Consider the following 144,179-nt stretch of genomic DNA (forward strand, 5'->3'; position numbering starts at 1 on the left):
AGGCAACGTACCGATTTAACATTAAGTCGTCGATTTCATCGCTATGTTGGGTGAATATTAATCGGCTCGTGTTAAAAACGGAATATCCTTCTCAAAAGAAACCAAAAAACTTGAAATTTCTTGTGTTTTAATCGGATTACGATTAAATGTTATATTGAACTCGTATACAACACGTGTTTAATGAGATACCAATTTTGGGCGTCGCGGGGGTGCTAATACCTTCCCCGTGCGTAACCGACTTTCGAACCCTATTTTTCTCTGAACTTTTGACGTAGACCTAAACTCGGCCTCCTTTTGTATTCAAAAATAATTTTTTTTTTTAAAAAAAAGAGAGGATTTATTAGGTGTCTGATCACACCTAGGAAAAAGGATCGGTGGTGACTCCCTTTTTTAATAAAATCGAAAGTCAATTTTCAAATTTTCAATAAATCGCCTCAATTAGCGACCGAATGAAAAAAATTTTACGTCGCTATAGCGAGTTCCATAGAAAAACTTATAGCATTGTAATTCATAAATATCTTGTTTTATTAATTAGAAATGCATTGTTATAAAAAAATATATTAAAACAATAATTAAAGAAATTATTACAAGAGATGAAAGGGAAAGGTTGAAGAGCCTTTCCTTTATGCAAAAACTGATAAGAAATGAATCAGCGAGACAACCCAACAACCACTCAGTACATCGAAGAATAATAAAAGAGAATCGCTGTGAATGACGATATTTATGGAGCGCAAATATATTCGGCAGCGATTCCACAATTATTGAGTAAAAGACTCAATGAAATAGGAAGGCTGAGTTTAATGTCTAACACATTAGCTCTAACGGCAGTGCAAAGACAAACCGCAGCTTCAAGATCAGCTAACCCGTGGATCAAACTACATCATGGTTGGGTTGGTACGTTGCCGAGGTTGAGATTCACCAAACCACCCAACAGGTTAAGACATACACCAAGATTCAATGGATTACAAGTACCATAGTAGCTATGACCAGGGATTTAAATAGCGGTCCGTTACCGAAATAGCGGCCGTTATATAGCGGTAACGGCACCGTCCGAAACCGCTACTGCCGAAACCCGCTATACCCGCAATACACAATAAGTAATGTAAAATTCACGACCGCGATACCTGCAATGACCGCAATAGCATCCGTTATGTCTGCAACCGCGATAAACGCAATGCGACCGAAAACGCGACCGCGACCGCAATTTAAATCCCTGGCTATGACTGCTACCATCGTTAGGAAACTTGTATCCAGGACGGATAACAACAGGGTTCCGAGATTTTTTGGGATAAAAAGAACCGTTTGAATTATTATCAACGTTATAAGAGCTAACTAAAGCAAAAAAGAAAAGGTTAAGAGAGAAAAATAGAGCACTTGATGCCTTAACGTGTGAAGCCATTTTTTCAGTGGAAAATTATTTGATTTCACTGAGAAAATGGACCGTTTTGACGAGAGAAATATAAAAATTGCTTATTGACTGCCTCAGACGATGAAGGTGGTGAAATGATCAAAGGGTTTTAATAGAACACAAAGCTGAGCTTTTAAAGTTAGAAAATGGAAGTCACCAAGTCACATGTTTTGGAGAATTTGGATACTTTAAGATATGGTTTCGTTGGCTCTAATTATGGAATCTCCCACGTCTAATTATAATTGTTTCTTTTTTCTAATTGCAAATATGGGAATAAGCCAAAGTTTTAAATTTTAATTACGAATCATAATTTATATTTATTTACGTTGATGAGTTGGTGAGTGTGAGATTGTAATCATTCAGGTAAATTACTACATTATTATTAAATTTAGAAAAAGTTATAAAATGATGATTAAATTATCAAAAAGTTTTTATTTATGTCATTGAATGTAAGGTATGTTATTTTACTCGTTGATAGGTACTGATCTACCATATCAATTGTTAAATTGTTGATTGAAGCTCACTTGCTAAAACTTTTTTTTAAAAAAAAACTTTAATAGCTTAGTGACTTAAATAAAAATTTTAATTATTTATAATAATTTATACTTATTTACGAATCAAAATCTAAACAACTAACGAATTGATTTATGATATTGACGAATTGGTGATTATTAATTAAATTTTACAAACTTATTTTTTTCTAACCTGATTTTTAAGTCGTGACAGAAAAAGTCAAAAGTTGTGATGAAGTGAGGAAAGGGTTTATATAGAAAAAAGGGATGAACATAAAAACCAAGTAAATGAGAGGCACTAAGTGAAATTAATTGGGATACAGAAATATTTGATTTGCTGGCAAAGAACGGAATTTCCCATGTGTACGATGATTTTTCGAATCCAATAGGACAATTTTTAAATAATAACTCGAGCACAACGTTGTTACTATTACAACTACAATTAATTTAGTACTTTGCATTGCAAATATCAGAACAAAAGACAGTACATATTGCAAATTTGTATCTTTGGGTATCTTTAATATTAATTAAAGATTAAAAAAACTCTAATAATTAGTCTCACAAGCTGCTCAAATTCAATTAATTCAAAGACTTAACTCGTTAAAATTTAAATCATTAAGAGTTGAGCTAAATTCCAGTTTTCCTTACTTGAAACGAGAAATTATGTATCTAATCTTAGGCTTAGTTTGGATGGGTGGTGTGTTTAGCTCCGGTGAGGTTAAAAACAACGGTGGCGGTGAGATTAATTACTGTAACAGTGAGATTAGATATTGTAGCGGTGAGATTAAAAACAATGGTGGAGTGTGTGTTTGGATTCAAACGCAGCTGTAGCGGTGAGGTGAGAATAAGAAATGACTATTAAAGACATCATATTAGAATGGATATATAATAGAAGTTTTTAAAATTATTAAAATATGTAAATTTATAAATTCATTTAATAAAATATTAAAATATATCTTCTAATATTTTAATAAATTATATAATTAATTTAAATTATTTATTAATATTTTTCGAAAAAGTTATTTTTACATACTCCTTGTGTGTAATTACTGGCAAGGTGTTTTTTTCTCCCAAACAACTCATACTTCAAGTGTTCAAGCAGTGGTTTCAATTCCAATTTAGGTGTTTTAATAATAAAAGGAACCATTTTAGTTATGGTTGGAATTACCTGTTTTGGATATTCTTTACTTTTACACCACCAGTCAAGTTGAAAGGCTAGCTCGTTATTCTCTTATTCTGCATTATTCATACTTTCCTCCTCTGGTTCATCTTTATTAGGCTCAACAAAATCTAATGTTCCTAATTCCAGGTTATAAGATGTTTACTTTTGGAGTGTACATTCTGCTGGGTTAGCGTTTTATGTCTCTTGGTTTATGCCCCATGTAAGCTCATTCTTGCTGACATTTTCCAATATATCGATTATTTATCTTCCTATTTTTAACCAAATACTCCCTCTAGCTATAAAATCAAATTGTCGCTTGTTCTGTCCATCCAACCCATCATAGAAATGTTGTAGTTGTATTGCAAAGTTAACACCTCTATCATCTTCTTCAAGTTTCTGTCCATCTATCATCTTGTTCTGTCCATCTATTATATCGATTATATATCTCTTGTTCTGTCCATCTATCATCTTCTTCAAGTTTCCGGTGCACCTTTGTTATAGAGAAATGGCATAAGTTGCAGAAGATCGGTAGTGGCAGAAGTTGAAAATGGTTGAAAAGTCCACAAATTAAAAAGTCCAAAAAAGTCCACTACCACAACCACAACCACAACCAAACATGGTTGAAAATGGCAGAAGTTGCAGCAGCAGCAGCAGAAGTTTGAAGAAGGAGATGAATGACTTACCTGGAGCTTTATGAAGTGAACTGGTTGCACAAATTGAAGAAGGAGAAGCATGGTAGAAGGAGGAAAGATATGGAGAGTTAAAGTAAGGGTATTTTTGGAGAGTTAAAGTACCAATAGCTCACTGCACCTCCATTGCTGTTGAAATCACCAGCTGATTTTCAGCTGAGCAGTGTAGTGGAGATGCAATCTCACTGCACTGACTTGAACCAAACAGCATAGCAGTGAGATTGGCACTATTTTTCCCCCCAACTGCACCTCACTGGCTTTAAAAGCCAAACCAAAGGGAGCCTTAATCATAGTACTATAAAGGTAGAATGCCTTTGTGATTATTTTAGATAAATTATTTTTAATGTAAATACGTTGCATGTGATCTTATACATTTAATTTTTAATTAATTAATTTTTGAATAACATATTTTTAATTATTGTTACCTATCATTGATAATGATTATTTCTCTTAATTTTTAAATAATATATAAATTTAAAACTATAAAAAAATAAATTATAATATTAATTTAAAAAAAAAGAAAATAAAGCAACATGTAACAATTATAATAACAATTCATGATAAATATAAAAGATATTCACAATAAAAAATACTGTTTTATGAGTGCTTGCTTCATACAACAATACTATAAATTATTATAAGAAAATACTATAATTTATGATCTCCATTAATTATCTCATAGCATTATACTTGATTGGGATTTTCATAAATATCTTATTTTATTACTTAGAAAATGCATCGAAGTAATGAAATTATTACAAGAGATGAAAGAGAAAGGTTGAAGAGCCTTTCCTTTATGAAAAAAACAACAATTCGACAACTGTTATAAAATGAATCAAAGAGACAATCCAACAAACAATCCATAAAAGAATAATCAAAGAAAATTTTCTAAAACGACGATATTCACGGAGCGCAAATGTATTCAGTAGCCACCCTTCTTCCACAATTATTGAGTAAGAGACTCAATGAAATAGGAAGGTTGAGTTTAATGTCTAACACATTAGCTCGGACAGCCGTGCAAAGGCAAACCGCAGCTTCAAGATCAGCCAACCCATGGATCAAACTGCAGCATGGTTGGGTTGGTACGTTGCCGAGGTTGAGATTCACCAAACCACCCAACAGGTTAACACACACACCAAGGTTCAACGGATTACAAGTACCATAATAGCTTTGAGCGCTACCATCGTTGGGAAACTTGTCTCCAGGACGGATAACAACAGGGTTCGGAGCTTTTGTGGGGTAAGAAGAACCATTAGGATTATTATCAACAATGTAAGAGCTTACTAAAGCAAAAAAGAAAAGGTTAAGAGAGAAGAAAAGAGCAGTTGTTGACTTGACCTTTGGAGCCATTTTTCCAATAGAGAATAATTTGATTTCACTGAGAAAATGGACTGCTTCTTACGATGAAGGTGATGAAGTGATCAAAGGGTTTTTATAGAACACAAAGATGAGGTTTAAAACTAGAAAATGAAAGCCACTAAGTCATATCATTTGGAGAATTTGGATACTTTAAGATATGTTTTCGTTGGCTTTGATTAAGAAATATCCCAGATCTATGAATGAGTTGTTATTATAATTATATATTGTAATCCCAATAGTATTGGACCAAGCCGAAGTTTTAAATTTTAATTATGAATCATAATTTATATATTTACACGAGTACAGCCTTGCGATGATTATTTGCAAATAAATACGATATATTCATCCAAACTCGAAGGTGTATTTAGAATTTTGAGAGGATTTAGATAAAAATATTAGGTTCAAAATTGAGATCGAACGAAAAATAAATCTATTTAAAATATGGACCGAGTTTGGGCTTGAGTATTCAAAGCCGAAACCTAGTCTATTTTTTAAGTTTGTAACGTTTTATATTATATTTATATATTATGTAATTTTTAACGCATAAAAAAATAAATCTATAGTAATATATAATATTATTATTATGTAAACATTAAAAAAATATTAAGATGATTATATATAAAATTTTAATAAGTAAAAATATATAAAATTATTAAATGTTAAATGTTAAATTAAAAATAATATAAATATATATTTTTTAAAAAATAATATGGACTAATGTAAAATAGACTTAGGTTTGGCATTGGTAAATATGATGAGTTTGAGAAAAATTTAAGCCCATACTTCAAGTCAAACCGGACTTGAACAAGTATAAAGTGTAACGATCATACCTAAGCTCATTCTAGACTATGAATATGATAAGTGTTAAAAATAACATGTTTTAATCTCATTCTTAATGCGTTTTTGGGTGATTATTTGATGTTAATGGTGAATTTTATGCTCTTAATACTTTAAATTCATGTTTTTATATTTAGGAGAGCATTCGGCAGCAAAAGGAGCGAAAATCGAAAAATCAGAGCAACTTACAAGAGCCACATGGGCTGATCATTTCCAAAAAGTCGTGTGAGCCACACGGACTGCCACACGACCATGTGACAAGTCATGTCAATTTCGCAAATTGCACTCCGAACAGTGAAAAAATCACGATTTTATGGTTTTTCGAGCATTCTGAGACCTATGTGGCAAGCCGTGTCTCAAATGTCATTATAAATATTTAACAACCACTTTTTTTTAGCATCCAAAATTTCAATAAACAAAACGTACAGAAAAAAGTTGATTATATTTACTTGATTGATACTGATTTTTTTTATATATTTTCACATCTTTTGAAGATATCCTAATCATCACAAGATCGATAACATTAGCGTATATTAGAAACTATATCAAGCACGTATATGTGTGTGAACTACATATTTAGAACACGGATTTGTGTTTATAAATAACATATAATTATTAATAAAATGTATTGTTTGAAATTAAATAATAATAGCATATGAAATATGTATGATATTAAAATAAAAATTAAATTAAATTGTAAGTAAAACGAAATTTAAACATATGAATGGATCAAATTAAGAATACTAAATGCATATAATTATTTATCATGATGTTATTATGGTGTTGTCATCAATCCTGTGTAGGTGTCAAGTTAATTTGTGAGACTATCTCAATATATATATACACAAAGGTTTCATTATTTTCGTAATCGAGTTTGTGCCTAGTTAGCTCATAACACCAACTCAATCAAAGACTTAAATAATAGTATAAACAATGATAAAATTAATAAAGTGTGTATAACAAAATTAAAAGGTATAAAAAATTGATTAAATGGTAAATTTAATATTTTACTAATACATTTGGTATTGGTTCAAATCTCTCCCTATGCATATTTTTTTATTGTTTTTAAAATAAAAACCTAAGGTACTATAAAATAATAAAAGTTATTTTAACCGTGAAAGGACATTTTCATAATTTTTCTAACCGAGTTGATCTTCAATTGACTCATAACACCACTCAATCAAAGGCTTAAATAACAACATAAACAATAATAGAGTTAATAAAGTATACCTAATAAAATTAAAATGTATCTAAAATCAAAATAAAATTTTAGTTAAGAGGTAAATCTAAGAAAATATATTGTTAATTGAGTCCAAGATCGATTGACATGAACATTGTTGTCAATACAGGAGGACATGGGTTCAAGTGTGCTAACGCGCATTATCCTCCTATTTATGGGTTGGGAAGGGGCAATGGGTAATTCTAGGCCTTGTGTTGGAAAGAAAAGATGTAACGCCCCAAAATTTTGAGAATTTAATTGTGAGAATCTACAGTAATTAATTTTTGTATATGTAGTTGTATGTTCTACTATTGTGTTTAAGGTATGAAGTTTGAGTTGCATTGTTAAAAGTTAGGGTAAATTACACCAACAGTCACCCAACTTTGGGGTAGCTAACAAAACAGTCACCTATGTTTCATTTCAGTTACTCAACTTTCAAAAAGTTACAAAACAATCCCTTTTGCCGTTTTTCATCACAGACATCACGACAAAGTGACATGGCAAGTAATGACGTCCAATGGCAATCCAGCTGGCCGGTTAGTCTAACTTTATCAGCCTGTTGAAGCACCAGTTTAGGGTTAGAAAAAAATAGTAGAAGAAGAAGAGGAGGAGGAGGAGGAGAAGAGGAAAAATGGAGATGCCTGAAGTGATTCCGGTGTGCCATTGTGGAAACCCAGCCAAATTAAACACGTCTTAGTCCAATGACAACCCAGGTATGAGGTTTTTTGGGTGTAAGAAATTCAACAGTCGATTTCGAAAACCATGTCGGTTTTTCAGCTGGTTTGATCCACCATTGACGCCACATTCAAGAATTGTGTTGTTGGGTCTTCTGAAAAAAGTGAGGACATTGGAGGATGCAAGGAAGAGGGAGAGAAGAACCTGGTTATTGGTGCTTGTAATTGTAACTGTTTTTGTTGTTTTTAAAAGCTTAAAAATAATCTTATGTTCATCGAAAACCAGCTTATGTTTTGTAATTTTGTTGCTAGTAAATTGTTGCTTATGTTGGTATACATGGCTGCTGGTATATTGTTGCTTAACATATGTGATACATGGCTGCTGGTATACATAGCTAACCAGCTCATGTTGTTGTTTACAAACACTTGAAAGACTTGAAATGGGATATTTTTGTTGATTAAAAATTGTTTTGGAATATTTTTGTTACTTAACATATGTTATACATGACTGCTGGTATACATGGCTAACCAGCTCATGTTCTTGTTTACAAATTGCTAGAACAAGTATTATACATGGCTACTGGTATACATGGCTAACCAACTCATTTTATTTGTATTTCTCAATACTCATATATCAGAAAGACATTAATAGATGGAAAAAAACCTATGCATTTGTCAATTTTTCACACGTTAGAAGGGATAACAGATGGAAAAAACATATGTATTTCTCAATTCTCAATTCTTACACATTTCTCAATAGTCACACAGTTATTAGAAAATATAACAGATGGAAAAAAGAAACATATGCTAGAAGAGAAGAGATAACAAATAGCATGGATCAATGTTCATATATTAAGGTGAAAACGCCAAACTGTTTACAAAAGGAATAAGGGGCAAAATATTGCCAAATTTTCCTACAATTCACCACAATTGAATAGATGTGAATTGTAAGGAAATTTAAAAAAAATTCAGTGACTATGCCTAAGTTTATCAACAGTAGCAATCATAAGCAAATTTACAAAAAAAAATTATCTGCCAAGTTAATAAATCAGTAGCAGGAAAATTTACACATATTCAAAAAGTTAACAAAATGCAATTTGTTCACATCATCATCAATGGTCTGTCATGGATGACTCTTAAGTAGAAGGCATCCATCTAATAGTGGTTGGTTTTCTCTTGAATAGGAGCTTTTGTCTTAGAGCAGCTTGTTGATGAGTTGGGGCAGTAGGTAATTGAGTTAGGGTAGCCTGTTGAGTTCGGGTACCCTCTTGCTGATTTGGGGTAGCTGTTGCTGAGTTGGGACACCAACTTTATGTCTTTTAACCTACAAGAACAAGAGAAATCTGAAAAACAAACAAATTCATAAATAGAAGTATACTGTAACTTAACTTAAGGCAAATGATTTACTGGAATGTTTTGGCCAACTTCCCCTTTGCAACTCCTCTTATTGTGGCCTACTCTTTTGCATTTACTGCACCTTATCTCTACCCATCTCTTGCTCAACCTTTCTGTTGTTTGTGGTTCATCAGGTTCTTTCCTTCTCACCTTAATAGGTCTGCCAGGTGGCCTTCTTAGTGGATGAGGCAATATTGGTAGCATGTTTGACAAAGAGGCCCATTGTTTAGGACCCCTTACTAGACTTACAAAGTTGGAGTAAATTTGAAGCTGGGTTTGCTTGATATACCAGGTTTGTACATAGGTCTCTGGGAACTTTTCTTTTAAATGAATAACAGCTAATGCATGCATGCAAGGGATGCCAATGAGATTCCAATTCCTGCAGGAGCAGGAATTCTCAACTAAGTCCACCATATGCTGGCTGCCTGGACCACATTCAACCTGATACTTGTCCCCACCGGCATGTGATGGAACACACCTAAAAAACAGTCAGCATGCTTGTTTAAAACATAATCACTAAAACAACATTGTGAATAGCCCTACCAACAATGATACACACACCCCTAAAAAATAGCCCCACCAAAAATGATACATACACCACTAAAAAAATAGCCCTACCAACATGCATATTATAAAAAAATACTCACTGTATGCATATTAAAAAATAAGCAACACACCAATAATCACTGCATGCATATTAAAAAATATCAACACACCAACAATCACTGCATGCATATTAAAAAGAATTCACTAAAATAGCATGTGATCAGTAACATGAAGTTAGAATATAGGCATCAGAAAGAATCTTTACCTTAAGAAGTCTTTTATATTTACATCCACCTTTTTCTTGATATTTGGACACAACATTCCTTTCTATTTGTTAGCTTCTTCTTTCTTTTTGACAATAAGCAACATAATCTTGGTCCTTATTGTTTCATCATGGTCAGAATAGGTTTCCCTCTTACTTCCAGTATCATCTGTCAGTAAACAACATCAATGATTAGTGAATTGATAATGATTAGTAAGAAACATAAAACATAGGGGTTTACCTTGTTAAATAATTCGGAAAGATTATTCACCAAAATGTCAGAATGGCTCTTAATTGAGAAGTGAGACCTTGACCAGTGAGTAGGGTCCTTTTCCTTCAACCAATCATAAGCATGCTGATTGGTTTTCCTCAGTTCATCCATGGCATCCTCAAACTCCCTTATAGTGCTTGCTCTGGCAGCTTTCCAAAGCAAATCTTTCAATTCCTTTGTTCGGAAACCAGTTTTCTTGAAATTGGCATGTAGGTGCCTAACATAATGTCTTGTTTCTGCATTAGGAAACAACATCCATATTGCTTCTACAAGTCCCTGCAATTAGAAAAAAATAGTTTAATTCTTTAAAAAACCCTAATAGAAACAACATAAAAGAATAAATAAATGGTGTTTAACCTTTTGTTTGTCAGACATGAAAGATATCTGGTACAAGCTCACAATTTCCAAGTCTATTGCAAGCAACTCTAAGAACCAAAGTCATGATGCTTGGTTTTCACTTTCGACAACAACATATGCAAGAGGATAGATGTCATTATTTGCATCTATCCCAACAGCTGCAAGCAAGTATCCACCATAGTATCCCTTCAAGAAACATCCATCTAAACCTACTATCCTCCTACAACCAGCCTTATAGCCATCTTTGCATGCCTGCAGACAGACATATTTCCTTTGAAACAACCTGTTATCCAAATAACAGATTGTTGTTGTTCCCTCATTTTGGGTCCTAAACTCCAACAAATACTCATAAATCGTCTTATATTGAGCCTTATGAGCTTCTTCAATTAATTCAAATACCCTAATTTTAGCCCTCCTACATTTGGTTAGTGAGACTAAGCAAAAAAAAATCTCTTTTCACATCTTGTTGTAATGATTTCAGAGAATAATCAGGATCAGCAATGAATTTTTCTTTATAATGTTCACCTATCCAAGCTGAGGTTATATTGCTATTTTTATAGACTTTAGAACAAGTATGGTTAGGGTTTGAACTCCTAATTTGCCAAGTCTGGTCAGTAGGGTCATTAGGGTTTAGCCTAGAAGCCCATATGAACCAAGAACATTTTTCACTGCAGATTGCCTTTAACCTTTTTAAATCATTTTTGGGAAACTTAATAAAATAAATATTCAACCTACCAAACTGCTTGGCAGCTTCTTTTAGACTGTCTTTAGACTTAAATAACATTCCAACCTTAAGTCTAGGATTACTCATGTCATTCTCTAGGTTGAACTCAGGCCAATTTTGGCCACCTGAGTCAGATCTATGTGTACTATCTAACCTCCCAGAATCATCACTATCACACAGTTCATCTACTTCTATACCATTCATGTTTAAACCATCTAAATTAACTCTTTCAGATGCATCATTATCACAACTAGACACATCACTACCAGACATGTTTCCTTCATTCTCAGTAAAATTGTCATAATTAAACCTGCCAAACAAAGTACTCATCAATAAAGGCAGACAACATAGACAAACACTTTAACCATTTCTGTCAGACAATAACAAATACAAAATACCCAATAATTTAATACAAACACTTCTGTCATGCACATGGCAGACAACAACTAATACAAAAATCAATTTAATCAAACACAACTATTTTTCTCATGCACATGGCAGACAATAATAGGCAATAACCAGTACAATAAAGAAGGTAAATAACAAATTTTGATTTTTCCACATACAATAGGAGCTTGGATACAAACAATGGCAGATATACACAATAAACATCAGTATGATAATGGCATTCATACAATGGCAGATACAAATAATGGTAGATATACACAATAAACATCAGTTTGATAATGGCATTCATACAATGGCAGATACAAACAATGGCAGATATACAAAATAAACATCGTTTGATAATGGCATTCGTACAATGGAAGATACAAACAATATATATCATCCACATGGCATATAATACACATTATATATCATACACTTTAAAAACCAAACCCTAATCTGTCATGCACATTAATAAAAAATACAATCAAAATCAAAATAATCCTAAATCAAAATCAAAATCAAAATCAAAATCAAATTCTAAATCGAGATCGAATTTGAAATTGAAATCTAAATCTAAATCAAAATCAGTAAGTGTTTCAAAATTGTAATCAAAATCGAAATTAAAATTGAAACCGAAATAACCCTAATTAACTCTAAATTGAAATAACAACATTGAAATCCAAAAAATTTAAAACTAAATGCAACAACTTACCCGTTAAAGTGGATGTAACAACACTGGTAGCTTCTCTTCTATTGCCCATTGTCGCTGACAATCAAAAACACTGAATGGTTTCTGGTTCGTCTTCTTTTCTCCCCAAACAAAATAGACAATCGTACCCTAAACCTTATACCCTGTTAATTGAATATTGAACCGATTTTTAACCCTAAACCCTTCTTAATCAATTCTCAATTTAGTTTAAACCCTAAAAACCCCCAAATCACGATCAAAATTTCCCAAATCATTTTTCCTTTCCCCCCAAATCCCCTTAAACCTAATATATTTCTAACCCTAAAACATTAACTCATAACCCTTTAATTTTTTTCCCTAAACCCGCCCCAAACCAAGCACCCATCAGCTGTCGCCAACGTGGCAAGTTAACTTGCCACATCAGTTGGTTAACTTGCCACGTCAACAATCCAGTTAACACCCTAACGGTAACCGTTAGTCATCGACTATTTTGTCACTTTTTTATAACGTTGGTGACTGTTTTGTAACTTTTTGAAAGTTGAGTGGCTGAAATGAAACCTAGGTGCCTGTTTTGTCAGCTACCCTAAAGTTGGGTGACTGTTGGTGTAATTTACCCTAAAATTTATTATTTTTAAAACAACCCCTATCCATGCATTATATAGTTTAAGTGTAATTTTGTGTAAGTCTATGTCAAGAGTGAGTTTGTTGGTTCACTGGTTAAGCATCCGTGTTTTGTTTGGTCTTATTTTCAAGTCCCATCGTATGCGTTAGGAAAAAAATTTGCTTGTTGTTGGAAATACGCTGGTAGTTAAGACAAAGGATTTTTAAACGTTCTTTTTTTTGTTTTATTTTCATCCTTTTATTGTCGCCCCTAAAGAAAAACCACTTTTTTACATCTAAAAACAAGGATACAAAGCCCTTTTAAATAGGTTAATATTAGAGTTCTAATCATATTTAAATATCCCTGGAATAATCAGAGTTTAGCTGAGAAAAGATAGTAGAGTTTAACTGGAAGAAGAATACGAGGCACACTCCAAAAATCTCCACCTTGATTCGTATTTATCACGTCACTTTTTCCATTCCCCGTCACGGGACTAACTCAAATTTTGGAAAATGTCAACTAAAGCTAAACTGTGCTTGAACTTGTAAACTGAAAGACTTCTAGTTTTCAAATCAAATTTGTATAATGCAACAAGGGTTAGTAACACCCGAACAGGAGAGAAAACATCAACTCTCTCCACCGGACTGTAACTCTTTGTGACTAACCTTGCCTTAAGACATTCTACGAATCATTCAATTCTTAAAGGCCAAATGGGGATTAGATTCTTCTCTAAATTAGGCACATGTCTAACATCTAATACGACCCCACCTTCAACCTAATTATGTGTGGAGAACAACGAATCATCTTTCTTTTCCTTGGCCACATCAGCTACCTCCGTAATTAACTGAAACTACCAGAAACTATAATTTGTGGTCTGTCAAACTTCTCGATATCCAAAAATATTGTTGTGCAACTTTTGAATCATTATTGATATTATAAGAGCTGACCAAAGCAAAGAAGAGAAGGCCATTTTTCAAAAGGAATTTATTTGAAGTGATTGAGAGAAAGCCAAAAGTTGTGATGAAGTGAGGAAAGGGTTTATATAGGAAAAAGGGATGAACATAAAAACTAAGTAAATGAGAGGCACTAAGTGAAATTAATTGGGATACAGAAATATTTGATTTGCTGGCAAAGAATGGAATTTCCCATGTGTATGATGATTATTCGAATCCAATAGGCCAATTTTTAAATAATAACACGAGAACAACGTTGTTACTATTATAACTACAATTAATTTAGTACTTTGCATTGCAAATATCAGAACAAAAGACAGTACATATTGCAAATTTGTATCTTTTGGTATCTTTAATATTAATTAAAGATTAAAAAAACTCTAATAATTAGTCTCACAAGCTGCTCAAATTCAATTAATTCAAAGACTTAACTCGTTAAAACTTAAATCAATAAGAGTTGAGCTAAATTCGAGTTTTCGAGAAATTATGTATCTAATCTTAATCATAGTACTATAATTGTAAAATGCTTTTGTGATTATCTTAAATAAATTATTACTAATGTAAATGGTTGCATGTGATTTTATGCGTTTAATATTTAATTAATTAATTTTTGAATAGCGTATTTTTAATTATTGTTACCTATCATTGATGATGAATAACTAAACTAACTAAAATTACGACAAAAGCAAGTGTACCTATCGAATAGTAGTATAGCTATGGTGAGTCGCGAATATCGTATCCACGAGGACTAAAAGTACTAGCAACTACTATCTTTTTATTATCTAGCCAATAAATTGAAGGAATTGTTTTTAACCTAAAATTAACTAAACTAATTACTAAGAATGCAACAGAGAATAAATTAAGAAAATAATCAAATAGACCAATGAGATAGACAATACCCAGGAAAGAATCCACCGAGATTTCACTTATTATTCTGAATCTAAATTAAACGATTTATTCACTTGTGCCTTAATCCGTAGAAATCCCTAAATAATGTTAATATCTCTTTCAAGAATAAGAACAACTGACTCTAGGTTGATTGATTGAAATCTCTTTCTAATTAAAACCCCTATTGTCCATTAACTCGATCTATCAATCCCCTATTAGATTTGACTCTAATCCGGTAGATTTATGTTATCCTATTTCTAGGATTGCATGCAACTCCACTCAATTATGCCAGAACTACTCTTAAATAGGGACTTTTGCTCCACTGAAATAAGCACATCAATCATGAATTAATATCCTGAAATCATTAAAACATGAAATAAGCATTCATAATTGAGAACAAGAAATAAGTATTTATCATGTAATTTAGAAATCAAATAATAAGATCCATCATAGATTTCATCTTCCCTAGGTATCTAGGGAATTTAGTTCATAGTTTGGAATGAAAACATCTCAGAATTAGAATAACAACAAGATATAAAGAAACTCAATAAAACTTCTAAAGAAATTGAATGGAGATCTTCAATCTTGAAGGAGATCCACTTCCGAGTTGAATCCGTTGGCGTTCTTCGAGTCTTTTCTTCGTTCTACTCTGTGTGTCCCCTTAGGTCCTCTTCTAGTGTGTATTTATAAACTTTAGAATGCTCAGAAAACCTAAAAATTAGCTTTTTCCTTGTAAAAGGGAAACAAGGTTCGAAATTGACACAGGCTGATACATGGGTGTAATACCTCAATTTTGCCCGGCCCATTGAAAGCCAAGGCATAGTCCAAAATATCAAAAAATAATAATAAAAGTTTTTAACAGTCCTTTTACAAATGTTAAAACCCAATAGTACCTAACTAGACCAACCCAATCCTAAGCCTACCCAAACTGAATAAGGAGCAACCCAACAGAGCCCAAATTCGAAACACCAGGGCAGAAACCCTAGTGATCCTTAGCGCCGCAAATAGCAGACAAGAGCCCTGCCCAACACGACCTTCAATCGCTCTGCAATCATCACAATCGGCGCACCAATCCACTGGAGATCTCGCCACAGACCTGCAAAAAAAAGAAAGAAAGACCAAGCAGAATAAGAAAGAAATCAAAGATTGTACTTTCTATATATGTATTCAGTCTATAAAATCAAGAATCAAAAACATTGTAAAGGGGGAAGAGGGGGAATTTTCATCAATAGAATACACGCATAGATACAAAACGAAAAATAAAAACCGGAGGTGATTTCCGATTTCATTCTTCCTCATCTAATCTCTACTTTTGTTTCTTATTATTACTTCTCTTATTTTTATATGTACAAAATACAAAACACAATCAAAAAAATTTTAAACAAAAACAAGAAATAGTTCGTATTTGTCTTCTTTTCTCTTTTAAAGTTTTTTATGCGAAACTATATTTAAAAGTAAAAAGGAGGAAAGATTACCCTTAAAACCGCCGGAAAATTTAAGATTTTTTGAGACGGTGGCCGGGGTGTGGCCTGTACGGTGGTCCGTCACCTGAGCAATGGCCGGATTCAGATGGGGAAAGAGAGAATTAAAGGGAGTGTTTGAAGTTTTTTTTAAAAGAAAGAGCTCAAATGATTTTTTTGTTAAAATTTTGACTTATATAGCAGCATTAAAACGACGTCGTTTTGCCTTAACCCAAAATCTGACCCGATCCGACCCGGAAGGTCCGCGTGTTTTAAGAAAATGGGATATTAATCCCTTTAGTCCTCCGTCTTTTCATCTTTTAAATTAAATTTATTGCAATTTTTTAATTTTTGCCCACTATTTTTATTTTGGTTTCAATTTGATCCCCGACCCTTCTAAACACAGAATTAAAACGCTGCCGTTTTGGGAATAGGGCGTTTTGCTCAATGAGTCCCTTTCGTTTTACGCGTGTTTTAATTAGGACCTTAATTCAGCTATATTTTTTTTAAATTCGCCCTGTAACTTTATTGAACTTCAAATCTAACCCTATATATTTATTATTATTATTATTATTATTATATTTTTTTATACTGTTATTTGTTTTATTTTTAACTTTATATTTATATTATATATTATATGATTATTTTATTATATATTATTTATATTATTATTATTTATTATATATTATTTTTCACAAATTATTATTATTTTACATTATTATTTATATATTATTATTATATTTTTACTTGTATTATATGTTTATTAATTATTTATATATATTATATATTATTTTTTACATATATACTTTTATATTATATATTATATATTATATATATTTTATTATATATTATTATGTCATTTTTTTATATTATTATACATTTTTATCTATATATTATTATCATTAAAGGTTTTTAACTTGTATTATATACTTATTTTTATTTATATGTTAATAATTACTTTATTTATATTCTATTATTACACATTTTGAAGATATTGTAATATTATAATTTGTATAATACGTATATTTTATCATTAATTACTTATTTTATATTATTCTAAACTTATATTATATAATTATTTCATTATAAATATAAATTCTTTTTACAGATTTGATATTTTATACATTATTCTTCTAAACCAATATATTTTATATTTTTTTATAATTATTATTCCTATAAATATATTTTTTTATTATATATTATATTTTAAATTTATTATTAAATATCACATTTTTTATGCTCATTATATTTATCAATTGTTTATATTATACATACATTTTTAAAACTTATGTTTTTTATACAATATTTGTTTTTACTTTAGAATTAATGTATTATTGTTATGTTATGTATTTTATATGTTATGTAATATCTTAGACTTTGATAATTTATTTTCAAATGCATATTTTTATATATATGTACATTGATATATTGTATTATATGCATCATTCCATTTATTAATCCATTCATGTGTACATTAAATTATTGGATTGTATATTTTATATTTTATGTAGATTTTATTTATCCATTTTCTATGCATGTCATCTATTTTTACTCATACATATTTTACACATTAATATTTACCATGTTTTTTTATATCTATTATCTAATGTTTTATTTATGATATATTGTATATAATTAGTGCATTTATTATGTTTTCTTTTTGGGTATATTCCTATTTGCTTAGCATGATTATTTTTATTATTCTATTTTGCCCTCTATATATAGTGATTGCATTTGTATAAAGTGCTATAATATTTTGTAATATACGTTATTTGAATATCTATGTTTTGTAATACAGAATTGTCGCTCTAAAAGGTCATTTAAAACAATATTTAAAAGTTTTATAAAAATAAAAGCAATGCTTGATGTTTGGAAACTTTGAGAAAGGTAGTGCCCTAACTTACTGGGTTGCCACTTTTCTCGTTGAGTTCAAATAATCAAGCACCTTTCTAAATTTTTTTAAAGGATTTCAAAATACGAGCAACTGTCTTGAAATTTCAAAGCGTTGTGTCCAAACTTATTGGATATGACGTTTTGACGTCTCAAGATAGGGATTTCCAAGAATGTTTAACTTAGTCTCGAATGTCTTAACATAGTGCGTCCTAACTTATTGGATGTAATATTTTGATTCATTTGATACAAGTGAACCCTAATTTTCAAAATCAAAATATTGTAAAGAGGATTACATCTTAAATTTTTGTTAAATTTCTGACATTAAGGACATTTTGATAATCAATTAGGTACCAATTTTTGGGTGTTACGAGGGTGCTAACCCTTCCTCGTACGTAACCGGCACCCGAACCCATTTTCTGATTTCGTAGACCAAAACTGGATTTTAAAACAAAATGTTTTAAAGGTGATCCAATCACACCTAAAAAGATTGGTGGCGACTCCCATTTTCGTTTTTCTTAAAGTCGATTCCCATTTTCTTAAAGTTGAATCCGTTGGCGTTCTTCGAGTCTTTTCTTCGTTCTACTCTGCGTGTCCCCTTAGGTCCTCTTCTAGTGTGTGTTTATAAACTTTAGAATGCTCAGAAAATCTAAAAATTAGCTTTTTCCTTGTAAAAGGGAAACAGGGTTCGAAATCAACACGGGCTGATACATGGGCATGTGTCCAGCCAGTATGGCTCACACGGGCATGTGCACAGCCCGTGTGGTTCCTGAAAACATCTCTTTTTGTTCGATTTTGGCCCGTTTTTCGTTTCTTTCACTTCTCTATGTTCACCTAAGGTTAGAAACATAAATTTCAAGGATTATGAGTATCAAATTCACTAAATTACAAGATAATTCATGCAAAAAAATCAAAAATGGGGTTAAAAACATGTTACTTTTATGGCTTATCAAATATCCCCACACTTAAGCATTTTCTTGTCCTCAAGCAAAATCCTCAATTCACAATTAAAATTAATCTTTCTCAACTCATAATTCTCATCAATGATGTTTCGTCATAATTCATAAATAATCATACATTGATAATTCAACTAAAAAAGCACTAAAGATTCAAACAATCCAAGTCGAACATTTTTAAAGCATGAAAATGTAGGTATTTCCCCTTATCTAAGCAATTACCTTTAATTCAAAATCGACAAGAATCAACATCCTCACTAAAGATTCATTCAAATCACTCAAAGTGTTTAATATTCAAAAATTAAGCACTCAAAAGTCAAACATGAAAATTCATTACCATAGTCTTGCATGAAAATCAAATCTCCACCACTATAAGATGAGAGGATACACAAATCAAAACATCTTTAAAAGGTTGTAATGGGGCTTAGGTTAAAGGTGTGGAGAAAGGCCAAAAGAGATGGTTAGAATCGAGATCAAATTGATAAATTACCAAACTAGAAAAATAAACAAATGTTGAATTACATCAATCGAAATTATTCAAGAGTAACATGAGCTTCTTCTCAAAATATGAATATTACTGTTCAAGCTCAATTAATATGGAACTACGTAATAATCAATAAATATATATGTATATGTATATAATTTTTTTCTTTTTTTTTGGACTAATTTTTTTAACTTAAATAATAAGAAATAATTCAATAATTGAAACAAAAGAATATAGTGAAACAACTAACCAAATCAAATCTCGACAAAAAGGGAGTCAATAAAACGGGAAAAATTTTCAACGAATCAAAAATGGAGTTAATGGTTTAACATTAATGTGTACATCAAGAAACGGTGTGTTAGGCTCAAAAGGGCTCACTAAGGGTTAATTATGTAAGTAGGCTTTTATGGGATAAATGGGTAAAAACCTAAATGCCTTTATCATCTCAGTATATCAAATCAAAAATGTGGATTCGACATGCATAATCGAAGCAAGTTCTAGAATTAGGAGTAATTATCACTGCGTTAGACGTATCTATTGAGATAGGATGGAAGGGATCTGGTTCACTTATTGTTGAAATGGGATAGAGGGTGGTGTATAATTGGATTCCGGACAAATCAAGGAGACCTTGGTCGCAACAAGCTACACTTGTAAATCTAGAAAGGAAGATTGTCTGTGTGGGAGAGGTATCTTTTTCAGTAGCTAAGAAGAATGGTAACAAAATGGTAGATACATTAGCGACTGCTGGAATGAGAAGGCCTAACATGTTTAAGGCGTGGTGGTGAGTCTAGACTGTTATAATTATGTCAGTACAAGTATGTGGGTTTGTTGTTTCGGAGTCTTATGGAGTTTTGGTGCTGGTTTTTGTTCTTTTGTTTAGAGGGCTGTCTTATAGTGGGGGTTTTCAGGTTTATTGTGGTGCTTTTTTGGTTTTCCGTTTGAGTGTTTTTTTTGTTCCTGGGTGTGGATCTGTTTTGTTTAGAGGTATGGTTGCATTTGTCAGTTTGTTACTGCATTTGCGGTATTGTAATACATTGATTGATCAAAAAAAAAGTTCTAGAATAACAAATCAATATTGACACACTCATAACCAATAATAAAATGAGCAAGAAAAAGTGTATGCTCTAAAGGCTTAAAATCTCACAAAAAATTATGGTTTTTGATGTCAATCTTGCAAATATGAAATTTCAAGATAATACTTGAATTTAGGGAAACAACCTAAAAAATTTCAATTTTAAAAATAAACTTATCATGCTTGATTCTCTCATGTCTTAAAGTATAAACAATCAATACACAAATACCTATGAATTTAATTTAAAACACATCAATAAAAATCACAATTTGATAAAAAATCATTCTAATTGTAATATGAGAAAATTACTTAAACACAAGACATAATTCAGGGATTTTCTAATAATCATATATATAACCTCCCTATACTTAGGATGTACATTGTCCTCAATATACAAACAAAAATAATCATAGTAGAAACAAAATATCATAAGAGAGGAAGAAAATTGAAACTGCACTGAATATTGGATGAAATCCCCAGAATAGTGAAAAGTGGAATTAAATGTAGTGCATGATTCTGACAACTGATAAGAAAATAAACACAACTACTGAAGAAGATTAAAGGGTTACTAACCCGATTAGAAACAACCAAAATAAAAAATATAGTTCAAAATATAAAAGCAAAAAAATCTAAGAAAAAAATAAACAGAAAAATAAAAAGAAAACTAAAAATTAAAATAAAATAAAATAAATGGATTCAATGGTCCGCATCTTCAGACGCATCAATGTCGTGAGTCATCGGCACTAAAGAAGAGATACGGAGATGCTGACATATCTGCTGCAATGTCACCTCAAGACTATCGAACCTCTGAACACAATACTCTCGAAAGTCAACAAACTGCTTGGGGAGGTCCGCTACAGTGGCCGTAGAAGGAATAGGGCGGTGATTCAAAGGTGGAGGCTGTGGTGGGTCCGTGTGATAGGAAGGAACATCATTAGTGAAGCCCTCGGGTTCATTCTGAGCGTCAGAATAAAACAATCGATACTGAAAAGGATCCACTCCATAATGCCGCTCGATTATCCTCATGCGTATCATGCTCGAGATTCCCTGATAGGACATCTGGCCGACTAGCGTGAGTGTAGAAGACTGCTCCAATTGTCAAGGAGACCAAAGTATCGAGCAAGGCGAGTCACATAAGGGCTTAAATAGATGGGGCCTTTCTATGACGGTCAGTCTGATGGTGGAAAGATAGAACGATGAAGTATGCCAAATCAATAATATGATCGTGGGCCATGCTCCATAGAAAATAAGCGCCATGAGTGCTAACGACTCCGGTGCTCTCTCCCCGTCCTGTCAAAGTGTGAGCTAAAAGTGTGTGAAGATACCGTAAAGCTGAAGAGAGAAAAGTCGCCTTCGAGTGACTCACATCATAAAGTGCCTGGCTCGCTGTAAGATCGGTCCAAAAATGTGATGGTGAGTGATAGATGTGTCGATAAAGTCGAAGGAAGTTCTCAACACTCATGAACTCTTCAGTGTAGAGTCTCATGGCAGCACTGAACTTGGGGACGCTCATATGGTGCACCAAACCACCAAGTCGAAAAGTGATGGTGCCTGGCTCGTCATGAGACGTCATGACCTGCTGTAGCGTAAATGTCACGCAGAACTCCAAGGTAAGCTCCATGTAAGTGGGCTCGATAATGTCTAAGAATCTATTCCATGGAGCTGTGAAATAAGGGCGCCCATATGACCAGCTAGTCAAACCTGCTCCAACGCAGCCCAAGAAATGCAACGGCTTAGGCCGAGTGGTTATACTCGATAGAGCTGATATAAATCCTCTTGGGGGCCCATTGAAAATCGGAGATAAGGGTAGCGGGCCTCAGCAAAAGCGCTCAATGAGGCGGTCCCACCATGGGTCTTTCGCTTTTTCGAAGCGGGAACGACGAACTTAGACTTGCCACAAGTGTTCGTCATAGTATACCAGCAATAAAATGATCAAAGAAATCGAATTGACAAATCAACATAATAGGCAATCTAACAAGAAATAAACATCCAAGTTCAGCTCAAAATTTGGACTAAATAGAGAATGGACGTATAAGCAGAATGCTACTACATAGTATAAAACTAAATAAGTGATTAATATAAAAAATGAATAAGCATGCAGAATATGAATAAAATCAAAAGAAAATAATCATAAAGCAAAATAAGTGCAAAATACTGTTGATGTCCAAAACTTAACTGAAGTATAGACATAAAATTATAAGTAAGGGACTAACTAATCAAGACGAATAAAGCAATAAAGCAAGAATAATCAGTAAAATTAGTAAAACTAAAAAATAAAATAAAATAACATAATAATAAAAATAAACTAAAAGAAAAGGGCAAAAGGGGGAAAAAACCGATGGGGTAGGGCGGTGGTTGAGGGTCGCGGGTCGGTCAACGGGGAACAGTGGTCGAACGGTGGGGGCTCGAGTCAGCTTGGGTCAGGCGCGTGGGTGTGTGTTGTGCTACGAGGAAAATTGAAAGGGGCGAGGGGCTATTTAGGTGTGTGTGTGCGTGAGTAAGGAGAGGAGAGCCCACTGAAGAGGGTTCAGATGGGGCTGTGCGGCTAGTCTGTGGGGTTGGGGAAAAGGATAGGGAAAGGGAGGAAAGGGAAGGGAAAGGGAAAGGTATTTAGGGCGGGGTGAGTTGAAGAGAGGAAGAAAGAAATGTTTAAGGCGCTTGGTAGAGAGCGACGGTGGCCGGAGTAGGGGGTTGGATCAGCGGCGACTAAGGTTGAAAGGTTTGGGGAATAAGACAAACTAAAAAGTAAATTTAGGGTTGGGGGTTAAAAAGGGTGACACGGTCATGTAAAGGCCCGTGTTGGGCCACACAGCCGTATCACACACCCGTGTGTCTCATTTTTAGCCCTTGTTCGTCTAAACAGAAATAGCCAAGTCTTCACACGGCCTAGGACATGCCCGTCTGACCTTTTACATGCCCGTGTGGATCGACTGTGTCTCGCACACGACCGTGTGCCTTGCCCGTGTAACTCTTTGACTTGTTTTAAAATTGAAAAATTTTGCTCCAGGTTTCACACGGCCTATGACAAGCCCGTGTGTCCAGGCCGTGTGGTCCACAAAGTCGTGTTGCATGCTCGTGTGGACTATATTAGGCCATGTCTCTGTTGATTTTTGGAAAAATTAAATCCCAGGATCCACACGACCAAGGACACGCCCTTGTGTCCAGGCTGTGTGGGTCACATGGCCATGTTGCCAAGCCGTGTAACTCACTGTTGGGCCCCTTTTTATCCACATGGCCAAGGACATGCCTGTGTATCCAAGTCGTGTGAGTCAAAAACACATTTGTTTTTTAAATTTAATTAGTTTTTTAAAATATCATGAGATAAAATTGAAAAATTAGTAGTATTAATGCTCGGGTTGCCTCTCGAGAAGTGTTTATTTAAAGTCTAAGCTCGACTTACCTCGTATTCGCACAGTCACAGTGGTTCGTGGAGTTGAAACCCCTCTTTCTCACTGTTAATTCTATTATCAACATAAGGCTTGAGCTGAGTAATATTTACCTTAAACGTACCAAATTCAGAATGATTTACCTCGACTGTACCGTATGAGAAGACATTCAGTACTTTAAAAGGAGTTTCTCTGTTTGCATTAAGCTCTGAAGTGGCAATTCGAGGGTCTGTTTTATTTAACAATACCTGATCCCCAACCTTAAATTGGTTCATTCCATCCTTATTCTCGTCATGGTGTCGCTTTATTCTTGGCTTCTCCTTGACATGTGTCCGCCACTCGTCTAGCTCATTGATCCATAGCATTCGTTCTTCATGTCGTTCTGTTTCTGTCACATCTACTGGAACGTGGCTCCATCACGTTTTTCCGATGGGTTTCCTGCAAAGAAGTTTGAGCCACAATGTTATTCTCTTTAACAAAACACGTATAATCATTTCGATCACTAGATGTCTTAACAGAATCATGAGCTTGGAGTTTAATCGTGTCATCACCTACATGAAGTGTCAATTCACCTGTGCCAACATCAATGATAATTCTAACAGTTGCTGAAAAGGGTCATCCTAAAATTAAAGGTACGTCACTATCCTCATCCATGTCTAAAACAACAAAATCAACTAGGAATGTGAATTTATCAATTTTTACAAGTACGTCTTCAACAAAACCCCTAGGAAATCTAATGGTTTTATCTGCCAATTAAATACTCATCCTAGTTTGTTTGGGTTTCCAAAGACCTAGTTGCTTAAACATTTTATAAGGCATGACATTAATACTCGCCCCTAAATCATCCAAGGTATTGTTAACATTCAGACTACCAATAAACAAGGAATAGTAAAACTCCCTGGATCTTTCAATTTGCTGGGTAGTTTATTTTGTAAAATGGCTGAGCACACTGCATTTAGCTCCATGTGCAACGAATCATCTAACTTCCGTTTGTTTGCCAAAAGCTCCTTTAAAAATTTAACTGAATTAGGCATCTACGAAAGAGCTTCAATAAACGGTAAGTTAATATGTAACTTTTTCAAAAGTTTAAGAAATTTACCAAATTATTTGTTAGTGTGGTCTTTCTTTGTCGCGTTAGGATATGATACACGAGGTTTATATTCCTTACCGACTGATTTTTGTTCACTGTGGCTCACCTCAACCTTACCTTTACTTACCACAATTTCTTACCTTGGTTCCAGTTTAGATTCAACTAACCCTTCTTCATCTCGAACAGTAATTGCATGAAATTGCTCCATTGGATTAGTTTTGGTGTTGCTAGGCAAGCTACCTTGTGGTCGTTCTGAAATCATCTTTTCCAATTAACCAATTTGATTCTCAAGTCCTTGAATTGACGCTTGTTGATTTTTGGGTGTTTTTTTGGAAGTGGGTTTCTGACACCAAATTGAATTTTGTCAATATCTCCTCAAGGTTCAGTCTTTTCTCTTGTTGGTAAGGTGGTTGAAAGCCTAGAAGGGGTTGTGGTCTCTGGTTTCCTTGACCACCCCAACAGAAATTGGGATGCTTTCTCTAAACTGTATTATAAGTGTTACTGTAAGGATTATTTTGAGATCTAGAATTATTACCCATATAGTTGACTTGTTCGTTCTCTGGCCAGGACCGTGGGGTACATATTCTGGATTGTTCATCCCTTCTCCATTTGTATCGCACTGCATCACCGGATGTACCTGCGTAGAACCATATAAACCATCAATTTTCTTACTTAAAAGTTCTACTTGATTCAATAACATGATGACCGCATCTACATTGAAAACACCAACTGCTTTCATCGGCTTCGTCCTCATGACTTGCCACTGATAATTATTCAGTGACATCTCCTCTATAAACTCATAAGCCGCTTCAGGTGTTTATTATTCAGAGTACCATTGAGAACTGCATCGATCAATTGTCTAGTTAAGGGGTTCAAACCGTTGTAGAAAGTTTGAACCTGTAGCCATAGAGGTAACCCATAGTAAAGAACATTCTCGATAAGTCCTTATACCTCTCTCATGCATCTTATAGGGTTTCTAAATCCATTTGCACGAAGGAAGAGATACCATTCCTCAACTTAGCTGCCTTAGCAGGCAGGAAGTACTTCAGCAAAAATTTCTCGATCATTTGATCCCATGTGGTGATTGAACCTCGTGGTAAAGAATTCAACCACTGTTTAGCTTTATTGGCATTGTCAGAAAAGCCATTTATCTTGAAAGTATCACAGAATTCGAGAAAGTTATCCAAATGAGTATTTGGATCTTCATCTTACAAACCATCGAACTGAACAAACTGTTGAATCATTTGAATAGTGTTCGACTTCAATTCAAAATTATTTGTAGCAATAGTGGGTCTCACAATACTCGATTCAGCCCCAGTTAGAGTGCGCTTGGCATAATCTTACATATACGAGAAGCAGGATTCGAATTTGTAGCATCCACAAGAGGTAGCAGATTACTCTGATTTTTAGCCATCTCCTTAGTAATAATAGTAATGTCCTCTTGCTCTTCCACTATATTCTGTCGACTCTGCATTGCTTCTTTACAGTTTCTACGAGCTGTACTTTCAATTTCGCTATCAAAAAGTAATGGTCCCGACGGGTTTCTTCTAGTCATAAACTAAAAGAACCTGCCAGAAGCAAATAAAATAAAAATTAGAAAACAGAAATAAAAATAAAAATAAAAATGGCTAAATTAATAAAAATCAAGTGTTTCTAATATCTTAGTCCCCGGCAACGGCGCCAAAAACTTGATGAATCACTAAACTAACTAAATTATGACAATGGCAAGTGCACTTATCGAATAGTAGTATAGCTATTGTGAATCAGGAATATCGTATCCACGAGGACTAAAAGTACTAGTAATTACTATCTTTTTATTATCTAGCCGATAAATTCAAGGAATTGTTTTTAACCTAAATTTAACTAAACTAATTACTAAGAATGCAACAGAGAATGAATTAAGAAAATAATCGAATAGACCAATGAAATAGACAATACCCAGGAAAGAATCCACCTGGACTTCACTTATTATTCTGAATCTAAATTAAACAGTTTATTCACCTGTGCCTTGATCCGTAGAAATCCCCAAATTATGTTAATATCTCTTTCAAAAATAGGAACAACTGATTCAAAGTTGATTAATTGAAATCTCTTTCTAATTAAAACCCCTATTGTCGCATTAACTCGATCTATGGATTCCCCTATTAGATTTGACTCTAATCCTGTAGATTTATATCGTCCTATTTCTAGGATTGCATGCAACTCCACTCAATTATGCCAGATCTACTCTTAAACAGGGACTTTTGCTCCACTGAAATAAGCACATCAATCATGAATTAATATCCTAAAATCATTAAAACATGAAATAAGCATTCATAATTGAGAACAAGAAATAAGTATTTATCATGTAATTTAGAGTATCTAACGAATTTAGTTCATAGTTTGGAATGAAAACATCTCAGAATTAGAATAACAACAAGATATAAAGAAACCCAATAAAACTTCTAATTGAGGGATCCTCTGAAGATCCTTTCGAGTGATCGTGCATTTTCGATTTTTTCTTCTCTCTATCTTAGTCCTTTTAGTGTGTATTTGTAAACTTTAGAATGCTCAGAAAACTTAAAAATTGGCTTTTTCGGCGTAAAAGGGAAACAGGGTTCGAAATCGACACGGGCTGGCACATGTGCGTGTGTCCAACCCGTGTAGGAATGCCCAGGCGTTGTAGTTCCTGAAAACAGCTTCTTTTGTCCAATTTTGGCTCGTTTTTTGCTCCTTTCATTCCCTATGCTCACCTAAGTATAGAATCATAAATTTAAACGATTAGGAGCAACAAATTCACTAAATTACATGATAATTCATCCAAAAACGCATCAAGAATGGGATTAAAAACATGTTACTTTTATGGCTTATCAATTGATAATGATGATTTCTCTTAGTTTTTAAATAATATATAAATTTGAAACTATAAAAGAAAAAAATATAATATTAATTTTACAAAAAAAATACAGCAACATGTAACAATTATAATAACAATTCATGATAAATACAAAAGATATTCACAATAAAAAAATAATTTTATGAGTGCTTGCTTCACACAACATTAAAAAATTGTGCCCACATTTTCTAAAGATATTATTTTATTCTAATTTTTTTCAAAACATATGAGGTGTGCCAATTTTAATTTATATCAAGAAAAAGAACAAATTCGTATAAATTATTATGAGGAAATACTATAATTTATAATCTCCATTAATTATCTCATAGCATTATAATTGATTGGGATTTTCATAGACATCTTAATTTATTACTTAGAAAATGCATAATTATTACAAGAGATGAAAGGGAAAGGTTGAAGAGCCTTTCCTTTATGAAAAAAAAAAAAACAATTCGAGAACTGCTATGAAATGAATCAAAGAGACAATCCAACAAACAATCCATAAAAGAATAATCAAAGAAAATTTTCTAAAACGACAATATTTATGGAGTGCAAATGTATTCAGTAGCCACCCTTCTTCCACAGTTATTGAGTAAGAGACTCAATGAAATAGGAAGGTTGAATTTAATGTCTAACACATTAGCTCGGACAGCAGTGCAAAGGCAAACCGCAGCTTCAAGATCAGCCAACCCCTGGATCAAACTGCAGCATGGTTGGGTTGGTAAGTTGCGGAGGTCGAGATTCACCAACCCACCCAACAGATTAACACACACACGAAGGTTCAACGGATTACAAGTACCATAATAGCTTTGAGCGCTACCATCGTTGGGAAACTTGTATCCGGGACGGATAACAACAGGGTTCGGAGATTTTGTGGGGTAAGAAGAACCATTAGGATTATTATCAACATTGTAAGAGCTTACTAAAGCAAAAAAGAAAAGGTTAAGAGAGAAGAAAAGAGCAGTTGATGACTTAACCTTTGAAGCCATTTTTCCAATAGAGAATAATTTGATTTCACTGAGAAAATGGACTGCTTCTTACGATGAAGGTGATGAAGTGATCAAAGGGTTTTTATAGAACACAAAGATGAGCTTTTAAAGATAGAAAATGGAAGTCACTAAGTCATATTATTTGGAGAATTTGGATACTTTAAGATATGGTTTCGTTGGCTCTAATTATGGAATCTCCCACGTCTATAAATGAGTTGATATTATTATTTTTTTTCTAATTGCGAATTTGGTTTAAATTTTAATTATTAATCATAATTTATATTTATTTACGTTGATGAGTTGGTTTATTCATTATCTTGAAATGATGTTATAAATTGAGTACAATATTTTTATTATTCAGATCATGTGGCCAGGTTATGTGACAGATTCTAGGTTGTGTGGTTTAGAGACATGGCCGTGTGGCTAAATTATGTACAATTCGAATATAGGGTCACACAGTCATGTTGTTAGACTGTTTGCAATTTGAAATTGGGTCACACGGCCGTGTAACAACTCGTGGCCACATGGAAAAAACCTGCACAAAAATTAAATAAGTCACATGGCCGTGTGGGGTGATCGTGTGTGGTACGCGGCATGTGACAGCTCGTGTCCCATGTCATGTGCACCTAAAATGACTTCCAAAACAAGACAAGTTATAAATCATTTTTTAGGTACCAAGCCAAACCAATTTCAAGCAATTTCACACCTTCAAAACACATTCAAACATGCTTAAAACATACCAAAACATTTAACCTAAGCATCTAACCAATATGCCCTCATTAGCATCACATTTCATACACCAAATCAAATTCAGATTCAAAGATCACAAGCCCTTATCTTATATACATGCCAAACATATCAATTTGTCCATTCTATTCACATACAATTTTACCATATCTCAACCATTTCCAAGAAGTATAAACCAAATAACTAAAGACACGGATATATAAACATATATAAGCCAAAACTAATATATATATACACATCCACAAGTATGCTTTAACCAAAATTTAAACAACATCATAGCAAAAGAATTTAAAAGCTTCTAGTACACGTCATTTATAACCCAACATCAAAATGACCAAAACTTCTACGGAGATAAAGAACAGATAGTGTGTGTGCTTTGACTTGAACTTCCAATCAATCAACATTTTCGATGATCTACAAGGAAAATAAACAATTAACGTAAGCAACTACTGCTTAGTAAGCTCGTATAATGTAAACTTTAACTTACCAAACATGTTTATAATCAAACCATTCATGCATAAATTCATTCATTAGCTCATGAGCATATATTTCTTTCTTATACAACACAAACCTCATAAGGCTAGTAAGTGTAACAATGAAACATATAATTCCAACATATCATGGAACATGTAATAATAGACATATCAAGTACACATTTCATCCATCACATATCCAATAAGCATAACTTTTCCATTTCAAGTGTTCATAACAACATTTTCCAATTCACATGTCAAGATCATATAACATTTCATATATATACATTCGTTTAAACATTTATCACATGTTGAACCAAATGAAATAACATTGAATACTCGGGAAAATGCTCATACAAGCTGTGACTAAAACTGTATATGCTCACACGAACTATGAAATAGGTTTGCTCACACGAGTTGTGGGTCAGGATGTTAGGCTACACGATGCTATTCACAGGAGCTATAAAGAATCTGCAACAAATGCAAGATCTCAACCATTGGTAGGACATCCATGATCAGCACCCAAAACTATAAGTAACTCCTAATGACATGTCATTGGTATTCTAAGTGTTCACGAAATTCATACGAGTCACTTTACATATCTGAATCATTTAACTTCATTTCTATTATACCATTTCAAACATACATCCATGTATTTCACATTTTCCAAGCATAATCATCAATGTAATCAACATCAAAATTTAGTCCAAAATCACTAATCGACATATATCATTCAATTTAACCATATGTAACATGAATAAACAATAAAATGTTACCAAGAGCATCATTTAATGAGTTTAAACAATATTCGAAGTTACCTAAACAAAAATAGTTATGAATATGAGGCCGACGACTAATCCGGTAATTTAGCTTCTCCACAATTCTAGTCCAATTGATTCGTTTATTGATCTAAATAATACTTTTCACTCAATTAATTATAGGTATATGAGTTTTTTTTTTATTTAAAATGTAAGTTACCAATTTACAAAAGAAGTATCAACATTTTTTTAGAATGTTATTTTCATCCAAATTTTTTTTTTGAAACATCTTGTTTTAGCCTTATATTGATGTAGCGGGGGTGTACAAATTTTAGTTTATATGGTGAAAAAAAAAGAAAAAAATACTATAATTTATAATCTCTGTGAATAAACTTGTTGAATGTTTTTTTGAGTGTGTCACTTTCAAGAGGATTAAAATCACTATTTATATGATATGATTACTGTTCACGGATGTGGCATCGTAGGTACCTCATGCATCGCAACACGTACCTTACTCTAGGACTAACATGTGTTTTCAATATATGGGTTTGCCTGCATGGTTTTGCAAATTCACGTCGTTCTAACTCATAAAAGAATGGAAACACTTCACATGCGAACATAAGGTGCGGGTCAGGATCAAATCAGGTACACAGGTACACAGGTGTTGGGTCGGTAATGGCGAGTGTTACAAGCCCAATTTAGCCCTACTAACCCACCAAAATTAAACCCATAACCCAAATAACCCAAAAAAATTAAAATAAAAACCCAATTACAAAATCAAACCCCAACCCAAATAAATAACCTAAACCCACTACCCAAACCCAAAATAAAAAAAACCCTAGCCCACAACCTAAACTTTTCTCAACTAAACCCTAGCCCCCCAAGCCGCCGCTCCTAGCCTCTGCCACCACCAACTCCTCTAACGCCTCTGCCACCACCCACCGCCACCTGCTCCAGCAACTTGCATCTGCAAAAGGAAGGAAAAGACAGCAAATAAGAGAAAAAGATTTGTACAATGGCTATAAAAGCCGATTTAAAACCTTGTAAAATTTCGGCATTTTTTGATGAAAATAAAACCATAGTTTTAAACACAAAACAAGCGACTCCAAACCACCAAAGCAGAGAATAACACTAAAACAGAGGATAACCAAAAGCAAGAATAAAAACAAAGAAATGACAGAAGGTGGTTTGCATCCTTTTCTTCTTTTTTTCTTCTTTCGAATTTTTCTTTCTTTCTTTTTCGTTTTTTTTTGTTTTTTTCTCTCTTTTTATATACATATACACATATATTAATAAAAATAAAAAAAATTACCTTTTGTACTTTCGGTGGCCGGGGACGATGGCCGGCGGTGGTGACTGGACAAATCTCACCCGAACAGAACCTACCCTGCAGAGAAAAAAAAATAAAGAAAGATGAGTTTTTTTGAAACATATGAAAGAATGAATTTTTAAAAAAAAAATTTAGCATTTTATAGCCTCCCAAAACGACGTCGTTTGGGGGGCTACCTTTTAACCCCAAAACGATGTCGTTTTGGAGCTAACCCGCGTGTTGAGCCGACCCGCTCCAAGGATCCGCGTGTTTTTCATTGGAGGGGCTAATTGCACTTTTAGCCCCTCTGCTTTTTTATGCTTTTGCAATTAAATCATTTTTATTTTTAATTTGGCCCCAAAATTTGTCGCGATTTTCAATTTAGTCCCCGCTGATGTGCTACTTTTTGATGGGAAGGAATAATTTCTATTTCGGTCCCCCTATGTTTTGCGCGCGTTCAAATAAGCCCCTTCCTTTTGTTTTATTTCGAATTCGCCTCAAAAATTCCATTTTCAATTCAATTTCGTCCTTTTTTACTTTTTCTCATTATTCTATTTTAATTTTAATATTATTCATACTATTATATTTTATTACTGTTATTATTATTATATTTTTATTTATTAGCATCTCATTATTATTATTTTTACTTAATACTTATATATATTATATAGTATATATATTATATAGTATTATTAATAGTTTTTAATATTATTGTTTTTGTTAATGTATTTGTATGTCACATATGTATTCTTTTAATATATATATTATACTCCATATTACGCATATATATATTAATATTATATTATGTATGTTATTTTTTTAAATATTATATATATTTATATATTATGTATATATTTTTAATCTATTATGTATATATATTATGTACATACTTTTAATATTATTATGTATTTATTTTTAATATATATATGTATATATTTATGTAATATTATCAATAATTGTTTTTTAACATTATTATCATTTCTAATATATATGTGTATCGTATATGTTTTTATATATATTATGTATATATCTTTAGTATTATTAGTTTTATGTTTTTTATACTATTTCATATATATTTTTATAATATCCTTATTATTATTAATATTAGTATGTGTTTTATTATATGTATATATCTTTAATATATGTATGTATATATTCATGTAATATTATTAATAGTTGTTTTTTTAACATTATTATTATTTCTAATATGTATATACTATGTAAATATTTTAATACTATATTATGTATACATTTTTTGTATATATTACGTATATCTATCTTTTTAATATTGTTTTTTTATATATATTATGTATATATCTTTAATACTATATTATTTATATATTTTCTATTTTTCATATTATCTTACGTATATATATTTTTAATAACTATATTATGTATATACTATTACTATATATCTATTTATGTAGCATTATTAATGGTTGTTTTTTACTATTATTATTATTCCTTGTATATATACTATGTATAAATTTTTTAAATACTATATTATATATATATTAATACCGTATTATGTACATGTTATTATTATATCTATTTTTACCCCTATTATATTTATTATTAATATTAGTATGTATTTTATTATACGTGTATATATATATATACTTTTTATATATAGTATTATTTTTATATATCATTATATTTACATATATCTTTTTGTACATACTTATACTTACTCCATTACTCCTTGATCATTACCATTACCATTATTATTAGTATAATTATTATTCTTTTCATCATGTAATAGTACAAATTTGTAGATTTAAGAAACAAAATAAAAAGAACTTCATGTGTTGGTCTGATGATCAGGATGTTCACCACTTAAATGTGGCCTGAATTTGAGTAACCCTAGTCGCGTTGTTTTTTTTTTATAATGGAGATAAATTCAAATTTTGCACCTATGAAAAAATTGAAATAGCAATGAATTTGTGTCTTATTATGAATCACACAAAAAATTTGATTTTTATAATAATATAGATAGGATACTAAAATTTATATAATTTACTTTTAAAAATATATTATTAAATACAAATCCAAACAATCTAAGTCAAGACACAATAAAAAGCAATTTGTGTTCAAACATTGTTGAAGAATAATATCTATGCACTGCAATTGTATTCAGGAGCACCTTCTCTTCCACAGAAACTGAGTTCTGCCCTCAATGCAATATTAAGGTCGATGGGAAGGCCCAACATCTCGACTTTCATAGCAGTGCAAAGCCAAACTGCAGCTTCAAGATTGCCCATTCATGCAAGCAAGCTGCAACATGGTGTTGTAGGTGCGTTTTCGAGATTAACATCCGCCAGCACCCAACTTCCCAGAAACGAAACGAGGCTAACTGGTCTTGATTGTTTGAGTACACATCTCCAGGACGAATAAAAACAGGGTTTTTAGAATCTTTTGAATAATCATCGATATTATAAGAGTTGACTGAAGTAAAGAAGAGAAGGTTGAAGGAGAAAAACAGAGCAGTTGATGCTTTAATCTTGAAAGCCATTTTTCAGTTTGAAGTGATTGAGAGAAAGCCAAAACTTGGTTGAAGGTCATGAAGTGAGCAAAGGGTTTATATAGAAAAAAAGGGATGAACATAAAAATGAGAGCCGCTAAATGAAATTAATTGGGATACTGAATGGAATTTCCCATGAATAACATAAGCACAAGGTTGTTACTTATTATAACTACAATTAATTTAATACTTTGCAAATATTATATGTTCATTGAGGAGACATCGAATACGACAAATAATCATATCGATTTTTTTAATTGTGCGCTTATCAGCGTTAATTTATTGAACTCTTTTTTAATTTGGTGTCAATATAATTTTATGTGATGACGATATTTATCTCTTAAACTAGAAAAATAACAAATATTGAAATGAAAGTTTTTAAATGTGATTTCGTATCTCACAGCTCTCTCTCAAATTATGACAATCTCATTTAAAAATATATCAAAAAAATAAAATAAATATATTGATTAAGCACATTATCATTAATGGATTAATTTATACATTGAATATATTAATCTATTTAAAGATTAAATTATAAAAATTTGAAGCTAAATTCACGAGCACATAAATCAAATTTAAAGCTTACTATTGATTTTAAATATCAATATTTCACGTTTTTTACATCAAAAGTGATCATTAATTATGTTTTAAAAGTAATTTCCAATTTTAATTTAGATTGTGTTCATCATTACTTTTCAAAAATATTTTTGAATCCTTAAAGTAAAATTGTTTTTTTCTAACTTTTACCTTTGGGAAAAATATTTTGAACAAAATCTATTTATAATGCAATGTATTCTTTATCATATTATATTAGATATAAATTTAATTTTCTACTTAAACCATAATTGGATTGACATTTTGGATGATTTCTTTTACTAACATAATCAAAATTTTCAATTTGCTTTTGTTTAGTTGATTGCATTAAAGGATGAAAGGAGGAAGTATTTTCGAAATCTGAGCAAGCAATCAAAAATATGAAATTTTGGGCAACTTTTTAATATGAAACTAATATTCCAACAACACAAATTAAATGGAATTTGTTTAGACTAATAACTATGCCTATGTACAAACTGGTGGTTGCCACTACTTTTCTCATCCAATTTTATTCCATATCACATTTTAACAAATTCAATTTTTAATTAACTTTTTTTTTTAATTTTGAATAATTTTATTCTGTATGTAAAAGTGTTGGAATATTTTCAAATATTTTATAATGTTCTAATAACTATAAACGAAAGATTAAATTTTTTAATTATTAGTCAAAAGTTATAATACGACAAAGTATTATAACTATTTAAACAATATTACTTAAAAATTTATAATATTAGATGAATAATTATATGTCTTTTTAAATATGTTATTATTCATAAAAGACGCATATTGATAGATGTGAGACATGAAAATTCTTATACATAAAAATAAGAATTTGGAAATTACACCAAGAAGTTTCAAAAATTCTATCCTTCCTCTATTTTCCAATATTATTAGATTATTCTATGAAGTATTACTGTAGCAATTTCTTTGTAAAAATTAAATTTCTTGTTATATCAGTTTCATTGTATCTTCGAAATTAACTTGCTTAAAACTCTTTTGTACACTAAATATAGGTAGGGATAAATAAAACCTTAAAAGATAGTGATTTGATATACGCCTTGAAACATTGTCCTATTTATTTATTTTTTATTCATATGTTCAAGATTTTTCTCATTGAAATTTTGTACTAAAAAAAATTATATTGGGTTGTAAAAATGCTTTGATGCACCAAAAAGATAGTTAAAAAAAGCTATTTAGGTGATGCGTAGAAGCCGAGAAAATGAAGAATTAAATGGAGAAAAGAACATGTGATCTCACCATGTAAGTGGAATCTTGAGTATTATTACTATCAACTTCAAATCAACATGTTTTACCACCATACCTATTTACTATTATAACCTTTAAATAATAAACTAGCTTAATATTAGGATATTTTAAGTTAGAAATTAATATAATAATAAATTATTTACTTAAATAATATGAATAATAACGCCGACCAAAACAAGGTCACCTTAATAAATAAGGATGACAAGATGGAAAATAACAATATAAAGAAAAAAAAAGAAAAAAGGAGAAGGAAACAGAGAGAAAAACATGGTAGAACTTACAATGACAAAAGGGAGAGAAAGAGAGAGTGGACAACAAATTTTAAAGAATTTTAGTGATAATTTTCTAGAATTAAAATCCCACCTACTTTTCAAAATTCGAATTTAACACGAAATAGAAAAAATATTTTTACTTTGCACATATAAGATTCAAATAAAAGACCTCTGGATAAATTAATATTTTATTACTGAACTAACAAATTCGTTATTGTCAATAAACTAATGAGACTAAAATATAACTCTTAAGAACCAAATCAAATTTAATTAAAAAATTAACAGAAAAATCTCAAAGGGAAGGAAATTAAACATAAAACTTTAAACACACATAACTAACACTTAACCACCACAACCAATTAAATTACTTAACATAATTCCTACAACATTTTTCTCAAAACCAGAACATGACCACTCATAGTTCACCAATCTAATTTCTACTAACTCAATTGAGATGTGACAAAAATTAATATAACAATAAATTATTTATGAAATAAATAATATAAATTTAATCACTTTGAGATCCCAAATGACTTAAAATATAAAAAAAATCATATTATTATTATTGTTCAAAACATATTAGTTTGATAAATAATTTGAGACCCATATTATTTTGATAAAAATAATTATTTTAGTGAAAAAACCCTAGAGAGTAGATGATTGCAGTTGTCTATAAAAAGCTCATAAAACCAACTAACATCTATGAAATTAAACACCACCAAATCTCATGTCTATATTTAATGTGAGAAACACAGAAATATTTCAATTAGAAAAAAAATTTAAAATACTGAAAATTATTTTAATTTTGATAGTTTTTATAATTTAATATATTAATTTCTCGAAATAAAGAAAAAAGCATTTTAATTAAACAAGAATAAATATCCAAGAGATGATAAGCATGATGAGATTTAATCAAATAAATATTAAACTAAAATAGAATTTTGACCCAAAATCTACTATATTTTACAAATTAAGAAATTTAAACTACCTTGCTTTAAGCTAACAATAAACCAAAAACTTTGCCTTTAAAAGAAAGAAAAATAAAAAAATTTATTTCAAAAATGAACTAAAAACTTTAATTTTTTTGATCTTTATAAAAATTATGAAATTATAATTTACCCACTAGAAATGGATATTACAACAAATATAGGAAAATAAGCAGTTTTTCAGCTGTATTATAACAAAACAAAGGAACCGAATCAAGCATTATATCATTGCTTTTTATTTGCCATCATCCTTTCAACCCTCCAAAGCATAAACTCCCTTCCCCTTCACAACTTTAATGGTCGAGTCTTTCCATGAAGTTAATCAATTTCAAGAAATGTCATCTCCATACAAGAAATCTCTTCAGATATAAAGTACATACAACAAAATATAATATCCTTTATAACCAATAAAACAATACCAAAACAGAAAACAATAAATATGAGCATTCATAAAACATATATGATTCATGTGATACGGCTTCAGGACACACCGTGAATATCTCCTCCAAACACTTCATATCCACAGGAGACTAAGGGGAACCCATAAACATCTATGTACCACTACATAATCCAAAAAGTGGGGGGTCAAGAAGATCCCAACAACTCCGGCTTCCTTTTCCAGTACTGTTGAAGCCTCTGCTTGGCATATTCTTTGTAGTCAAAGTCAATTTCATTGACATATTCCTGAGGAAGAAATTTGATAAAAACATAAAATAAAAAATAAAAATAAAAAAATGCAATCAGTGTAAAAGAAATAAATTCCAAGCAAATGACATCTCTCTTCTCCTTTAAAAGTGCAAGTCAAAAGTATCTGTAGGTTTGGTCCCTCTTGGGTCAATGACTGCATTTCAATCTCTAACAACTTCAATATAGCTTGTCCGTGACAGATTACATGCGCTCAACATGATAGGAAAATCGCAAAGAAGCAAGTAAAGAAAAGAATAAACTTCTAATGTTTACCTGAGTGATAATTTGTACCACTTCAATTCCAAATTGAATCTCCTCTTTAGAAGCAATAGTTTTAATAAAATTACAATTAACAATTCACAATCATACAGATAGTTGAGAAGGGCAGCGATTTGTAGGGTATCTTATAGGTAGCAAAGAAGCAAGCTAAAAGATTGCATTACTGAACTGACACCAAGTACATGCATTATCATCAAATGATTTTGGGATGGTATAGAGGGCCAAAATTACCGATATTATTCCCCACACCCCCCAAGTGAGGTGACTCGCTAGAGTATATTTCTCAACATCTTGAAGCAGCTGCTGCACTTCAGAGTCTCTAGGTTTCTTACCTGCAATAAAGACGTGGATAATATCATATGGATCCCTGACAATATATTGACGTCAGAGTTATGGTAACACATCAAGTTCGAATATATAAATTGAAACAATTGCCTTAACTTCTTTTTAACACAAGAAAAGAAGTGTTAAATTAGTCCTTTGGCAAAGTAAATAAGCTAAATTGGCAGCAGAATACAATAATTATGGACAGTTTAAACATAAAAGCTGCTATTCCAATCACGCTCACAGAACCAAAATTGGAATTATCAGAAAATGAACTTCTCACAATTGCAGCCACCATGTAAACAATTAAAAAGTCACAGAATGTCTTATAAGCAATAAAAAGTTACCTGAAGAATTCAGGTATACACGCAGAAATCTTAGGCGCTCTTCCAAACCTATGAATGCCACAGGACTAAAAAACGTTTTTACCATTCAGGGAATATAGCGCATTTTATAAAAGAAAAAAATGAGATCCAAAAGATTCACCTGGATATTTACTATAATCCATAACGTGGGGTGTTTCTGTGTGATAATCGGCAGCCATCTCACAGAAGTGATTTGCAATATCAAAGGCAACAGGATTATAACTTGCATACTCATAATCCTATAAAAGTCGGCAGCCAATCAACATCCAGAGAATTACATATTCATTACTTTGAGAGAAAACAAGTCTCAGAGAAAATAGAATGATCACTTATCAAGCAGCAAATTCAAGATCATATGAAATTTCTATCATCCACTTATTATTTAGATCTCTTTCTGTTTGATAACTTACATACAAGCACAACTTGCTCTCTTCACGCTTAAATAAGACTTAGTCAATAACATTCATGATCAAGCTTGAAATGCTTGGTATATTTATGATCCTATATTAAGCAAATACAAAGACTAAAGTTCAATATAATTCACTTTTAAAGGATGCTATAAGACACATTACTACATCTTTTTAATGTTCAATATAGAAGAGATTAGGATATTTAAAAGGAAAAGTGGTATGAAATACAGCCCACAGCCCAACTCAAGTAAAGAAACTTTGCATGCGACTTAAAGATCTCAATGATAATAAAATACTCAGAACTTAGAAAAGCATTAAGAACATACGATGAATTAACCACAGGAAAAAAACATGTATATAAGTCAAACCAAAATGTTCTTCTACGAAAAATGATCTTTTGGGCTTTCCACAGGATTTAAGTTGTGGATTTTTATGGCGGAAAAATAAAAGGTTGTGGCTCTTAATAGAAAAACAGTCTGGGTGAGTGATGACCCCAGTTTCATATCAATGGGAAAATAAGGAATAATGTGCGTAAATTCTCTCTGATGCTATACCAGATATATCTATCTTCATCTAACCTAGTTAATGAGAAATTCATGAGATCACAAGACATCCATCACTGTCCTCTAAGTCACTCAAGCAGGCAGAATTGCATCTGTACTTGGATACCATCCAGACATCACCAATTGCATCATATGACAACAAATATCCTTTAAACAAATTCATGCATATAGAATGATTTTGCTGATATGATAATTAAGGGCTAAGATAACTGCATTAATCTCCTCTATCTTAAGCCAACCTGGTCTTAAATAGGCACGGACAGAGTTCAGGAATTAGGTATTTACTACTCAGAAAACATCACATTATTCAGAAGAATATCAATAATGCAACCATATGAACAACTATGATTTTATCACTGCTATTACTGCTGCTGTTGTCTATGTTTGAATTTGAGACCAAAATCATTCTTGGTCAAAGGTTCAGATGTTATCCTCCCATCAAAAGAATGCAACTAACAGCCCAGCCTGTTGCTGCAACTTGTCTAGAACTTTCCCATTATGAGCTATTAACATATAGCTCAATGACAAAATTAAAGAAGAGTTTTGCTATTAAAATTACTGTAAGTAAAGTATATACAAAGCAAGCCAGTTTGGTAGAAACTCACAATGATGGTTACTGATTTAGTCCCTTCATCAAACATTATGTTCCCATATTGTAAATCATTGTGGCAGAAACCTATCCGTTGATGCCTCGCTGAGAGTTTCTTTTCTAAAATAGAGATTTCCTCCTCCAAAGATTCTAAGCGAAAGGCTTTGGCTTCTTCCAGTGGGCTAAGTCTCTTGGCCGCCTTAAGCCATTTTCTGAACACAACCAATGAATCTTTCAATTAATAAAGTAGCTATAGGCATGAGATCCATAATATTTAGCATAATTCACCAAAGAGTTATTAAAATGTACCGCAATCTATCCCATAGCCAAACTTTCTTTGGACCGGGCATATCAAGTTCATGGAACTCCCTTAATCTGGTTGCTATTAGAGCTGATATAGCTGGATCACGCAAATCAGATGCTGATAGTGTCTAAAAGTCAATACGGAAGAAAGAGAATATCAATACACATTCAACATTTCTGAGAAATAAACGAGTAAATGGCCCCAGTAGGTTGTAAAGAAGAAAGAGAGTATCTTCTATTAATTACAATCGTTAATGGGAAACTGTGATTACCATGGTAATACTAGAACTTGAATTTCTTAATAAATGAGACACCATATCAAACATGAACAATTTAAGTCACTAGAAAAAAATAGATGCCTAAAAGTTGTTAAAAAGATCATCTTCTCTTAATCACTGCAATGGTATTCATTCATGAGCTCGTTCCCATTGTGGATAGACAGGTAATAAATCATTACATAAATCAGAAACTTCAATGCTACAATCATTTAAGATAGCTGCTTGAAGGGCAAATCCCCTTTATTTACATAATTCGAAACAGAATAGTTATGCTTCATATCCATATCTAAAGTTAAAATAATATGCAAAGAAGTATGGAAAGGGAGCGAGTATCAAAGTACCCGTGCACGGATGAACTCTTCAATTCGCCCATTGCGGAACCGTCGTAGCAAACGAGGTCCTTGTCCATGCTTCGACATAAACTCAAATGTCCGGATTTCATCCTCCCGATCAAAAAACACATCCACACCCTCACCGTAAATCCTAACTAAAACCTTTTGTGACACATTATCTCCCCTGGTTGGCCATTTTATCTGGAACACCTCATTGGTCATAGCACCTTTAAGAGGGATCACCTGCAAAGCTTTTGAATCCACTACATCATCCCACTCAGACGCCATCGACTGCAGAGCATCCTTTACTTCTCGTGGCAACCTTGCCTCTTTATTGTCTACGACATTAGTTGCAGCACCCATAACAACAAACCAAACTTAACTCCACAAAAATTATGCTCAAATTTATTGGTTAAACAAAATCTGAAAACAAGGGAATGGCTGGCCTGGAGATGAAATATAATCAAACATTAGAAATCAACACATGCGTAGCTACAGATTCCCGTTATGATAAAGCAAATTCAAGAACAAGACCCATACTTGACAATAACGACTTCAAAAACACGCGAGCGCACACACAATTGATGGAAAAATGGCCCTAGCAAGAATAGCATAAACAGATATCATCGAATTTAACATGCAAAAGAGATCAACACAATTAAGCAGGTTCTTGATTAGAAATTAATAATCAATTAGCCAAATAAATTGCAAGTTTAGACACAAAAATCCTTAAAAATCAAAAACTAAATACAACAAATGCATGATTTGTTTATTTGTTTATTTACTTAAGAATGATTTTAATTGTTTACCATTTCCTTTGTTTTCTAGCAAAGTTTTACAAACTAAACAAAATGAAACCCAAAAACTTGCAAAAATATGAAGAGGCATTAAGCAAAAGAGAACCGATTAGAATATTGAAAATAATCCAATAAAAACATTTAACAAATAAATCGATTATATCAAAAGAAAAGAACACAGAGATGATGCTTACCTGAAAAAGAAAAGATTATGGGAGAAATGAGATGGGAGAGCCCGGAGTTCGTCCGTAAAGGAATCACGGCCGTTGCATCTTCTGGAGATGATCTTCCCTATTTTTGTTATAAAACAATTGAATTGAATTTATCTGTTTTGAAATGAGTGAATCTATATGTTGAAAGTAGAGGACAAAAAAGGATAAATCTACGTTGAAAGTGACTTGTGCCTGTAAGGCTGCACATGTGTTCAATCCACAAATTAACACGTGTTCGTATATGTTCTTTTTTTAATTAAGAATTCCAGAAGAAGGTATAGTATCAATTAATTCCATCAAATAAATTATGAAAAATAAAAAATCCATGATTTAACCGGTTTTTAATATGCTTGTATTAATTTTTTTTTCAACTGATCTAATCTCTTCGACTGGTCTGATTCAATCAACCGCGAAAAAGATTATTATTTTATTTTAATTTACTCAAAATAAAAAAATTTATCCTGCCAATACAGTTTTTAAACTTAATAAATAGAATCAGAAAATTAATTCGTACCACAACTCAATAATTTTGTAAATTCAAAATTCGTGTAATGGTTTTAGGCTTTTCGACATTTTATTCTTGTTTTTAGAATACAGTTAACCCTCCCTACAATAAACTTGTTTGTATACTAAAATTGTAGATGTTATAAAAAAGTAATTGTTATCTAAAAATCCTATAACAACATTTGATATTCAAATAATGTGATTTTTAAAAAAATTCCAAATTTAACAACTATAATATATTAATAATATTAATTAGTAATATTTAGACTATATCTATCATAAAATTTATAAATGTAATTCCATTTATTAAAATTATTTTTCATATAATAAAATATATTTTTATATAAAATATAACCATTTTATGGAAATAATATCTTAACTAAATTTTATTATTTTATTGCGTAAAAATATAAGATATTATATTTAAAGAAGAGTATTACTCTTATAGAGGACAAAAATAAAACATAAAAAAATTGATTCCATAACAAATGACTCATCATCTCGACTAATTTGAATAAATTTTTTTATGAAATATTTGATTTAATTTAGTTCGATGCTTACCTCTACTGTGAAAATTTTTGTATAAATACTTTATTTTATTTACTTTTTTTATATATTAGTTTTAAATTTTGTTCATACTATTTTTAATTTTGTATTTTAAACATTTTACCTCACGCAAAGATTTATGTTGCGTTTGTTTATAACTAAATAAATTACAAAACAATTTAAATATTTCATTAATTAATTTTTTTGAACAATCTAAAATTATCCATTGTATCTTTTCAGACCACAAGATAATGCGTTTCAATACACTCGATCCACCCATACCAATCGAGGTAAAACTCAATCCTCATTTCAATTTAATCCTCATTGTATTTAAAAAGTTTTAATACAGTATTGAAAGAAATTGACTTATAGTGTAGAACTTTTTAAATTTTTGTTTTATTTTTAAGTGATCTTTTCAAAGAGTTGATATCGAAATTATTTTTTTTAATCATTTACTTAAATACTTTTATAAAAATAATAAAAGATAAATTATTTGTTATACTAAGATTCAAATGTTTTATTAAAAAAATTTTAAGTAATTTTTTAATGAGTTAATATTAAATTAATTTAGATATCAATTCAATCAAACACATTATATATATAATATAAATTTATTTTATTTATATATAATTTTTTCATTTTATTTATATTTAAATTAATAAATATTTATTTAGATGACATTAATTTACAGTAAAATTAATAAATTTTTATTAATTTGTTTTAAATTTAAAATTATTAAATTGCGTAATTTTTATTATTCCAAGCTTTTAATTGTTTTCGAATGTGATTTTTTTGAAATAAAATTCATAGAAAATGAAGAGCAACGTTGATAAAAAAAATGGATATAAACTCCTTAAGCAAACAAAATAATAGCTGAAAATTTAATTGAATTCAGCTTAAATTAGCGTGAAATCTGAACAGAAACAAACATCTACTACAAAATCCAAATAAAAAAGGGGGGAAATAGAGAGAAGAACCAAACCTGGCCGCTAATCTTCTCATACTCCTCCATCTCCGATAGTTCGCCAATATTTTCATTCTGGGTCTCCATTGAAGACGACGAATCATCCAAGGCTCGAGATGAAAACGAAAAGCTTGGGGTACGGAGATAGGGTCTGAGACCTGCCAAATAAATGGGAGTGTAACATTTTGAAACTGAAGGGATTAGAACAGGCTTTGAGAGGATCCAAGTGACAGTTCTGGGGTAGATTCTGGGAGTTGGATTAACTATTTGGAAGGGTAAGATTTTAGACATTTTAATGGGTAGTTTGGATTGGGAGTTTAATAAGCTAAAAAATCGGGGTAAAAATGGAGAAGAAATATAGGAAGAATTGGGGAAATGGTTTGATGACGAAAACAACATTTGGGAGAAAATAAAAATAAAGGTCAAGTTTCGTCCACGTTACACTTCTGTGCGTTACTGGTTGTAGGCGTCCGTATTGTTTGGGTTCAATGAAAGAGTAAACTCTCATATTTATAGCTAACTTTGTTCATGTATAATTTATTTTGTGTAATTATATATTTAAAATTTTAATTTTGATTCAATTATTCACAATTAAAGAAATTAATATATATTTATTTTCATATTTGATTAATATAATTATTTGTTTATATAATATCCAATGTAAAACTGTGCTGATTTAATAATGACGTTAATGATTTTTAAAATTTGAATTAAAACAAGTTTTTATTTATAAAATTATACAAAACTAAAGTTTATGTATGGTATTTATATAGTGATACAACAAGGAGGATGTACGAAGGAAAGAGTGGTAGTAGTTAGGGCTAGAAATTTTAAAGAGTGAAGATGAATAGAGTATGAAGGTTGAGAACTAAAGGTAAGTTAGTAGAATGTAGGCTTAGTGTCTTAAAGAGCCAATCCTTTCTTCATCATTTTTAGGAGTATTTATAGGCGAGAGTCTCATGTAGGATGGTGCTAACATGTTGAATTTGTCATTAAACCATCATTATAAAACATATAAGGTGGATGTCTTCAATGGAACAAGGATGTTTGTAATGGAACAGAGCCTGACATTTATTCTAACGTGATGATATGGAGCAATTGAACTCACGTGGTATTTGGTGACTAAAAATATCACATTCTCGATGAAAGCTTAGGGACTCGGATGGCAAATGGCTAATATTTGTTCGGATGGTCGTTTTAGAAGGGAGGCTTGTTGGTGCCTTCCTAATTTGCTGGTAGTTGGTTTATAAAGTGACCTTTCTTGAGACTCTTTGATCTGTTAACCTTTTTTTTTCACAAATTGCTCAAATGGTGATCTTGTTTAAAGGTGATTTTTTGTATAAAAACCATTAAGATTTTGTCATAAATTCACTCTAATATCTGTGTATTTTGGGAGTCGTGATAATGATTATCAATAACTTTTTGGAACAGGTGGTAAGTTGCCATTGTGTTTTGCTTGTTCTTCGAAACAATACGTTTTGGGAGATAGGTTTATATATTCTCTAGTTTTTCTTCATTGAGGTTACTTTGCCTTCCTCTTTCTTTAAAAAAAATTTTGCAACTATTTTTGTCATTTTTCTGGTTTTGGTTGGTTTTTTACGACGATTTTGCACTTTAGGGGTCTATTTGTTTTGATTCTTCTTGTAGTTCTTCTTTTGTTGCCGTTAGAGTTATTTTTAGTATTTTTGCTCAAGAAAATGGTTAGAGAACATGGACAATTTGTAAAGATTCAAAATAGAGGAGGAGGTCATACTGGTCATGCTCCATTGAAAGAGGTGGTGAAAAATAAAAAAAATACCACAACCAAGTTTGACAAGGCTACTGCAACCAAGTTCAAGAGAAGAAGTGACGAGCCTGCTGTTAGTCTTCACTATCAATATTCTACACCCTACCGAGAGATGAATAACTTTCAAATGTATTGTGGTTGCTTGCAAAACATCATAAGTATGAATTTAGCATCCCATAAGGGTCACATCATCTCTGCGAAGTGTTTGGCCTAGATTTTTCTAATACGAGACCTAGCTTCAACCTTCGGTTGTTTCTTCTAGAGGTGGGTTTTACTCTTCCTCTCTCAGACTTTATCCAAGACGTGTTATTAGATTTAGTACCCTAAGTATAGTATTTTTTTCTATTTACACTTGTATTTAAAAAAAAATTGGTTTAATAAAAATATCTATGAATTACTTAATACCCTTTGTATATTGTCCTCAATGGTTTTTGCACGCAAAGCAAAATGAAAGTAAATATTAACTTACTAATTATCTAATGTTTTAACTAATATTAATTAGTATTACATGATTGAATTGTAATATGAAAAGACAACTTGTATTAGTATATTAACCTAAACATGTCATTAGTCTAATCGAAAATAAGCAAACCAATTAAAAAACTAATATGATGCCTATCAAGTCCAACTGGGGAGATGCTTTGTCTTGAGAATCAAAGTTAATAACTCCCAAAAGATAGAGACATAGATGTGACTGATTGGACTGACAGTACATTGAATAGGATGTAGAATAGATCATGAATCCGTTTATTGATTTATTCACTTGTGACATTCATAATGTGGCATACCTTAATCTTGAGTAGATGATGGATTATGTATTGAATAGGATGTAGAATAGATCATGAATCCGTTTATGGATTTATTCACTTGTGACATTCATAATGTGGCATACCTTAATCTTGAGTAGATGATGGATTATGTATGCGCGACTTATAGACTTTGATGTAAGTAAAAGCCTTAGTTCAAATAGATAAGGAACCGAAAGCTGGTGTGTTGAGTATATGATTTCTGCAGTATGTAGCATCATTCATAATAGTGAAATTCATAGCTCAATAAATAGGTAAATGATATCCTCTCATTAGCATTACATGATAAATGAAAAGTAAACGTGACCACGGGTCGTTTGTCTTTGTGATAAATAACTTAATTACTAGTTGATAGTAATTGACTTTTTATGAAAGAAGATGTAATGGTTACCATGAGATAAAATATGATCATATTGAGAGAACGAATTTATCCCAAATAGATTAAGGATACCCTATAATAGTAACACACTTATGACAAAGCCATTTGACAAGCACTAATCGAGTAGTTTTCGTAATGGTATGTAACTAGAGAGAGCTCAGTCACGATACTATAGTGGAATGACTTTATGACTAAATGAGTTTATAATTAATAGGTGAAAATTAGAACTTAATTATAAATCATTTGAGTCCTAATTACATATGCTCAATCAGTCCATTCGTAACTCGTTGAAACTAGAAATGAATTGCTTATAGAATCAAATGAACAAAAATGGATAGAAATGATAAAGTTAGAGAAATGTGTTATATTCGAGAATTAATATAATTTCTCACTAAGTATGGAAATTACTTATTAATTAATTATGTTTTTTATATTTTTATTTAATAAAAGAATTGAAATTCGAAAATGAATTTAAAGTAATTGATCATTGTGAATTCGTTGAATATGAAAATTAAATATATTTTCTCATAAATTCTTTGACAGTAAAGTTGTCATGAATTTAAAGGAATTAAAATTTGGTTGAGAAATTTATTTAATTGAGAAATTAATTTATTTAGAAAATAATATTTAATTTGGGAAATAAAAAAACATATACTAGGTTGGAATAAATTATAAAGTGTTGTATTAAAAGTCTAACAAGCACATATAATTGGTTATTGTGAATCCGTTAAATATAGAAATTAAATATATTTTCTTATAGATTTTTTATGGTAATATTGTCATGATTTTAGCAAAATTAGAATTAGGTTGAGATAATTATTTTATTGAAAAAATTAATTAATTTAATTTAATAAATAAAATTTATTTTAAAAAATAGAAAAACATGTATTAAATTGGATTAAATTATAAAGTGTGGATTAAAAGTTTAGGAAACACATATAATTGGACCCAACACAAGAGAGGCCCCTATCTCCATCAGAATACATATGAAGGGAGACATACTCTATTAGAAGCCACTCTCTCCTAGTTCAACTGGGAGATTGGTTTTTCTATTAAATAAATATTATTTGTATTCTACTAATACAATTAAGGTTCACTTTTTCTCTGTATAAATAAATAGCACCGATCGAGCTAAAAAAACAATAAGAAGATATACAAAACTTAAGAGATATTGCTATTCTGCTCTAAAATAGTCAGGATTTATTTCTAAGCATAAATTATATTTTTTGGAATAACAATTCTATCGGTTTCTATAAGAGAGAGATTTACTTTTCTATAAAAAGTAAGAAATTTTTGTTTTGATTATGTATTTAATTTGAAATTGTTCGGGCCCACACTTGAAGCAATTCGTAGTACAAGAATAGCAGAGAAGGTCGTTCAGTTGAAAGCCGGGAATGCCAATGATCTGTTTTGCTTAAAGCACATGTATTATTTCAGGAAAATGTTTATTTCTATCAATATCATAAATTGTCCTCAGTTTTCAAAACTTTATAAATTGTCCAACACTATATATTTTCTATGATTTGTCAAAAAATTTGAGATCTTTCTAAATTTATTTGAAAATTGTATTTTATCCCTTTTTTGTGTTTTATGTATTTTATAAAAAATAAATATTTTTTAAAATTCTAGGATTTTGTTAGACCTAAAAATATAAAGATGAAGTGAATTGGTATTTTAAAAATCTTTACTAACTTTTCTGAATGATAATGAAATGAAAGAAAAGCTTGAATAATTCAATTTATAGTGATTCGGCCCTAATTGCCTACCTTCACTACCTTAGTATACACCAATTAAAGATTTCCCATTCACTATAGGAATTGGTAGCTTTCAAGGAGGAGATATAACCTTTACAACACTATCTTCTTCTTAAAGCTTAGATAGAACCTATCTTCCTAATTTTTATTGCTAACTAGAATCTTTCTTAGTTTTTGTTAAGTATGCCTCATATTTCAGTCAAATAAGAGATTGCTTGCAAGTCAAGTTAAACAAAAACATATTTTCTTTTTAGAAGATTTAATATTTATTAGTATAATATATTTAACATGTATTAGCATAATTTATTTGACCTATGATTATAGCCTATAAATAGGCTCTTTTACAAACTTAGAAAATATACCCATTAGATATTAGAACTCATAACACTTTTACAGAATTTTGTGTTTATGTTTTGAGGGTTCTTTATTTTTAGGTTTTAGGGTTTAGTTTTATCTTCATCTCTTTTACTCTTCGTTCTTTTGCCATTGTAGTAAAATTATTTTTGCCCGTGGTTTTTATCCTCTTTGGAGGGGTTTTTCTACGTTAAATTTGTGTGTATAATTTTTCAATTTCTTTCGCTATTTTTACTTGTTCGTTGCTTAATCGAATAGATCCCTAACAAGTGGTATTAAAGCTAGTTCAATTCCGTAGATCAGCCTGTTCAGAGATAGCAACAACAAGGTTTGACATTGAGATATTCGATGGTGTCACAAATTTCAATTTGTAGCAAGTTTGGATGATGGTAATTCTTGTTCAGATTGGCCTGAAAAAGATTGTTACCAGGAAAAAGCCTGAGAATATAGATTAGTTAGAATGGGAAGAGCTTGATGAAAAGGTCATGTCTGCAATCCAGTTTTGCCTCGCTAATAGGGTATTACAGGAGGTATTGATGGAGAAGACATTATTCACCTTGTGGAAAAGGTTAGAAACTATTTATGCGACTAAGTCTATGGCTAATCGTTTAGTGTTGAAACAAAGTCTACTTGTGTTTCGCATGAACGAATGTGAACTTCTTAGAGATCACATCAATTAATTCATTACCCTTTTAAATGATTTAAAAAACGTTGAGACTCAGATTAACGATGAAGATCTGACTATGCTATTATTTTCTTCTTTACCCCGTTCATACAAATCTTTCAGGGAGACCTTAATTTATAGCAGAGACAAACTCTCATTTGAGGATGTAGAGGGTCATTTGTTAAGTAAAGACAAACTCGGCAATGAGTTTGGTTCGATAGTAAGGTAGATAGGCAAGCTTTCCTTTTGGTAGCAATAAAGAAGTGAGGTAAAAGGTGTCGCTATTGTAAGAAGTTGGGTCACGTCAAAGCATATTGTTATAAACTGTGAAATAAAAAGGCTACTCAGAGTAACGAAGAAGATGTAGCTGGTGCTAATTTGGCCAACGAAAGCGGTGATGATTTCTTGTTAGTGTCAACGAGTGAAAGCTCTGAGCTTACATCCGAGTGGATCCTAGAGTTGGGATGTTCTTGTAACAGCCCAATTTCAGTGAAATCGGAATAGTGGTTTTGAGACCACAAATCCGAATTCAAAAAATGAAATTATTTAAATTTCATAAAATGATAGGTATTATGATAGGAATATTGCATGAAAATTTTTATCGAAAAATTTTATCAATTATGTGTCTAATTGCAAAAAGGACTAAATTGAATAAAATGTCAAAGTTGAATTCTAGTAGTTATAAAGATTAAATAGCTATAGAATTAAAAGTGAGAAGTCCTTATATGGAAATTAGACCATTGATGAAAAACATGTAGATATTTTAATGAGTCATCCATGGAAAAATTGAAAAAGGTTAAAGACTAAATTGGAAGTTGAATTAAATAATATGTGATAAATGATTAAATAGAATTAGAACTTATTTTATATCATCTTCTTCTCCATAAAATACATGGAAACCCTAGGAGAGAGAAAAGAAACTTTTCAAGCATAAATTGGCAAGTTTTATGTCTCGTTTTTAATAATTTTTATATTTTTGAGATCGGGAAAGCTTAATTTCTTTATTTGGGTGATTAAATTGAAAGAAAACTAAAGTTTAGAAAATTAACCATGGATGAATATTTTGTAAATTGAAATTTTTTGATAGAAAATGAAAGAGTATTGATAGATAAACCACTTTTACAAAGCAATTTTTAGTGAAAGCATGTGTAAGGACTAAATTGCAAAGTAGTGAAATTCTTGGAAAAATTCTGAAATTTATGAAATACATGTGCTGTAAAGTTATATTAGAATTTTGAATAAGCTTGGAATAAGGAGTAAATTGCATGAATTTCAATTTCCGAGCCCAGGGACGAAATTAGAATTAATTAAAAGTTTAGGGGCAAAATAGTACTTTTGCCTAAAATGTGAAATGGGCTTGATTGAATGTAAAAATCATAGAATTGATGATTAAATTTATTTATATAGATCCGAAAGTGTTGAACAAAGAAAAATATCGAGGGAAAGAAAAAGTTTCGGATTAGTAGATACGATCAATTGTCAAGGTAAGTTCGTATAACTAAGTTAAGCATGTAAATGTGTTGAATTGATTGTTAAACTATGTGCATCATGTCTTGTATTCAGTAAGTAAATATAATGAACAATTATTGATTTGTGACTTATATAAATGATGAAATGGTGCATGAATCTATTTGAATATTGATTTCCGATTGGACAGGTGATTACCTTGAATATGAGATCTTGCATATGTTGCAATAAAGGTTGTCCCTAAAGGATAATATTTTGATCTCATTATGAAAAGAAAATGTATCCCGAAAGGGTAATACTTGGAAAGGACTTATGTACCCAAATAGTACAACTTGTAAAGGCTATGTACACTTTGTGTGTACACTTGGAAAGGTTAGGTATACTTTGTGTGTACCACTTGGAAAGGAATGTGCACCTCAAGTGTACAACTGGAAAAGGAAAGGTCTATCGGAAATTTAATAATTCAGCGATAACGACATACACAGTGATATAAAGAGAAATGGCATGATGAGCTCATCTATGCATTTTAGTATTTTTGGAAACTAATCAATTGGTTGAATGAGTGTGTATAGGCCTTATTTGCTAATTGACTAAATTAAAGGATATATTACTTAATATGTGAATTACTTGATGAACATGAATGGTAAGTGTATTTTGGTTATATGAACTTACTAAGTAATAATGCTTACTAGGTTTATTTTTTCCTGTTTTATAGTGATCAATACTCATGAAGGTTGGATTTGGGATCAGAGTTATCATCACACTATCAAACCCTTGAATTTGGTATAAACATTAAACTTATTTTGATATAATGACATGTATAGACTAATGTAGACAAGTAATACTTAAAAATGTTGGTTTGTAATCTAGCCATTGGAATGGCTAGTATTTTATGTTTAAATGATTATATCGTATGGTATTGTGTCATGAGTTGTTTTTGGGTTAATCAAGATAAGTAAAACCATCCATGAACATAAATTGTCAAATTTTAGGTAAGAATAAGTTTAGAAGCACGATTGAAAATAGGAACATATTAATTTGAATATTGGATATTGGTTGAAATGGATGGTATAGACTTGTAAGTTTTCATGCAGGAAAATGGTTAAGTTTGGGTGGGAAATAGGGCTAGGAAATGACCTTATTTCGTCCATACAGGTAAAAAACATGAGCGTGTGTCTAGGCCGTGTATGACACACGAAAAGCCCACGGGCGTGTGAAATGACCGTGTGTCTCTTGCATCCTTAAATACGAAGTCAGGATAATTCATGGGAAAAAGACACGACCGTGTCTTGGTCGTGTGAAGGACACGGGTTTCAAGCATGGTCGTGTGTCAAAATCATGTGAAAATGGCTTAAAAATGGTGAAAAATCAGTTTACCACATGGCCTAGCCACATGGGCATGTGCCCAGGCCGTGTACCCTTTTAATGCTTAAGAAATTGCAAGTCAGAATTCCACACATGCTGGCCACACGGCCATGTCCCAGCCCACACGGGCGTGTGCCCCTATCTTCAAAGTAAAATTTCCAAAATTTCCAGTTTAGTTCCAAACCATTTCCAAAGCATGTATTGGGCCCCGTAGGCCCATATTAGAGACTTTATGGTGAAATTTGAAAAGTTTTTATTTGGAATACAAATTCATAACTCGATTTTGTACAAATCTAGTGTATAAGTCTGGTAATGCCTCGTAATCCTATTCTGGTGACAGATACAGGTTAGGAGTGTTACAGTTCTTTCCACATGTGACCCAATGTGAATGGTTCTCCACATACAGTTCGATTAAAGGTCGAGTTGTGCGCATGGGAAACAATTATCCAGTAAGGTAATTGGTATTGGTACTGTTAAAATTAGGATGCACGATAGGACGATTAGGACACTCTCAAATGTTAGGTATGTACCTCATTTACGAAAGAATATCATCTCTTTGAGTATTTTATACTTCAAAAGATGCAGAATCAACATCAAGTCAAGCGGCATTAAGGTGTCTCGTGGGGTTGTCGTTTTGTTAAAAGGTAAAATGATCGGCAACCTTTATATTCTGTAAGGTTCTATAGTGACCGGTGAAATCAGACGTCACTTGTTCATTATGGAGTCAAAGTCAACTCGTTTGGAGCAGAGACAACTTGCTCATAGGAGGAAAAATGTATGATCGCTTCGTTAAAGAGAGGTTCTCTTTTGGATGCAGCTTTTGAAAAGTTCAAGTACTATGTTCGTGAAAATTAAACTCGGGTTAGTTTTGATTTGACAGTGCACAAGTCGAAGGCTAGAAGTCTTCCAGCTTTTAAGTACAGATTTGACTCAGTTAGTTCCCTATATAGTTCAAGATAGGCCCGTGGCAGGCTTTCGCAAAGATGGCATTGTGGAAATACGAGTCAAGATGGAGATTTGTTAAGTATGCCTCATATTTTACTTAAATAAGACATTATTTTCAAGTCAAGTTAAATAACATATATTTTCTTTCTAGAAGATTTAGTATTTATTAGTATAATATATTTAGCATTTATTAGCATAATTTAGTTGACCTACGAATTTAGCTTATAAATAGGTTGTAACACCCCTTACCCGAGTTCGATGCCGGAACAGGATACGAGGTGTTACCGGACTTAAACACATACAAACATACATTTCCTAGATATGAAATTTTGCTTTAAATTAAAACTTTTCACAATACCTTAATGTCTTTACTATGGGCCTACGGGGCCCTGAACAGACTTTGGAATTAATACAAGACTAATCTGTGCACTTTAGGAAACTTTGTAAAATTTCAAGCTGACAGGGGCACACGCCCGTGTGGAAGGGCAACACACCTGTGTGCCTATTTAACATGGCCATGTTGAAGGCCTGTGTGACTCACACGGCCTGAGCATATCGGGACACGCCCTGTCCCTAGCCCGTGCGAATTTATTTTTGATTCAAACTTACAGGGGTTTTCACACGGCTTGGCACACACCCGTGTCCATGACCCGTGTCGCCCACACGGCCATGACACGCCCGTGTCTCATCCCATGTGCAAAAATCTTGACTTTCTGCTTCTGACGTCAGCAACCCCTTAAGGGCACACGGCCATGGTACACGTCTGTGTACTAGGCCGTGTCCTCCACACGGTTGGGACACACGGACGTGTCTCCGCCCGTGTGGTTACTACTGGGCATTCTGTTTTGTCAACTTTTAGGTGCAGGAGACAGACGGTCTAACCATACGCCCATGGGGCAAGTCGTGTGTCACACACGGTCTAGATACACATCCATGTGGACAAAAATAAAGTTATTTACCAAGCCTTTTTGCCACCCTTACTTGTACTAACCTACACAGCATCAGCCAAAACCAATCCAAGCATAACACATATAACCAAAACAACTACAACCATGAGAAATTTATATCAAACGCATTTAATAATAATCAATACTAACCAACCTTAATGGCCTATACAAAATGAATATCACATCCATATAAGCCAACACTTGTGGCTAAACTAACATGACACTAAACAAAATAGCAAGTCCCTATACATGCCATACTTAAAACATTTAAACTAACTATACCAAAAGTTTCAGGTGATAGTGTGATCGATGCCTTCGACGTCCCTTAATCCCCGATACTAACTTGGGGACATTATAAGAAAATGGAAAGGAGAAGGAGTAAGCATAAAGCTTAGTGAGTTGCATATAAACAAGTAACAACATCAAGCATGCATATTATAAATCAACACACATTCTTGAGTGAACAAAGTTAAATATCACTACATGCTTATATATCACAAGTATAAGCCAAAGATTACAATATCATCCCAAAATCATTTCATAGCTAGAACTTACTCATGTCATTCTTACCATCAAGGCAACATAATTAGACTCATATCTCATGAGTTTCGAATAAGAACCTGTACCACTCACACCATGATTATATCATTCCATATCATTATCATAAACTTTAAAATAACCTGTGAAACCATTTGGAATACTAAAGGATATCTGATAAGCTTTACACAAGAGGGTGAATTACCGATGCCATGTTCCAAATATAATCTTTCGCTGGCTCACATGTCGAGGCTAAAGCCATGTCCCAGACATGGTCTTACACTGGCTTTCATAATGTAGCCGATGCCATGTCTCAGACATGGTCTTACACTATCGCACATATCAATACCGATGCCATGTCCCAGACATGGTTTTACACTGGCTCTCATTACATTACCGATGCCATGTTCCAAGCATGGTCTTACACTGGCTTTCATTACATTGCTGATACCATGTTCCAAACATGGTCTTACACTGGCTCTTATATCATGGCCGATGCCATGTTTCAAACATGATCTTGCATTGACTCTCATATCGTGGCCGATGCCATGTCCCAGACATGGTCTTACACTAGCACACATATCACCCGAAGGTCATGGCATGGATATCCAATCTATTCCTAGGTTCAACCGAAAATTTACCACATTAATTTCATCATGCATTATTCATAATCATATTCAACCATATTATGCAAAATCGATTATTCAACACATAATAGCGATAAATTTGCCTTACTTACGTACAACTTAACTCGGTACACAAAAAGTGGGCGACTAGTTGGATTTAGTCTACTTGCTTGGCCTTTCCCCGATCTAGGTCCGGATTTCGTATTTTTTTATCTAAAATGATAAAAATTCACTAATTTAATCATCATATTAATCAACGCATTTCATAATTCATATTTTGGCAAAATAACTATTTTACCCCTAGACTTTCACAAAATTACTATTTTACCCCTAGGCTCGTAAATCGATTTTTATCAAATTTTCTCACTAACCAAGCCTAGATGAATTATTTTTATATTAGAAGCAGCCCACAATTCCCATTATATCACACATTTACCACATAATTTATAACTTATGCAAAATGGTCCTTCGTTAGGATTTCCATGAAAAGTACTTCACAAAAGTTGTTTGTTCAACAACCAAGATTCATTTTCTTCCATAAAAATTCAGCAAAAAACATGAATAATCTCATGGAAAAACCCTAAACTTTCAACCATTTCGCAAAATAGTCCCCTCATTAGCTAGATTATGCTACAAGGGTCCCAAAAGAAAAAAAAATTATCAAGAAAAGTCATCAAGATCACTTACTTATGAGAGAACTTAATGGCTGAAAATTTCAAGCTTTCAAGACCCCTTTTTTGCTCTAAAATTTTGGTGGAGAAGAGATGAAGAGAAAAATATGATAGTTTTTCCTTATTTTATTTTATTCTAGTTAAATTGGTCACCAAATTTCACCTAATTTTGACTTTTTTGATTTTCTTTGTCCCTATGGCCGGCCATGCCATTAATAGCTCTTTAAATACCCTTAATTTTAGTTCTCTAGCTATTTGACACATTTAGCTAATGAAATAAAACTTTTGTCCCTTATGCGATTTAGTTCTTTTTCGCAATTGAGCATTCAATCACTAAAATTATTTCACCAAAAATTTTCATGCACTTATATAAACATGCTATAACACATAAAATAATATTAAAAATAATTTCTCTGACCTCAGGTTAGTGGTTCTAAAACCACTATTCCGACTAGGCCCAAAATCGGGCTATTACATAGGCTCTTTACAACCTTAGAAAATACACCTATTAAAGATTAGAACTCATAATACTTTTGGAGAATTTTGTGTTTATGTTTTAAGGGTTCTTTGTTTTCAGGTTTTGGGGTTTAGTTTTATCTTCATCTTTTATACCATTCGTTCTTTTGCCATTATAGTAAAATTATCTTTGCTTGTGGTTTTTTATCCTCTTTGGAGGAGTTTTTTCACGTTAAATTTATGTGTTCAATTTCTTAATTTCTTCCGCTATTTTTACTTGTTCGTTGCTTAATCAAGTTGATCCCCATCAGTTTTTGTGGCTCAACTAAAACCTTCTCAATTTAAAATTGGTGATATGAAAGAGATTAAACAAAGAGACTTCTACAGGATAAGTGTTTACAAAAATTAAGCTCTCAATGAAATAAAATGTGAGTGATAAACTCTTAGAGAATATTTACAAGATAAATAAAAGAATAAGGGTTTGAATAATTTTCTCTTGATCTTGATGCTTAGATATCTTGAAAGTGTATTTATAACAATTAACAAGTTTTTGAATGTTTATGACCATTAGGGATGAATTCTAGCTGTTGAAAGTATTAATTTTAGGCTTAAAAATTTTCACTGCAACGTATGTCTTGAGACTTTGCAAGATGTCTTGAGATAAGGTTAAAAAATAGTCATACACAGCCGTTGACAGGTCATGTCTCGAGATATAAATAGTGTGCCTTGATATAATTTGCCAATTGCCTCTAGACATACTGCACAATGTCTCAAGACAAGAAGCTCTCTGAACTAGATTTTTGCTCCGAAATTTTCATGTCTCGAGACTTGCAACCAAAGTCTCTTAAAAAACATTTTAAACACGTTAGAACAATCTGATATTAACCCAAAAACATTTAGATAAATTAAAACACATTTTAAATTTTTTTTGAGTATTTTGCAAAACACTTTAGTATTTAGGATATATAATACATATAAAATTTATTTTAAATGTTGTTATATCAAAAGCTTGGAACATCAAAACTAAACAAATTTTATACAATTCTATATAATTTTTTTGATTTTTTTGTAAGGACCCGATTCTCATTAGTGTTAGAAAAGTCAATTCAGACCGAAAATTTTAAGTTGAGTTATATGAGAAGATTATGAGTTAAATACAAGATTTAAAAATGGATTAGCTAGTAATTAAATTTATTAAATCATTAAATAAATAGTATAATGATTAAATTGCATAAATGTGAAGAATTGATTAAGTTTTGTGTGAGTCATTATTAAGGAATTAAACCATGGCCTTAAGATAATTTAGCCATTCACAAAATAATGATAGTGGATGCTGTGGATCACATCCATTAAATCCCACTTGGTTAATCATGAATAAATATTAACCATTGATTAATCAATGTTGAAAGTGGAAGAGAGAAAAACCATTAACATTGGTTTTTCCTCCATTTTATCTTATTTCATCGTTCAAGTTAGGAAGAAAAGAAAATTTTGTTTAGCTTCTTTGCCATTGCCGAACCAAAAATCCATAGGTAAGAAATGTTTTCCTTTCAAAATTTTGATGGATTTTCATTATATGATAATAGATATTAGTGACCCATTAATTAAATTAATGAATTAGTAAATTTAGATATAATTTTTCCACGAATAGTAAGCTTGAGAAAGTTGGGCTTAAAGGTTTATATTCATAAAAGTTAGTATGATTTAAAATTATAGAGGAATAAGTTAATATTGTAGTAAAAGTCTTAAATTAAGCTTGAGTTAATCTTAAATTGCGTACTTAATTTTTATGACATTAGGGATCAAATTGAATGGATTGAAAGCTCTTAGAAAATTATATCATGAATTGAAAGTTTGAGGTCCCTGTACTATATTTATTAAGTTAAATTTAGATTTAATCTGATAAATAGTAAGTTACGAGTGTTTTGAATATCAAGAAAGGACTAAAGTGAATTAAATGCATACATGTTTGATTTTGTTAGCTTTGTGTTGAATTGTATAATTGACAATGTTTCCGTAATGTATTATCGAACATAGCTAAAGATGACACTGAAATGTCGAAAAGCAAAGGGAAAGCTAAAACCGTTCACAAATATTTATCCTGGTTTGTGCTATCATAACCTCAACTTACAATTGGATAGGCAATTAATATAATCAAATAATATTACTGTCAATGACAATCTGTGGTACGCATTAATTTGATCAATTGAGATGATTGGGTTATGTATACCTATATGCGTTGTGGTTATATGGTTGCATCATGTTAATGATATGTTATTTTGAATTGTTATGCTCAATAACTGTTAATAAAGAATAATGTCCTAGTAACGGTATCAAATAGAGTTACGAGTATAATTGACATGTTATAAGATTAAATACATAGAGATATTTCGGTTTATACCTATGAGCACTGGGCGCGTATTACTTCAAACATTTCGACAAGTGACGGGCACACATTACTTCAATTTTTATTGATAACCATTGGGTGCATTTTACTTCAGACATACCAATGAGCACTGGGTGCATTACAAGTGTGTTGCTAGATTAATTCGTGTATTCGTTCTTGAATCCGAGTCAATTAATAAAGGTTGAAAAGAGTAGATAAAATAAACTAATATAATTGATAATTAAGTATGTTTAAGCAGTGTAAATGAATTTGAATTATGAAACATGAAACGAGACGCTAATATCCTAGGGATGCACCACCGATAATTCTAATATCCGGTAAAGTAAATGAATAGCTTGAGGGTGTTTAGATAAAATAAATAAGATGATGTAACACGTGTTTAAGGTTGTTATTATAAGTTTAGTATTTTGGGTCTACTTCATCTTATGCTTTTCAATTTAACGTAAGTACGTATTGGTTTCAAATTATGTTATATTATTCAGCGAACAACTATGTTTGTTTTCGTGTATAGATCTCTAATGAGAACCATAGTAATCCAACCTGAAACCTTAGCTCAGAAAATCAATTAGCTCTCTATTGTGTATGACGTATACCTAGGTCGGTTGGTTTTGTTATTTAAGTTGATATTTTGATATGGATGGTGACTTGTCCTATAAAGTTTATTACGCATGCTTATACAAGTTTGAATTTACTAATTGATAAATACATATGTTTGGTTTCATTTATTGATTTATTCGTTATGCTATTGTTCACTTTGCTTTGGCAATGTAATTTTCTGGGTCTGTTTTTTTTTTTAATGAAATGTGAGTTTAATGGTTTGGTGGTCTCTTGTAAAAGTTCATGTTTGTTTAGCAAAATTTTATCCATTGAAAGTCTGCAAAGAAGTTCTTTTTTCAAATATGTTTAGTAAGAAAGGAAGAAGCAGGACTGACCCCGCCAGATGCTGCTCAACAGCTTTTGCTTTTAGTTTCATCTGTTCTATCTGCTTCTTATTTAGCAAAACTAACTACAAAAGAACCGGCAAAACAATCCATCGATTTACCCAAATTCTATTGCTCAAATTGGTTTCAAACCCAAATTCCATCTAAAACTCATAGTAGGAACCCTGAAATCATATTCGAACACAAATGAAGAAAACCCCACAAAAGAGAAACCCAATTTTTATTATTTCTAGTTTTATATTATATATATTTAAAATATTTATGCAGTTTTATATATTTATTCGAATTTTTAAAAATTATTACTAAATTTATATAATATGTAAAATTAAGGACTAAAATTATTATTATACCAATTTTTATGCTACCACCTCACCCTCCCCTTCAATAGTTAAGGGCATTTAACAAAAAAGGACGATATAAAAAAAGAAGAAGAAGAAGCAAAACAAAACAAATCCACTTAGTTGAGTGACCAATTTAGAAAAATTCATAGTTAAATGACCAAAATAAACAGCCCATAGTTGGGTGACCTATGGTGTAGTTTACCCATAAAAGTATAAAACTTAATCAAATTTTGCTATAGTTTTGATCCTTCTAAAATATCATATCTATATGTACACAACTAGTACAAAAAAAAGGATATATATAACACATGCACAGATTATCATATATCTATATAAAAGCGTCTTTCATGTCATACAATAAAGAAAAAAAAACCCATCCCTAATCTCAAGTAAAAAATGTAAGAAAATGACTGGGAGAAAGAGTTCCAACTTCTGTTGTGAATCATTTACGATGGGTGTCCTAAAACCAGGGTTAAGGCAAAGGCAAAGGCAAAGGCAAAGGCAAAGGCAGTCCTAATTGCCCCGAGACATGGGATCATCCTTAGGGAGGGCAACGAAATTTAATGGTATTACATTGTTAACCCTACCAGTTTCTCTACGTTCCTTTAAGTTTGAAACACCATGCTTACCTGATGGAGTAGAAACACGGCGAGAGGTTGGTGTTCCAACCGTGGCATTGGTCTGAGCCAACGGCTTTTTTGGTCTTGAGCCAAAGAGTGCCTCTTGTTCTGCTGCAAATTGTTCTTGCAGCCGTTTTTGCTCCTGAAAGATAGAGCAAAATCAATCAAATGAACAAAGATCAGCAGATACCTTCATGATATACAATGACACATTGTGAGAATTGGAATAAAGGCTAGTTCATGCCACAGCCATATCCCCATAGCAAGTTGAATAACATTTGATCACATGACAAGCTATGTATTGCTATCAGGACTCGAGGATGAATGTCGCATCCAAATATGTGTCTCTTTATTCAGACACAAGAACTCAAAAAGGACCAGCGATGTTAATTAGGATTGAGTTGCAATGATGTAGATGAGATGAGGTAGCTTTTCATTCATGCTTTACAAATCAATACGTAATTGTTTTTGTTGGGGAAAGGGGCAGGGGATAGGTTTAACATTGAGAAGTTATCATCCTGATTAAATAGTAAAGTTCACAATCATACCCGAGATCTACGCTTTTCATCCTCTCTTGCCTGACGTAACATGGTATACTCCTCCAACATATCTAAGAGTGAAGCCTGCAATAATAAACCAGTTTTGAGATAAACAATCAAAACCAACTAAAATTTTAAACAAAACACAAATCATAAGCCACTTACCTTGTCATACAGAAAAGGGATTCCTTTCTCAAGCTCCCAAGCTTTTACTTTTGCAGTCAAATGTTCAACAATAGCTATCCAACAAAAAGAAGATTAAGTATTATTATATGACGGACATTAAGCACTAAAAATTATGAATACAATCACCAATGCAAAGCTATCTTTTGGTAAAGTTTCATAAACTTTTAAACAATAGTCAAAATTTTCAATATGATTCTCTTTAGGTCATAGACAGTCCGTGAAATTATCATGTTGTCAATGCAGTTCAAGATAAAGCACCTATGCACACAGTTATAAACATCATAAATGTGTCGTGGACCTATAGATAGGAACAGACATTGGCAACTTTGGTTCTTTTAAAGCTTCACTATTAGCAATTAAAACCAAATATACGCAGGAAGTAAAAGCCAATATGCACAGCGGCAGTCAATAAATGTCTGCATCATATGCCCCCAGGCCTCCAGTTTCTTATCCAGAGATGCAATCACTAGAGTTGATAAGTATCACCATTATTTCATACTTGGCAATAATTCAGTTATTATTTGTGGATCCCTCTCAGAAATTGGTTTGACTCAAAAAAAAAAAAAAACCCTCAAATTAGACTCTCTGGTGTTGAGTCGAGTTTGAGCTATTGAGCAAGTCAAATTCGAGTACCTTAATGCTTGATTAGAGTATCACACGAGTTTGGTTGAGGTCTTTTACCTTTTAACTATACTGGAAAATCTCATTTCAAACTGGAGCTTAAGCTCAGAAATAAATAATAAAATTTGAAGTTGAGCATGAAAATTGAGGGCATTAAGTAAAAGAGCCTAATCGAACAAACTCAAGTAGTTAAAATTTTTATCTTGAATTGAGATCTAATTTTAGAAGTGAAACTTGATTAAACTCAAATCAAGTTTCGAAGCTTTGAATTTCAAGTCAAGCTCAGATCAGCTCAATTAATCACCTGACCTTAGCATAACATTCCAACTAGGAGCACCAGTTAACTCTAGAAAATTCTGGTCTTTAGAATTAGGAAGAGAGTTCTTAAAAGACTGAAAAATTACTTTGGAATTTACTGGTCACAAGGAAAATCTGGTGAGGTTGAAAGCAAACATTGTGTAGAAATATTTGCCAGACTTTCCTTCCTCATACCACTTTATAGGTTCCCCCCAGCTTGTATACAAGATGTGTTCAACACATTTACATAGGGATGGGATATGAAACTCCAAAGACCCTCAAAATACGTGAAAAATGCTTAGAAAAATTAAACATGCCAATGTAAGACACATACTTGTATGCGATACACACCTGAGTCAGAATAATACAGCATAAACTTCAAGTAAAAAAATAATAATGCAGTCCTTTAAGAAGCTTTGAGGATGCAGGGGAAAAAATTTAAAGCTACAGATTTTAATCAATGCTGGAATGTATCATAAAAGAAGTCACAGAACAAATTACAGCAAGAAAATTATTTAAACCACATCAACAGGACAAGCATAACTAGGGGTGAGCGAAAACACTGTCCAAATCGGAAACCGACCTGAACCGAGATATTTGGACAGTCTAGAATGCAAGTTCAAAAACCACAGTTACACAAAACCAAACCAAATTCTATTTTTATTAATATACTATTAATTTTAATTTTTTATGATATAAAAATAAAGATTTTATATTTAAAATAGTGAAAATATTTTAAAATTTATTGTTTATTGGAAATATTTATGAAAAAGACCTTGAAATTTTGTCAAATAATATTCAAAAGCGATAAAACAAAGCTCATTTTATAAAAATAAGTCTAAAATATAAAAAAAAAAGTTAATATGGAAAAACCGAGAACCGAACCGAATTATGATGGATGGTTCAAAAAATCTAAAAAACCCGACAGAACCAAACAGATATCACCCAGTTGCCTACTCATTGAAAAGTAATATAAATGAATCAAATGCATGATAATGGTAACATATATACAAAGAAACAGCCAGCATATAAGCAAATCAATTAAATCTTGCATTGCAATAAAGCATGTTTTCTATTTAACAAAGGAGATTAAGTTAATATGTACAGAAACCTACGTCAAGATGTAAGATTACTACTAGAAGCTTACATGGCAATTTGCTGACTAGAATGCGAGCTTTCTCTGCACGTTTCAGATTTTTGTGCACTCCTCTTCCTGCACTATACCGGTTCTCATCCTGTATGAAAGAAAAATAATAAAAATAAAATTGCATATAAGAAAAATGAAATTATCGCTCCAAAGTCCAAAATAGACATTAATAATTTCCACCACACAGATAGCAAACTACCAAAGCATTTCACTGGTTAAAGCAATTTCAAAGAGGAAAACTGATTCAGTACTATCTCTAGGATAATTTATTTAAATTATATACTCCGTTGACTCTGTGAAAATTTGATTGTCTAATATAGTATAAAGTAGCTAGTTATTAATATTAGAAGAAATGACAAAACAAAATTATTATTAATTTTTCTTCAAAAAACAATAAATATGAATTTGAATTAGAAAAAATTTTAAGAAATGTAAGGCCAGCCAAATGTTGCCAAGAGCACAAGGTATTCTAGGCACTAGAACCCTTTATATTACTCAAAAGGCAAGGTGTGGAAAAAGCAATTGCCGCAGACGAGGCAATATATATAAATTTGTGTTTTTATGTGTGACCATGTACATATAAATTAGCTTAAGATATGATAGCAAACACTAACAACTGGTCCCTTTTATCTAAAAATCATGCAAAATTTTTTTAATCTTTCATTGGCCAACACACATGATTTCCTAATGGTCCTTGTTATTGAATACACATGCACTTGATCAGATTCATTTACACCTCAGCCAGAGATCTATATGCTTTTGTTGTCTAATGTTCAGGTGCAATGCATAGTCCGGTCTAGGCCCATGCCTTGGCAATGCTGGGCTACCTGTTCTAGAACATGACAGCAGTCCTGTCTGCAAAAGAAAATATGAAACTGCTACCCATTCTAGAACATGACAGCAGTCATGTTTGCAAAAGAAAATATGAAACTAAGGCATGCATATTTAAAAATCATTGTTGTCATGAGGACAAAGGTGCAATCTAGGCACTAGATCCCACATATTGCCAAGGTTAAATACACAGAAATACTTACCGAAGTGGAGCAGTTCAATACAAAATTCTATTCTTCTTTCATTGGTCAATATACATGGTTTCCTTATGATTCCATGTCCATATGTTAAATGCTCAGATATTGAGAAGTGGAGGGTTTGATCTATCTCCTTTCTTACTAGTAAAGTTATAGTTAATGATTTTTAAAAAGAAAGAAACTAAAGAGATTTTATGCAAGTTTTTTGCACTCATAGCCTCACAAAAAAGTGCGCTTGATCAAATGCATCTCATCCAAAAGGGTCTAAACTCTACAGATGCTTTTGTTGTCTAATGCAAGGAAGTTAATTCTGTACAGGTACCACCCGTACCAGCAGGAACATCCCGTTCTAGTAGTAAATGGGAACAACAAAAATACCGATAAATCCGAAACAGTAAATTGAAATACATTGGTACCAATATGTACCAAAACAAAAATGGTACGTCCACAAGTATAATACCAACTACCTTGGTCTAATGCACCTAGGCACACACCGAAGAACACTGTTAAAAGCATCTTTGATGCGGGCAAAGTAAGGATCTCAAAATAAAAATTCTTTTGAAAACTTAATGCTGCAGAAAACATTCTAATAGTTTCTCAAAAAAAGATTTACCTTTTCATAGTCATCAAGCCATTTTTCCTCCTCAGATGCATGTTTCCATTTATCTACCTTGTCCAAAATATCCTTCCGGCTTAAAGCTTCCTGTTTGGCTTTTGCAATCTGATCATCCATGCTTGAAAGTAGATTGGACAGATCAACATTATCTGCAAATGCATGTTGGCGAATACTAATCACATAACATATCAACAAAATATTTTCACATGAACAATTCAACCCATTATTGCAAAAAGAAAAAGAAATTTACAAAAGGAAATGAATTTTTCAAAAGAAGATGAACATAGCACCAAAGATGCCAAAAAGAAAACTCAGATAGTTATTACATAAGATAAACTGTGGGACTCTAGAAATTAAATCAATATACGAAATGAAGATTGCCTGCTTATTGAAATGAAAACAAAAAATACATTAAATAGTTTCAAGAAGATATGGATAATTTAGAAAAAAGTTCAGTTGGTAGAACCAGATTCTATGAGGTTGATAAGAATCTGCCGTGCTGCATCACTGTTTACGTCAACATGAACTCCTCTATAGATCTCCTCAAGTTCATTTTGCCTCTTCAATACCAACTCTTTCATTTTACTAGCCTTCAGCACATTCAAACTTTGAACTTGAAGCTCAACCTGGACGTAACAATGAATGCTCAACATTAAGAGGAAAGTACAATAATCTTGGAACATTGACAATTCTATTTTTTTTTTTTTTAAAAAAGGGGGGCAACCTGCTCAATGATATCTAGACCAAGGGATCCTTGTCTCAGAACCTCATCAACTGACGAAGAAATTAAGGAAGTAACATGCTCAAATCTCTTTCGCTCATCAGGTGGTGTGTCAAGGAGATCCCATAGTTCTATCAAAGTGCTCCCAAGACATTGAAGCTACACATAAAACAAAATGAAATTAAGAATAAAGATTTAAAGAAGACCACATACCAACATATAAATGCAAGAATAGAAATAATCAATCCTCAGGCAAACTGAAAAAGAACTCGAAGTTGTTACCTTACAGAAAGAACCTCAGTTATCAGCATCTCTTAATTACAAGAAAAAAAATACAGATGAAAAAATATTATAAACAAGATAATAATCCCGGTAGAACAGAGTGTATCGACCATAAATACGTTTCCATACCCGTTATTTCCATGAAAATTACTTACCGAACAGAACAGCTAAAATGAAGACTGTTCTACCATATTTCCTCGATAATTCCATGTTATGACATGGAATAGTTTAAAAGTCTTTCATGTACTGGAAAAAAACAGTTGTCTTTCAGCAACCGACATAAAGATATTCAAGAAAAACAAGAGTCAATGCATTATAGAGCTAGTCTTGAAAGCTAACCACCTAAATTTGAAAACTAATTTTCAACTTTTAAGAACTTGCAAGGGAGACCTCTTGGCCAACGACTTAACTTTTAAAGTATGAAGCAACCAACTGTACAAAGTAATCTACAATTCTGCCATCTGTTCCAATTCTTAGGAGCTGTTCTTCTCCAAAGCTATACATGTTATAATCTAACAAACTAGGAACACCTAAACAAAGCAGTTTTTCTGTCCATATAACAGTTCCCTACTTAAGTTCCATAGCAGCTGAAAAACAGAGGGTGTTCCTTCTCAATAACTTTTGAACTTATTGAAGATCAAGGGAAAAGTAAAAACATCCTTGTTGAAAAGCTTTACACATTATCATCCTAAACCTAGGGACACCTAGACAAATCAGCTTTTATGATTGTATGGTGTATTCCTGGTGAACTTGCGCAACAGCTAAAAATGGAGGATGATCCTTCTCAATAACTATTGAACTTACAGAAGATTGAGATAAAACATCCTGGCTCTTCTAAAAAAAGCAATTCCATGAATAAAATTGATCACGACATGAAAGTTGCGAATACTTGAGCGGTTTAAGAACTAATCAAATTATTTAATTGAAATCAATTATAGTACAGCAATCCATGCAGGCGTCAACAAAGCAAATATGATACTGGGAAAAGAAACATCCCAACTGAGACTCTCTTGGAATATTAAAATGCTATAAAACACTTTAGTTTTTCCCATCCTACAAATTCACTCTCAACAAAAGCACCAAAAGGAAGTACTTGGTCAGTAAGAAATTCATTTCCTCAAGCAGAATGGTTAACCAACTAACATATATACACTAGAGAAATTGTAAATTTCTTTTACACCAGTTTAGTTTAATTTCAATGATGTTTAATTACCCAGACCCAGTGCTTTTTAGGGCACAATAAGCACGCAAGGCACTAGAACCCTTATACTGCTTAAGGTCAAAAGGAAAGTATTCGCTTGAGTAAAATAAGGTGCAAAATGTATGTCCGTATATCTACAAAATTTGCTTAAGAAATAAAGGGTGATCCACTTTTCTCCACAAAAAAGGCAAATTTTTCCTCTTTTTCTTTCTCTTTTTTTTTTTTTTTCCAATATGCAGAGTTTGTCTATGGTCTCAAGTTTGTTGATGAACACTCAAATATTGAGAAATAAAGACTTTGATATTGTTCTCTTTTTTTTTTCTTTTTTTCTTTTTTTACTAGTAAAGGTGAAAATAAGACAAAATGCAAGAGAACTTTAAAGCAATCTTTTTTTGCATCTAACACCTCAAAAGGAAAGGCAATTGATCAAATGCACCTAGCTAGAAAATATCAAAGGTGCTTTTGTTGTCTGGCAGTGCATCTTAGTATGCACCTTGACAAAACTGCTCAGACCTTATTAAGTAAGCAACTCCTTGAGATTCTGACTTATAAATAAGATTTAGTGTGGAACAAAATTTTATGCAATACATGATAAGCAAAAGTTCCTTCCAAATACTGGACATGATTTTAGTTTTACCAAAGAGCAGAAAGCCAATTAATTTTTCATGATTCTAGTCCTTTATAACCATTTGCTCATTGCTACATACGATTGCAACATCTTTCCATCTCAAAACTCCAAAACATTCATCATAGCAGAAATATTGAAGTGAAGGAAAGAAAAATTATATTGATCATTAGGCAAGAGTAAGCAGCAATAGTTAGACATGCATATGCATAAGCATATAAATCTAGGGGCATCTACTTATGGAGACATGCAATGTGCCAATACATGAAAAATATTGATTAAATCCCCAAAATGTCACCTTTTGTAACCGTTTTTGCTTCTCTTGCTGCAGTGAATTGACCACACCTGTCAATTTAGCAAGAGTATCATTGCTGATGCTCCTTGATTGACCATTTGCAGAGTCAATCAAGCTCGAATGAATGCCACTAACTGTCTTCAAGAAATCAAAGGGCATCAGCACTGACAACTCATGAATCATACTAATGTGGCTGTCAACTTTCTGTAGCCTGATAATCTGCAGATTCAGTAAAAAGCATAAAAACCAGTGGAATAGGCAAGCCAAAGCACTATTAATACAGCTTAAAATCCAGACAGTAGTTATCACCTTCTCATTCTGAAGCTCCTGTAGATGAGACTTAAGCTCCCTAGTTTCTTGACAGTCAAATCACGCTCATCTACTTGTGGATCAGAAGACATCATAGACTGACCATGCACTATCTGCTGCACATATCTTTGCAATCTGTGATTGTGTTTCCGTAAATTCCTTCACTCTTTGCTTCTTCTTCGACCTCAACTCCTCCAAAACAGGTCTTATATAAGATATTTGATGCTTGAGAGTGCCCTTTCCCTTCTCAAATTGCAGAAATAAGCCACATCAACAGACAATATAAAGGGAAAAAACAGAAATTAAATAGCAGATATATCCTAAGGTAGTAGCTAATGTACACTTTCTCATAATGAATTTTAGACATATAAGGGCTGGTTATGCAGATTATATTGCACTAAGTGTTCACTATATCCTCAATAAACTCTTAAAAGCAAAGACCAGTTGTAGTTCCCATCCACGTCTTGCACAATTTTACACATAAAGGGCCATCTTTCAAATGATATAACAATTAGTCTCAGACATTTCCTTTTCTTCTTTCGAAGACAAATAACAAAAAAGCACTTCATATGTTGAGATTTAAGAATGTAGCAGAAATCCCAAACAGTCTTAAAGCAGATACTTGCTGCTTGAGCGCCATTTTACTACTCAAATTGCATAAACGAGACAAATCAAAAGATGGTATGCAGCATAAAAATTGTAAATCATTTAGAACTTAGATACTTCACAGTTCACAAGAATGTAAACTGTTGACTACAACATATTACAAACTATCGCACAAATGCTAATGGGCCAAAGCGACACATAACAAGGAATTCAATAGGGAAACATAAAGCAAATATATACCCTAAGATGTTAATGGACCATTTTTTTATCCTGGTGGCCATACAGTTTTTCATTTTTCACACAAACATGAAGCATTTTCTACTATAAGAAAAATACTAACAACAAACAAACACAATGGTTGCCGTTTTAGCTACTTTCTTTAACTATTTGCTTTTGCTTCTTAAAAGGCCGGTGAAAAGAAAAATTATAAACTAAATAAATAAAAACTAAAAAATGCATAACTAAAAGGTAACACTAATCATAGCATAACTCTATATATATGCAAGTAAACTTATGCCTTTTGTCTGAAAAAATTAGTATAATTTTATAAATTATTATTATTAACTTTTGATCCAAAGCAACAACACAACGTAACATTAGAAAATGCAAGCTTTAGTGCCTGAAATAAAGGGATTTAAGTTGCGGTAGGAGTCTCTCATAGACTCATTTGCATCACCTTTATGGCGGTTGTGGACATGAATGGTATTATGATCCATTGCGATAAATATCAACCTTGACGTTACATCACAAAATGAAGATCGCCAAAAACGCAAAATAAAATCTCTAACGTTAAATGCTCTGCCTTTTATTCAATATTACATTTTTTTGTTTCTTAAAACTATCTAAATTGGAGTGATTTGTGTAAACAACTAAAATTCCATAACAATAATAATGTTAGAAAGAGAAAAGAAAAATGAACAAACCCTTGAGAAGGAGAAGGAATGCTCGCCGAGGGAGGAGACGATTTTGGCGATTTCGGATTCAAATTGAGCCAAAGAGTTATGCAAATCGGCCTTGCACCTTCTTGTCATTTCAACTTTTCTTCTATAAATATTCAAGCATTCTTGCTCCAATTCCAAAAGCATCTTATCTCTTTCTCCATCACTTTCCCCTATTTCATCCCAAATTATCTAAGTATAAAAAAATAAAAAAAACTGTTAATTTGACTATCTTAGTAAAAAAATCCAAAAAGAGTACAAAAATTTCAAAAAATAAAAAAAGAAAAATTAAGTAAGAGATGAAGAACAAAACCTGTAATTCTTGAAGGAGAGAAGCGCAAGTGGTCTGGGAACGAGAAGGAGATAGAGACGGCGGCAACGTTGTCATTCTTTGGGGGGGAAACAAAACAAGAAGAATCAATGAAAAGCTAGAAACCCTAAGAAAATAACAAAAAAAAATGAATTTTGAGGAATTGAAATGCAAAGCAAAATGGAAGCGTTACGAATCGGAGTTTTGAATTTTTGTTTTTTTTTTATAAGGAAGGATTTATGGGGGGTTTTGTTTTTATTTTCACATTTCTGATTTGTTTATCTTTCTTTCTTTGAGAGAAAATTTCTGATTTGTTTTTTAAATGCAATGATTTGATTTTTGTTAGAAAAGATTTTATAGTGAGAGAGAAAAGAGTGAGAAAATGAAAAACAACAGAAAAGAGAAAAAAAAAATTTATTTCCTTTGGGACAGAGGAGCGGTACGAAATTTTGAGTTGTTTTGGCGCGAAAATCCACGCCCTTATTTTATTTTTTCCACTTCATTTTTATTTTTTCTGAATATTTGTCAAATATTTATATATAAAATGCTCTATATTTTTTAAAAAATAGTTTTTCTATATATATTATTTAAAAAATGCTATATATTTTTTAAAAAATAGTTTCTTTATATATAAATTATTTAATAAAAATATTTTTTATTTAATTTATTTTTTGTTTTAAAATCAATATTATATAAATACTTAAAAACAAGCTATTATAAAATACTAATTAATATTTTAGCATAATATAAATATCGTAAAATATAGCATTGAAAGATTAAAAACATAAATTGTATGGTGTATTTTTTTAATATAAGTTGTTTTTATATTTATTTTTTATACAATGCTTAAACTTATTCATAATCTTTTACAATGTTTAAATAAAAGGATAATAAACTTCAACTATTTGACACCAAATTATCATGTACTAACTATAATATAATATCAATCGAATTAAAACTCATTCTACAAAATTACATTAAATTTTTAAATATATTATTTTATTTATTTTTCATAAATGTCAAAAAATAATTATAATAATTATTATTATCATTATTATCATCATTGAGTTAATGTCCAAATTACGTTATTTATTCCAAAAAAAAAAATACGTTATCATTCTTTGTCTTTTTTATCATTGCTTAACTATTAAGCAAAAGTATTTTATTTCAACTGACACGTGCTACTCACGTGTCAAATTTTTGCGGCAAAAAGCCGAAAGGCCGAAGCTTCGATCCAAATTCACTATAAAAATTCCCCCAATTTGTTCCCCGGAAAAGTTCTCATTTCCACCCAAATGCAAAACCCCAGATTTCTGTTCTCCCTTTTGTTTTCTATATTGATCTCAATTCTGTTCTTCAACAATATAATCGCTGAATCAACCTTCGGCCCTGAAACAATGGCGACAACCACTACTTTGGGCGGAGTCCACCCTTCCCAAGGCTCCCAAAACAGCGTCGAGCTCGAAAACCTAGCACGCTTTGCCGTCGACGAGCACAACAAGAAAGAAAATGCAATGGTGGAGTTTGTGAGGGTTGTGAAAGCAAGCGAGCAAGTTGTGGCGGGGACACTTCACCATTTGACGGTGGAAGCTGTCGACGCCGGCAAAAAGAAGCTTTATGAAGCCAAAGTTTGGGTTAAACCTTGGATGAATTTTAAAGAATTGCAGGAGTTTAAACATGCTGGTGATGCTGATGGTTCCGCTTCTTTTACAGCTTGTGATCTTGGTGCCAAGAAAGGTTGTTGAACTTTTTCTCTTTTTGTTTGAATACTTTTTTTAGGAGATTACTGGGTTTTCTTTAAAATGATGATCCGTTGATTGCTGAAAGCGGATTAAAATAGTAGAGTTTGATTTTTCTTTCTTTCTTTTTGAGATGGGTTTTTTAAACAACGAATTTTAATTTTTGTGAGTGTATTAGAATATTTTTAATTAATTTTTTACTCTAAAAACTAGGTTTTTTATTGATGATATAGTGTGTAGATATGCTAGATATATTAACACTGATAGGAAATCAAATATAATTACTTTTGTATGAATTTTTTAGTGTTTAAACCCCAAAAAAATGAACAAAAATAAGAAAGCAATATCAAACATCGGCTAATTGCATAAGAGAGAAATTCTATATTAATATTGGTTTTGAAGTCCCAAGAAAATTGTTAATCTCTTACGTATAGTTTTATTTGAAACTTCATTGGGAATTTATATTAAATTATGTTCAGATGTCCATGGACCAATGCTGCAAGCGGTGGCCACAAATGATCCCGTAGTTCAGGATGCTGCGGATCATGCTGTGAAGACCATACAACAGAGATCCAATTCCCTTCTGCCTTACGAACTTAAAGAAATAGTTAATGCCAACGCTGAAGTAAGCACCAATCTGTTCCCATTTCCTCGAATCTTTGTCATGTTTTACCATAATTGGCATGTGATTTGGTTATTTTAACTGCATCCCATTTAGTGTGATGTTTGAGATTCTTATGGAAGTTAGAGCATAAGTTCTTTATATCCGGATACGAGTATGAGAATATGATCCTTCACCCCAAATACATGTGTATGATATTGGCATCCAATTATGAGTAACATAGAGCTGGTTGCTGCTCTTGTCAACGTGTTTATTCTTTCCTTTATGCATCTTTGTATGCATATAAGTCGTGTGTTTGATTGAAAATGAAAATGTGTTACAGGAGAATGTGTCATACAATGTTATATAACTATGTGTATGTGTTTATTCTGTATCCCTATCCAATCCATAACCGAACATGGGCTTGAAAATATGACCTTCCAAAGAACTTTCGAGTATATTGAACGTACTTGGGCATGATACATACTCAGATCCGATACTCATACCAAAGCCTGAGTACCATAGAAGAATGGTGTCATCGAAGTTCTGGTCACCTCACACTAGCTTCTGGTTCATTATATTTTGTACTGTGAAAACTCTAGATTCTACTTGAAAATCTTGCTCATCTTTCAATGTGTTAAAGATTTGATTCGTTGTCCAAGAACTAAAAATCAATCAACCTAGTTGACAATCAACATATGATTGAACAACTGCAAAATCAGTTTCATTCGGGTGCTAAGTGTTTGAGTATGCAAATAGGTATTGGAAGATTTTGCAAAACTGAACATGGTTCTTAAAGTGAAGAGAGGAGACAAGGAAGAGAAGTTCAAGGTGGAGGTACACCATAAGAACGAAGGGACTTACCATCTGAACCACATGGAGCAAGATCACTCTTGAAAGTTAATGGTATGGTAAAACTGTTAAAGAGTTTGAATCTTAATATGATGATATGACTATAAAAATAGTGTGAACCTTGTATCATGTGCTTATCTTTACTCCTGTTGTAGAACTTATGTTGTAAGAATGTTCGGGGAACATACACGAATAACATGTCTTTGTATTATGTGTTAACCTTTTGGAATACAGTGCAGACCTTTGGAATTTACAGTGCTATAGATTTATGTTTGACGGTGTGCGAATTCTTCTTGTTTTTTTTAATACCTGTTTATATATGCATATTTGGATTTGGACACGAGGATGTGATCTGATATCTTCCAAAAGGAACTCTAAATACATTGAAAAATGAATTCCTTTTACAAGGAGAGAGTCATATTAGTACAAGCCAGGGTAATATTTCATGTGTTGCCAACACTTGAATATGAGTAGGCCCGACAATTGGTGTTAGATTTGTGAATTTTATAAAATTGGTTGTAATTATTTGTTACTTAAATTATTTAGATTTATTTGGTACTTAAAATTTTAACCTTAAGCTTTTCTAAACTTTGTAACTTATACGTATTTGGTATTTAATTTCTTTTACTTAGTTTAAAATGTACTTTTAGTCCCTTTACTTAAAAACTTACAAACTTAGAAATTAATGTCTGAAATTGATCTTCAATCAAATTCATATGAATGGCTGTTAAATTGACAAAATTTAATATAAATTATCAGATTAGATTAAAATTTTAAAAATTTTAAATTAAAAACTTGAGTGAGTGATTTTTAAATTTAAAAACTTAAGAGGAGTGATTTTTAATATCTTAAAGTATTAAAATTATCAATGTTTAGATTAAACTTTTAAATTAAAAAAATGAAGAGTGATTTTTAATATCTTAAAAGTATTTTAACCTACTAAAAAATATTATAATATTAATATTTAAAAAATAATATGTTGCTTACATATAAAATTTTAATAAATGAAAAAATAGAAGTATTATTAAATTAAAATTAATATTTTTCAAAAAATAATATAAGCGGGTAAACTTATTGCGCGTGCTGTATTCAATTTATATTATAAATAAAAATTAGATTATCTTATTGCAAGTAAAATCTTCAGAGAGAAATAGTATTAATAATAAAAAGAAAAGAAAATAAGATTTTTGTCTTAGTAATTCTTTTATCAAATCTTATAATACTCATAGTAAACAACCATGAAGGAAATTCCTACCCTTTTCTTTTACTACTACTATGGATTAATTTAGTATTGTTTTAGTATTGTTGTTTAGAGAAAGTGCTTTAAAGAAAAAATATGATTTATTACTTTCAGATTTTTAACATTGTTGTAAAAAGCTGCAGCTGAAAATTAAGATGATCATAATTATTTGAGTATAATATTAGATTCATTTAGATAAAACATCAAAAATAATAATTATTTAATGTAATTAAAATAAATTTAGAATTATTTTTTTAAAATATTTAAGAATGTTAATATGAAAAATTTTAATAAATGAAAAAAATATAAAAATATAATACTAATTAAAGATAAAAATATTTAAAAAATAATATAGACAACTTAAAATTGAACTTATTTAATTATTTATAACCTCAAATAAGCATCAAGTATATTAGTACTTGATGCAAAATGGTATTATATTGTAAGCATTAAATTCATCATAAAAAAATGAGATTAGAAGTCCAATTAAATTAGTTAAATTTGGGCAAGCCTTTTTTAATCTTACTATAATTTATTTCAAACCATCTTTAGTGACAGGGAAATTTAATTCATGCCTTAAAATCTCTATCCCCAAACTCTTCTGTTTTCTTGCTTGCCAATCACACAAATTACAGGATTTTAATTTCCATTTTTAAATTGTAACTCTTATGCTATATTTTTATCCAATAAATAGGAATCTAATCACCAATTTTAACTGATGTATGAAAGCTTTATGGTATACATATATTTAGGTAACTTTAGATTTCTTCCAATTACACAGTCGAATCTCAATATTTATAATCCTTTTTTAAGGATGGAGTTAAAAAAGTTCCAAGTAGAATTTTATTTTGCTTAATCATAAATTTAATCATGTTTTATTAAAAAATTTAATTCTTTTTTGGCATCAATTTGGTTTTTCTTAAATTGTTTTCTTTAATAAATTTAATGAAAGTACTGTTAAAAAGTTAACGGGGATGATGTGAAATTTCATATGTGAAATATTTTTAATAAAATGTGATTTATTACTTGAAATAAATGTAATTATCTATAAAAAAATTAAAGAAATGTTAAACATTGAATTTATTGGAAAAAGTAGTTTGAAGAAAAAAATTAAAGGTTGGCGATTAAAAGGATTCAAAAATACAACTCATTTTGATAAAACATTCAAAGTGACCAAATTTATCATTAAATCAATTTATTTTTATATTAACTTATAATTTTTTAAAAATTAAAGCACTAATAGAAAAATCTTCACTCTGGGGGCAATGTAATTACCTACCTCTCCGTTACTTTCTTTTTTGAACTAAAACATCTTTTATATAATAATAAAAAAAACATATTATTTATGATATATTTTGGATAAATTCAGTTTTAATTCAATTGCTAATATATCAATGGTTTGGCTGGGGTCTCGACTGCGAATTTATTCCTTTAAATCTTTTAGTTTGTAAATTTTAAGTTATCATTATAAATTACACATTCACTCCTCAAGAATAAAAATTTTTTGTTTAATTCTTAATAAAAACAATAAAATTATAAATTAATACAATAATGAAATTACATTTTAACTATTATAATTTTTTTAGTTTAAAATTGCCTCAGAAAATTTTTGGCTTCTTCGTCATTGGTAACATTTGTCAGGGTTCTTAACATCTACAACCTTAAATGCTACCTTTAGTTTATTCTCAGTTTATTGATCATTCCTGTCTTGTATTAGGAGGTTTCTAGAATACCAAATGATTCTATCGAAACCATTTTTTGAAAACGGGATCGACTTGATTTTGAAGACGACATTTAAAATGGAAGTCGCCACCGATCTTGATTTGGTGTGATCGGGTCACCTTTGTTTTAATAAAACAATTTTAGTTTACTAAAACGACATTTTGGTCTACGAAATCCAAGAGAATAGGTTCGGGAGTCGGTTACGTGCGAGGAAGGATTAGCACCCTCGACACGCCCAAAAATTGGTACCGAATTGATTAGTTAATGTCTTAATGTCGAAAGCTGAAAATCGGGAATGGATTTTAAATACGATTTTTTATTAATATCGATTTTAAAATTCTTGAATTAGCTCAAAATGATTGTTAAAGATTTCCTTATCTCGAGATATCGGGGTATCACATCCCGTAAGTTAGGACACAATACCATGAATTCTCGAGCGCAAGGTCATCTTTTATTTTAATTAGAAATCCATGTGTTTTAACTCGAAAAGGATATTTGTTATTTAGAAACAATGAGAAAATTGAAACCCCGTAAGTTAGGGCACAATTCCCGAATGTTCCAAAATGCGAAACATTGCCTTACTTTGAAATTCTAGTTTTTTGAATAGTAGCAAAGGTAGTATTTAAACAATGTACGTTATTTGTTTAGGTTAAAAGGAAGCGATTTATTAGATAAATGTAGTGAAATTTAATTCATAAGGCAATAATAAAAAATAAAAATATGATGCGACATAGACTGATGATACATGAATAAAGTATTACGCGAGCAAATGACAATAGTGGAAATACGAACAAACGAATTATAACACACACAATGGCAATAACATAACATATGTCAATTAAATAACAAGCTTAATAAACACAGAAATGAGGTGATAACATAAAATGATTTGAATCAAACAAATACATAATCTTAAATATAAAATATATACATAAAGGATTTTAAAATAAATACTATAAAGGCAGCTTAAAGTAAATAATAAAAAAAATCTAAAATCATTAATGAAAAGTTTAAAATCATAATACGTAAAAAGAAGTTCAAAATAAATAATATACATAGTATAAAAACTTATCATGAATATATGCATAAAAAAAATAGACAACGTGCAAAGGGTTTAAGATAAAAACATATGAAAATTTAAAAATAAATGCCCTATACAAAAAGGCAGTTTAAGGATAAACGTTATATAAATTTAAAATAATAAATAATTCAAAAATGATATATAAAAATGTTTAAAATAAGTAAACGAAAAGCAATGTAAAATAATTAACATGTATATAATAATTCAAAATGATATGTAAAACCAAAACAGTATAAAATAGATAATATATAAGATAGTTTATGATAAAAATAAGTCAAAAATGAATATTATGTAGATAGAAATTTTAAATAAGTAACATACAAAACATTTAAAAAAGGGTATATATGAAAATGGATAACACATATAGAAATTTGAAAGTAATAATATACAAAAAAGAATATTTTAGAATACATAATAAAACAGTTTAGGATGAATAATACATTTAACGAATTTAAAATAAACAATGGATAAAGCAATTTAAAATATATGAAATAATTTAAAATAATATATATCTAAGACAATTTAAAACAGTATAATATATAAAATTTAAGGTAATTGAAAATAGTTTAAGGGTGAGTTTGGATGGGCGGTGCGTTTACCTGCGGTTAGTGTAAAAATAGCGGTGGCGGTGAGATTAGATACTGTAGCAATACTGTAGCGTGAGACAAAAAATAAGCTAAACGCACCGCACCGTACCCAATCGCCCATCCAAATTAATCCTAAGATAAATAAATAAACAAAAGGTCTAGATTGTCATGAAAAAAAGGGTGAAATTACAAATAAAACAAAGATTAAGGGTCCAAATTCGAATAAAATAAATGCAAATATTAAAAGGACTAAATTAAAATATAAATAAAATTAAAGGGAGAATTCAGAAAGAAAAAAAAAGGGTAATAGACTTATTTAAAACGTGCCGAAACCTCAAGGGACTGGTTGGGAAATTTTCCCCAACCTCTTATGCGCAACGTTTAATTTGTCTAGGTCAGGGACCAAATCAGTAATGAAATAAAATAATTGGGCGCTATTTGAAAGGATAAAAAAACGCAAATCAAGATCAAGTCAAGGGTCAGAAAAGGAGGAGGGGCCAAAGTGGATAATTCCCATTCAAGGGAGACATGCGGACCCCTCCCCTTTCTAAACGGTGCCATTTGCTTCTTTTATTTAAGTTAATTTTTTTTTAAAATTCATTCTTCTACTGCTGTTTAAAAAAAAAAACTTTTAAACACCCCCCATTTCAATTCCTCTGCTAAGGTTTTAAACCCCTCATTTTTGCCTCCTCCATAGCCGACCATGAACTCCTCGGTGGTCCTCCACGCCCATGCCACGAATCGGTGACCAGTATTGCGTGATGTGGGATTCTCCAACCCTCTTTGAACGAGTTCGAGGATGGAATCTCCCCAACTTGCGGCACCATAAAAAGAGGAGGAGCCTTTTGGTTCCTCTCCCTACGCCACGGCCAATGGCCAAACCCCAAGGGTTCGGCGACCTTCAGATCGGCGAGGGAAAGTCGGAGCACACCCCAAGCAGTAAATCGTAAGTTCCCGTTTTTATTATTCGTATTTTATTACTGTTTTGTGTGTAAAAAAAATTAAAAAGAAATAAAGAAGAAAGCAAATCTAAGTGGAAAAGAATGAAAATTGAAACTCAACAATAATCACATTTTGAAATCGTCTATTCTTTTGATTAATTTCGTTTGGTAAATGTCTGTAGTTGTTTACAAAGCATAGATTTCGGCTTTTAAAGCCAATCTACCAACCGTTCACTTCCCCTTTTTTGTTCTTTTGTTTATTATTTTCTTTTGCATGCTCTCTGTTGTTGCATCTGATTTGATTGCAGATGTCAGAAGTGAAAGGCTGGTGGTTGGCTCGAGGGGAGGCCAAGGGTTCGACAGCACACGTGGCTGTTGAAAAAATAAAAGGTAGTGGGCTATTAGGGTTAGTTTAGGAAATGGGCTAATAGGGTTTTGATTTGTTTTCGGCTTTAATCTATAATGGGCCATTTATTTTGGACTTTTAATTTGGGTTCTATTATTTTGTTAGCCAGGCCGAAATTGGCTATAATAGATCCAAAGAGCAATTTCAATTTCTCTGCATTTTTCAATACAAAATTTATCAAACATATATGCTAACCAATCTTTTAAACTTCTATCAACATATAGGGATTGCAAAGAGAAACCAATACTGTTTCTATTCCTTGTAATAACTAGCACTTTCAACCAACATGATAACTATGCTCAAACCAAAAAATCCATGAACGTTGAGGGTATTTCCGATAATTATGTCTTTTTATATCTTCCAACCAATGTAGGCAACCCCTAATTTTCTGGTTACTTGAACACCTAAAACCCAATGCCTCAATAATAGCCTTCTTCACTATACACATTAGAACTAAAACAGATCAAAGACTAATAATTCTCACAGTCATTAATATATGTTGCGTCCATAATTGATGCCTCTTAAAAGAATGTTGTCCTTAACAATCAACAAGTGTGAAACATTTGGACTATTCCTACTAATTTTAACCCTTTTAGATTATCTTTACCATCCTTATTAAAGCTGAAATGCCCTTGCTGCAAAAAGAAAAAAAAAAGGACTCCAACATATCCCCTTGTTGAAGTCCTCTAGTCAGTTTAACATCCCTACATGCCTTGCTATTCACAGCAATAAAATAGGACGCTGATTTCGCACACCTCATTACCAAATCAGTCCATCCAGGGTCGAAACCCAATTTCAACATCATAGCTTTCAAAAAGTGCTATTCGACTTGACCATAAACCTTGCTTATGTAGCAAAATACCCCTTGTTCCTACTTCTCTTATTCTTAAAGGCATGCAAGATATCATAAAAAGCAATCAATATGTTATTTAAAATGAGGGGCAAAAGCATATTAAGCTTCATTTATACAATGCGTAATCATCTTCTGTAACCTATGGCAAGTAATCCCATTATCATCTATACATACCTATGGCATGTTGTATATCAATTTATCTAACAAATACATTGAATTCACCAAATCATACTATTCATCAAATGCCAATCAATGTGCCATTTCAAAACAGATCATGCTATTTAAATTTTGAACATACGTACCTTTAACAATAGATTATCAATTTCCATATTCAATCAATGTCATTTAACCATTCAACTCACCATTCGATTTTCTTTACGAAGTCTATTGACTCATTCATATTCAGTTTGGCCCCAAGGCTTGATTCTAACTTGTTCACATAATCTTTCATATATTTTATCTTTCATGAATTACAAAAATGCATGCATGTAGTTCCATATCATCAAATCATTGCATATACTTAAATCTCTATAGAGACAAATAATACTCGATGATCCGCAACAGATGTTGGATCTCGATGTAACCTGTAATAATATTTGTATCATCACATATCTCGTACAAACGCACATAAGACCCTATTGACATGCTAGTCAACCCTAACATTTTACTAAGTTCACATTGACATTAAATTTTCATATTTGCATTATCATACCTTTGATGATTCATACATGTAAGAATTTACATTTACCTGCCATATCCTGTAACCGGTCACATTTGCATTTTTCATACCCTGTACACTGTACTATTACATAACAATCATTTATCTCATTTAATTTCAATTCAATCCTAGTTATATATAATTTCACATTCAATTTCACAATTTCATTCAAATTAATCATCAACTTACAATATCTCTTATCATATAACATTTTTCAATCAATTTTCATGTCACATATCATGTATCAATTTAATCATGCTACTTTTCATTTTATTTAATTAACTTCACTATCACAATAGTCATTATCAATTATACAAATAAATCCATACGACCATAATTAAAGCACCTCGATACTCAATCATGCAATAATACATGAATATGCAAATAAATATATTGATCTTGAATCATAAAAGCACAAACCGAAATCTCGCGCCACTCATCAACAACTTGCATTTCTTTTTCCTCTCGACGACCCGACACCGTTTTTCGCTACAATCGATAATTTAACAAATATAACAATATCATATTTCATTCAATCCACATTCAAAAATAAAATCACACATATTTTTCATTATATTCAATTTAGTCCCTAAACTTGGGATAAGCATATCTTCCGATATGTAGTTTTGGATCAGAACTCAATTTCAGATTCTTTCATTAGTCCACACAATTTGGTATTTTTCATAATCTAAACTTAATATCTTTCAATTTCAAGCTTAATTCACTAATTTCACAACAATGGAATCTTACTAAAAACTTAACAATTGAACAAGTTGATATATGGACTAACTAAATCAAGCTCTCATGATCATAAATATATATATAAAAAAAATTCATGAATTTAGCTTGGTTACCTTATTAGAATTGATGGTTGAATGCAAAAGATGGTTTCAAGATTTTCTCTTCAAGAATATGTGGAATAAGATGATAATATCATCTTTCTTTCCACTAAAATGCTATATATACTCAGATTTACATTTAATTAAGCTTAGGTAATTAGATTAATTAGGTTTTATATTAATAATTTAATTATTAATTCAAACTAAATGGGAATAATCATTATCATCCACCAATCATATAAAAGCAATGGTTTATTAACCATTTAGACCTTTTGAATAATTTCTATCTAGGTTCCCAAGTATTTTTTTATAGTGATTAGATTTTTACAATTTAGTCTTTAAGATTTAATTAACTATTTTTTCGGCGAAATTACTTAACCAAGCTCTATTATATTTTTATACTAACTCCATAAATATTCTTATTTTATATTGACAGACTCAATTTATGAAAACTGAGTTTTGAAATCACATTTTTTTGACACATGCTGAAATTTAGATCGTTACAAATAGGTCGAAATTAGGACATATTTATTGTGTTTGAAACTCTGAGAATGAGAACAATATTAGTTTCTTGATCTCATCAATAGAAGACTAACGATTTAATACCAAAAGACAAAAAGAACCAAGATCATTTTAATATATTCTAAAAATTCTAATAAAAAAGCAAGAAAACGATCAATACCTGGTGCTTTGATCGAGTGCATACTTTTAATCATCATCTAGACCTCCTCCAATCTAAAGCTCAATGTTGGAAACTTATTCATATCTCATATAATATACCTTTCCACCCCAAAGAATGTATGAAAGATCTACATGTCCCTGTAAGAAAAATAGGGGTCGAAATTAATTGCAAGTTATGTGCTCTAAAATTTCCCTATTTGCGATAATGTCCTATTGTCATCTTCCAAATCAATTATGCTATTCATTTTTCGTCTAACTGAAGCACTGTTATGGAAGAATGTAGTATTGTGGTCCCTTTCCTTCAACAAATTAACTTGAGCCCTTTGGTTTTAGTAAATTTCCTCCTTTTCCACTTTCAAGTTCAACTCTAGTTTAGGTTCATAAACCTCCTCCAAAATCTTGAAAGAAGGAAATAAATCATTTGAGTCCTCATTACGCTGCTTCTGGTGCTTAACTTTTTGACCTTTTATACTTGCTTTTCCTTACCCCATATTTTCAAACCAATACCTAGAAGTTTCAATTTAGTGGGTAGATCTCCCTCACTAGATTCCCCTAACCTCAAAACCTTTTATTTGCAATCCTCTTTTAAGATTCAGTCTGCACCAAAACGAAATTACTTGTTTAAGTGAGCGCTCCAGTTTGAAGTTTTTCCAAAGCCTATCGAAATAAGAAATGGGCAATGATCCAACAACCCATTCGTTAAATGTTGAATAGTATAACCTGGAAATAGATTCTACCAGCTGGGGTTCCCACCCCTCGATCCAATCTTTCCCTAATAAGATTGTTTGTCTTTCACCCCCTTTTCCCATATAAACCACTGACCTTTAAAACCCAGATTTGATAGATCACAATATTGAGTGTTGATTTAAATTCGAGATTTAATCACCATTCTTAAACAATAACTATATAAAACTTCTATGAAATATTTTTCAAACAACTCAATATTCACTTTTGATTATTTTCTGAGTTTAAATCATAATATCGACAAACTCAATATTTTTCAAAGGAAAAGATTATATAAAACAATGACGCTACATCATATATATATATATATAAAACTTTTTTAATAGTTTTATGTCATATCAGTATTTTTATATTAAAAAAATAAGTTTAAATTAATTAAAGTTTTAAAATTCAAGATAAAAATAATGATATGACATAAAACTATTGAAAAAAAATAGTATTCTTAGTTCAAACAACCCTTTCTCATTTTTCAAAACACAATCATAAATCATTTATGGTAATTAAGTTAAGGAAATTAACAACAATTAGCAAATAAACTAAAAAGGGGAAATATGGCAAGTTGCTATTATTAACTACCCATTCTCTTATTCTATGAATGGGAGCTTCTCTTTTATATTCAAACAAAGTTTACATAAATGTTAATTCCTAATTTAAGCTAAATAATTCATGTAATCATACCTGTGATAAAATCATTTATTTTTATTTATTATAATATATTTTCATTTACCATTAAAAAAGATATAATGGTATTATAAAAAAAATAAAATCAATTAAACATAAAATTGGTAAATTTTTTATGCATGAATGTCCACCAGATTTAATTGCATCTTTTATAGAAATTTAATTTATTTAATTAGGTAATTGTGTTGATATAGTACTTTGAAAACATTAATTTAGAAGAAATTTATGGCAATAATAATAATAGTTTCCTTAGGCACCAAAATCTGAACAAGAGCTTAGTCATGATTTTCAATCTTATGTTAGATGATGCAAGTAACAACTTCACACTGAGATTTCTTTCCATAATTGCATGATATTACATAAATTAAGCCCTTAATATATATATATATATATATATATATAAACACACACACATAAACATCACTCCCTCAATATCTCACATAAAATCAAGAAAAAAATAAAATTTGCCAATGGTTCTCATACTTGAAGATCCTTCAGAAGTAGTTTCAACCAAATCGGCAGACATGGCAGGCTCAGTCCCACAGCAAAAGCTGAGTTCCGTTGTGCTCGATTTGATGCTCTCGAACCGTGACGACGATGGCGATGATAACGGAGGAGCCAAGCCGCGACGCGAATCGAAGATCGAACTCGATCTTTTCACCCCGAGGAGCCCAACTAATTCTTCCCAACATGATGGTGATCATCATGACAAAAGCAAGGTTTTCTCATGCAACTTTTGCAACAGAGTTTTCTCAACATCACAAGCCTTAGGGGGACACCAAAACGCCCACAAACAAGAACGTGCCTTAGCCAAAAGGCGTCACCAAGGGCTCATGGAAGTGAACCCGTCTCGCACTTTTGGCACCCCAAACCTTCCCTACCATCCATTTTCGGCCTTTCCTTCGAACCCTTTTCAAGAATCTTACAACAGATCACCCCTTTCTGTTCGATACGAATCAATGGTTCGTAAACCGACGCATCCATGGCCGTCGATGCCATCATCATTGTCCCGACAGTATCATGTTCCCCATGGTTGGTCTTCATCTAGGCAAGCCTTAATGAGTCTTATACAACCAAGTTTAAGCTTTAACAATGGAGGGCTGGGAATGCCGGGGGCTTCGACTAGTGCAAATCTAGGATTGGGTCAAGCCAATGTTGCAATGAATAGGGGTTCTGAAGGAAGTGATAATCAGTGCAAGGATGGTGCAGGAATTGATTTGTCCCTTAAGCTTTAATTACAGTTTTTATTTTAATTGTTCTAGTTTATTGTTGTAATTGTGGGTGTGTGTTTACAGTTTAAATTTATTTGTGTTAATGTTTTTATGAAATTCAAATTATTATTAATGGAATTTATATATTTTCCTTATTAATTTTGATATTGATGAAATTTCTATATACATTTTGAGCAAGACATTAAGTTGATCATTAAGATTATTGCATACCATTTATGAAGTGTCGATATGAACGTAGAATATGGTTGAACATCATGTGGGTATTGCGATACTGTAATATGTAAATTTAAGAGGAAAATAAACAGAATATGATATTGTAAAAATAAAACCATTAGAATATCTTAAATATATTTTAATTTTTTCAATTTCATATATACAATGAATTTTATTTTTCGTAACAAAATTCTTCCAATTTATACCATTTTAAGAAAAAAATTCTTATTATTAGTGTGGGGTGTGGCTCGTATTTTCGCCAGAACAGACAGGGATGTCATGACGAGAAGTTTCCCGACGTTGCGATGACAAACAACATCGTGATGATGCAAATGAAGATGTGACAACATGTTCCCACATAATTTGAGTTTCTTCTCCCAATTAAGCTCTGATTATTTTAGGGATATTTATAATTAGAACTCTATTATTAGACCATTTAAAGAAGCTATTGTATCGCTATTTTGAGATGGCAATTAAAGATGTAGTACTATAGGGTTTCTCTATTGGGGCGACACTATGTAGTCATAGATGAGTTTTGGTGAGAGTTTTTATGGTAACTATGGAGATAATTTTGTTCCCAAGTTGAAACTTTGTTCTTGAGATTTAGGTTTGTGTGCTTAATACATTTAGGTTTATTTTATCCATATTGTAGTTTCGTTTGTTTACTCATTTAGTAAAAAGTCAAAGTCTTATTTGTTCATGGTTTTTATCCCCTTTGGAGGAATTTTCCACATAAAATTTGTATTTGATATTCTCTATCTTTTCTATTTTGTTATTTATACAAGTTGATCCCCAACAATTAATTTTGATTTTAGATAAATTATTTCATGAAAATAATTGATATCTTAAAATTTAAATTTAAATAGTTATAACTTATTGAAAAAAATCTATGTTAAAATTTTAATTTATTAAAAATAATTAGAATTAATCTTTTATTTTAAAGTTTCATCTTTGTTCTCTGTTTTTTGAAAATCGACACAACTCTAATACTGGGAGTGTTTAAAAAAAAAATCCAAGCTATCAACATTCGATAACATTAGAATTTAAGTAATAAGTCTCTTGAGTGAAGCGAGTTCATCCATATTCAATATTAAAATTTTAATTTACAGGTTCACCTCCATGGTAGTATAATATGGGATGAATTTAAATTTGTATCGTATAAAAAGGTGCTCAATAAATAACTCAAATTTGATTTCTAAAATGATGTTAGAAAATACAATCATAAAATTCGAAAGAATTAATAATGATAGTTTTTTATTTTCATTAAAATAATATTTTTACAATTATATTTATATATTTCCACAAATGCTTAGATAGATTTCCCTATAACCTTTGTGGTAATATTTATTTATAATTATATAATTATATTTTATTAATAAATAAACTTTGGGTTATATCAAATTTATAAGGGTGGATTGATTTTGGAAAAAAAGTTGTTTACTCTTCGTTACTTTGATTTTAAAAAATCCCAATTTAAATCAGTTTGGATTCTCAATTAAAAAAAATATTTTACATGAATTTATATACTTTTTGAATTATTTTCATTAACTAATATATAACATAATTTATTTTTATATTATAAAAAAATAATAACTAAATAAATATAAAATTGAATTCAAATAAAAACAATCTTATTTTAAACCAAAAATTAAAATAATAAAACTAAGATTAGTCAAATTTAATAAAAGCTAATCAATTATATGATGTGAATTAAATATGTTTAAGAGTTATCTGACTCACTTGGGTAAAAAAAATTAAATTTATTTGAAATATGAATCAAAATTGAGTTTAAAGCATAAGTCTGATATGACCTATTTTTTAAGTTTGTATTGTATTATATAATGCTATTCGTTGTTTATAATATATAAAAAGTTAAATCTAGAATAATGTATAATACCATAATTTAAGCATTACAAAATTGTTAGGTTGCTTATATTTAAAATTGTAATAGAAATTTTTTTATACAAAATTATTAAAAATTAAATTAAAAATAATCTAAATATTTTTTTTAAAAATTATATGAACGGATTTAAAATAAGTGTAATTTTAGTTATTTATAAATATCGATAAAATTGGACAAAAATTTTAAGCTTATATTTTGAATCAAATTAAATCTAAATAAATATAAAATATGTTAATATAATGTTTAAATCTGACCTGATTCATGTGCTGGGCTTCTCGCCCAAGCCCGAAGACCCGCTCAAAATTTGGGAGGATTTGGGTAAAAATATTAGGCTCAAAATTGAGTTTCGACAAAAAAATTAGGCCCGTTTAAGATATGTATTAGGCTCGGGCTTGAATATTCATTGCCTGAGCTTAGATCGGCCCGACCCATTTTAAGTTTATAATACATAATATTATACAATTTAAAACACATTAAAAATATAAGACTATACTAAATATATAATACTACTCAAATGTAAACATTAAAAAAATGTTAAAATGACTATATACAAAATTTCAATAAATAAAAAAGGTATGAAATTATTAAATGTTAAAATAAAACAATATAAATATTTTTTTAAAAAGAATTTTAAAAATAAATGGGTAGATCTAAAATGGGCTTCAATTAATTTTTTACAAATATAAATAAGTTTGAATAAAATTTTAAACTTAATTTTTAAGTTGAATTTAGGTTAGATAAGTATAACATATATTAATATTATACTTAGAAGCACTCGAAGTGGCACTGATAGATTTTCGATCTTTTTAATAATTTATGCCCTAAGATTTAACTGGATAAAAGAATCTACTGAAACTTGGGCCATTAGGGTTAGACGGACCCTTTTATTAGTAAATGGGTTGGGGGGCCTCACTCTTTGGCGCCGCCTCCTTCTCCATCCATCTCATTCTTCTATATATATTTTAAAACCCTAAATCGATTTTCATTCATGAGTTATTTCTTATTTGTTTCTGATGCAAAGAATGTCTTCACAAAAATTTAACAGAGTTTTGAGTATCTTTCTTTTTGGTTTTGGATATGCTTTTTGTTTTTGCCTATGATGGTATTAAATATACTTTGAGAGATGTTTTCTCTTTGAAATAATTCTAATCTGAGGCAAAGAAGGAGCCCAAATTCTTTTATGTGCTTGTTTCTTTCCATATGTAACTAGCATAAATTTTGTATGCCCTTGTTTGGGTGATTGGTAACTCACTCTTCCTGTGAATCTATGTTTCTATTCTTCTCAAAGTACTCTGCAGTTTTACATGAATTTTGCCTATGAAATCTCAGCTTTAAGCTCTTTTTTCTTTTTTTTTTGGGTTTAAGATCTTACAAAGTTATCTAGTGCTTCGACTAAATTTGAAGTTGAGTTTTGTTTACTATAGGGAGGTAAAGTTTTCTTCTTTTAGCTTCGTTTTTTAACCAAACGTCGAACTCTATTTATAGTAACTTTAAGCTGGTTTACGCTTGTGAAAAAAGTGGTCTCTGTACCTTATAGATCTATGTTTTCTTGATTGCCACTGATTGTTTTAGAGTCTAGAATTGGAATGATTTTGTCTCATTAATTTTTTTTCTAAATTTCTTGATTTTCCTATAAAATCTGGTTGTTCTCTTACATGAAATTGTGCAAGTGACGATAAAGATAGACAGGGACATCAGTACCCATTGGAGGATGATGAGTTGTCTAAAATGGGAATCTCTCTGATGCACAAAACTAATTGGTTTTATTTCATGCATAAGTTTCTTTTTCATGATTTGATAAAATTTATACAAAATTTTAGATGAAAGGTTTCTAAGGAGTATTTTGATGTATGCTTAATCCATTAATCCTTGTTTTAAGCTTGAAAGACTCAAGTTTGTCTATGATGCATCTTAATGCACGTATTATCAGATCAAATAATGATGATATCTCATTATTGTCACTACCTCTGAGACAAACAATATGTCAGATATATTACTACTAATTCCTCACTTTGCAAGTCTAGATTTTTGGGTTTTGAATTGTAGTTTCAACGAAGGGATTTTGCACTTCATTGAATATGGATTTCGTTTGTTCTGTAGGTTTTGCACTTCATCGAATGTGGATTTTGCAATTCTCTATTGAGTCTATGGGTTTTGTGCTTTGTATATTTTGCTGTAGTTGACTACTTTTTTGCTGCTGCAGCTTGAAATGCCTAATGGTTCAGCGGAGTTGTCTTGTGGTTGAAATGCCTAATGATTATTATAAAGAACGGAGATTTGAATGGTGCTTCTTGTTGCAGCTTGATGATTTATTGAGCTCCAAAGGGCATTGCATGTGATAAACAATTTTATATCAAATATGAAGGCATAAATGCAAGCTGTTTTTCTTTATGTATCATGTTACAATTTATACTATTAAAGAACTCAGTGATCGAATTAGTTGCATTGGGTTAAGCAATTAATTAATCAATCTATATTAAGTAGGAAGTAATACCCTAACTTGGTTTTCCTTTGGCGCCCTCCACCTTGTCCATCCATCCCATTCTTCTATAACTCTAGTAAACACTTAACTCTGTTAAACAATTGTATGCATATTTCACAAAATTTAACCGAGTTTGTAGTTGATAATTTTTTCCGTTTATGTTTTTGTTTATTCTATTTTTTGATAAATTGTTTATGCTAATTTGTTATGCCTATGATGGTATTAAATATACTTTGAGAGATGTTTTTCTCTTTGAAATAATTCTAATCTGAGGCAAAAAAAGAAATCCGAATTCTTGTGTGCTTGATTTTACATTTGGGTTTTGTTATTGATTCTGCTTATATGTATGGATGTTCATATGTAACTACCAAAATCAGTAAGGCCTTCGTGCCACTGATTTGGAGTCTGGAATTGTAGTTTTTTTAATTTCAGTAATTGTATGTCTTGATTTTCCATTCAAACCATGTTGGTTTCTCTTAGAAATTTATGCAAGTGACGATAAAAATAGACAGGGACATCAGCACCCATTGGAGGATGATGAGTTGTCTAAAATGGGAATCTCTCTGATGCACAAAACTAATTGGTTTTATTTCATGCATGAGTTTCTTTTTCATGATTTCATAAGTTTTATACAAAATATTAGATGAACGGTTTTGAAGGTGTGTTTTTTTATATGTTTAATCCATCAATCATTGTTTTAAGCTTGAAAGACTCAGGTTTGTCAACGATGCATATTAATGCACGTACTATCAGATCAAATAATGATGATATCTGATAATTGTCACTAACTCTGAGACAGACCGTATGATGTCTATCGAATTTTGCTTTAATTTGGATTGTTTCATAAGCAAATTTAATACTTAATGATTGTCACTTCTTTATGTTGATGGTGTTAAATGTACTTTTGGTTGAATTCAGTAGCAGTCTTTGAGGCTTTTCTACTATTTGTTTCTCACTTACACTTGTGTGGAGAAGGGTTATATACCTATCCTCATTCTGGTAATCATTGTGCTGGCATGTTCAATTGGTGTAGCTGCTTCTTTGCCGTCCTATAATATCTACATATTTTGCTGAAGTTCATCTTAGATTATAAGAATCAATTGCCAGTGAGGATATCTATAACAAATACCATCTTTCGGGACTGAATGGCTCTTTGAGCTTTGATGTCCGTCTGCAAATCTTAGGCATTTGTGCTGCGTATAATGCTAGCATGTAGGGTAATAGAAAACCATATATAGTTTAGCATTTTGTTGGGAAACGTATTATGTTTAATATATTCATATTAATTATTGTTTCATCAAATTTGAAGGTTATTACAAATATTGTCTTCGGTTGCACCATCTCAATAACTTGGTTGATGCTAATACCTTAGGATGCATTTTCGTGCTGTGCAGCTTGTGCTTGTTAAGTCATATGCTTACAAAAATTGTATGACATTTGATTTTCAGCTTTATCAGTCTTGGACGTCATGATGTTTATTAGCCTTGGATATCATACTACCTTATAGCTCGTTTGTTCTAATGGAAAAAGGATCTCTCTATGTTAAAAATCTATGTTTTTCTTAGGTGACACCAACTGATTTATAGTCTAGAAATTCAATGATTTAGTTTTCCACTGAAATATTGTTAAAAATATGTGTAAGTGACGATAACAATAGACAGGGACATCAGTACCCATTGGAGGATGATGAGTTGTCTAAAATGGGAATCTCTCTGATGCACATAAAGAATTCATTCTGAAGCATATACTTCTTTTCAAGCTTTGATAATTGTTATACAAAATTTTAGATGGAATCAGATTATTTTCTCTTTAAGTAGTTTTCTGTTACATGCTAATAATCTTTGTTTAAATCTTGATTAGCTGGTTTGTCAATGATGCATACTAATGCGCGTATTAGCAGATCAAATAATGGTGATATCACTTTATTGTGTCGTACATAATCAAATTTAGCACCTCATGGTTCTTTGATTGTGGTGATGGTGTTAAATTTTCACTTGAGTTAATTCTGTTACAGTCTTTGAAGCTCTTTGACCATGTATGCCAAATTTTTTGCCACTAAATTGCCGACGTTGCAGTTTCGATTTTTGGTCATGTTAACCAGTATTTGTTCCATTCTTGTTCGAGGGGCAGTGTGTAGATGTACTTCTTTGCTAAAGTTGTAACTAATTTAAGAATCAGTGTCCAATCAGGGGTTGAATAGGCTGCCTTAGCTCATTAAATTCGTTTGCAAATATGGGGTTTTGCTTTACTTTGATTGAGCTTCATGTTCTTATGTAACCTGATTGTCCTTAAGAACCAAGTATGCATTCTGTGCTGTGCTTGGTTCTAGTAAGTTTACATCAATTTTACGACTGGTTTATGAATTGATGTTTATTGAATACTTATTAATTGATATTCATTTGAATACTAATTCCAAGTAATTACTCCGCTAGAATTTACTAATCAAAACATTACAGTCATCACAAAAACCTTGAAGCAACTTAAAAAGTTCTTAGCATGTGTAAGTAGTGCTTGAGCAACTGAGTCACAAATCTCCTTTATCTTGTAGCTATTTGTATAAACTAATCTATGTCCGTCGTTATTTGTTTGCCATGAGAGCCAAGTAATTCTTTCTTCTCACCAAGTCGGCCTTGGGTGAATATTCCTACCAAAAAAACTATGCCCTTTTTTTCAAGCTTTACGTATTGCATTCATCAGCCTTGAACGGCCCTTAGTAAAATTGGAATGGTCGAATCGGTTTGGTAATTGATTTGTTGGTTCAGTGGAGTTTTAGTTTAATACCAGAAGATTTCTTTTAAAGCTCCTTGCGATGAGCCCCAACAAGTAACAACACATCATTAGTAAAGAATATAGATGTGAGACGGCTAGAGTCTTCGGATCAATCAAAATGCCAAGAAGGACCGACCTGAATTGCATTTGCAATTAGGGTGGAGAGGTAATCCGCACAAAATAAAAGCATATAAAAGAGATGTCAGGTTCCCTCGTGCGACTCACCATACATGGTTTTAAATTTTAAGAGATTAAAAATATATTTGAAGGAAAAGAAAAAATGTTGTGTTAAAAAATAATTTGCTTTATAATATAGTTTTAGAACACATAATTTTGGCTTTTGAACTTCGTAATAACTAGATCCATTTTTATTTTTAAATTTGAATTTTATCAAGATTTGATGATCTGTTTATTATATATGATTGGATTGGTTGGTTGAACCAATTAAAATGATAATCGACGATTGCTATATAGATTTAAAAAAAAAGTTGAATCAATTGAATTAGAAATTATTCAAAGTCAATAAAAATTTTAATAAAAATGGGACAAAAAATTAGTAGTTGAACAAGTTGAATTGATTTAATAAAGTCTTGTGATTTTAACTTTTTATGAATTATTAATTAATTAATTAATTAATATTGGTTTAACAATTGAGCCGATTAAACAAATTGAATTAGGAATAAGTGGTTTGACATATTCAATTATTGATCCAGTTATTAGAATATTATAAATGATATTTTAATATTGTATGATGTTAAAATTTTATAAAAAAATTTTAATTTTTAAGTGATGATGTGACACAATTTTAGAACGTCACATCATTAAACAATTATATTTTTCAAGTTTAAGTCTCAAAGTGAATCTACTTGCCAAATGCAAGTACCAAAATGAAAATATATATATATGTATATATCAAAACCGACTTAATTACCAAATTCTGTGTCAATATTATTATTTTTATCTTAAAAAAGATTGTTATACTTTCCTAAAAGGAAATTATATCTTAAAACAATTTTTTATGTTATTATATGTGATTTTAATTGTCAAACACACCAACTTATCCAAAAATTAGGATACTCACTCAAAGTTTAAATACTTGATTGATATTTAATTAAGATTGAAGAATGCTTTATAAATGTAAATATTAAAAACATATATTATTTTGTCTATATTTAAAAATGTAATAGATAAACTACTAAATAAAATAATATATCTTAAAAAATAAAAAAATAACATGAAAGAGCCTTAAATGAATTTAAATTATAAATAATCACATTTTTAAGTAAATGTGAAATTCATTTTTGAAACTAAACTTTGTAATTATGTAGAGTATTACAGTATACATAAACTTAGCCTGAATCCAACCTGAATTTCAAAGGCTAAAGAATTTCAATATACAATAAATATATGTACCTAATAAACAAAAGAGTAAATCCATAATCTATGATTTACAAACAACTATTTGGTCGAACTAAATCAAATACTTTCCCCATTACATTACAACAAAATGATTGAGCATCTTTATCCAAATATGTCAAATTTACATTTCGCAAACTTATTTCGGTACATGGATTCTTGGGACTACAATCAAATTTTATAGCTATAGGTGTCGATGATGTTCCTCTTATATTCTCATACATGATATCTTTAATCTTTATTCCTGAAACCTATAATTGTCAAATAAAAAACAACCAATAAGGAAAGTAAAGAAATTAAGCAAAATACAAAAAAAAAAAGAAAACAATCTGGTGATACTAGATAATTATTTCAAAGTAGTAGTAATGGTAATTTTGTTATACTTGACCCGGACAATTTTCGTTGTGAGGGCAATAATTTTGATCAATCACAATAGGGTTTTGAACATTTCTCATCACGGAATCTATAAATCGAACCCCTTGAACAAATCCACTACTTGGCCTAGCCCATGATTTGATTCTCAATCCGTTTTGGCTGTCGGAAAAGATTGTCTTCTTCACTGTAACATTTTGGACCCCGTCCTCTTCCAAATCCTTTGCTAAACTTCCAATGCTGCAAAGTTCCAATTAACACAAACTGATATTAGTAAGTGAATAACAAACACATTGCTTCATTTTCAGTAAAAGTAACGAAGGAGTTTGATATGTCAAACCTAATGCCGTGACCGGGACCACAAGTGACTTGCTCGATCCATAAATTTTTTGTGCCAGGGCCAATCGAGATGCAGTCGTCTCCGGTTTTAATAGAGCTATTAAATATTTTCACATTTGTTGACAATTGGACATGGATGCCATCAGTATTCGGGCTATCACCGGCCGCAGTAATCTTAACTCCTTGGATTTGCACATTTTGGCATCCATTAATCGCAATGTGAAACATTTGACTATTTAAAGATGTTAATCTATCGATAGTGATATTGTTTGAGTTGGTAAATCGCAACGTCTGTTTTTACACAAAAATAAACATTAGTAAATAAATATTACAAACCATTTGTAGCAATAATGATAAAATATTATAGTTTACTTTCTAGCTCAGAATTAGGGTACAAATTGAGACATCCCTGCTTGCAATGCATTCCAAATTGGCTAGAAAATTTCAAATCTGGTTCAGTCATTTTCAAGCTGAGCTTATGCTCAAATTTGAATTAAACTTCGAACTTCAAGTTCAACTTAGCCGAGCTTATGTTCAAATTTGAGTTAAACTTAGAGCTTCAAACCTTAAACTTTAAATAAGAAGTTTAAGCTCGACTAAATTCAATTACTCTACTCAGAATCATATAAGAAAAGAAAAGAAAGAAAATACATACTGTGGTTCCAAGAGGACATGAGTTAGAGCGGGAAGCCTTGCAAGCCCAAAGAGAGGGTCCTTTAGCATCAAATGCACCTTGACCAATTATAGAAACTCCGTTCACTCTTTCAAAGCTAACCCAATTTTCCCATTTTCCCAGCACTCCATAATCCGAAGGAGCCACAATGGTGCCATCGATTCTTATGATGATCTGAGGGCTTTTGCATTGGCCCTTAAAAGCCAAGGAACCCACCAAATACCGCCCTTTCGGCACATATATGAAGGTCGAGTCTGCCGTGCTACAGGCTGCATTCCATGCCTTGAGGAAACCGTCGGTTGAATCGGTTCGACCAATCGGGTTAGCCCCGAAGTTCAAAACATTAAACTTCGTCATTGCAGATGTCGAACTTGTACTTAACATAACAAAAACAATCGCAATGATTCCATGGAAATTACGACCAGAAAGCTTCATGGTTTTAAACATAAAGTGTTTGGGTTGAGAGAAAAACTGAAACAACTGTGAGAAAATTCAGAGAACGAAGATGGAAGTGTTTATTAGATGATTGGTGCATGAGAAAAGTTTTAAGAGAGTGGGATATTAATACAAAAGTGTAGGGTGTTTTTTTTTTTGTAAAAAAAAGGAAGACATGAAAGGATGGATCAGTATAAATGTCAAAAGCGTAGGATTGAAGAAAGCTGCCATGGCGTCCTAAGGCTACCATTTAGAGTATTTTGTATGAAATACAGTGTACATTGAACAGTTTGCTTGGCTTCCAATTCACTAGCGATTTCAAATATGTTAAAACGATAGATTTGAGGATCATCAGCGCAGTCGAATTGCATCCTAATCAAATAAATTTGGATTTTTTTTAAATTTAAAGAATTAAAGGAATTTCCTATGAATGTGAACGTGATATACACAAATCATGTTTGATATGCTATTTTGAGATTCTCATGATATTAATGCAAAATTTATTTATATTTATTAAGTTAAAATATCTCATAGTTTCTATGCTCTTCATACATTTAGAATTTAGTTCCTTTATTTTTAATTTAGTCTTTCTACTTTTTATATTTTAAAATTTAAGTCCATAACGTTGCTAAATTTATTTTGTTAGATATAGGTTCATTACTATGTCATTTTTTTAGTTACATGACTAACAAGTGAGTATTTGTTAATTTAAAATGTCACACCAACAAATTTAACAGTATTAACAATTGGACTTGAATTTTGAATTTGAAAGCTAGACGGACTAAATCCCAAATTTATGAAAAGTACAGAGATTTATGACATATTTTAACCTTTTTTATCAGGATACAAATAATATTTTTGATACATTTCATAGAACTAACCATAATTCCCCAACCTTTAGAAAGGAGGATAAAATGCGACTGAATTAAATTTAATGGTACTAATGTGACAACTCGTGTGATGATTTCTTTTTTTTGATAGAATGTTTAGAACTACCAAAGTCCCTCCCCAACTTATAAATAGGAAGATAATACGCTTCAGCGCACTGGAACACGCATTCTCTTGTATTGGCAACAATGCCTATGCCAATCGAGCTATCACTCAATTAGCCTTGTGTAATGATTTTTATATCCCATTGTTAATGTGAATCTTTTTAAAAGATATATGACATTTCTTAAAGTTTTAATGCTTTTATGTTTTTTTTTTAAAATTATGATGTGTATTTTTACACGAACTATTATGTCAACATTATTAAAATTTTGATTATATAATAAGATTTACTGTAAAAAAAAGTAAATTAACTAAAATTTGAAAGTTAAAAAGGATTAAATTATTCTAAATTAAAAAAGATTAAATTATTCTAAAAATAAAAATTAAAATCAATAAAAAATATGTTAAATGTTAAAGATTAAATTTATTATTATCCTAAAAAAATATTTTCTTTTGATACAATGTATTTTTTTAAATAAAACCTTTCTTAATTTTTAAAAATACAATTAGTACTTAAATTCACAATGTCGAAAACCCTAAAATTCTTACTCTGATCATCTCTCATCCAATTTCTTTAACCATGGTGAAAACTATTAGGAATGCATACTGTTTTGAGGCGTGCAATGATGATGATGAATCAATTATATAACAAAAGGGAAAAGCCTAAAATTACGGCACCAAGTGAAAATTGTGATTAAATCTAGGAGTATTTTTACCGTATGTTAAAAGTGGCTTTTTTTATATGATACTTAGAATTACTTATAGTTTCACCTCAACTTATAAATAGGAAGGTAATACGCATTATCGTACTCGAGCCCACATTCTCTTACATTGGTAACAATATCCTATATCAGTCAAGTTAAGATTCGATTGTCTAAAAGTGCTTTAATCTAATCATAAATACATTATAACAATGCGAAGTTACAATTTAGATAATAATTTAATGTGTCATAGTTTATATAGTGTAATTTGACATTTTAATAGTTTACAATATTTTCAAAAATTATAAATATTCTTATTCTCTAAGTTTTTTAATATATAATATTTTCATTGCAAATCTAGGTTCTCTATAATTAACCATGTTAAATTATTAGTATAGTTAAATACATTATTTATGATTTCAATTTGTAATTAGCAATTTTGTAGATTATTTTAACATATTTTTATAAAAACTTTAATAAATACAAAAGTTAAACTTTTTTCAATATTTTTAATTAACATGTTTAATTTTTTTTAACAAACATATTTTAAAAAAATATTATTTTTGAAATTATTGAAAATTTATTTAAAATATTAAAAAGTGACTAAAATATGTTAAAAACATACTATCATTTTTTAATTAAAAATGTATAGAAAATTAAAATTATTAACATGATATTTTCAAATTATTTAAAACTATTTATATTTATACTCTTTTCACAATAAAATATTTTTTCTTCAAAAAATAATTTAAATTTAGAAAAAAATATAAATGAATATAAAATATTATACAAATAATTAAATTTGGAATAAAATTTAAGCAGTTTATATCTTATTTATATAAATTTTTAAAAAATTTAAAATTAATATCAATTTAAAATTTCATTATAAAATTTTTTTAAAAATAATTAATTATTATCATTTTCATTGTTATATACAAACTATATATAAAATTGCTGGAAAGGTAAATTTGGTTAAAATTATAACCAAAATTTCTTCCACTTTTCAAGTTCAACAGTTTGTTTGATCATTTTTTTTTACAAATAAAGTAAAAATGAAATTAGCTCAGATGCAAATTATTCAAACCCATCATCTAACTTAAACATGACAATATTAGAGAAGAAATAGTAATATTATATTAGTGCAATATAATAACATGAAAGGTCAATCCTAAAAAAAAAGTCAATTTCATTTCAAGTACTTAAATTATGATTAAAATTTTAAATTGGTCTTTAAACTTTAAAATGTTTGTAAAGGTTTCTTTTGTTAAGGTGATGGGATATTACAATCTAACAAAACAAGATGTTGTGGAGAGATGGCGGAGAAAAAAGATTAGAGTAGACTTTGGAAAACAAGTGCAGTGGCAGGCAATGGTGATGAAAGTAGGAAGGGACTGAGAAATATGAGCTACGATGTTTGTTTTGATTGTAATAAGAAAATTGCAAAGAGAACTTTAGAATGCTCAAGTTTGTCCTGAGATCCAAAAAAGTCCCCCGATGAAGCTTTGGATATTTTATTTATATCCTTTCTAAAGTAGTTATCCCTAAAGAATGATTATGAAACAAGTGACATATTTTATAGGACGTATGAGAGATGCGAGTTATTTTAAGAGAAAGTGTTTTGAATTATGGGTAATGAGTGTGAATGAAATCATGTTCATGTTACTTATAGTAAGTAATGGGAGAGAAATTATAAAGATAATTTGAATTATGGGTAATGAGCATGAATGAAATCACGTCCATGTTACTTGTAGTGAGTAATAAGAGAGAAATTATAAAGATAATGGATAATGGTAGTTTTGTACAGAAGTTACACTCATGTCATTCATTTTGATAAGGAGAGTGCTACTTGCAAAGTTAAGTGCAAATGCATGGTTTGATCAACAAAGAGAGGGAGAGAAAAACACTTGTACTCTAGAGAAAAGTTAAGAAGTAGCATTCTTAACATTATTCGTATTTGAGCCTCCAAGCCATGCTCTCCAATACATCCCAACAGTGGAGCAAAGCTAAAAATCCTGCCAACCTTCTTAAAATGGACTAATTTTGCAAGGAACGATATCTCTTGGCACTACTATTGATAGAAGCGTTAATAACAAAAAATTGAGTATCTACATTGTTCTAAATGAGAATTCAAAGTACTAATATCATATCAATCAAGTCTTTCTATTAGCCTAATCGTTAGCTTGGACGTCTAGTACTCAAGTTCCAACTCAAATATGACATGCAAGTTACTTAAAACACATAGATCAAATTTTAAACATGTGTACCTACTATATGAGCAAGTTAGGTTTGACTTGTTAAAAAACATATAGTATGGGTGATTTTTTTTGTAATATGTCAAATTCAAACTATTCATGTAAGAAGTTCACATGTGTTTAAACCTTTATTCACATGTTTTAAATATACTTCAAGTCAAATCCGAGTTATAGTGTTATAATGCCCAAGTTGACGAAAAAAATCTAATCATATTGATACCTTGAGGACTCAATTAAAAAATTTCTAAGTTTGGAGACTAATTTAAAATATAAACCATAGCTTAAGGATATTTGAAAGAATTAACCCATAAAATAATTAAAATATAATAACAACACGAAATAGAAAAATTATAAACATGAAACAGGTACACAAATGTAACAAAATTTTTATATAATAAATATTGTTAACATTTCAAAATTTATATAGTATAAAATATTTTTTTTTGATTTCTTCATGTACATTTTACGGTTTATGTTTGAAGTTCGTGATTACCATTCCTAACAATATTGTCTTCAAAATTTAAACAAAAATTTTCTCTTAAAAATATAATATTAGTATATGAATTGTAATATCTTATACATGCTTGTCGTTGAACCCAAAAATTACTTAAAGTTGGTTTATAGACATCTTATAACTTTGGAATTCGATTCCTAACATCAAATAACCTTTCTCTTTTCCCAAAACTATGTCAGTAAGAATGCCCCATTTCGGTAATAAACCCAAATTTAGATCTATACTTTTTTTCTAACCGGTATAATAATGCACTTAGTCCTCAATACTTACACATTTTATTAGTTTGATCTTAATTCTAAATAATAAATTTAAACCTCCATATTTACAGATTCTATTAATTATATATATTTTCAAATTTAATCGAGTTGAGTTGGAATTATTTGAGTAAATTAGTTTGCAAGCATATGAATGGAAACTTAATCAAACTTGACCATGACTTAGAGTTAAAAAGATTATCATTTTCGTAAATATACTTAGATGTTAAAAGATTACCAATTGTCAGTATTATAGTATAAGAAGCAACACATAAAATGGAGTAAACAAAAGGTTGATTATATAGTTATAAAACAAAAGTTGCTGAACAAAGTACATGGTAAGGTTGTGAAACAAAGGCTTATTATATATTTAACAAATAATTAATCCACTTTGAGTAATTAATCAAGTTTACTTGTTCTGTCAATTACATATATGTAGACTAATGATTAAACAAATTGTTGACCTTGAAAAGTGAAATTTTATTAATAAATCATATTCACCTTCATAATAAAGATTCCACCACCTTTTTGACCATGAAATCATAATCCGCCGCAGGAATAATGCTATAGATGTTGAAAAGTAGACGGTGAACCTCTTTATATAATATCAATCATATATAAGAGGGCATTATTTTTCGTTATGTAAAATTAAATTTATTTTATGTTGCTTTATATTTTTTCATACAGTTGACATTTTAATAATTTGATTTCTACAAACAAGAAAAAGTCTTTTACTAATTTTTGATCCTTGGATATTCTTATCATAGACATGTGTTTTTCTTTTCACTATATAAATTTATCATACCCCTACTATGGCAAGAACATGCAGTAGAAGATGGGGTGACCTGAAAATTACCCTCCTCATGGAACAGTTTGCGAGTGACCTTCCACCCAAGATGATCTATAGTGAATCATACTTAAACTATTTTAGAGACGATCCACTATAGATCCTTCATAGGTATCATTGAGGGACCGTTAAGGCTTAACAATCTTGTATAATCCTAGGCATGAGAATATCAGAGTAAGATCACATAATACACTATATGGAGACAATTGACTTATAACGATTTTGCCACTTGGTTGACTACATGATCATGCCTACCTCTTGTACAAGAAACAAGGGATCTTCTGCTTCCTTAAGAAAAGCTTAAGTATCAACCTCCTCCTTCCTCTTTGGCTCTTTGCAAGTTACAGGTGAACTAATCCTTTCATCTCTACCACATTCTCCTCTTTGTCACTCCTTGTTGAAATCTTGTATCAACAATTGGTGCGGTGAGAGTGGATAAAGTGGGAATGTAACACCCCACACCTAACTTGATTGTCAGGTTTGAGTGTGTAATGTCACATTACGCTACCAAAGCAACTCTAATTCAACATAATTTTAATAGGTTTACTTCACATTTATCAATAGTTAAACTAATAAATCATTTAATAAAATCATACATAAGCATTTATAGTATATAATGATCTATTTCTTCTAATTACAGGATCATGATAAGTTAATTTCGGAGTTAGGAATTGAATACAAACTCAAATGTCAAATTTCAAGTTTATGTCTCAAGACAAATATCTTTATGTCTCGAGACAAGTAATAAATTATTTTAAAATTTTTAACTTTGAGGTTAAAGTGTCTTGAGACTATGTCTCGAGACCAACCTCCCCGGTTTTCTTATTTTTGCTTTTAAATATTCATATCTTCCGTCAATCAAGCTATAAATCTTACATTTCATCCAAACAAAATAATATAACATATTCAATACTGTACTAAGTAGATTTATATTTGGATAATCCTATTATAAAAAATAATCTTACATTCATTAAATAAAAAAAACCTCTTAACCTAAAATAGAATTGAAACTTATAATTTTATCATATTTATTATTTTTAAAAATAAAAATTCTGATATATCTTAAAAAAAATTGCACCATAAAAGATTTGAAATCATTTTGTTTTTGGGTAATGCATCATTCAATCTTGTTGGCCACAGTAGTTTAATCACAACTTTGAGCCACAATTTTAGGCATTTTCCTTTATGTTATTGGCAGTAATAATTGTCTCATCATCACCAAAAACAATTGAGAAGATCGAAAACTGATTTTAACTATAGTGGTGAATTTGGTTTAGGTTATTATTTAATTTATTTATTTGATATAAATTTTAAATTATAAGATAAAAATCGTAAATGTCAAAATCAAACTAAATTTAATATTTATTTTTATAATATAAAAATAAATATGATATAAATTCATAAAAATAGCTTTAAAAAGTAATTATAGTATAATCAAAGTACAATATAAATACATATTGGAATAGTTATAAAGATCAAATTATTATAGTACAAATGAGTTGTCTGAGTAATCATGCAGTAGAATCAACTAACTGGATGTGTCAGATTAAAACTGGCAAGCTGAACTAACTTGATTAAAACTTATACATGACAATTACATATGATGAAACTCAAAGATCTATATATATAATTGCTCATGGTAGATATTGAGTTTGATGAAACTCAAAGATCTGTATATATAATTGCTCATGGTAGATATTGAGTTTAAGTATGCAAGACCTAGTGCTTCCACTTTTTTCAACTATGCCAAAGCATGATTGGCAAGTAAAGCCGTTCTAATTAATTTAAAAATTAATGTATTGTCGATTGAGTGTTAACTCGATTAGCATGGGTATTGTTGTCAATTCAAGAGGATATGAGTTTGAGTGCGTTGAAACACATTATCTTCTTATTTATGAGTTAGGAGGGACTATAGGTAGTATTAAATATTGTGTCAATAAGAGCAAATATAGTAAATATTATTTTTTAGGATAATCTTTAATGTGGTATGGAATTTTAATTATTTTACATGTGATTTCATAATTTTATGAGGACGAAAGCAAACCGTTCATCGGGTATCTACTCGTTTAGCATTGCTTCAAACACAACTTTGCAATGGCTTAATTTCAGGGCAATCTCCAAATAATGTGTAGAACACATGCTTCCGATCCTGTGTTCATATTGATAACAAGTTCCTTTGATCCCTTAATTTATACAAAAACTAAAGTTGATTGATTCCAACACAATTCATTACAATGTGACTGCGCTGTACTTTGAGATGAACCTCAATTCTCTTGCGCTGTACTTTGAGATGAACCTCAATTCTCTTCTTTTACATATTTTAAGTCTTTGGAGAATTGGAATCCAAGTCATCTGTTCTAAGTTCACTGTATTTCATTCAAATCACTCTGAATGGGAGGAGCCTTTAGACGCCATTGCAGCTTCCTTCAATCCTACACTTGTTTTTAACATTTACACTGTTTTTTTTAATGTCCCTTTATCCAAAGCAAAACCGTACACTTTCCCTAGTATAAATATACACTTTCTCTTAAACTTCTCATTTATCAATCATCTTCTTTCCCTGAATTTTCTCTACATTTACACACAGTTGTTGCAGTTTTCTCTCGAGCCAAACACTGTTGAAAACGATGAAGCTTTCTGGTTGTAATTTACCTGGAATTATTGTGATGGTCTTTGTTATGCTAAGTTCAAGTTCAACATCTGCGATTACAAACTTTAATGTCTTAAACTTTGGGGCTATCCCGACTGGTAGAACCGATTCAGCGGACAGTTTCCTCAAGGCATGGAATGCAGCCTGTGGCACGGCAGACTCGACCTTCATATATGTGCCCAAAGGACGGTATTTGGTTGGTCCATTGGCTTTTAAAGGCCAATGCAAAAGCTCTCAGATCATTATAAGAATCGATGGCACAATTGTGGCTCCTTTGGATTATGGAGTGCTGGGAAAATCGAATAATTGGTTCAGCTTTGAAGATGTGAGCGGTGTTTCTATAATTGGTCGAGGTACATTTGATGCTAAAGGACCTTCTCTTTGGGCCTGCAAAGCTTCCAACTCCAACTCATGTCCTTCCGGGGCCACGGTATTATTTTCTTCCACTTTCTTTGAGTCTAATTCTGAGCTAAATAGTAAACATTAATCTTTTCTCCACCGTTATATGGTAAATGTTTTGTAAATAGACTTACTAATATTGTTCAATTTGTGTGAAAACAGACACTGAGTTTTACCAAATCCAACAACATCAGGATCAATGGATTAACGTCTTTAAATAGCCAAATGTTTCATATTGTGATCAATGGATGCCAAAATGTGCACCTCGAAGGAGTTAAGATCGTCGCTGCTGGTAATAGTCCCAACACTGATGGCATCCATGTCCAATTATCGAGAAATGTGGAAATTTTAAGCACTTCCATTAAAACTGGAGATGATTGCATCTCGATTGGTTCTGGCACTGAAAATTTATGGATTGAACAAGTCACTTGTGGTCCTGGTCATGGCATCAGGTATGATAAATTAATTAAATTCCATTGTTACTTTTACGAAGCAATGTGTTTATTATTAACTTATACATACTAGTTGGTTTTTAAAGGCACAATTTTATTATTTATAATTTCTTTATGTTGCTTAATTTTAACTTTCCAGCATTGGAAGTTTGGCAAAGGATTTGGAAGAGGAAGGAGTCCAAAATGTTACGGTCAAAAAGACAATTTTTTCCAACACTCAAAATGGGTTAAGGATCAAATCATGGGCTAGGCCTAGTAACGGATATGTTCAAGGGATACGATTTATAGATTCCGTGATGAAAAATGTTCAAAATCCTATTGTGATTGATCAAAATTATTGTCCTCGCAATGAAAATTGCCCGGGTCAGGTATTACAAAGTTCCAACTACTACTTAATTACTTCTTTAAATTTTTTCATGCTTTTTCCTTAATTTCTTTACTTTTTTTTGTTTGATGATTATAGGTTTCGGGAATAAAGATTAATGATATCGTGTATGAAGATATAAGAGGAACATCATCGACACCCATAGCTATAAAATTCGATTGTAGTGTCAAAAACCCGTGCACTGAAATAAAATTGCAAAATGTGAATTTGACATATTTGAACAAAACAGCTCAATCATTTTGTAGCAATGTGGTTGGAAAAGCAATTGATTTAGTTCGACCAAACAGTTGTTTGTAAATCATGGATTCTAGATTTACTCATTTGTTTAGTTTTTGGCATATTGATTGTATATTGAAATTATCAGCATTTAAGCTATTTAGCCTTTGTACCCATAGCCAATGCTGCTCACTTGTATTAAATGTTATATTTTTAATTCACTTCTATATATTATTGGTTTTATCAATGTGCTCATGACTCGAAATAGATGTGTTTGTATGAAGAAAATGTATAGTAGTTCAACATTCATTCAGTTTGAAACATAAGTTTAAATTTTTTTTCAAATGATATATATTTATAAATGATTAAGCTAATTAATTTAAATTCGCTTATATTATTTTTTTCTCAATATGTTTTATTTAATATTAAATAAGTTTATGATATTTTTATATTTTAAAACTTTAAACATATATAACTTAATACGTTTTTACATTACAATAATTTTAAAAAAAAATTGTAGGAAATTCTTTGGTTAAGAAGAGGAGATATTATTGTTGAAAACAATTGGTTTTTGCAAGTTATAAACAAGTAGTTATAACTGGGCTAATAACATTTGAAGAGCAACAATACAAAAGCAATTGGTTACACAATTTGATAATCACTTATGTTTGTGAGACCTTGTTTAGAGAGTCAATCACTATATTTAACATTGTATGAAGACCTACCACTCACCAGTGTAGCTACCTCAAACTTGCACTAAAGATTTAGATCACTTTCTACTAAATTCTCTCCTCCCAAAAAAAAAACCTAGATAAATTTCTCGCACATATATACACATTTTTGGACTTGTTGATATACAAATCAATTACGATAATAGTCCCCACCAAAGTGTCTACAAAATAGGATTAATAATATCTTAATAAAGTCTATGAAAATTTAAATATCTTCAAGATAAGTCTTTAAGTCATTTGGGCCAATCTCCTCAAAACAGGGGATCTGGTTTGCCTGATTTAGATCTATCCAATATTCAATGATTTGTTTCTTTATGAGATTGATTTTCATAGATGGGCCAACACACGTACATGAGATTAAAAAAGGTTATGGCCCAACTGTTTTGGTTCAAAAGATTGCCAACTCTAATAATAAGACGAGTTATGTAGCAGTTAGAGACACGATTATAATTGCTATTGTAACTGCTCTCATAACAACACCAACAATTAGAAATTATAAAAACGAGATGTTATGGAGAAATGATATATGAAGAAGAAGATTGAAGCAAACTTTGAAGAACAAGTACGGTAACAGATGGTTGTTGTTAGAGCTAAGATTGTCCAACAATGTTTGCTTAGTTACTTGGTAAGTCAAGATACGAGACAACCTAGGCATATTTATATGTTAGCCTTGGACGTTCTCATTCCAATATTCAAAGTTGAAATTAAAGAGGTTGTACATATGAAGAGTTTGAGTATTTGGAAGAGATTGAATTCGTCTAGGGTTTCTGATGAGAAATTTCTCAATCTCAAAGGCATATATCATGGTTAATTTTAAAGAGATTAATTCTACTTTATCTCCTAATTATTTTATTGAAGAAGAGTAGTTTATATTGGACTATGATGATCAAATAGGTTGTCATATTAAGCCTATAAATAGGCAACCAATACGCATGGAAGATGCATCGATTTAAGGGAGTGCTGTACTCATTTGATTAACTTATCTTTGTTATTTTCCCTTGTATTTTCGCACTCTCTTAATAGGCTTTCTTTGTGAGAGATTGAACCTTTCTATGTGAGGTTTTTAGGGTGAGTAATTTGTAACAATTGGGGTTGGGGTTGGGGTTGGTGTTGGGGTTGGAACTACTTCTTTGTGTAAGAGTAGATTGGTTTAAACCAATAAGTGATCCAAAAAATTGTTGGAATAAGAATCATTCACTGAACAAGGCACCGCAGAGTAAGATTGTTTCCGAACTACGTTAATAACCAATTGTGTGCAAATCTCTTCCTACCTTCTTTGATTTTCGTATTTGTTTCATTTTTTGTTCAATCCTATGACTGAACACTACTTGGATATCTAAGTTAAACTTATAACAAACTTACGTATTTTTTTAGTTGTGATAAAAGTGATGACTAGATAAAAAGGGTAAAAACTATGTTGGTTGTAGCTTTTGTAAAGAGAAAATTGTTGAGTGTTTATCTACTTAAGTTTGCCAAAAGTCCCAAAGGTTTCAACTAAAGTGTTTGAACCCTTATTTATAGCCTCCCAAAGCAGTTATAAAAGAGCAGTTATTAAGGAAGTGGGGCAAACATTCTGCAAATAATAGATAGTATGTTTACTTTTTAACATGCTAGATCCAAGCTGTGCATGTGTTAATATATTTCATGTTATATTCAAAGATGTAATAATCTATATGATAGTGATACTTAATTTGTAACATTTGAAGATTAGGGAACAATTAAAGTTTAGGCTATAATTTGGAAAAGTTTAATAAATTTAACCCGTAAAATAATTAAAATATACTACAAAACATGAGACGAAAAATATCAATACAAAACAAGTACACTCATGTACCAAAATCTATACAATGAAGAAATTGTTATTGTTTCCAATTTTATATAAATATTAAGTATTTTAAATACGATTATGGCAAAATAAAATGTAGAAATACAATATGAGTACTTGAATTGTCAAATGTTATTTATCTTTTAATTTGGTGAATCAAAAGATTAGATAAGTTGATTTATTAACATTTTATAAATTTGAAATTCAAATCCCAAATTTTCTGTGGTCACTGCGACGAACACAATAGAAAAACAAAACACATAGGATTATTTATGTGGTTTGATTTCATTACGTTTGCGAGGTTTAACTTAGTGAGTAAATTCATGATCTTTAATTCCAATACAATAAGTGGTTCAAATTCTATCACAATCCAGTATAATAATCTCACTTTTGCATCTAAAGATAGAGATCATTCACTTCTAAGTTCTCCCTTGAGAACTTAAGCAATAAAAAAAACTTGTTTACTCTCTCAAATGCACTGAAAAATATATTCCATTGTGAATAGATAAGTGCTTTATAAAACCTATTTAAGTCTCTAAAATATATAAAAGTTCGATACTTATTAACATATTAGCGATCAATTACAATACAATCTCTTCTTCTAAGCAACTAAAATAGCATTAATATGATATGATAATAATTTAGACCAAAATAAATTAATTTGTCGGTCTTCAAAGTTTGTCCTTATCCAACATCCTTGATTCAAAGGATTTGATATATTTGACCCGATCCGATTTAGTCCTTAAGAAATGCTCCTCCAAATTGATTGATCTTCATAAATGAGTTTGAATACTTCCATAATATTAATCATAGCCAATATAGATTTTGTTTCAAAAAATTATTAACTTCAAATTTGTCAAGTAAGCTATCTTTTACAATGATAACCGTAATGATCATTTCCATTAATGCATAAATATCTATTCAAAAACTTGTTTCATTGGAATTGAACTCGAACAATTTGAATAAATTATAAACCGAGTTCTCAAACATAAAAAATTAAACTTAACCAAATTCAAACTCAAACTTTTTGAAAGGGACAGATATAATGATTTTACAAGAAAAACAAATGAAGAATATACTTTTCACTCAATTCGCATCCCTACGAAATGTTTATTCTTGTGAATTGACTTGGGTGTTAAAAGATTACTAATTGTCACATGATTTTGAATGTCTTGAAGCGTTGACCTAATTGTAGTATAAGAATCAACAAATAAAATGGACTAAATGAAAGGTTGATTATATTTTTTGCTAAAAAAATTTTCAACAAAGAACATGGTAAGCTGTGAACAACAACTTAATATATAAGTAGTAAGGACTAATGATTAAACAAATGGTTGACCTTGAAAACTAAAATTTTATTAGTATACTGTAATAAATCATATCCATCTTCATAATCAAGATTCCACCACGTTTTTTGGCCATGAAATCAAAATCCCCCACAGGGAATAGTGCTATAGATGTTGAAAAGTAGGAAGCCAACCTCTCCATATATGTATTATATATATATATTTGATTTACTTTCTTTTATATGATAGTATCATCATAGCTTTTAATATTAGTTTTTTGATATAATGTTTAGAACTATTCATAACCTCTTCCAGACCCTTAAATAAAAGGATAACGCGATTTAACACACTTGAACCTACGTCCTCTTGCATTGACAACAATATTAATACTAATTGAACTAAGACTCAATCGACATGTATTAAATATATATTAAATTATTCGTATTAAAATTTATTTTTTATATTAGGGTAAAAAGAATAATATGTGCACATACACGATAGTTTAAATGGTAAAATTATTTTATAAATAATAAATTTTATTTTTTTATACTATATTAAATGCGGCAATGAGATGATAGGATATGAATCCATATCAAATTTCATAAATTATATATAAATAAATATCTCTCTCCATATAATGCTTTTATAAAAAAGTGTTGTTTTAATATGTAATTAAATTTTAATTAAATTTTTTTATTTTTTAATCTAACACCATAATTAAATTTATTTAAAAATAATTAATTTTATATTGAAAAATATTTTACCAACATTAAATTAATTTGAATTTTAAACAAAATGTATATGTAGCAACGTAAAAATTTTGGCTTAGCTTGGTCGTTAATTGTGGCGATTTATTGAAAACTTGAAAACTGAAATTTGATTTTAAAATAAACAAGGAGTCGCCACCGATCTTTTTTTTTTAGGTGTGATCAGACACCTATTAGATTTATTTTTTTTAAAACAAAAGAAGACAGAACTTAGGTCTACGTTAAAATCCAGAGACAAAATAGGGTTCGGGAGTCAGTTACGCGCAAGGAAGGTATTAGCACCCTCGCGACGCCCAAAATTGGTATCTCATAAACATATGTGTTATCGTGATCTTCAAAAATACAAGTTCAATATAATATTTAATCGTGATCCGATTGAAAAGACGAGAAATTTTAAATTTTCGGTTTTTTGAGGAGGGTGTTCCGCCTTTAACATAAGCCAACAAATTCCATCCAACATAGCGATGAAATTCGATGACTTAATGTTGAATCGGTACATTGCCTCGATTATTAAAATTAATTGTAAAACAAGACTATGATTTTCGAAGTAATATAAAACACAATTGAGATGAAACAGATGACAGAACTAGAAGTATATTGAAGTGAATATAAGTGTGACAAGTATATTAAAAATCAATGATGATATAAGCACAATATATACATATTAAAGATAATAATAAAAAAGAACTATTGATAATACTTCACAAATGTATATATACATTAAAATTTATATAATATATAAAATATAACATTAAGAACACATGTATATAATATATGAAATATATGTGGATATAATATAATATTGAAATATTTACATAAACTTATACATAAAAAAAAACCGACTAATAATGATACTATATAAGTATATACATACATATATTAAATTTACATACGTATTATAGATATATACATAAATAATGAAACATATACTAATATTTGTATGGTAAGGATGAAATATATATACATAAGATAGTTCGAGAAGAAAAAGAATATATATGCATATATATATATATAAATATTATAGTATTTGACAACATATAAATGAAATAATAAAAGAAATATATAACAAATAACATAAAAATATATGTATGAAATAACATAAAAATATATGAATAGCGCAATATTTACAAATATATACATAATATAATTATTTAAAAATAATATAATGAAATATACGAAAATGAGACTATATACACATAAATATATATACATGTATAATGAAATATATATACTAATATTAAATATAATAGGAACAAAAATAATATAATAATATATATACTCGATACGGTATTAAAAAATACATATATACATATAATAGTATGCACATGAGACAATACAAAATATATACATGGAAGATTATAAGAAAATATAACTAATAATATTGAATATATATATATAACATAATATTTAAAACACATATATATGATATATAAAAATTATATATATAATACACTATATGAGTATATTACATGCGCATACATATACAATATTATACATTAAGACATATAATAAATATATTTAATATAATAAATATAAATATTAAAATTAACGAATAACAGAAAGTGAAAGCAAGTAAAATGAAAATAAAGCAGTAAATTAACAAAGAGGACTGAATCGAATTAAGGAATAAAGTTTGGGGTGAATTTTAAAAGAAATAAATGGAAAGGGACTAAATTGCACGCGCAAACAAACCGAAGGGACTCAATCGGGCAATAAACCATCTTCCCAAAACGGAACACATGGCAGAGGACCACATCACAAAGCGCAACAAATTTAAGGGCTAGATTAAAAATAAAAATAACTTAATTGTAAAATCATGGGAAAGCGGAGGGGCTGAAAACGCAATTAGCCCCTCCAATTAAAAAACACGCGGATCCTATCGGGTAGGGTCGGGTTGACCCGATCCAAAGTGAAACGGCGCCGTTTCAGCACTGAACTCTAATGCCAAAACAGCACCGTTTTGAAAGGCTATAAATAGCCTAAAATTCAGAAAAAAAAACATTTGAGAGGGGAGAAAGAAAAAAAAGAAGAGAGAGGGGGAGAGAAAAGGGATCCGGCCAAGGAGGGGCAGTCACCGGTCCAGCTACCGGACCTTCGCCGATGCCGGCGCCGGCTACCGTACACGGTGGCCAAAAAGGTAAAAAACTCTCTTTTTTGTTTTTTTTTGTTTTATGTTTATATTAAATAAGTAGAAAATAAAGAAATGTATATATGTACGCAAAAATCGAAAGGAATAAAGAGAAAATTGCAACCTTTTCGTTTCCTCTTTGTTTGTTTGAACAACCACTATTATCTGTTTATTGAAATCTATGAATTCCTCTTGATGTTTACAAAGAAGAAAAGAAGAAGAGGAAAAAGAACCCCTTTTCTGTTTTTTACAATCGGCTTTTATAGCCTATTTTTCACTCTGTTTCTTTATTCTCTTTGTTGTTGTTGCGTGTCTTTCTCATTTTGCAAGTATGGGCACGGTGGAGCAGGTGGCAGTCGGTATGGCAGAGGGGTAAGTGGCCGATGGGACATTGCGGCGCAAGTAGGGGGCAGCTGTTGATTAGGGTTAGGGTTTGCTGTTGTATGGATTTTGGGCCTCTGTTGGGTTAACGGGTTAGGGCTTAAATGTATTGGGCTATGTAATTTGTTGGGTCTGATGGGTTTGTAAGGGTTTGGGTTTGTATTTAGGAATGGGTTAAGGGATTTGGGTACTGTAATGGGCCAACCGGGTTTGGGCTTAAAAAAATGGGTTTTAGTTAGCAAAATTGGGTATGTACAGCTGCCCTCTTTGCTCATTGTCGTGTAACGGGAATAGAGCAAAGACAAAATGAAAGGCCAATTTTGCCTGGTCCTGCTGAGTCTTGACTTCTTTGATATTCTTCTTGTTCATATAGTCTTCTTTCAGTCCATCGCATCTTGTAGCTTTAGATTCAATCCACTGCATCTTCTGATGTACGCCTTGTAACCAATCTACTTTCCATGTAGCTTCAATGATATGAGATTTGTGACTTCGATCTGCTTCATTTGTAACTTTGGAAAGATAAGATCTACAAGTTCAATCTGCTCTTCTATCGCTTCAGTGAAATAGGGTTTGTGGTCTTTTCTTCTGTAACTCTAGAAAGGCAAGATTTGAAATCCTTTATCAGCTCCACTACAATTTCAGGGAGACAAGACTTGCAACTTTGAACTGTTCCACTGCAACTTCAGGGAGGCCAAATCTGGTGTCTTCAATCAACTTTAATCTTTATTCTACTCGGCATGTGATCTTGAGCTCAGCTCATTTCCCGCAATATGAATTGACTCTTTGAAGTAAACATTAAAAATAGAAATTGAAAATAGCTCAGCGCATGAGCCAATGTGCAACTCATCTCTCGCAATATGAGTTGGTTTTTTTTTTTTGAAACTTAAAAGCAAATTTTGAAAATACCTAGTCATGTGACCCGAGGCTCAACTTACCTCTCGCAATATGAGTTGATTTTTGAAAAATAAAAACTGAAAAACAGAAATTGAAAATACCTCAGCGTGTCCAAAGGCTCAACTCACTTCTCACAATATGAGTTGATTTTTGGGAAACAGAAATTAAAAATAAAGTTTGAACAACAAAATTTGAAAATACCTCAGCATGTGACCCGAGGCTCAACTCACCTCTCACAATATAAGTTGATTTTTAAAATTAATTTGAAAAGTAGATTTTGAAAAACAGACATTAAAAGGCTCAACTCACCTCTCGTAATATGAGTTGATTTTTGAAAAACAGAAATTAAAAGGCTCAACTCACCTCTCGCAATATGAGTTGATTTTTGAAAAACAGAAATTAAAAGGCTCAACTCACCTCTCGCAATATGATTGATTCTTTGAAACAGACATTAAAAACAGAAATTGAAAATAGCTCAGTGCATGAGCCAAGACGCAACTCACCTCTCGCAATATGAGTTGGTTTTTGAAAACATGAATTAAAACAGAATTTAAAAATACCTCGGCATGTGACCCGAGGCTCAACTCACCTCTCGCAATATGAGTTGATTTTTTTGAAAAACAGAAATTAAAAACAAGAATTGAAAATACTTCAGCGTGTCCTGAGGCTCAACTCACCTCTCGCAATATGAGTTGATTTTTTTGAAAACAGAAATAAAAACATCAAAATACCAAAAGATGTCATCTGGTGGAACTCAGGTGTCTTTTCCTTGATTCAGTACATCTATCATCACATCTTCTTGCTCTACTGGAGTACCTGTTTATGTCATGTATACTGTTATCATGATATGCAAATGTTGGTCTTAAATGCTTTCATACCTACATGATTATGCTATGCGTCTTGGGCTTGTTTATCGTTATGTCCTTTTTCGTCACGATTCATCATGATGATCTGTATTCATGACTTCAGCTTTTGACTTTCTCTTTAGGCTTTGTACCCATCTCCAAATTTCGCGAGTACTTTGTGTTCTTCAGATATCACACTCTTGCCCCTGGTTGAACTTTGTCCTTGCTTTGAAGCTCTTGTATTTGTCAAATTTTCATCCAGGTAATGCTTAACATTTCTTTTGTTTAGAGTATGTCATTTCACTATTTATCATGTAAATAAACACATAATGAGATGCATGAAAATGGTTAGGTAAGGGTAAAAAGGCTACCTCACATTTATTTATTTCAAATGTAGCAAACAAATAAAGTTAATCAACGATAGTAAAAGTGTCATAAAAAGGAAATGGATCGCATTCAATGGATACAAATGCTCTAGATATTCAATACATGAACTCTTCCACATTCCTTCATCTAAAATCTTTTCGAGCATGGCTTCTTGCATAGAAGATTTCGAGCTTTCCAAAAATGCTTCAAATACTGTAGTCTCGCTGTTTGACCCACTGTTCAAAATGCCTTGCTTTTCTAAGCCCAATGTTTGTTTCATTAGAACGTTCTTTCGGGTTTTCATCCTAATCTTTCGTGTTAATCAAGACGCCCTTTTCGGGTTTTCACCTTGATCTCTTTTTTTTAAGCATAATATTTCTTTACAGATCTGAGTTCACTAGATTTGGTAACTCCCTCCCATCCATCTCGGTGATAATCAAAGCTCCGCCCGAGAATGCCTTCTTTACGACGTATGGACCTTCCCAATTCGGTGCCCATTTTCCTCGAAAATCTTTTTGTATTGGGAGAATCTTTCTCAGCAGGAGTTCTCCTTCGTGGAATTCTCTTGGCCGTACTTTCTTATCATGGGCTGCGATCATTCTCTTCTGGTACATCTGTCCATAGCAGATTGCCTTCAGATGTTTTTTTTCAATAAGGTTTAACTGGTCATATCGAGATCGAACCCATTCTGCTTCATCTAGTTTTGATTCCATTAAGACTCGTAGGGAGGGGATCTCAACTTCGATAGGTAGCACAGCTTCCATTCCATATACCAGAGAGAAAGGAGTTGCTCCTGTAGATGTCCGTACAGATGTACGATATGCAAACAGAGCAAAGGGTAGCTTCTTGTGCCAGTCTTTATATGTCTCGGTCATTTTTCCGATAATCCTCTTAATATTCTTGTTGGCCGCTTCAACGGCTCCATTCATTTTCGGGCGATAAGGTGATGAGTTATGATGCTTTATTTGAAATTGCTCACACACTTCCTTCATCATCTTGTTGTTCAGATTCATGGCATTATCTGAAATGATTCTTTCAGGCAAACCATATCGACAAATGATTTCCTTCTTCAAAAACTTGCACACTGCGGTCTTCGTCACGTTGGCAAACGAAGCAGCTTCTATCCATTTTGTGAAGTAATCAATAACCACAAAAATGAATCGGTGTCCATTAGAAGCTTTTGGGGAAATTGGCCCTATAACATCCATGCCCCACATTGAAAAAGGCCACGGAGAAGTCATGACATGAAGGGGCGAAGGGGCTACATAAATCCTATCGCCATAAATTTGACATTTGTGGCATTTTCTTGCAAAACTAATGCATTCGCTTTCCATCGTCAACTAGTAATAACCGAGTCTCATAATCTTCCTAGCCATAGTGAAACCATTGGCATGTGTCTCGCAAACTCCTTCATGGACATCTTCAAGTATTTTTCTAGCTTCAACAGCATCCATGCATCTCAAGAGCACCTGATCATTTCCTCTTTTGTACAGGATGTCCTCATCAAGAACAAATCCCGCTGCTATTTTTCTGATTGTTCTTTTTTCGTTCTCATTTGTTTGTTCAAGATACCTTCGATTCTTGATGTATTCTAAGATATCATGAAACCATGGCCGTCCATCTAGCTCTTTTTCAATGCTGAAACAATGTGTAGGGACTTCATATATGCTCATTTGCAGAGGCATTATTTATGTTTCTCTGTTTGCTTTAAACATTGAAGCCAAAGTAGCCAGGGCATTAGCTAACTGGTTTTCTTCTCGTGGGAAGTAATTAAAAGTTATTTCTTTGAATTCTTTAATCAACCCTGCCACAAGATCACTGTATTTGACTAATTTTGAATCCTTCACTTCCCAATCTCCACGAATCTGATAAATCACTAATGCTGAGTCTCCGTATACCTCTAAAATTTGGATGTTTCATTCAATTGCTGCATGAAGTCCCATGATACAAGCCTCATATTCCGCTATGTTATTGGTACAGAAGAAATTCAGCCTGGCAGTGAACGGATAATGGTTCCCTTCTGGTGATACTAAGACTGCTCCAATCCCATGCCTCAATGCATTCGATGCACCATCAAAGCTCATCTTCCATGATTTTTCTTTTGATGACTCACATTCTTTTTCTGTAATGCACATCAAGTCTTCATTTGGGAAATAAAATCTCAATGGCTCGTATTCCTCCGTTGTTCGAGCTGCTAAGAAATCTTCTATTGCACTTCCTTTTATCGACTTTTGACTCACATAGATGATGTCGTACTCCGATAGTAAGATCTGCCATCGTGCCATTCTTCCTGAAAGTGCAGGTGATTCCATCATGTACTTTATTGGATCTAGCTTTGAAATCAACCATGTCGTATGATACAACATATATTGCCTAAGTCTCCGAGCTACCCAAACCAGAGCGCAACAGTATTTTTCAATGGACGAATACTTTGCCTCGTGTTCATTGAACTTTTTGCTGAGGTAGTAGATCGCTTTACCTTTCTTTGCTGACTCGTCGTGTTGCCCCAGTACGCAACCCATTGAATTCTCAAACACAGTCAAATACAATATCAATGGTCTTCCCGGCATTGGTGGTACTAGCACTGGAGGACTAGACAAATACTGTTTTATCTTGTCAAAAGCCACTTGGCACTCCTCGTTCCATTCTCCGGGATTATGTTTTCGAAGGAGTCAAAAGATTGGGTCGCATCGGTTGGTAAGTTGAGCGATAAATCGGGTGATGTAGTTTAATCTCCCTAAAAATCCTTTGACTTCGTTTTGCGTGCGCAGAGGTGGTAACTCTTGAATGGCTTTTATTTTATCTGGATCAACTTCAATGCCTCTCTCGCTGACAATGAAGCCATGCAATTTTCCTAAGGTAGCCCCAAACGTACATTTGGCCGGATTGAGCTTTAGTTGGAACTTTCTCAGTCTGTTGAACAATTTCTTCAGGTTCACTACATGCTCTTCTTCCCCTCGGGACTTAGTAATCATATCGTCGACATAGACTTCTATTTCTTTATGCATCATGTCATGGAATAATGTTACCATAGCCCTCTGATATGTTGCTCCAGTATTCTTTAACCCAAATGGCATCACCTTGTAGCAGAATGTTCCCCACATTGTTACGAAAGTAGTTTTCTCCATATCCTCAGGGGCCATCTTGATCTGATTATACCCCGAGAATCCATCCATGAAAGAAAACAATGAATGATTTGCTGTGTTATCCACCAACGTATCAATGTGTGGTAAGGGAAAATTATCTTTAGGACTTGCTCGATTCAAGTCACAATAATCCACGCGCATTCGTACTTTGCCATCTTTCTTTGGTACTGGGACTATGTTAGCCACCCATTCTGGATATTTGGATGCTTGTAGGAAGCCAGCATCAAATTGCTTCTTGACTTCCTCTTTTATTTTCAACAACATTTCGGGTCTCATCCTTTTAACTTTTGTTGAATGGGTTTGCATTCTGGCTTTAATGGGAGCTTATGGACCACTACCTCTTCATCCAATCCTGGCATGTCCTGATATGACCATGCGAATACATCTTTGTACTTGCGGAGAAAAGCAATCAAATTATGCCTGGTGTCCTCTGAAATAGAGGTCCCAATTTTCACTTCTTGCTTCTTTTCTTCAGTTCCCAAATTTATTGTTTCAACAGATTCTTGATGAGGCAAAATCTGTTTATCCTCTTGCTCCTCCATTCTTAGCAAGTCAGGAGACGAGACATAGTCTTCGACATTTTCTTCAACTTCGAATTCTCCTAAACAAATAGCCTTCTCAAAATCGATTTCAGGACTCGTAACGGGTTTGTTCATGCTGTTGATATCTGAGCACCTGAAAGTTGAATGGAAAAGGAAACTATAGAGGGGCATCCAAGTATTGGAACCAACAAACAAATATTATGGCATGGTATGAGGCAAATGTACAGATAGGCTACGAAATGAGAAGATGATTATAAAGTTAGTGATAATGCGAAAGATCGTGACGAAATGCATCTTCATTGATATTCATTTAAATGATAAAGAGCGAATGCAAGCTCTTACAAAAGAATTCTATTATATCTAAGGACACAATAGAGGGTTAATGTTTGAGCATTACTCTGAAGACTTATAAACTACAAGAAGGTCCTCGGCAGTCCAATTGTTCAACATGAAACCAGGAGGACAAGGGCGTATTATTGAAACATCTATAATTGTCTCACTTCCTTTGTCAATGACATTTATACAACATTCTGAAGACCCCTTTCAATTAATAACAGCGTGCTTTGTATATTATCCTGTCCGGGGTATATCATCCCTGCAGATGTAAATGTTTTTGACAAAGGAGGGTACGTTATGGGCTCCCATTCTACTTCTCGACCCAAAGTTCTTGCAATCCTTCTCTCCTGATCCTTCTTCCACTATTTTTTTTCTTTGACGTATGTCTGGCTGGAACCCCAAACCGTATCGAGCCTTGTGGTGTACTGGCTTTAAGGCCTTAACTATTCCTTGCAGATATCTCCCTAAACCTTTTCTCGTTCGAGCTCCCTTTCCTACAGTCAGTTTGACACCCATCCTGGTATTTCTTAACAGTTTTGGCGCAGGAATTCTGTTTCCCTCAGCGACGAATGTGGCATTGACAAATTCAAGGGATCTAAAAGAACATTTTAAAGCATCTTTACTCACTTCAATGTATGGTGCGTCGGTGGAAATAGATGCTACAATATCTTCTTCTCCCTCGACGGTGACCAAGCAGCCATCCATGATGAATTTCACCTTTTGATGGAGGGATGATTGGACTGCTTCAGCAGAATGGATCCAAGGTCTTCCCAAGAGACAATTGTATGATGGTGTAATGTCCATGACTTGAAACTCAACATCGTATATATAGGGACCCACTTCTAGAGGGATCTCGATTTTTCCCATGACTTCTCATCTTGTTCCATCGAATGCCCTTACTGTAGAATGGCAGGGCCTTAGATAAGACAAATCTATCGGAATCCTAGAAAGTGTGGCCAAAGGCATGACATTGAGTGCCGATCCATTGTCGATGAGCACGTTCGGTATTATATAGCCCTTACAACGGGTTGTAATATGCAATGCTTTCACTGAACCTTTACCATTGGGCGATATTTCATCATCACTAAAAGAAATGAAATTATCTGCATTCAAGTTGTTCACCCATCTATCCAGTTTTTCAACGGATATATTGTTTGCCACATAAGCTTGATTCAACACTTTCAGCAGAGCGTTCCGGTGTGGTTCTGAATTTACAAGTAGAGATAATACCGAGATTCGCGCTGGCTGCTTACTCAAATGTTCTACCACGTTGTACTCACAGTGCTTGATAAATTTTAAGAATTCCTGTGCTTCCTCCTCGTCCACAGGCTTTTTAGCTTCTTATTCAGGCACAGTTTCATACCCATCTTCGGTCACGTGCATTGGCGCTTTTCCTTTCTGTTTCAGGTCATTGTTCTTCTTCACTGGTTCGACCTCTTTCGAATAACATCTTCCACTACGAGTGAAATGGCCTACTTCCCCAAAGCTTCCAGTCATGGATTTGGGTTTTTCATCTTTAGGTGTGACGATATTAACGTCATATTTCCATGGTATTACTTTATTGTCCTTGTAGGGGAAAGAAGATGGCACATCGATTATCAATTTTGGTTTCAACGGCTCCTTCGCGTCGTAATAAATTATTAACGGTCGGTCGGCGCTATACAGAAAACCTGACAATTGATGGTCAGAGGCGCATATTTCTCCTCCATCGGCCTCTTTGCTTTTAAAAAGATCTCAATTTCTTTATTATCCATCATGTTTTAAAGTACCCTTTTAAATTCCTCACATGAATGAATGTCGTGCCCTATAATTCCATGGAAATCGCAAAAACCTTGATCTTTTGTATTCCTTCCCTCGAATACTCTGTTAAGATGACAGAGCAGCCCCTTTTCAACTAGCACCTCCCAGATTTTCTGCAGAGGTGTTCTTATTTCAAAAACCCATCTTCTACTTTGCCGTTTGTCCTCCTCTCCCACTGTGCTCACATTCTCTTTGGCATGGTTTAGGAATGGGTTCCCGGACGCGCCGCCAGTGCCATCAATCGCAGAATACCCATGTCGATGAGTCCTTGAACTCTCCTTTTGAAGGCCAGGCAGTTTTTCATAGAGTGCCCCTAGTTCCCGGCATGGTATGCACAAATGGCATTTGGATCGTACCATTTCGGGTATGGAAGTTTTAGGGGGGCCATGTAATGGGGAGATATTAATTGCTTCTCCAGGAGTTTTGGGTACAGTTCCCCATATGACACAGGAATAGGGGTGAATTGCGGTCTCTCGGGATTGGGCCTTGTTGGTCTTGGTTCATTTCTAGGTTGGCTTTGAGTGGATAGAGTGTTTTGTGGGAATGTGGTGACGGGCCTTTGGTTGTTCATGGCGTATACGGGGTAGGAAGGAGGTGGTGCTTGGTAGTAAGGGGTCTGAGGAGGATAATAGAAATTCAGAAGAGGATAATTTTGAGGTCGAGGTTGGTTTGGATATGGATTAAGGGTATAACGGCTTCCCATTCCCACCATATGGGCTTCTGGTTCTTTCTTCTTCATGGGCACTACCCTTCTTGAACTTTCTTGACCTTCCATTCTACCGCTCTTGACGGCATTCTCTATAAGCTCACCAGATATTACGATATCCGTAAAGTCTTTCATGGCACTTCCCACTAGTTTGTCATAAAACGGCGCTTTCAAAGTGTTGATGAAGAGAACGGTTATCTCCATTTTTGTTAGTGGGGGTTCCACTTGGGCCAAGACATCCCTCTATCTTTGCGCGTACTGTCTAAAGGTTTCTGATGGTTTCTTTTCCATCATTTGTAGGGTCATTCGATCAGCACCATATCCGATACATGCTTGTACTGCTCACAAAAGGTTGACACCAAGTCCTTCCAAGATCCGATCTTTTCCCTACTAAGCTGGTTGTACCACCGAAGAGCCGATCCTACTAGACTATCCTGAAAACAATGTATGAGTAGCTTGTCTTCATTCATGTAACCAGTCATTTTTCGGTAAAACATGACAAGATGCGCCTTTGGACATCTCATGCCATCGTATTTTTCGAAATCAGGCACCTTGAACTTCGGAGGCAGAACCAGATCGGGCACCAAACTGAGCTCTTTGGCACTTAGTGTAGAGAAGGTTTCAGTACCCTCTATTGCTTTGAGTCTTTCCTTTAAGCTCCTATACTTCTCTTGAGCCTCGTGGTCAACGGTTTTCAACTTGGCTATTTCTGCTGGATCGTCCAAATCTGGAACGAGTGGATCAGCAGGACTAGCCCCCGGGTTTGATACGAATACTCCCTGCCCTATGTGAGCAGGTGGCACCGCCCGTTGCTCCAGGTCTGTGGGTTCTCCTTGGGTGTACCCTCTTTGTGTTGCGTGGGTATGCGGCGGAGTGAATCCTGGGGGATAGAGCGGATCTTGACTGTGAATAACTCTTGATCGAGGTTCCTCGACGTCAGGGCTCTGCATAGGTCCCTTTCCTTTAACTAAAGCTGACATCATCTCCATCATCTTGGCTATTTGGTCTCTTTGTTCATGCAATTTTTCTCGAGACCTCACCATTAAATCTCTTGTCTCTTGCTGCGACTTGGCCAACTGTTCTTGTAATTCCCTCTGAACTCTTTCCATTCTTTCGATTCTTTCATTGAATTCAGCCTCCATTACCCTAGCTTGTCGATGCGTTCTATACGAATGACGTGGTTCCAGTCTCGTGGTATTACAACTGCAAATTGTATGTTTTAACCTCAGCGAACAATTATGGGATATGCAATGAATGAATGAATGAATGCATAAATGTCAAATGAATGTTAGTCATGAAAGAAATGCAAGAAGTTGGTGTTGATTTCAAGATAGCCCCTATTTAGCCATTTCATTCATCAAAAGAGCTCATTACAAAACATTTTTCCCTTTTCGATTCAACCATTACACAAACTTCCTAGCTATATCACCGTATTTCTTTACTCGTGCTAAGGACTCTGATATATTTGATCTTCGACTTGGAGGGAATTGGCAAATGAGAATTTCAGCTTCTTCCGATAATTGTACCACATGCATGGCTACCCCACGAACTTCATTGATCAAATAGCTAAGTTGCATTTCTTTTTCTTGGAGGCCCTCTTCGTAAGCACGAACATCTCTATCATACTGACTATCTTTTTCTTCCAAAGCCTTCAAGAGATTATCTAGTTGTTGTTGACGATCTTGCAGCATATCTTCTAACTCTCGTATCATTTCTTTTAGTTCTTGACGTTTAGATTGACTAGTCATTACCTCTGCAGACACGGCTTCATATTCGGAGTTCTTCTTCCTCAGTTCTATCATAGCCCGCGCAGCCTTTCCTCCTCTTTCTTCGCTTTTCCTTTCCAAAATTCCATCCCGCCTTTGATGTTGCTAATTTCTTCTTTCCATTCTGCCGACGACTTGCCCAGCCCACTATTCTTTATTGTGCCTTTTAACTTTTTATTTTCCAAATGAAGGTCTCTTAAGTCATTTCTTACAACTTCAACTTCTTTTTGCACTTTCTCGGTTTTGGACCTTTCAATCTGAACGTCGATCTTCAACTGGTAATTTTCTTCTTGAAGAGCACTGAGATCCCGAGACATCTTGGCCTTTTCTCGTTTAAATTCTTGTTTTGCCATTTCTAGCTCAGACGGCATTTCCTCCGAGAAAGGATTCTAGACGGTGTAGTTCGTTGATGAGATTTACTGACTGTTCATCCCTTGCTTTCTCCATATGTCATAATCTTGGGTGAGGGTATCAGCATATAGAGCCAATTCCATCAGATGAATTTTCTTCTAAGACTTTGCAGTATCTCGGACCCTCTTCATATACCCTCCTCCCGCAAAAGTGAACTCGGACTATGCTAATCCTCCAGTGGTGGGTATGAATTGTCGCGAAGAAAATTGCCTTTGGACTAATAGTGGGGCATATCCAACTCCTCCCCATAACCCGAGTAGTGGTACCCAATCTTGATTTCTAACCTTGTATAATAGAACTGAAGGGCGGATCCACGGTGTTCTCCACGTTATATCCTCGGCGCAAAGGTTCTGGAAAACTGAGACCCAATGTTGTTTAGTGACTTCCTTTGGCCATTCTTTCTTGAGATAAGCTTCTAACGGGGCGAATGTTTTTGAAAACATATGGAACGGTGTGCGCTTTACTTTCTAGAAGTGATTCAAAATCCAGACATTTAGTAACTGCGCGCATCAGATAAAGCGTTCTTTCCCCATTTTCCTATAACTGTTTAAGGATCTGAAGGTCTCGGCTAGGATAGTCGGGACAGGGTTGATTCCTTGTTTTAATTTTTCGAAAAAATCCATAACCGCAACTTCTATGTGTCCAAGGACTTTCGAGAAGATGATCAAACCGTAAATGGCCAAAGCAAACAGATTTACCCTTTTCAACATGTCAGGATGGTTCAGAACCAATTCTCGTAGGGAAGACCATGGAATGCAAATGGTTTCATTTTTCTTCTTTATTTTTTTTTCGGCCCATGCGTCAGTCATGTCTGTCAATCTCACTAACTTCTTCTTGAAGGTCATCGGCTTAGGCTCCTTCATATATACTTTATGGAATTGCGCATTTTCAACACGAAGCAAAGCAACGTACTCCTTTATAGTCGGAGTCATATCTTCTAGATTGAAGGTAAAACATTGGTAAGCCGGATCCCAAAATCTGACCATGGCTTGGATCAATCGTTTGTCTACGTTGATAGCAATCAAATTGGCTATGTCTCCATATCTCTCGGTGAAGATACCCCTAGTGTCCGAATCCCACTGATTCCAAACCCAAACCAAATCCTCAAGGTTATTCTGGCGAACATTCACAATTATGTGCTCAGGCAGATTGGCAATACATCCCTCCACTAGACTATCCCCTTTTTTTTCTGAGTTTTTAGAGACCAGTCCCGAACCATGGCATTCTTCTCGGTTGTTTGTATAATTGACTCTTTCATTAGAAACCCATTTTTTGGCAACCAATCTCTAGTCAACACCTTCCTAATATGATGCCTATAATGCATGATGCAAAATAAGAACACAGACAAATATCTTGATTAGTACAATAAACATGAATTACTAAAAATCAAAATAGAAAGTGTAAGTGTCAAAGAAATAAAAGGGAAGAGGCGTTTCTCCCATGTACTTATTTCGGTGACTATTAACGGATGGAGGTTTGGCATGGCTCTAATTAGGTGGCTCGTATGGTTCACTATATGCGGTTTAGGTTCTAGATAGGTACTCGAATTGTCCATACTGTCATCTGCTAAGATTAGTATGAAGCCTCGGTCATAGCCCGTCACAGGCTCACGAGTTCAACTCGAGGGATTACATTTACTTATGCCTATGTGGAGGGACAAGTTAACTCACGAAAGCATAAGTCATATGTAACCCGAAAGTATTCACTAGCCTGTGCGAAGGGACGAGTTAACTCACGAAGGCATAGCGTTTACTTTCACTTAAACGAACGGAGCCCGGGTATAGAGCTCATGTTATGCAAGAATGCACGTGCACGGTGTGTGGGGAGAAACTCACAAACCTTTACGTTTTATTTAAAAACTAAACCAAAACTAAAACCATAAGAATTTAAAGCTTTAAAACAACCAGACAAAACAAGTTAGAAGAATATATACAACACGATGCAAATGCATGATTTTTCAAAAACACAATTTTAGGATCACGACTAAATATTAATTTGAACAAGGAATTTTGAAAATTTTGACAACATGCATTTAATTCCAGACACGACTCTCAAAAAGGCGGGTCCCCAGTGGAGTCGCCAGCTGTAGCGACGTAAAAATTTTGGCTTAGCTTGGTCGCTAATTGTGGCGATTTATTGAAAACTTGAAAACTAAAATTTGATTTTAAAATAAACAAGGAGTCGCCACTGATCTGTTTTTTTTAGGTGTGATCGGACACCTATTAGATTTATTTTTTTAAAACAAAAGAAGACTGAACTTAGGTCTACGTTAAAATCCAGAGACAAAATAGGGTTCGGGAGTCAGTTACGCGCGAGGAAGGTATTAGCACCCTCGCGACGCCCAAAATTGGTATCTCATAAACATGTGTTATCATGATCTTCAAAAATACAAGTTCAATATAAGATTTAATCGTGATCCGATTGAAAAGACGAGAAATTTTAAATTTTCGGTTTTTTGAGGAGGGTGTTCCGCCTTTAACATAAGCCAACAAATTCCATCCAACATAGCGATGAAATTCGATGACTTAATGTTGAATCAGTACATTGCCTCGATTATTAAAATTAATTGTAAAACAAGACTATGATTTTTGAAGTAATATAAAACACAATTGAGATGAAACAGATGACAGAACTAGAAGTATATTGAAGTGAATATAAGTGTGACAAGTATATTAAAAATCAATGATGATATATGCACAATATATACATATTAAAGATAATAATAAAAAAGAACTATTGATAATACTTCACAAATGTATATATACATTAAAATTTATATAATATATAAAATATAACATTAAGAACACATGTATATAATATATGAAATATACGTGGATATAATATAATATTGAAATATTTACATAAACCTATACATAAAAAAAATCCGACTAATAATGATACTACATAAGTATATACATAAATAATGAAACATATACTAATATTTGTATGGTAAGGATGAAATATATATACATAAGATAGTTCGAGAAGAAAAAGAATATATATGCATATATATATAAATATTATAGTATTTGACAACATATACATGAAATAATAAAAGAAATATATAACAAATAACATAAAAATATATGTATGAAATAACATAAAAATATATGAATAGCGCAATATTTACAAATATATACATAATATAATTATTTAAAAATAATATAATGAAATATACGAAAATAAGACTATATACACATAAATATATATACATGTATAATGAAATATATATACTAATATTAAATATAATAGGAACAAAAATAATATAATAATATATATACTCGATACGGTATTAAAAAATATGTATATACATATAATAGTATGCACATGAGACAATACAAAATATATACATGGAAGATTATAAGAAAATATAACTAATAATATTGAAAAAATATATATATATAACATAATATTTAAAACACATATATATATATATATGATATATAAAAATTATATATATAATACACTATATGAGTATATTACATGCGCATACATATACAATATTATACATTAAGACATATAATAAATATATTTAATATAATAAATATAAATATTAAAATTAACGAATAACAGAAAGTGAAAACAAGTAAAATGAAAATAAAGCAGTAAATTAACAAAGAGGACTGAATCGAATTAAAGAATAAAGTTTGGGGAAAATTTTAAAAGAAATAAATGGAAAGGGACTAAATTGCACGCGCAAACAAACCGAAGGGACTCAATCGGACAATAAACCATCTTCCCAAAACGCAACGCATGGCAGAGGACCACATCACAAAGCGCAACAAATTTAAGGGCTAGATTAAAAATAAAAATAACTTAATTGTAAAATCATGAGAAAGCGGAGGGGCTGAAAACGCAATTAGCCCCTCCAATTAAAAAACACGCGGATCCTATCGGGTAGGGTCGGGTCGACCTGATCCAAAGTGAAACGGCGCCGTTTCAGCACTGAACTCTAATGCCAAAACGGCACCGTTTTGAAAGGCTATAAATAGCCTAAAATTCAAAAAAAAAACATTTGAGAGGGGAGAAAGAAAAGAAAGAAGAGAGAAGGGGAGAGAAAAGGGATCCGGCCAGGGAGGGGCGGTCACCGGTCCGGCTACCGGACCTTCGCCGACGCCGACGCCTATATTTAGATTTTTTTTAATAAAACTATTTTAAATATATTTTAATAAAAATATGTTTTTCCATAATTTGAATTCAAAAACAATTCTAAAAAAAAATTATACCACTAGAAAATTGTTTTTTAAGTAATCGTTTTCTCATTTTATTATGATTTTTGGAAAAAAAAATTAATTAGTGATGAATACCAGAAGAAATATGAAAAGTCAAAAATCATGTTATACATAAAAGGCAAATCAACATGTAATTTTGGACATAGAAATGTATATAGGCTGTTTTAATGAATTGGATTTGAAGAGTCGTTAACTATAAGTCTGATTCGTGTCATTTTAATAACTATGCCAATAAAATAAATATATCATTTTATTGTAATTTTGTTACGTGCAATTAGAGGTATTCATGGGCCGGGTCAGGTTGGATTCGAGTCGGGCTCAACTAAAAAATCATGCCCATTTATTGGGCTCAGTCCGAGCCGGGCCCAAAAAATAGGCCTAAAATTTTGTCAAAGCCCGACCCGGATAAAAAACTAAATCCGGGACCCAGCCCGGCCCGCCTATATTAATTTTTTATTATTTATATATATATAACACATAAAAAATACTAAAAATATCAAAATAAATATTTCCCAACAAATTGAAAATAAATTTTAAAAAATATGTAGACTTAAATAACACTAAGATAAATGCAACTTAACAAGCAAATGCTTTTAAAATAATAAAAAAATTAACAAATGCCTTTAAAATAATAAGAAAATTAACAATAAAATAAAAAAAAACAAGAAAATAACATTCAAATATAAAAAAAAATATGCAGATTTTTTTTTGTCCTTTGGTGAATTCAGGCCAGGCCGGGCCGGGGCTAAAAAACCTTATCGGAGGCCCGGCCCATTTTTTTGAATGGGCCTTATTTTTTTGTCCAAGTCCATTTTTCGGGCCTATATTTTTGCCCAAACCCTTTCACGTTTCGAGCGGGCCCAACCCGGCCCATGCACACCTCTACGTGCAATGGATATCCTGATTTCGATAAAAAAAAATTACTACAAAACATAACCAAAGCCAAGTCATACTGAGAAAAAACCTAAACCAAGATAAAATGTCGGAGAGAATGCCACTATCATCGATACAAGTCTTTTCACGGGCATAGATCTCATTGTCAAACGTTAGCCACCAAGACAGAATAAGTGAAATGATGTGTTTTAACCGCTATCAACGATCTTGTTAAAACTCACTCTAAGATTTGGGGAAGTGTTGAATCCATTTGATCAGACGTAGACAAAAAAAAATGATAAAATCACAACAGATTCGAGAAAAACAAGTAACCCTGAACCTAAAAGAACATGAGTCATTACTGACGGCGTCCCCATAGGAGGGCTAAAGGAAAAACCGTTGGTTTCATTATTATTCTGAATAGTCCACTTAATTTGAAAAGGGTGGCAGGGGATAAAAGGATGAAAGGTTAAGGAGGTGGGTGATGAAATAAGAGGAAGCCAAGGAAAGAAAAGATGAGTTGGGAGAAGAAGATGGTAGAAAAGAGGAAGAAGGGAGGATGTCGACAAGGAGGTGGCGTTGAAACAAGCTCCAATGTCTCTCCGGAAAAAAGGAGGAAAGGCACAAAGAAAAATAATTTTTTAATAAATTTTCAAACATAAATAATTAACATATTTTTTAATATTTACATTATATTTAATTTTCATATATATTATAAATTAGAAAATGAATGGCATTATACTCGAGCTTTAACTATCGAAACTCAAACTCGAAGAATATAAAAAGAAAGGCTTCGTTTCATGGTAACCTCAAAAGTAATGCGTCAAACACATGCTTCCTATCTTGTTGTGTTCATATTCATACTTTCCTTTGATCCCTTAATTTCAACAAAATCTAAATTTGATTGATTAGAATGCAATTCATTACAATGTGGCTGCGCTCCACTTTGAGATGAACCTCAAAACTCTTATTTAACATATCTTTAATCATTGGTGTCTTGGAAACCAAGTAATCTGTTCTAAGTACACTGTATTTCCTACAAAACACTGAAAATGGTAGCCTTTGGACGCCATTGAAACTTTCTTCAATCCTACACTTATTTTAACATTTATACTGCTCTTTTAATGTCCCTTTATCCTAAAAGAAACAGTACACTTTTGTACATAAATATCCTTTTTCTCTTAAACTTCTCATTCATCAATCGTCTTCTTTCTCTGAATTTTCTTTCGAGCCGAACACTGTTGAAAACGATGAAGCTTTCTGGTTTTAATTCCCTTGGATTTGTTTTAATCGTGTTTGTTATGTTAAGTGCATGTTCAACATTAGCAACGATGGAGTTTAATGTTTTGAACTTTGGGGCTAACTTGAATGGTCGAACCGGTTCGACCAACAGTTTCCTCAAGGCATGGAATGCAGCCTGTGGCACGGCAGACTCGACCTTTCATATATGTGCCCAAAGGACGGTATTTGGTGGGTTCATTGGCTTTTAAAGGCCAATGCAAAAGCCCTCAGATCATCATAAGAATCGATGGCACCATTGTAGCTCCTTTGGATTATGGAGTGCTGGGAAAGTCGGATAATTGGTTCAGCTTTGAAGGTGTGAGCGGCGTTTCTATAATTGGTCGAGGTACATTTGATGCTAAAGGACCTTCTCTTTGGGCTTGCAAAGCTTCCAACTCCAATTCATATCCTTCTGGGGCCACGGTATTATTTTCTTCCCTTTTCTTTTATATTGTAATTGAGTTTAATTTAAAATTCCATCATTCAAAATCATTTGTTAAATATTATTGTATTTAAATTTGACTTTCTCCATGCCTTGAGCTGTTTGAGCTTGAACTCGAAAAGGAACTTTTCAACCCAACACAAATATAAGTGTTTCATTTGCATTTCTAATTCCGAGCTACATAGTAAACAATAATCTTTTCTTGTTGTCTTACCGCGAATGTTCTGTAAATTGAGCTACTAATATTCATTTTTGTGTGAAAATAGACGTTGAGCTTTACCAACTCGAACAACTTCAGGATTAATGGATTAACATCTTTGAATAGCCAAATGCTTCATATTGTGATCAATGGATGCCAAAATGTGCACCTTCCTTCGAGGAGTTAAGATCGTCGCTGCTGGTAATAGTCCCAACACTGATGGCATCCATGTCCAATTATCGAGAAATGTGGAAATTTTAAGCACTTCCATTAAAACGGGAGACGATGGCATCTCAATCAGTCCTGGCACTGAAAATTTATGGACTGAAAAAGTCACTTGTGGTCTCGATCATGGCATCAAGTATGATAAATTAATTAAATTCCATTGTTACTTTTATTGAAAATGAAGCAAAGTGTTTATTATTAACTTACACATACTAGTTAGATTCTGAAGGCATGATTTTATTATTTATAATCGCTTTGTGTTGCTTAATTTTAACTTTCCAGCATCGGAAGTTTGGCAAAGGATTTGAAAGAGGAAGGAGTTCAAAATGTTACGGTGAAAAACACAATCTTTTACAACACTCAAAATGGGTTGAGAATCAAATCATGGGCTAAGCCTAGTAGTGGATATGTTCAAGAGGTTCAATTTTTAGGTTCTGTGATGACAAATGTTCAAAATCCTATTGTGATCGATTAAAACTATTGTCCTCGCAATGAAAATTGTCCGGGTCAGGTATTGCAAAATTCCAACTACCACTTGTTTCAATCTTTGAATACAACTTTTAAATAATTATCTGGTATGATTCATTTTGTTCGTTTTTTCTATTTTTTTCTTATTTTTTTTTACTCTTAGATTTCGGGAATAAAGATTAAAAACATCTTCAACACCTTCAACACCCATAGCTATAAAATTTGATTGTAGTTCTAAAAATTCGTGCACTGAAATAAGTTTACAGAACGTGAATTTGACATATTTAAACAAATCAGCTCAATCATTTTGTAGCAATGTGGTTGAAAAAGCATTTGATTTAGTTCGACTAAACAGTTGTATGTAAATCATGGATTCTGGATTTCCTCTTTTATTTATTTTTTTGCATATATTGATTGTAAATTAAAATTGATCAGCATTTGAGCTATTTAGCCTTTCGTACCCATAGCCAGTGTCAGTTACTTATATTACTTTTTTAAAAACCTTTTCACATATCAATTTAAATTTTATATTTTTAATTCACATTTTATTGATTTTATCAATGTGTCCAAGAGTAGAAATAATGAGTTTGGGATCACCTTTATTATTACAAGAAAATGCATCGTTTTTCCAATTTGATTTGTCAAAACTTGGGTTATGATCTTTACTGATATTTTAGACATGTGCAAGCCTATTTATGATATTCAAACATTGTTATGGGAACATATCTTGAAGATTTGTTTGAATTGGATCAAGGAAATCAACTTCCTTATTTTAAAGAGATTGGATTGGATTGGGTATCTTGCTAACATATCCTAAATATTTGAAGACTTATCTTAGTCATATTGAAGATATTATCTATGTTGATTACTGCAACTGCCTGTTTTTGAGTCAAATCGGAACAGTAGTTTCGAAACCCTAAATCCAAAGTCAAAATATTTATTTTAATATTTTAATAAGGTTTACAGGATGATAGAATTATTATGTGAAAGTTTCGTTAAGAATTTTACTGTTTAAATGCTTAATTTGGTAAAAAGGACTAAATTACGTAACGCGTAAAAGTTGAGTTCTATTGTTTAAAAATATCAAATAGCTATGGTTTATTAATATGGAAGTCCTTATCATGTAAATAGTCCATTTATAATGTAAGTGGACATTCTTGGACATTGTTTAAGTTATTTATAAGTTATAATTATAAGATTAATATAGTAATTTATGTATTAAGTTAATAACAATAACAATAATAATAATAATAAATCAAAATCATGTTACTTCATTCATCATATTGCCGAAATTGAGAAAGAAAATAAGGGTTTGAAGCTTCCATGGTTTCAGCACACTCTTAGCTAGATTAAGGTACAGTTTTAGCTCGATTTTTAATGATTTTTATGTTTTTGAGCTCGTTACAGCTTAATCTAGCTAGCCCGTACCTTCGTTTTTGAAATTTTTATAGATTTTGAATGATTTCATTGTTGAATACTTGAGTATTTCAATGTTTAATGATAGATTATGAAGGTTTAATGATAGATATGCAAGTTTTGTTAAGTGATTTTTGACAAAAATGTCAAATAGGTATTGAATTGTAAAAATGTAAAAAGTGGTAGTTAAAAGTGTGAAATAATGAAAGATATGAGCTGCTAGGGGTATATAGTAGATTCGACTATCAAGGGTTATGGCCTAATTATGCACTTTTGCATTTTTATATGTTAAGGACTAAATTGCAAAGTAGTCAAAAGTCTAGGGGTAAAATTGTAAATTAGCCAAAATGAATGTTTTAGGCTAAATTAAATTGAATGAAAGTTTGGATGAGTTAATTTGATATTATATAGATCAAGATAAATAAATACTGGAACTAGATCAGGGAAAATGAAAAGTGGACGATTAGCCGATAGTTTTATCCGAGGATACGAGGTAAGTTCGTATAATTAGAATCGAACTTCTATATATTTGAAAATATTTGAAATGAATATTTATGATTGAGTAATTGATGTACTTGAAATATAAATGTCTTATTGATATATTATATTTGTTATCGAGCCCTGTTTGAACTATATGAATTCATAGGATATGAGTGACTTGTTACTAGGGTTACCGATTTGGTCGAGCTCTTGCATTTGTTGCGGACTCACTACAGCTAGTATGAATTTACCGATATATCAGCTCGTAAGAGCTTACTATTTTCAGCTTATTGGAGCTTACCTTTCAGCTTGTATGAGCTTACTATTCAGCTCGATAGAGCTTACCATTTCAACTCAATAGAGCTTACTATTCATCAGCTTAGGAGGAGCTTACTGATCATGGCTCGAAAGAGTATAAATGATAATGAATTGACGGATTATTGATGTTATTCACCCGAGTATCCTTTGAATTCTAATAGGTTCAACGGGCATAAATACTGTTTATACTAATGAGTTATGGTTTATAAATGTTACTAATGTTATATATGATATATGAATTTGGAATGATGCAAAGCATTGTATTAATGGATGGTTTCATGTAATTTTACAATGATTAACATGTGATGAATACTTGTGATTAGGTGTTTGTTAATTGAATTGGTGGCACTTTAAGTATTGCTTTGATTTTGTATAAATGGTAAGTTTAACTCTGAATTATACGGGCTTACTAAGCTATAAAGCTTACTCTATTTCTTTTTCTATGTTTTATAGAGGTTCGTTAGCTCGCTCGTTTCGAACAAGTTAGAGTTTCACATCACACTATCCAATTTCCGATTGGTACTTTTGATTTGTGGATATATGTAAATATGGCATGTATAGGCTAGTTTAAATGTTATTAGTTATGGTCATTTGAAAGTTATGATTTTGGTATATTTTGTGTATAAGTTAAGCCATGTGATTTAGCTTATTTTGGTATCATATTTGGTTGTGTATAAGTGTTTAATTATGGCATGTTTTAGCAAGGTAATGATGGAATGAAATTATGCAGGTAAAGATTTGATATGTAGTTGTTAAATGAATGGTTTATACATGATGTTAAATATGTATTTAGGTATGTAATTGTTAGATTTTGATATGGTAAATAATGTGTATTGGAATGGTTATTTTGGCTGCCTATTGAGTTGTAAAAATGTGGTCATTTATGATTGTGAATGCTTGTGTTTATAAGGTGGCAAAATGGCTTTACAAATAGTCTATTTTTGTCCACACGGGCAGAGACACTAACGTGTGTCTCAGCCGTGTGCGACACACGGTCATGTTACACGGTCGTGTGTCCCTTAGTGAATAATTAGAAATTCAAGTCAGTCTTGAGCACGGCTAGACACACGGGCGTGTTTAGTGGCCGTGTGAGTCACATAGCCTTGGCACATGGGCGTGTGTGGCTATTTCGAAGGGTACACGGGTTTGACACATGGGCGTGTCCTTGGCCGTGTGGTGCAAGTCAGTATGTATGCTCTGTTTCCACACGGTCTAATACACGGGCGTGTCTATTAGCCGTGTGAGGCACACGACCTGTTCACATGGGCATGTGATACATGAAATGTTGAAATTTTTCTAAGTTTCTAAAATTTTTATATGTTATTGATTTAGTCCCGAATGCATGATTAGAATTTTGTATGCTTGAATTTAAGTACAAATTGAATGTGAATAAATGATATTTACTAAAATGAGATGATATTTGATAAATGATTGTTCTGAATTGAGTTACAAGTCCAGTAATGCCTCTTAACCTATTCCGGCGATGGTTACGGGTTAGGGGTGTTACATTTTTGGTATCAGAGCTACAATTTAGTTGATTTTAGGACTAACGTAACATATGTGAGTCTAGCTATACATGCCATATATAAAATTGTATAGTGTGATGACTCCTGACATTTTTCAAATGTGTTTTTATATAGTAATAGATCCCGAATGAGCTGTAGCGAATAACGTAGAAAGTAACACGCCAGCTCCCGTTCAAGGGGCTGTGCCTACTGAATCTAGACCCGTGTCTAATAGTCACGAGAGTGAGGCTAAAGAAGCCTTCTTTCAAATATTGAATGAGTGGTTCACACAGTACATTCGTACGAACCTAGCTGTTCCGCAACCTCTACCTCCACCTGTTCCCCAACCGATCCCTATAGTTTCTTAAGGTATTGATCCTCTAAGATTAAATAAATCACCTGTTGGTAAGATAGATACGGAAACACAAAGATGAGGAATTTAGTGCCAATGCTAATGATGATCATGAGAGAGCCGAGTTTTGGCTTGAGAATATGATCCAGGTATTCGACGAAATATCTTGCACACCTGAAGAATGTTTAAAGTGTGTTGTAGTCTTGTTGAAAGACACTATCAGTGGTGGAATACCTTGATATCCGTAGTTCAACAAGAACGAGTCACTTGGGATTTCTTTCAAGTTGAATTTAGAAAGAACTACATCAGTCAAAAGTTCATCGATCAGAAGAGAAAAGAATTTCTTGAATTGAAGTAGGGTCGTATATTAGTCACAGAATATGAAAGAGAGTTTGTACGACTCAGCAAATATGCCCGTGAATTTGTATCTTCTGAAGCTATAATGTGTAAAAGTTTCGAGGACGGATTGAATGAAGAAATCATAGTGTTAGTTGGAATTCTTGAGTTGAAAGAATTTGTTGTTTTGTTTGACGAGCTTGTAAAGCCAAAGAGCTTTGCAAAGAGAAAAGAAAAGCCGATTCTGAGGGTAGAGATTCTCAAAAGAGATTTGCGGGTCAATCACATCAGTCGGCATCAAATAAATTTAGAGAATATCATCCTCGTTCTACTGCTTCTACTAGAATTTCGATTAGAGATAGAGATGCGAGACAATTCAGTTTTAAACATCAGGCGACATCCGTTGTTAGTGTGGGAAGCATTAGAAGTGATGGACCTGAATGTAAATATTTCAATAAGAAACATTATGGTGAATGTAGATTAGTGAGCAGAGCTTGCTTTAAATGTGGATCGCTTGATTATTATCTCCGAGATTATCCAGAAAAGTTTACAGCTAAAAGAGAACAACCAGCGAAAGTAAGTAACACGGTTACTAGAGGGAGACAGCCTCAAAATACTAGAAATGTGAGTGGTAACCGAGGTGCTATGAGAGATTCGACTATGAGATCTGAGGCACGAGCACCTGCCAGAACTTATACTATACGTGTATGGGAGGAGGCATCATCGCCAGACGTTATTACTGGTATTTTTTCTCTTTTTGATACCGATATAGTTGCGTTGATAGATCCTGGATCAACCCATTCTTATATATGTATGAATTTAGTGTTCAAAAAGAGTTTACATGTTGAGTCTACAAAGTTTGTAATTAAAGTATTGAATCCTTTAGGCAAATCTGTTTTAGTTGATAAAATTTGTAAGAATTGTCTTCTGATGATCCGGGGTTACTATTTTTGGGCTGACTTGATACTTCTACCATTTGATGAGTTTGATGTGATTCTTGGTATAGATTAGTTAACTATGCATGATGCGGTTGTGAATTGTAGACAGAAGATTATCGAATTGAAATGTCAAAATGGTGAGATTCTTCGGGTTAAGTCTGATGATTCGAATGAATTACCTATTGTGATATCGTATGTGTTAGCTCAGAAGTATTTGAAAAAGGGTTATGATGTATATCTTGCCTACATACTGGATACAAAGGTGTCTGAATCAAAGATTGAATCTGTACCTATTGTTTGTGAGTTTTAAGATGTATTTCCAGATACCGGGTTTACCTCCGATCAGAGAAGTTGAATTTGGCATTGAATTAGTACCAGGAACAACACCAATATCGATAGCTCCATACAGAATGGCTCCAACAGAATTAAAAGAGTTGAAAGCTCAGCTGCAAGAATTGACAGACAGAGGTTTTGTACAACTGAGTTATTCTTTTTGGGGTGCACCAGTATTGTTCGTGAAAAAGAAAGATGGCACGATGAGAATGTGTATCGACTTCAGATAGTTGAATAAAGTGACTATTAAGAAAAAATACCCTCTACCGTGGATTGATGATTTATTTGACCAATTGAAAGGGGCTATAGTATTTTCAAAGATTGATTTGAAATCAGGTTACTATCAGTTGTGAGTTAAAGAGTCGAATGTGCCGAAAACTGCGTTCAGAACGAGGTATGGACATTATGAATTCATTGTTATGCCTTTCGATTTAGCTAATGCTCCTGCCATTTTTATGGACTTAATGGCTCGAATATTCAGACTGTATTTAGACAGATTTGTTACTGTATTCATTGATGACATTCTGATCTATTCACAAGATGAATTTGAGCATACTGAGCACTTGAGAGTTGTGATACAAACTCTACATAATAAACAGTTATTTGCAAAGCTCAGTAAATGTGAGTTTTGGCTCAAAGAGGTTGGATTTTTGGGGCATATTATTTTAGCTGACGGTATTAGAGTTGATCCGAACAAGATTTCTGCTATTATTGATTGGAAACCTCCGAGAAATGTGTCTGAAGTCTATAGTTTTCTAGGATTAGCGGGATATGACCGAAGATTTGTGAAAGGATTCTCGATAATTGCAACACCAATGACACGACTGCTACAAAAAGATGTGAAGTTCGAATGGTCAGAAAAATGTCAGCAGAGTTTTGAACAATTGAAAATACTGTTAACTGAAGCACTAGTTTTAGTACAACCAGAATCGGGTAAAGAGTTTGTGATCTATAGTGATGCGTCGTTAAACGGCCTGGGATGTGTTTTGATGCAAGAACGAAATGCTATAGCTTATGCTTCCCGACAGTTGAAACCGTACGAAAAGAACTATCCGACGCATGATTTAGAGCTGGCTGCGATTGTATTCGCAGTGAAGATTTGGTGACACTATTTATATGGCGAAGAATGTCACATTTATACGGATCATAAAAGCTTTTAATACCTGATGTCACAGAAGGATTTAAATTTGCGACAACGAAGATGGCTTGAGTTATTGAAAGATTTTGACTTTGTGATTGATTATCACCCAGGAAAAGCTAATGTTGTTGTTGATGCCTTGAGCCGAGCTTATTTAGAAAATCCTACATGAAGCACATAGTAGTCACTTTTTTGTTCATCCGGGTAGTACCAAGATGTATATTTGAAACAACTGTACTAGTGGTTAGGAATGAAATGGGATATATCAGAGTTTGTATCGAAATGTCTGATTTGTCAGCAAGTCAAAGCAGAACATCAAGTACCATCTGGTTTACTACAGCCTGTGATGATTCCCGAATGGAAATGGGATAGAGTTACAATGGATTTTGTGTGGAGATTGCCACGAACTCCAAAAAAAAAGACGTTATTTGGGTTATTGCTGACCGACTAACGAAATCTGCTCATTTCATACCGGTACGTACAGAATACTCACTTGATAGATTAGTAGAATTGTACATTTCTTAGATTGCTCGGTTACACGGAGTACCACTATCTATTATTTCTAATAGAGACCCAAGATTTACGTCGCGATTCTAGAAGAAACTACTAGATGCTTTGGGAACAAAGTTGAATTTCAATGCTACTTTTCATCCTCAGACTGACAGTTAGATCGAAAGAGTTATTTAGATTCTCGAAGACATGTTGAGATGTTGTATTTTAGAGTTTGAGGGTAGTTGGGAAAAATATTTATCGTTGATTGAATTCGCATACAACAACAGTTTCCAAACGAGTATAAAGATGGCACCGTACGAAGCTTTATATGGTCGTAAATGTCGAACTCCACTATACTGGACTGAATTGAGTGAGAAAAAAATTCATGGGGTTGAATTGATCAGAAAAACTGAAGAAAAAGTGAAAATGATTAGCGATAGTTTAAAAGTAGTTTCAAATCGACAGAAATCCTATACAAATTTGAAACGTAGAGAGATTAAATTTCAAGTTGGAGATAGAGTGTTTCTAAAGGTGTCACCGTGGAAAAAGATTCTCCGTTTCAACCGTAAAGAAAAGTTAAATCCGGATTCATCGGGTCGTATGAGATCGTTGAAAGAATAGGGCCTGTAGCATATCGATTATCGTTGTCGTTTGAACTTGAAAAGATACATAATATCTTTCATGTTTCTATGCTACATTGATACAGATCCGATCTGTCACATGTGATCTCTTCAATAGATGTTGAAATTCAACCCGATATGTCGTATAACGAAGAACCAATAAGAATTTTGGCTCGTGAAATCAAATAGTTGAGAAATAAATGCATAGCCTTAGTAAAAGTTCTCTAGCATAGACACGGGATTGAGGAAGCTACATGGGAACCCAAGGAAGCTATGAGAAAGTAGTACCCTAACCTTTTCACCAGTAAGATTTTCGGGGATGAAAATCCCTAAGGAGGGAGAGTTATAACAACCCGTTTTTGAGTCAAATCGGAATAGTGGTTTTGAGACCATAAATCAGAAGTCAAAATATTTATTTTAATATTTTAATAAGGTTTACAGCATGATAGAATTATTATGTGAAAGTTTCGTTAGTAAATTTTACTGTTTAAATGTTTAATTTGGTAAAAAGGACTAAATCGTGAAACGCATAAAAGTCAAGTTCTATTGCTTAAAAGTATCAAATAGCTATGGTTTACTAATATGGAAGTCCTTATTATGTAAATAGTCCATTTTTAATGTAAGTGGACATTCTTGGATGTTGTTTACATTATTTATAAGTTATAACTATAAGGTTAATATAGTAATTTATGTATTAAGGTAATAATAATGATAATAAAAAAAATAAAATCATGTTAATTCATTCATCATCTTGCCGAAATTGAGAAAGAAAATAAGGGTTTGAAGCTTCCATGGTTTCGGCACACTCTTAGCTAGATTAAGGTACAATTTTAGCTCGATTTTTAATGATTTCTATGTTTTTGAGCTCGTTGCAGCTTAATCTAGCTAGCTCGTACCTTCGTTTTTGAAATTTTTATAGATTTTGAATGATGTCATTGTTGAATACTTGAGTATTTCAATGTTTAATGATAGATTATGAAGGTTTAATGATAAATATACAAATTTTGTTAAGTGATTTTTGACAAAAATGTCAAGTAGGGATTGAATTGTGAAAATGTAAAATGTGGTAGTTAAAAGTGTGAAATAATGAAAGATATGGGCTGCTAGGGGTATATAGTAAATTCGGCTATCATGGTTTATGGCCTAATTGTGCAATTTTACATTTTTATGTGTTAAGGATTAAATTGCAAAGTAGTCAAAAGTCTAAGGGTAAAATTGTAAATTACTCAAAACGAATGTTTCAGGTTAAATTGAATTGAATAAAAGTTTGAATGAGTTAATTTGATATTATATAAATCAAGATAAACAAATACTAGAACTAGATCGGGGAAAATAAAAAGTGGACGATTAGCCGATAGTTTTATCCGAGGATACAAGGTAAGTTCGTATAATTAGAATAATATTTAAAATGAATATTTGTGATTGAGTAATTGATGTACTTGAAATATAAATGTCTTATTGATATATTATATTTGTTACTGAGCTCCGTTTGAACTATATGAATTCATAGGATACGAGTGACTTGTCACTAGGGTTATCGATTTGGTCGAGCTCCTACATTTGTTGCGGACTCACCACAGCTCGTATGAACTTACCGATATATCAGATCGTAAGAGCTTACTGTTTTTAGCTCATTGGAGCTTATCGTTTCAGCTTGTTTGAGCTTATTGTTCAACTCAATAAAGCTTACCGTTTCAGCTCAATAAAGATTACTGTTCATCAGCTCAAGAGGAGCTTCCCGATCATGGCTCGAAAGAGTATAAATAATAATGAATTGACGGATTATTGATGTTATTCACTGAGTATCCTTTGAATTCTAATAGGTTCAATGGGCATAAATACTATTTATACGAATGAGTTACGGTTTATAAATGTTACTAATGTTATATATGATATATGAATTCGGAATGATGCAAAACATTGTATTAATGGATGGTTTCATGTGATTTTACAATGACTAACATGTGATGAATACTTGTGATTAGGTGTTTGTTAATTGAATTGGTTGCACTTTAAGTATTGCTTTGATTTTGTATAAATGGTAAGTTTAATTCTGAATTATACGGGCTTACTAAGCTATAAAGCTTACTTTGTTTCTTTTTCTATGTTTTATAGAGGTTCGTTAGCTCGCTCGTTTCGGACAAGTTAGAGTTGCACATCACACTATCCAATTTCTGATTGGTTTTTTTTATCTTGTGGATATATGTAAATATGGCATGTATATTCTAGTTTAAATGTTATTAGTTATGATCACTTGAAATTTATGCTTTTGGTATATTTTGTGTATGAGTTAAGCCATGTGGTTTGGTTTATTTTGGTATCATATTTGGTTGTGTATAAGTGTTTAATTATGGCATGTTTTTTCAATGTAATGATGGAATGAAATTATACAAGTAAAGATTTGATATGTAGTTGTTAAATGAATGGTGTATACATGATGTTAAATATGAATTTGGGTATGTAATTGTTAGATTTTGATATGGTAAATAATGTGTATTGGAATGATTTTTTTGGCTGCCTATTGAGTTTTAAAAATATGATCATTTATGATTGTGAATACTTGTGTTTATAGGGTGGCAAAATGGCTTTACAAATAGCCTATTTTTGTCCACACGGGTAGAAACACGGGCGTGTGTCTTAGTCGTGACACACGGTCATGTTACACGGCCGTGTGTCCCTTGGTGAATAATTAGAAATTCAAGTCAGTCTTGAGCACGGCCTAAACACACGGGCGTGTTTAGTGGCCGTGTGAGTCACACAACCTTGGCACATGAGGGTGTATAGCCATTTTGAAGGGTACACAAGTTTGACACACGGGCGTGTCCTCGGTCGTGTGGTGCAAGTCAGTATGTATGCCCTGTTTCACACGGTCTAATACATGGGCGTGTCTATTAGCCGTGTGAGGCACACGGCCTGTTCACACGGGCATGTGATACTTGAAATGTTGAAATTTTTCTAAGTTTCTAAAATTTTCATATGTTATTTATTTAGTCCCGAATGCATGATTAGAACTTTGTATGCTTGAATTTGAGTGCAAATTGAATATGAATAAATGATATTTACCGAAATGAGATGATATTTGATAAATGATTATTCTGAATTGAGTTACAAATCTGGTAATGCCTCTTAACCTATTACAGCAATGGTTACGGGTTAGGGGTGTTATTTTTATGGGAATATTGATGGTAATTGATATTTATCTTAACAATCCTTAAAATTTTATATATTGAAAGATTTCTGTAGTTATGAGAGTGTGGATAATCTTAGCATTTATTCTATTGTGGAGAATCTTAGCACTTATTCTATTATTTAGAACTTGTCTTTTAGAGTGCATGCTGTAAGTAACTAAAAGAGTAACTTGGTTTATAAACTAAGTTTTTAGGGAGATAACTTAGATGAGAGTGATCTTGATCTTGGTG

General features: G+C 32.0%; 8 protein-coding genes, 2 long non-coding RNA genes, 7 other non-coding genes and 1 pseudogene across 20 annotated transcripts; 13 read left to right on the forward strand and 5 right to left on the reverse strand.

Moving 5' to 3' along the window:
* Positions 1-4,488: 4,488 nt before the first annotated feature.
* Positions 4,489-5,217, reverse strand: LOC121207634 (14 kDa proline-rich protein DC2.15). Its single transcript, XM_041077991.1, has one exon. The coding sequence runs from the start codon at positions 5,119-5,121 to the stop codon at positions 4,675-4,677; it is 447 nt and encodes a 148-aa protein (XP_040933925.1). The 5' UTR covers positions 5,122-5,217; the 3' UTR covers positions 4,489-4,674.
* A 23,257-nt stretch (positions 5,218-28,474) lies between these two features.
* Positions 28,475-29,270, reverse strand: LOC121207635 (14 kDa proline-rich protein DC2.15). Its single transcript, XM_041077992.1, has one exon. It carries the CDS (start codon positions 29,135-29,137, stop codon positions 28,691-28,693), a length of 447 nt encoding a protein of 148 aa, XP_040933926.1. The 5' UTR covers positions 29,138-29,270; the 3' UTR covers positions 28,475-28,690.
* An 8,998-nt stretch (positions 29,271-38,268) lies between these two features.
* LOC121203063 (probable choline kinase 2) lies at positions 38,269-45,697 on the reverse strand. Of its 4 annotated transcripts, none has more exons than XM_041077993.1 (9): positions 45,235-45,697; positions 43,185-43,281; positions 42,203-42,531; positions 41,590-41,711; positions 41,297-41,492; positions 39,840-39,957; positions 39,701-39,748; positions 39,261-39,361; positions 38,269-38,747 (listed from the first exon to the last, which is right to left on the reverse strand). In XM_041077993.1, the coding sequence occupies exons 1-9, from the start codon at positions 45,613-45,615 to the stop codon at positions 38,649-38,651; spliced, it is 1,491 nt and encodes a 496-aa protein (XP_040933927.1). In that variant the 5' UTR covers positions 45,616-45,697; the 3' UTR covers positions 38,269-38,648. The 4 variants fall into 4 exon arrangements, with proteins under 4 accessions (XP_040933927.1, XP_040933929.1, XP_040933930.1 ...); XM_041077995.1 differs by lacking the exon at positions 45,235-45,697 and adding an exon at positions 42,734-42,791 and having other exon boundaries at positions 42,203-42,639; positions 43,185-43,287; XM_041077996.1 differs by lacking the exon at positions 45,235-45,697 and having other exon boundaries at positions 42,203-42,639; positions 43,185-43,287.
* A 16,263-nt stretch (positions 45,698-61,960) lies between these two features.
* Positions 61,961-72,382, reverse strand: LOC107915186 (65-kDa microtubule-associated protein 5). Its single transcript, XM_016844346.2, is given in 13 exon segments — positions 61,961-62,424; positions 62,831-62,905; positions 62,987-63,060; positions 65,073-65,160; positions 66,714-66,865; positions 67,183-67,342; positions 67,441-67,596; positions 69,844-70,059; positions 70,150-70,190; positions 70,193-70,271; positions 70,273-70,392; positions 71,679-71,885; positions 72,007-72,382. Coding segments are annotated over 13 exon segments (1,692 nt in total). The 5' UTR covers positions 72,082-72,382; the 3' UTR covers positions 61,961-62,175.
* A 742-nt stretch (positions 72,383-73,124) lies between these two features.
* LOC107915187 (cysteine proteinase inhibitor 12) lies at positions 73,125-75,444 on the forward strand. The gene is made up of 3 exons (XM_041077997.1): positions 73,125-73,740; positions 74,222-74,367; positions 75,103-75,444. The coding sequence occupies exons 1-3, from the start codon at positions 73,299-73,301 to the stop codon at positions 75,238-75,240; spliced, it is 726 nt and encodes a 241-aa protein (XP_040933931.1). The 5' UTR covers positions 73,125-73,298; the 3' UTR covers positions 75,241-75,444.
* A 4,766-nt stretch (positions 75,445-80,210) lies between these two features.
* On the forward strand, positions 80,211-81,366 carry LOC121207637 (uncharacterized). Its single transcript, XR_005902725.1, has 2 exons — positions 80,211-80,771; positions 81,075-81,366. It is a non-coding gene; the product is annotated as an uncharacterized lncRNA (long non-coding RNA).
* Positions 81,367-86,158: 4,792 nt separating this feature from the next.
* On the forward strand, positions 86,159-86,923 carry LOC107915560 (zinc finger protein 6). Its single transcript, XM_041078592.1, has one exon. It carries the CDS (start codon positions 86,159-86,161, stop codon positions 86,921-86,923), a length of 765 nt encoding a protein of 254 aa, XP_040934526.1.
* A 3,023-nt stretch (positions 86,924-89,946) lies between these two features.
* On the forward strand, positions 89,947-93,881 carry LOC121207638 (uncharacterized). Its single transcript, XR_005902726.1, has 2 exons — positions 89,947-90,464; positions 91,240-93,881. It is a non-coding gene; the product is annotated as an uncharacterized lncRNA (long non-coding RNA).
* Positions 90,124-90,198, forward strand: LOC121208812 (small nucleolar RNA Z267). The gene has a single exon (XR_005903936.1). It is a non-coding gene; the product is annotated as a small nucleolar RNA Z267 (small nucleolar RNA).
* LOC121208815 (small nucleolar RNA R44/J54/Z268 family) lies at positions 90,699-90,786 on the forward strand. Its single transcript, XR_005903939.1, has one exon. It is a non-coding gene; the product is annotated as a small nucleolar RNA R44/J54/Z268 family (small nucleolar RNA).
* On the forward strand, positions 90,933-91,011 carry LOC121208834 (small nucleolar RNA snoR122). Its single transcript, XR_005903958.1, has one exon. It is a non-coding gene; the product is annotated as a small nucleolar RNA snoR122 (small nucleolar RNA).
* LOC121208813 (small nucleolar RNA Z267) lies at positions 91,723-91,798 on the forward strand. The gene has a single exon (XR_005903937.1). It is a non-coding gene; the product is annotated as a small nucleolar RNA Z267 (small nucleolar RNA).
* On the forward strand, positions 92,004-92,091 carry LOC121208816 (small nucleolar RNA R44/J54/Z268 family). The gene has a single exon (XR_005903940.1). It is a non-coding gene; the product is annotated as a small nucleolar RNA R44/J54/Z268 family (small nucleolar RNA).
* LOC121209080 (small nucleolar RNA SNORD96 family) lies at positions 92,619-92,706 on the forward strand. The gene has a single exon (XR_005904197.1). It is a non-coding gene; the product is annotated as a small nucleolar RNA SNORD96 family (small nucleolar RNA).
* Positions 93,153-93,240, forward strand: LOC121208817 (small nucleolar RNA R44/J54/Z268 family). Its single transcript, XR_005903941.1, has one exon. It is a non-coding gene; the product is annotated as a small nucleolar RNA R44/J54/Z268 family (small nucleolar RNA).
* Positions 93,882-95,784: 1,903 nt separating the features above from the next.
* On the reverse strand, positions 95,785-97,601 carry LOC121207639 (polygalacturonase). Its single transcript, XM_041077998.1, has 3 exons — positions 97,070-97,601; positions 96,416-96,705; positions 95,785-96,315 (listed from the first exon to the last, which is right to left on the reverse strand). Exons 1-3 carry the CDS (start codon positions 97,532-97,534, stop codon positions 96,081-96,083), a joined length of 990 nt encoding a protein of 329 aa, XP_040933932.1. The 5' UTR covers positions 97,535-97,601; the 3' UTR covers positions 95,785-96,080.
* An 8,040-nt stretch (positions 97,602-105,641) lies between these two features.
* LOC107915561 (polygalacturonase) lies at positions 105,642-107,346 on the forward strand. Its single transcript, XM_041077999.1, has 4 exons — positions 105,642-106,160; positions 106,292-106,581; positions 106,721-106,949; positions 107,045-107,346. Exons 1-4 carry the CDS (start codon positions 105,708-105,710, stop codon positions 107,261-107,263), a joined length of 1,191 nt encoding a protein of 396 aa, XP_040933933.1. The 5' UTR covers positions 105,642-105,707; the 3' UTR covers positions 107,264-107,346.
* Positions 107,347-131,548: 24,202 nt separating this feature from the next.
* On the forward strand, positions 131,549-133,197 carry LOC121208086 (polygalacturonase-like; annotated as a pseudogene).
* The last annotated feature ends 10,982 nt before the right edge of the window (positions 133,198-144,179 follow it).

The sequence above is a fragment of the Gossypium hirsutum genome, chromosome A10 (assembly GCF_007990345.1).
Source record: "Gossypium hirsutum isolate 1008001.06 chromosome A10, Gossypium_hirsutum_v2.1, whole genome shotgun sequence".
In the NCBI taxonomy this organism is placed as follows: domain Eukaryota; kingdom Viridiplantae; phylum Streptophyta; class Magnoliopsida; order Malvales; family Malvaceae; genus Gossypium; species Gossypium hirsutum.

Bases quoted from the DNA above. Each gene is read 5' to 3' on its own strand.
- LOC107915187 (XM_041077997.1), top strand. From the start codon at position 73,299: ATGCAAAACCCCAGATTTCTGTTCTCCCTTTTGTTTTCTATATTGATC. The intron at 73,741-74,221 runs GTTGTTGAACTT...AATTATGTTCAG, and splicing joins TGATCTTGGTGCCAAGAAAG to ATGTCCATGGACCAATGCTG. The intron at 74,368-75,102 runs GTAAGCACCAAT...GTATGCAAATAG, and splicing joins TAGTTAATGCCAACGCTGAA to GTATTGGAAGATTTTGCAAA.
- LOC107915561 (XM_041077999.1), top strand. From the start codon at position 105,708: ATGAAGCTTTCTGGTTGTAATTTACCTGGAATTATTGTGATGGTCTTT. The intron at 106,161-106,291 runs GTATTATTTTCT...GTGTGAAAACAG, and splicing joins CATGTCCTTCCGGGGCCACG to ACACTGAGTTTTACCAAATC. The intron at 106,950-107,044 runs GTATTACAAAGT...TGATGATTATAG, and splicing joins ATGAAAATTGCCCGGGTCAG to GTTTCGGGAATAAAGATTAA.
- LOC121207639 (XM_041077998.1), bottom strand. From the start codon at position 97,534: ATGTTTAAAACCATGAAGCTTTCTGGTCGTAATTTCCATGGAATCATT. The intron at 96,706-97,069 runs GTATGTATTTTC...GTGTAAAAACAG, and splicing joins CATGTCCTCTTGGAACCACA to ACGTTGCGATTTACCAACTC. The intron at 96,316-96,415 runs GTTTGACATATC...GGAACTTTGCAG, and splicing joins GGTCCCGGTCACGGCATTAG to CATTGGAAGTTTAGCAAAGG.
- LOC121207635 (XM_041077992.1), bottom strand. From the start codon at position 29,137: ATGGCTTCAAAGGTTAAGTCATCAACTGCTCTTTTCTTCTCTCTTAAC.
- LOC121207634 (XM_041077991.1), bottom strand. From the start codon at position 5,121: ATGGCTCCAAAGGTCAAGTCAACAACTGCTCTTTTCTTCTCTCTTAAC.
- LOC121203063 (XM_041077993.1), bottom strand. From the start codon at position 45,615: ATGTTGTTTTCGTCATCAAACCATTTCCCCAATTCTTCCTATATTTCT. The intron at 42,532-43,184 runs GTAAGCATCATC...CTAATGTCGTAG, and splicing joins CATAATCTTTTCTTTTTCAG to ACAATAAAGAGGCAAGGTTG. The intron at 41,712-42,202 runs GTACTTTGATAC...ATTGACTTTTAG, and splicing joins AAGAGTTCATCCGTGCACGG to ACACTATCAGCATCTGATTT.
- LOC107915560 (XM_041078592.1), top strand. From the start codon at position 86,159: ATGGTTCTCATACTTGAAGATCCTTCAGAAGTAGTTTCAACCAAATCG.